A 126,650-nucleotide genomic window follows, 5' to 3' on the forward strand; every position below is an offset into this window, starting at 1 on the left:
TGTGTACTGTGCTCAAGTCCTCGTGAAGAAAGAAGAACAATAAGAATCTACTTCCAAAATCCAGCTCAAAGCCGGATCATTGGCTACAAGTCGTGTATGTTGGGAAGGCCGTGAACACTGACACAGCATGGTTAGAGAAATGGAGGAAGTATATCATATTACAGTCATCTCGCGTAAAGTGCGAGAATATGGGCGACACAGCCCATCGCACTTTATATATTCGCACTTTGCAAAAGTATGAGGTCCCATGTTAAAATGCCTTTATGGGCGACACAGCCCATCGCACTTTATATATTCGCACTTTGCAAAAGTATAAGGTCCCATGTTAAAATGCCTTTATGGGCGACACATTCTGAATTTCCGTATGATTCACCAATACCTATCCCTAACTAAAATGCAAAAGGAAAACTTACAATAGAATCATGCAAGAGTAATACTGTATATTTATTATGAAAATTCAAGACCTTACCAGCATTGTACAGAGGGCAGACAATGGCCTTGGGGAGGTGAGGGGAAGCTGCGCAGATGCTGCTGACGTCACAGTGCGTCGTGACGTCGGTCCCTCCCTTGCCACGACGTCACAGCACTGACACCTCCCTTGCCACCACTCACTCACACACCAGCCGCACCCCACCACACATACTCACCAGCCCCACCCTTACCCATCGCGCGCTACAAATTATGCTCGCAAGTTGTGAGAGAATACCATATTTGCCTCAACTGTTCATGCCCGTCGCACACTGCAAGGAACAAACGCACTTTCTAAAGGAACAAACGTACTTTCTAATTAATTAATTACTGTCAGACCCCCATCGCACATCAGGCGAGACGCAATTTGCAATGGCAAACTTTAGGTGAGATGACTGTGCAAACGGGACTACTGAAATAGGGAATGGACTTAAACGTCGGAATGAATACCAATAGAGGTATGGAAGGGCACAATATTACAAAAGGATAAATATGGTGTTTCTCGGATGATGTTTTCAAGAATGGGGGGACATCGAAGGTGAGTCAAAAGAAATGCAACACATCACTGTAAAATGTAAAGAGGATAATCAAGGAAAATATGGAATACAGAGAGGAGGGTATTGCAATGAGTGCAGAGGGGAGGGCGGTTACCAGACATCAAATAAGATAGTAAACCTAGTACAGTATGGCCAATTCTAAGACGAGCTAAAGCAGTCTCCCACCTCCTATTACAGTGGCAAGGGATCAACCAGGGAGAAATAATGAGTTCAGCAACATGGAGTTTATTATTAGTGATGGAGTCCCAGCATGACTGCCACCAACGTTTAACCCCTAACCGTCGGCTGAACTGTATACAAGTCACGATTTTAGGCGAGGAGCAACGCCAGTTCACGTGTATAGCCGCAGGTGTCTTCCGGCTACCCTTTGAACTTTAAGTTATCCTTACTCATCGACGGGACCACCTAGAGACGTGGGGATACTTTCATTTGAAAGAGGAAGAGTTGGTGATTTTTATGTATCTTTAATTTTTTCTCTAGTTGTTATAGTTTGGCAGAAATTAGGGTTTAAAGTAAGGGTATTTTTTTTCCGTCAGGGATATCCCCCGTAGGGAGGAGTGTGCAACATCGGAAAACCCCCTGCGTGTACAGGTTAAGGATGGACAGAAAGGCAGAAAGGAAATCAGAGACTGGAATGAGTAAGGAAGAAGCATCTCTGGCAACAGCCGTGCGAGCCAACTGATCTGCACGTTCAATGCCTGCGACACCTTCCTGTCCTGGGATCCAACAGAGCTGGATGGATTTTTGACGAGAAGAAATACGGAACAACCACTCTAAGATGCAAAGGATTAAAGGGTGAGAAGCGGAAGGTGACTAAAGAAGGGACAGAGCACCAAAAGAATCAGAGAATATCACAAATGAGAAAGAGAGGGAGCAACAAATACAGTAATACCTCGATATACGATACTCCTAGATGCGATACCCCGGCTTAACGAGGAGAGTAGAAATACAGTACCACCATACTCCGCCTAAAGATGGCCAAACCCTGGTTTAATGATGTATTTTGATTTTTTTCTTTTCTTACCAATTTTAATACTTTAGACTAAAATTGTGTGTTTAGGACGATTTATAAACTGTTTTTAGACTCAGATTAATGTGATTTAGCCACTGATAGGGTGAACATTGTCATTTTGGGGTACAGTTTACTAAACATGCATTTTCCAGACTTATAATTGACAATTTTCAAATTTTATTTGTTGGTTTTAGTGAGTTATTTACAGGTGTTAGGCTTTGATTAGCTTCTTTTACAACTCTTAGGCCACTGAGACTGGCTTTAAACTTGTTTTTGGGCTCATTTGGGTGGATTTTGGACTTGGCTGGGGGGGGAAACCAAGACTGAAAAATGCATTCCATTACTATACATGTCAAATCTACCCCAATATACAATACCCCGCCTAACGATGGGTTTTTATCTAAAAAATTGCATCGTTAAATCAGGGTATACCTGTATACTGCAGTGCTAACAAAGAGGGCATATAACTCAGCCGTTAGAACATTCACACAAACAGGAAGGCTAAAGCGATAAAAGGAGTCAGGAAAGTGAACTGCGAACCCGACACCTTCTGGGGTTTTGGAACCATCTGTATATATAACGACTGCAGAAGAATGGCGGGAAAGATGGTCTAAAGACCGAGAATGGAGAATGAAGGAAAAAGAATTGCATTTGGAATAAGGGAAAATGGAGGGACAAACACTGGGGTGCGGAAGAAGCCATGGGGGAAAAAAGACTTGTTCGGCAAGAAAAAACATTACTAACGGTAATGAAGGACTGTGGGAGGAAGGTATGAGCAAGAACTGCAAAACATGATTTGATCCTAGGATGTGAGGAAAAGGTATTCAAGTCAGGACCAAGAGGAAGAAGAGAAGGGGTATTAGAGAAACAGTGCAACTTAGCATTGGTACGAAAAGAAAGCCAAGCATGACAACGAAAAAGTGAAGGAACTCCTGAATCTGCATAGTGACTTTCAACTGGAGGAGATTTAAGAGCACCAATAGCCAGACGCAAACCATGACGATGCACAGAATCAAGTTGTTGGAGGATGGTATCTGAGGCAGAAGAATAAGCCTGGCAACCATAATCAAGTTCAGAGAGAACAAGAACAGTGTTGAGGTGAAGGAGAGTTGTTTGATTGGCACCCCATGACACGAGACAATATTTGTAAGAGACGGAGGTGCTGCAAAGCTAAAAAATTTTTAAGGAGGCAATATGGTCCTTCCAAGTACAATGAAAGTTATATATATATATATATATATATATACTATCTATCTATCTATTGCCAGACGCCATAATCCCGTAAGGGGTGGCCATTTGACTTTGAGTTAGTTGTTTTACAGGGAGGGGCACTAACCCTCCACCAACCCACTTGTTGACACGTAGGGAGCACGTATGGTTTGGTTATATGGTTACCACCCAGCGTTGTAAATGGTTTCATGGCTTACAGGAAACCATTAGGCTTGTCACTCAATGTAAAGCCACCTGTAAAGGAAAGAAAAGCAATAAGAAGTGACAGGAAAGATGGGAGAAATAGGAAGAGAGGAGGACAAGCACATAAAAAGAATGATAAAGGCTAAGGAAGGAGTAGGCAGCATTACATCAAGTGAGTGGATGATGGTCGCCACCACCTACCACCTATATATATAAACCTGTATATATATATTTTATGGTAGGTGGGGGCGCTCACCATCCACTCACTTGATGTAGTGCTGCTCTCGGGTGTCTGCCCTATCCTCTCCTCCATCCTTCTTTCCATCCATCCTCTTATGTCTTTCTTTCCTTCGTTCTTTCCTCTTCTTTCTGCCTGCGGGTGACTTAACACTCCCCCTTGTGTCTTTCTTTCCTTCATTCTTTCCTCTTCCTTCTGCCTGTGGGTGACTGTGCACTGAGTGACAAGCCAAATAGTTTCCTGTACACCAGGAAACCATTTACTATGCTGGGTGGTAACCATATTACAAAATTTTGCCGCCTGGTGGTTTAGTGGGTAATAACGGTGGTCCAATTGGATTGAGCAGGTGAAGGTTTATATCCAAGGGGTGCTTGGGGTTTATTGCTCACGTAATGCCACTCAGGGATGAGTGAGGCTGGTCACTCTCATCTTAAATGCTAGGACCAACTCGCCTAGTCCCGGGCTCCTACGCTCCTCGTGGAGCAATGTAGGATTAGATGATGGATGGATGGATATATTTCTGCAGCCTCAAAGTGGGCTACTACCATGGGTAGTAGCCCACTCTCAGGCTGCAGAAACCACATGTTGAATAAAAGCATCAAGGACAGAGATGTCAGAATTTGAGGCATATATAACAAAGTCATCAAAATATAAAGAACAGCGAACACCAACTGGGAGGCAAGAAACAATCCCATTAATTGACAAAAAAAAGAGAGTCGTGCTACGAACACCACCTTGGGGAACACCTTCGTATTGTGAGAATGGATCCGTATAAGTATGCTGAACACAGACCTGAAAAAAATGGGCTGATAGAAAATTCAAGAAAACACCAAGGTTGCCATCTATAACACAAGAATGAATTGCATGCAAAATATGAAACCGCCAGGCTGTATCATAAGCTTTCTCAAGATCAAAGAACACTACAACAGACTGGTGAGTGGCAGAGGCAGAGGGGATATAAGTTTTTAGATTAAGAAGGAGTTAAGGTACCACAGGCTTTTCGAAAACCTAACTGGGAGGATGACAAAAGCTGTTTGGATTCATTCTAGAAGCCACATAAGACAATGATTTATCATACGCTTGAACAACTTGCAGAGACAACTAGTAACAGCAATGGGGCGATAATCCTGAGGAGCATGGCCTAGCTTTCCCAGCTTGAAAAATGAGTGATGGCATTATGAAAAGAGGGGGAAAAAAACACCCTCGGTCCAAATAAGATTACAAATACTGTAGTTAATAAAAAGGATAAGACCTGGGGGGAAAGGAAATCGAGCATATAGTAATGTATGCCATCGGGAACTTTGCAAATGTTCTTACAGACACAAAGGGCAGAGGACAATTCATGGGGAGTGAAAGGCACATTACAGTACATGACTGACCAGATAACTGGAAGACAACATGAGCACATTCAGACGTAGTTTTAAGGGCATGAAATTCAGGTGAGAGATGAGAACCGCTACTAACATTACTAATATGAAGACTCATGCCATTAGCAACTAGATACGCATCTGCAACTGATTCCTCATCTAGATGAAGGACTGAGGAAGGCATGGGAACATGCTTACCGGTTCCTTCGCGAATGTTTCCACACAGAAGAAATGGGCATATTGGTAGTAATGGTGGAAACATATAACCTCCAGTTACAACATTTATCCTATTTTAAAGTCTTGCAAAGAGAAGCACAGGCCCCTTTAAACAAAAAAAATGCACTCTGTTCATCCAGGGTGTTGCGTTTGCGCAGGTAACTTTTCCAACGTGCATGTTTAACAATGTGCCACGGTGCAATCAGAGTCCCACCAAGGCACACATTTAGCCTCTACAAGTTGGGTGTCCACATATGCTGTCCATGGATAGTAGGGCCAAAAAGATGGGTGTCTGCATATGCAGACCCCACCCCCCTACCACAAAACCCACACACCACCTGCCACCCACCCTCCCCCCACCACCTCACCCTCATCGCCCTCAACTCCCCCCACCATCCCCCCAATGCCGTCCACAGCTCCCTACCACCCATAACCCCCACTCTCCCACCACCCCTACCCTCCCCATCCCCCACAATCCCCAATCCCCCAACTGCTTCACCACCCACCCCACTCCTTCCACCCCCTATCCCCCACCCAATACTGTCCTCCCCCTACCCCCACCATCCTAACCCCCTACCCTCCTCCACCCCCCACCTCCTTACCCCCAAACCCCCATCACCCCAAACCCCCCAAACAGCCCCAAAACTCCAACCCCCACCCTTCTCACTCCCATCCCCGCATCCCCACCCTTCCCCCAACCCCATCCCCCACCTCCCCCAAGCACCCAGTCCCCATCCTGCACCACCCCACAACCCCCAAACCCCTCCACACCTCTCCCCCCTCACAAATCCCACACTATATTGCACCTGCTGATTATGCCCGTCCTGAGTGTATGTCAAAACATTACGATGCCCGTCTTTTAGGGGTTAGAAGTAAAAGGACGGGACAACCTACGAATCGCAGCCAAAGATGCACTCAGAACTAAAACAATAAAAAAGGTAAGCATATCTAAGACAGTAGGAAAGGAGGAAGGGGGTACAGAGGGAACTGACAGAGAAGTAAATGATGGCCAGTCAGCTTTCAGAAAGCACCATCGAGAAGGCTTGAGCACCGGACAATGGGAAGTAAGAATAAGTTTAATAGTTAAGTGATCAGTATACACAGCATCAGAAAGAACAGACCAATGGAAATCTAAAGAAAAAGAAGGGGAACAGAAGGAGAGATCAAGGCATGAGAATGTCTGAGTTCTGGCATCAAAATGCATCAGTGCTCCTGTATTCAATGAAGACAAATCACTTGTAAAAACAAATGACTCAACGTGGTGGCCACGAGAATTAATAACAATATCGCCCCATAAAGCATGGTGACAAGTAAAATCACCAATCAATAAAATTGGGGTGGGTAACTGGGAGAATAAAAGAGATACAGCATGAAAATCAATAGACTGGGAAGAGAGAAATAAATGGAAATCACAGTAACCCAATGGCCGAGAAAAACACGAACAAAATGACATGGAAGTAGTGTTAATAGACAGACATTCAAGAGGAACTGTATGGTGGACTAAGATAGCTGAAACAGAAAGAGCAGCAGGATAGAACAAGAAACAACAGCCAGGTATAGGACTGGAGGGGAAGACAAACAAGGTTCTTGCAAACAGACTAAGGACGGATGGTGAAATGAAAGAAGGTAGTGGAGGTCATTGTGATGGGCCGTAAAACTTCGAATGTTCTATTGTAAAATAGACATACTAAAACGTAACACACCAAATAGAAGTAAAATTCAACAGAAAAGTATGAATCTAGGAAGATAATGGGAGATAAATACTAAAGATAAAATATAATACACAGGAAGTAATATATAAAACAGAATATTAACATATATTACCAAGTCGTTATAATAGTAGGAGTAGGGGCAGAAGGTGGAATAGGCCGATGAGCGGGATGGTCACCATAGCTAGGAGGCATAGGAAGAGATAAAGGGGAGGGAGTACTGGAAGAGGTGGAAAAGGACGGGGGCAAAGAGAAGGAGGAGATGAAAAGAGGAAGAAGAGTAGGAGGGAGATCAGGAGGCACAGGACGAACTTCAACAGAGAGGGTGGAAGGAGAGGGTACAGCATAGTTCACTGAATCTGGCATGGAAGTTAAAATACAATCCATAATCTTGGGGATGGTTTCTTCATTGCCAGAGGGTTTCATGTCACAAGTAGCCAGCAGTGGAGTGGTCCAGGTACGTGACTGAGGAAACTGCTGAGATGTTGCCGATTTTGACAAGACAGAGTGTATAGGTCTGGTGAGGCGGGTACTTGTCGCATGGACTTTACGAACCGGAGAAATAGGAGGATGGACAGAGGAGGTCTTAAAGTCCAATGCAATTGACAAACTGCGCTTACCACTAGAGGAGAATGGGTGTTGGATGTTATGTTGGGCCAGAGGCACCAAATGGAGGGTATGAGAAACAGAACTGGAGGAGTGAGAGGATGGACAAGGTTTGGAACGAGGAGGAAGGACATGGAGAGGGAACTGGTAAGGAAGGGGATGAAGAGGAAGTAAAGGTAGAGGAATCTAAAACAGAGAAAGAATTAGAGACAGGAACAGAAGGAGTATGTAAGGAGAGGACCGAACTAGAGGGGGGGTTAGGCAGAGAGGAGGGAGAGATGGAAATAAGCGCATTGCAAGGAAGGGAAGAGGAGACAACAGACACAGGGGTAGGGACAGAGTGAGAGGTGAGAAGACAAGAAGTGGGACAAGAGGAAGAGGCGACAACAGATACAAAGACAGGTGCTGAAGGGGAAGAAATAGAACTGCTACTAGAAGCAGTTAGAACAACAGGAACAGACAGGGAAATAGATACAGACAGAACCGAGGAAGAAGGCTGTGAAAGAAAGGAACGCTGGCACCCAGCATAAGAGGAGGTACTCTGAAAATCCCGACGACGAACACTAGTACGAGCCTCATGAAGAAACAGCTCCTCAATGTAAAGAACTCGAACGACTTCCAATTCAAACTTAAAGGTTGGACAGTTGCAACAAAAAACAGCATGCGCTTCACCACAATTTGGGCAGCAATGGACAACAGCAGGGTAGTCAGGCTAAGAGTGATCAGGTTGAGCGAAGAGAGGACAGCGTTCGGAGGAAAGCCACACTTTGCAGGATGGCCAAATTGCCAACAGTAAGTACACTGACGAGGGGAAGGGATTAACTCTATCACTTAAAGTCGTGTACCTCCAATGATAACGGTGTCGGGGAGGGTGCGAGAGTCAAGAGTAATCTTGGCACTGCTGATTGAACGTCGACGGTTACCTTGAGAAGAGATAGCATGGTATGTAACAGTCTGGACTGGACAACTTTGTTCGTTGAGTATGTCAGAAATTATTGGGGAAAACTCTAGGAGAGATCTGTTCCCAAGTTTTAAAGAAGGTGGTAAAACATAACAACCGTGCCAGGATAAGAGTTATGTAGCCTATCACGTTGAATAGGGACAGGGACTCCTGATGGGTCGACAAGTTTAGACATGGCTTCAGCTTGATGAGAATGAACGGTAACTAGGCGTGTCATCAAAACAGGAGTGGAGGAGAACACTGGGACCAACTTGACGGATGAGCTGTAATTGAAAGAGGTCATCAGAAGAGAGGGAAGAGCCAGCTGGGACACTGAAGAACTTAGAGCAAGTTCCAGGGTCAAAAAGTGAGAAGAAGGAACAGGAGCGACAGAAGGGATAGAAGGACGAGGGCAGGAAGAGGAAAGTAGAGGGGGGTAGAGGCAGCAACTGTGATAGACGAAGAAGTAACTGAATAAAGAGAAATACAGGGAGTGGAAACTGCATTGCAAATGAAGTAGAGGAGGCCAGGGACAGGTTGGTAGAGGGGGGTTGAAAACCTTGTGATGCCATTTGGAACCTGGAAAGGTTGTAAGGTGATGATGAGGGAGGGCTGAGAGGAGGGAGCCAGAGATATGCGGATGTCAGGGAGAGGGGCAGGTCAGGGTAAGGCAGATGGAGATGTCATCATATGAGGAGAAGAGAAAGAAGACGAAACAGACGGAGAACAGGAAGAGGAGGAAAGGGGCGGAAAAGTAGGGGAGGGAAGATCTGAGCTGGGAGAAGGTTTATAAGGAGCATCTCTCATTGTTCCTTCAGAAAAAGGACAAAACTCATAACTGGCCATGGTGCATCTAATGTGAAATGCGGGAAATTAACTGGTCCACTCCTGAGAGCCCAGATCAGGAGTAAGGGCAAAATGAAACAAGGGCTACTGTACCCATGGTTCCCTCAGGCTGTTCAGGTCTGAAAAAAAAAAAAAAAAGAGAGAGAGAGAGAGATATACAGCCTCACATCTCATCAGCATGGCTCTCACACCTTAGGAGGAAAGAAAAGGGTAAAGAAGGAAGAAAAGCAAAAAGGACCAAGCAAAATTAGTAGCGTCAAGGACTGGGACCCAAGGATGGAGGAAGGTCACCACAACCCCCACCAACAGGCCTCAGCCCCAGACCCCAGAGCCCCCCCCACGACTGCAACGGGCTTTGTATTGGGGGGGTCATGAAGAATATAGCCATCATAAGGAAGGATGGGTCTGCTATATCTCAGGTGGCAAACCTTATAAGGTACCTCCCCAAGATCTAACATTGGATGCGTGCTCTCTAGAAAGTGCAGGTCTCTTTATATAGGTTATTGTCTTCTGCAATGAAAAGTGATACCACATACTGTATGGTCCACTACAGCTTAATCTTTGTAAGTAGTGGACTTACGAGACAGCAACCCCTATGTAAGGAATGGAAAGCTCTCATCAGGAAGTCCACACTGAAACCACATTAGACAATTTGCTGGTGTAATCTTAATGACAAGATTCTTATACTTACAGAATTGCCATGAAAAATGTCAAGATCACTCCTTCACTAATGGACTTAGTGGGAGACAGGCTCCCAGCCAGGCAAGAGTGTTAGACCAACAGAACAGTGGTAGGAAGACGAGTCTAGGTGAGCAACAACAAGCAGCAAAGACACCAGTACAAAGTTTTTTACTGTTGAATTTGCAGTTTACTAAAAACTCATGTCTTACGTTACTACAAAGGATATCCTCATAACTTACAGACTTTCTATACAACGTGGTCACCAAGATTGCAAATGTTCACTTTACAGACCAAAATAAGCTTGCAGTGGTATCAGAGAATCCACTTTAAGGTCAAAAACTGACATATATTTCCAAAGGCAGTAGATAATATTCAACAAATTTCCTGCATTTGGATCATACAACAAGCTATGAGTGATACTGTTGTTTCTAAGGTAAGTTTTGAATGTGCCGCACTACTATTTGATATTTGCATTGTGTATTGTTGTCTAACTCATGCCATGGCTGGGCCAGCTGCATCTTCGAAGACTACTGCCCAGTGGCTCAATCCATGAACTCCACATGCGTAGGCATGGACTGTAAACATCAAATAAATGGAGCAGTACTGTTCAAGTCACATAATACTAGATTGTATAATGTGAACCCTTGTTTATGAGGTGGGTGAGACAACCTTACATCCCTAGCAGAAAAATAAATCTTCAACCCAAGATTTCTACCACTATGACAGTGAGGCACCTTACTTCAACATGAAGTACAGTATAATACTTTTCACAAAGTAATTTACTTTTTGTATTAAAAGTAACAAGAAAACAATCCTAGTTGGCTCCATTTCCATGCTTTCACTGCAATATGGTATTCAATTTGGTGTTTTCATTTTAGCTAATACTAAACAGTCTTACACAGCATAGAGATGACTTTGAATTTAGTCAGGATTAACATTACCTTCACTTTAACTCTTTCACTGAAACATGAACCATCTTCCATTGCAGCTAATGTCTGATGATTTCGTTGCACTGAATAATACGATCACAAGCGGACGATACACAAATTTTTCATGCAGCTGCGAGTACACATGAAAGCAAACTAAGTGAAGCTGAATTTAAGATGTGTTTACTATTAATATGATAAATACTCACCTGATTAAGCTGTGCAAACCAACTATATACAAGAATTCTAACAGTATCACCAAAATAAGAGAATTAACACAAAGTTACCCAAGGTAAGCTGAAGTACCCACAGCCTGAATCAGTAACCTAAAGAGATACACTCTACAAGATGATCCATGGAATCTGGGGAACTGGCTCTGTCACGGACAGAATGGTTTTAAATTAATCCTTCAATACATGACACATTTTTCATTTTAGCAGGCTATCACCAGATCATTTTATTTACCCTAGGAAGAACCTCTAGCAGTCAACCCTCCCATTCAGGATGTCTCTCATAAGCAGAAGAAGAACAATAACAACCTAGTGCCAAAATCCAGCACAAAGCCAGATCACTGGCTACAAGTTCTGTAAGTTGGGCGGGCCGCGAGTACAGACTTGGCATGGTGAAAGAAATGGGTCAATGGAATGTAATCCCTCCACTATCCGACGTAATAGAGCCAAAGACATGTCCAGAAAGTGGGCCCCTGGCTCCTGGACTGGTACTTAAGGACCTAACCCAGCCTAACTTTGAAAGCCACCTAAATAACTCCCTAGCAGACATGCAAAGCACCTATTTAAACCTATTTAAGACCCTATACACACTAATAATGGACATAAAGCATGAAAAAAATGAAAAGGAACCAAAGAATGAGGAATCAGAAGTGACTGTAGCTCAGCCTGGGTACTTACAGCACGTCTGTGGCCGCCTTCTCTAAGGCTTTGGCAGTGGTGAAACTGCTCTTGAAGCGCGTACAGTAATCTAGTGTTGTGCTGCACTTACAGTAATTCTTTGCACTGTAAGTTATAATTGTTTAACAATGCACATTGTTAATTGCACCATGCCAGTTTCAACTGCCAGTTAGCACTCCACAGTTAATCCTTTGCACTCTACATTCTAATTTCTTAACACGGCACAACGCTGTAAATTCCCATGTGGTCTAGTGGCTAGGTTCTGAAGTTTATTCACAAAAAAAGGGCACATGCACCATCCATTGCGATAAGCACCTACTCGTGATCGAAGTTAACTGGTGGTGAGGGAGGAGCAGGGTTGCCAAATCGGAGTTCGGCCACATTACCACACTCCTCAATTTTCAGTACCAAATTTAACTTTTCATTATCAAATTTGTAAAGCTAGCATTTACTCTTCACTAATTACACATACAAGTGGAAATAAATGTAATCACTCTCCTTATAATTAACAACATGTTGATTATTTTCACACTATGTAGGCTAGTAGATTAATCAGAGAGAGCAAACAATTCACCATCTCCATCCTGTGTATCCTTGTACATGTGAAAAATCCGTTTGGTAATGCATTATTCTGATTCAATACCAAACGAATTTTTCATTACCAAATTGGTCCACATTTAATAATGAAAAATACCAAATGACAACCCTGACAGGGGAGGGGGGAGGGAGGAGGAAGGAAGGGGTGAAGGGACCGTGATATACACAGCTGTTCGGCGCCACGGGGCAATTTCAAATTATAGGTGGGGAAAAATCGGATTTGGGGGGGATTTTTTACTTTTTTGGGCCATTTCTGGGTTCTGAAGGTCCAGGCCCACAATGTCCGGTAAGTGGGGTGTCCAGAAAGTGGGCGTCCGAATAGTACGGGGATTACTGTATATCATATTACAGATGAGATTACTGAAGTAGGGAACAGAATTAGATGTCAGAAAGAAGACCAATAGAGGTAAAGGAGGACAAGATATTATGGAAGGAAAAATACAGTAATTCTCAGAGGAAGTCTGCAAGAAAGGGGGGGGAGCTGAAGATGAGACAAGAAAGAAAAAGAAATACATCGCTGTAAACCGTAAAGAGGACAATCAAGAAAAATATGGTGTACAGGAATGATAGTATTGCAATGAGTACAGAGGGAAGGGTGGCAACCAGACATCAAATTAGAGTGGGTAAGTCAAGTATGACCAATTCTAAGATGCACTAAAGCAGTTTCCCACCTCCTACTACAGTGGCAAGGGGTCAACCAGGGAGAAATACAGGATTTAACAACACAGAGTTTATTATTAGTGACCATCCCAACAAGACTGTCACTGGTGTTGAAGGAAAGAAGACAGCCCAGTTAGAAAATCAGAAACTGGAATGAGGAAGGAAGGAGAGGCATCTCTGGCAACAGCCGTGCGAGCCAACTGATCAGCACGTTCATTGCCCATGATGCCCACATGTCCTGGGACCCAACAGAATTGGACTCGACATGAAGAGATATGGGACAACCATTCCAAGATACGAAGGACTAAAGGGTGAGAAGCAGAAGGTGACTGAAGAAGGGACAGAGCACTATATGAATCTAAGAATATCACAAATGATGGAGAGGAGGCACGGCAAATATACTGGAACACAAACAAGAGGGCATATAACTCTGCTGTTGGAACACTCACATACACAGGAAGGCTAAAATGATAAAAGATGTCAGAAAAGAAAACCACGAGCCCAACACCTGCAGGAGTTTTTGAACCATCAGTGTATGTAAGGACTGCAGAAGAATGGCGGGAGAGATGGTCAGAGAACTGGGAACAGAGAATGAATGAAGAAGAATTAGACTTGGGATAATGGAAAATAGAAGGACAAATATGGGGTCATGGAAGTAGCCATGGGGGAAAAGACACATGCGGAAAGAGAAAATATTACTAACGGTAGGAGAGGAGTGCGAGAGGAGAGTAAAAGCTCGAACTGCAACAGGTGGCTTGAGCCTGGGATGCAAGGAAAATGTGTCTAAATCAGGACTTCGAGGAAGTAGAGAAGGGGTATTACGAAAACGGTGCAACTTAGCACTGGTACAAAGAGAAAGCAAAGCATGACAACGGAAAAGTGAAGGAACTCCTGATTCAGCGGATTTTCAACTGGGGAAAATTTAAATGCACCAATAGCCAGACAAACTGTGATGATGCACAGAATCAAGTTGTTGGAGGACGGTATCCGAAGTGAAAGACTTAAACCTGGCAACCATAATCAAGTTCGCACAGAATAAGAATAGTATGGAGGTGAATGGAGAGTACAGTAGTTCAAAAGCTACCCCGCGACACATAAGACAAAGTTTGTAAGAGACAGAGGCACTGCAGCGTTGAAATTTTTTAGGCAATATGGTTCTTTCAGGTAAGAAGAGAGTCAAAAATAAGGCCAGTAAAGGAGGCTGAGGTTTTGTATAGGAGAAGAGAGTCATCAAGAAAAACAGGCAGCTGAGGAATGACGAGAGCGAGTAAAAGTGATAGTATGAGACTTAAGAGGAGAGAATCGGAAACCATGGCTAGCTGCCCATTCTGAGGCAGCTGAAACCATACATTGAATAAGAGCACCAAGGACAGAGATGTCAAAGACTGAAGCATATATTGCAAGGTCATCTACATATAGAGACAAACACCTATTGGGAGGCAAGAAACAATCCCATTAATAGCCAATAAAAAGAGAGTACTGCTAAGAACACTGCCTTGGGGAATTCATGCTGTTGGAATGGATCTGAATAAATATGCTGAACACAGACTCTAAAGAAAAGAGCTGATAGAAAATTCTTCAAAAAAGACCACGGTTACCATCAATACCATAAGAACAAACTGTGCATAAAATATGAGAGTGTTAGGCAGTACCATATGCTTTCTCAAGATCGAAGAAAACTGTGATAAACTGGAGAGTCACAAAGGGAGAGAAAATATAAGATTAAGGAGTGGAATTATGGCACCAAGGGCTTTTCGAAAACGAAACTGAGAAAACAAATTCTGCTTGGATTCTAGGAGCCACATAAAACGATGATTTTTCATATGCTCAAACAACTTGCTGAGACAACTAGCATGAGCTATGGGATGACAATCCTGAGGAATATGGCATAACTTTCCCCATTTAAGAATGGGAGAACAAGTTTTTATGATGGCAGTGAGGCATGTGTAAGGGTAAATGGGCATCTAAGTTATTGGTTCGTGATCAATGTGGGTGTGCAAGAAGGCTGTGTGATGTCCCTATGGTTGTTCAATATAAATATGGTTGGGGTAATCTGAGAAGTAAAAATACATGTAACGGAGAGAGGGATGGCGTTGGTAATGAATGGTGATGGATGGAATATTTCAAATTTGTTGTATGCTGATGATGCAGTGCTACTTGCAAATACTGGACAAGAGCTTGGTAGACTAGTGCAGAGATCTGTAGATGTCTATGTCGTGCTTTGAGAGTAAATGTAGAAAAGAGTAAAGAGATGGTTACTGAGAGAGAAGGTGACTCTCAGTGTGATGTTACAGTGAATGGAGAGACTGGAAGTGGTGAGAGAGTTCAAATACCTGGATACAGTGACAGAAAAGAGAGGAAAATGTGCAATAGATGTGGAAAGAAAAGTTACAAAAGGAAGGAAAGCAGCTGGTGGTATAAGGGTCTTGATAAAAAACAGAGGCCTGAGTCTTGCAGCTGCACAAGGCTTACCTGGAGTGTTAGTGCCAACTTTAACATACAAAAGTAAGACTATGGTGTGGCATGAAAATGAAAAGTCAAGAATAAGAGCATTGGACATGGGACTGTTGAGGAATGTATGTGGAGTACGGAGAGAGGATAGGATACGGAATAATGTGATTTGTGAAAGATGCGGAGTGAGGAAAGCTGTAGACATTAGAATCTAAGAGAATGTACTGATATGGTTTGGTCATGTGGAGAGAATGGATAACAATAGAGTGGTGAAAAAGGTACATCTGAGCAAATCTGAAGGAGGGAGGAGGCGAGGCAGGCCAAGAAGAAGGTGGAAGGATATGGTGGATGAGTGCATGAGGAAGATGGATCTCAAAGTTGGTGTGACTACGGGACTGTTAAGATTCCAAGCTGGCAGGATGAATTTTGTGCAGTGAAGCTCATAACCAAGGATTTGGCACCCCTTTTTAACATGACAGCTTTCAGATTGACTCTATCAGATAGGTATATGTGAAGCTACAGAATGTGGTGATTTTTTGGGTCTATCTGATGGAGCCAGGATTCTGTGGGCTTGAATGATGAGTGAATGAAAACATGGCCCATTGAACTGGGCAAACTTAGGCTGTTTGTATGTTGCTACTCCTCATCCTGCCCTAGGGTGGGAAAGGAGGTCTGGATGATGATGATGAGAATGAGGGCATTATGAAAAGAGGAAGGAAAAACATCCTCAGTCCTGATACAATTAAATCATCATCATCATCATCAGAACCTCCTTTCCCACCCAAGGGCAGGGTGAGGAGTAGCAATGTCCAAACAGCACAAACTTCCCCAATCCAAATAGGCCACACTTCCATTCACTCATCATTCAAGCCCCTGGAGTCCTGGCTCTACCGGATACACCAAAAAACATTCACCACATTCTGCAGCTTCACACAAACGTAACCGGTTGAGTTAATCCGGACGCTGCCATACAATTAAAAACAGCTAATAAAAAGGACAGGACTTAGGCAGAAAGGTGACAAAGCATACTGTAATGTATGCCCTCACGACCTTTGCAAGTGTTCTTACAAAGATGAAGGGCAGAGAACAATTCATGGAGTGTGAAAGGTGCATTAGACAACTGACATAACAACAGCCAGAAGACAACAGGCATAAATTCCTAGGTAGTTTTAAAGGCATGGAATTCAGGGGAGAGATGAAAACTGCTACTGACTTTACTAAAATGAAAACCCAAGCCATTCGCAACTAGATAAGCATCTGCAACTGACTCCCCATCCAAATGATGAACAGGGGAAGGCATTGGAAAATGCTTACTGGTTATTTCACGAATATGTTTCCAGACAGAAGCAATGGGCGTACTGGTAGTAACAGTGGAAACGTATAATCTCCAGTTACAGCATTTAGCCCTATTAACAGTCTTATGAAAAGAGGTACGAGCCTTTTTAAACAACAGAAATGCACTCTGTTCATCTGGGGTGTTGCATCTACGTAGGAAACTTTTCCAAAATGCATGTTTAACACAGAGTGCCACGGTACAATCTGAGTCCCAACAAGGCACACACTTAGATGTAAAAGGGCGGGATGACCTAGGAATCGCACTCAAACATGCACTCAGAACTGAAACATTAAAAAAGGTAAGCATATCTAAAACAATAGGAACCGACAGAGAAGTAAAAGACGACCAGTCAGCTTTCGGAAAGATCCACCGTGGAGGCTTGAGCATGGGAAAATAGAAAGTAAGAATAAGTTTAATAGGAAAATTATCACTATACACAGCATCAGAAAGAAGAGATCAATGAAAATCTAAAGAGAGAAGGGGAAAAGGAGGAGATATCTACACACGAGAATGTACGAGTTCTGGCACCAAAATGCGTTGCGGCTCCTGTCTTCAAAAGATATAATTCATTACTATAAACAAAAAACAGGCAGCTGCCACAAGAATCAGTAACAGTATTGCCTTATAAAGCATGGCAACAATTAAAACTGGGGTGAGAAACTGGGACAATAAAAGAGATCCATCCACCCATCATCTAATCCTGTGTTGCCCTGTGAGGAGTCTGGAGCTAGGGAAGTTGGTCCTGATATATAAGATGACAGTGACCAGCCTCACTCATCCCTGAGTGGCATTACATGAGCAGTATACCCTAACCACCCCTTAGATAGAAACCTCCACAGGCTCAATCTGACTGGAGAGCCTTAATTGCCCACTAAACCACCCGGTGCCATATTTTGGATATGGTTACCACCTAGTATACTAAATAGTTTCCTGTACCAGGAAACCATTTGGCTTGTCACTCAGTGTAGAGCTGCCCATAAGCTGAAAGAAATGGAAAGAATGAAAGAGAGACAGAAGAGGAAGTATAAAAGAGAAAAGGCATGAAATCAATAGACTGGAGGGAGAAGAAATTTGCAAAGGTGTACACTAAAAGAGTGCCAGAAACACAGAAGAAATGTGCTACTGGTGGTGAAGTGTTTAGAGAAGTGGTAGGTGGGGCTGCTCACCATCCACTCACTCATTGTAGTGCTGCTTTGGGTGTCTGCTGTTTCCTCTCTTCCATCCTTCCTCTTCTGTCTTTTTTTTCTTCATTCTTTCCTCTTTCTTCTGCCTGTGGGTGACTTTACACTCCCTCTTCTGTCTTTCTTTCCTTCATTCTTTCCTCTTCCTTCTGCCTATGGGTGACTCTACATTGAGTGACAAGCCAAATGGTTTCCTGTACACCAGGAAACCATTTACTATGCTGGGTGGTAACCATATAACCAAATTAAGGCCCCTGGTGATTTAGTGGGCAATTAAGGGATTGAGCCTGTGTAGGTCTACACCCAAGAGGTGGTTGGGGTTTACTGCTCACATAATGCCACTCCGGGATAAGTGAGGCTGGTCACTCTCATTTTACATGTCAGGACCAACTTGCCTAGCCCTGGGTTCCTATGCTCCTCTATGGGGCGACATAGGATTGAATGATGGATGGATAGTATGCTGTCTGGGAGGATATGATTCTTATTCCATTTCACGGCAGGGAACTGTCTGAGGATTTGAATGTTCTCAAAACAAACCTTTCTGGTCTTCAGTACTAGTCCCTACTCTTCTCCTATTTTTCCCACCCATTTTGTCACTTTTTATTTCTCCTCTCCACTTCAGGTGGTTTGACACTGAGTGACAAGCCTCAAGGTTTCCTGTAATCCAGGAAACCATTGGGCGATAATTATATAACCAAAAAACAGGATGATGTGGAGCCTACTATGGTGCCCATGTTAACTGGGTGGAGATGAATGTGGCATCCATCCATGAATCAAACCTCCACACTCTTATTCAGGCCTCGCCAAGGCAAGGTGCTGTGCACCACAAGGAAACATCGGTTCATTACACGGGACAGCCCTGCTTTCCTGTGGTTGATGGGTCTGCTTGGCCAATCAGACTGGGGTTACTTAATAACAACAACTGGTCCCACCTACATGTCTTAAAAACACCACCATTAATACTTTCACATCAATTTCAAATGAGACAGACCTGGCATGTACTCAATGAGGAAAGTGAGTATTATTAGCAAAATGTGACAGATGATAGTATATTATGAAAGAGAACTGCTGGACCTTAGGGAACAGGCTGTCAAGTCTATGCCTGTAACTTGGGGGTGAAAGGGGGATCACAACAGCCCATATTACAGATTGGCGCCAGTTTGCTCCACCTCCCACTACTCATCAGACTTTTCACCAACATTACTGGTTTTACTACTCAATAGGCACAATAAGACTTCAGCACTTCTCTCCTTAACTACTGGCTGGGATGTGTTCCTCACTTACATTGTGGCACTGTGGCAATGAGTGCAAAAACTTATGATTCCTTCTTTACGGTGCTGACTTCCTGCTAAGAGTGAAAAATACTTAAACTAGTACCACAATCACACTGCATTCACTAATTTTAAAATTTAGCTAGATTTACATCTGGTCTCTTAAGTGTATTTTCTGTTAAATACCTCCGCAGCACCACACTTGGAAAATACAGCTAACTGTGCTACATAAAAAGAGATGGGGGGGGGGGCCTTACACAGGACCAACGCTATGATGATGATACTGGATAAGGAAACTGATAATGTTCTTGAAACAAAAGAGAATCAATACAAAGTCAATCATTGCATCATCTAACAAAAATTCTGGGCTGGGGAATACTGGTATGTGCACATATAACATTACCATGAAAATAGTTACTCTTGACTGCAGTTAAACTTAAGTGAAAACTGAATACACAGTGTTCAATCATTAATTTGTACTAGTATTATGAGATGAGGCTTTGCAAACTATGGGAATATGATATGTCATTTTTTGTAGCTGGTAACACTGCTGCATAAAATTAAATAAACCTTGCATAAATAATATACATAACAAAAGTAATGGATATCTCTATTGATTAAAATACTAAATAAACTAAAACAGTTAAAATCTTTACATATAAAGTTTATCATGAAAAGAAACCAACACAATTAACCTTATGTAGTTCTATCATCAGTATGAGCTACGTTGAATACGTTCACAGAATGATGTTTTACTCCTGAAAGTCAAACAAATTGGTAAAATCATCACACCAACTCTTAAGTAATCACATAAAATTACATCTAATGATACAAAAGCTATGAAGAACTTGTGAATTTTCAAAACAGATTGTAAAGAACTCACCTGTCAATAGAAACATCACTAACACTTTTTCAATACTATGGACAGCTACTATGCCACATTCCTACAGCATCTTCCGAAGTGAACAAATTAATGGTCTACTGCCATATTTATTACAGCAGTCTTCTTCCTCTTGTTCACATTTCACTGGCGATGTCCATGTACAGAAAATACTTTTCAGTTATCTGTAGTCAACACACCTCTTGTTATTAGTGCAAGTAATATGCATAAGAATTTTAAAATGAAACTATTTTAATACTAAATAAACAATGGCTGTAAATACTGGGCACTGAGCAACCACAAATAAGGTCAACCTTTAGCAAACATTATACAAAAAGTTCACACAAAAAATAACACCGGTAAATACTTTTCAACCTGAATAACTGAAATAAACCTAAATCAGTACACACCCTGGAATCTATTTAAAATCTATGAAAAGTACTTCTTTGAAGTCCATAACACATATGCTATTTAAAGCAGAGCTGCATGCCAACCAACCGCAAATTTTAAGTCAGCTGAACATGGGCATTTTGTAACTTATCACAGACAATAATTCAACCAAAATTTTGCTTATGTATCATAATAAAATACTCATTAATTGTGCTTACAGACACCTTGTCATACAAGGAACTTCACTAGCACATCACAGCAAGTTTAGTAAAAATTATTTACATACTATGGTATGGGTTTTGCTATGCAGTTTGTATATCACAATTTAAACTTTCAATATTTAAGGTCTACATTATATGTGCTATTGTAATAAAAGATGGACATTAAACAAAGTCATTCTATATTGTATCTGCTTCAGTACCCACCTGGAGAGGGGAAACCTCAGAGCCTCACATCCGTCATCTTCTCTTGGCAAAAATCCTACTTTGGCAGGCCACAATATAAAAAACAGTAACAATAAAACTTGATTACATTGGCTGGGCACTGTTCAACACTGAAGGCAAGTACCTTTTCCTACCAGTACTTTTAGAGGATCAGCAGAGAGCATTTTCAATGCATCTACTGTGTATGTAAATAATTCAGAACATATACATAAGGTATATGTACAGTACAGTGTGACAAATATGATCATTCATTCCACATAACATTTCTAGTATAAAATTTACAAATAAATTTCTAAAAAAACAATAAAACTCTCACTTTGAAAACCACACAATTACAATCTGAAAATGTATAAAATCCCATTACTGGAGTAAAAAATTAATACTACAAATGTAATGATACTGTAATTATTTACAGTGCAACTTTTACTGCATTTCCATATCTGCTTCTACAATAATTCTTTACATAAAAAAATTCAAGTTTCTTTACTGAAGCTAAAACCAAGAGCTCCATATACATATCTTACACAGACCTCCCAATTAGCTTCTCAATTGCTTGCTTAATATCTTGAATGGCTAAATCAATTTCTTCCATGGTTGTGTCTCGGCCAAGACTCAGACGAATGGTTCGTGAAGCATGAAATGAACACACTCCAGATGCTTCAAGTATACCTGGAAAATATAAATTAATAAATAAATAACACATTCTCACTTCCAACTTTTATGTACATAAGCTTATGAACCTTATACATCAGGAAAACACATACACTGAAACACTCTTTTCTAAGGTCACTTTAATACTGTATCTATGCAGTACAAACTCATTACAATGCAATATACAGTAAGTTTTCAGTATTTAATGAGTATAAGTGTAAAAAATTACATTATGAATGTACAGTACAGGGTCTGTCAAAAAAGATATCAAACTTTTTAGCTAGTGCACCAACTAGCTGGCATAACGTGATTGCGATGGAAGTGCTATTTGCTAGCAACTTTGTGCCTTACTTTAACACTAGCCGCATCACACCACATCATTTAGTCATCGAGGTACACACACTTGAATGAATGTGTGTTTAGTGCACTTGGCAATACCTTGCAAGCTGAACAATAAAGGACCATGATAAGCAATGTGTTTTTAAATTCTGTTTCAAATGGGAAAAAACTTTTACAAAGATTTTTCAAATGTTGCAACAAATTTATAGGGAGGACTGTTTGCGCCAAATGCAATGTCACACGTGGTTCCAGTAGTTCAAATCAGGAAGACACCCACCAAAGGCTCTCCCAATTCTGAATGAAATTCCATGTCAAGAGACAACGACTACACCGAGCAAGTACGTGCTGTGATCTGTGAAAATCGTTGCCTGTCCGTGAAGTTTCCGAAGAAGGAGGCACCTGTAAAAGTTCATGCCACATGATTTTAACCCGCCCCGTCCCGTCGATGTATGGGTACGTTGCAACAGTTTGCATTTGCCAGTCCCGACACCGTACTGGTACGTCGTGCAATTGCAAGGTCCCTAATTTGCACAATTTTAAATTTTCGCGCGTGATTTTTCGTACATATACATGGGACACCTTCTTCTATTCCTCTACAAGATGCCAAGCAGGGACAATGCCTTACACCGCATAACCTCCCCCCTCCCCCCCTCACGCCACTGTCTCGGCAATTCACCTGTTACCAGTGACCTGGCCAGTAAAGACATTCAGGGCCAGAGTGATTCCCCAATCGATGACAATGTGGAGGACAAAGTTTACATAGCATTAGAGGAAGAAACAGTCAGAAATAATGATCAGGTAATGTGGCAAAAGAAGGTCAGGTATGGTGATGAGTTAGTGAGTGAAACAATGCTTATAATGCCTATATTACTGTTTGAAAACCAATATACTCTCGTACTACATATAAATTCGTACCAAGTAAATAAATAAATACCATTTATGAGTGGTGTGAAATAGTTACCCTCCCATAGAACTCGTTTTCTTTAGTGCCAGCCTGTTAGAAAACCCTGTCAGGTAAGGAGGTACTGGTACCTGGGTCGAGTATTTTAAACCTCAGGTGAGCGATTTCTCTATGAATTTTCGATGTTTCCCACCAAAAGCGGAGGATTTACCCCCCAAAAAAAAAATTCGAAAATACCTCGGGATTGGGGGGTGTCAGAGGTGTGAAATAGCTCAGGACGTGATGGGTTAACTAAAATGCTGAAGATGTATTGCGCTGCCACAAAATTGTGCTGTGTCTGCTGACAGATGAGCAAAACGAAAACCATGTCACAGTCAGTCAGGAGATGTTTGATTGTTTGATTGCTGCTAAAAACTTTCTGAAAAATGCCAGAATAGGTGATAAAATGTTGGTGTACAGCTACGATGTTGAAACAGTAGGCAGGCATCACAGTGCATTGGAACATCATCACCACAACCAAAAAAAGCATGTCAGAGTCGCTCAAAAGTGATGGTGATGGTGATGTTGATTGTCTTTTTTATTGGAAAGGTGTCGTTCATCATGAATTTGTTCCACATGGGCAGATCGTCAATAAAGAGTTTTACTTGGACGTCCTGAAGTGTTTCAGTGAGGCAGTGTGAAGGAAAAGGCCTCAGGCATGGATAAACAAACCTGGATGCTGCACAATGACCATCCACCTGTTCAAGTGTCGCTCATTCGTTAGTTTTTGGTGAAGCATGAGATGCCTATTGTTCCCCAGCTGCCCTACTTTCTGGATTTGGCCCCTGTGGACTCACCCCCCCCCCCTTCTTCCCCGAAGTTGGAATCCACACTAAAAGATAGTTGATTTCAGACAACAGAAGAGACAGAAGAATATTCATCAAGTGTACTAAACACATGTTTACTTAAACATGTGTACCTCAATGACTAAGTGGAGAGGTGTGATGTGGTTAGTGTTAAACTAAAGTTCAAAGCCACCACTACAAAGCACTTCCATCACGATCATGCTATGGTATGCTGGGTAGTTAGTGTGTTAGTTAAAAAGGTCAGTTTCTTTTTTAACAGACCTCATATGAAGATATCTATAATAAAAATTGACAATGAAAGTGAAAAGTTAACCCTTACAGCTCTGAACCAAATAAATGACACTTGTACAATCAAGTATCATTGCCATACTGGAACTGCGGCTATGTTTCTAGTGTTATCTGAATAACTATATCATCAAATTATGACTGCGGCTATGTTTCTAGTGTTATCTGAATAACTATATCATCAAATTATGCCGCCTGGTGATTTAGTGGGCAATTAAAGCGCTCCAATCAGATTAAGCCAGTGCAGGTTTATATCCAAGGAGTGGTTGGGGATTATTGCTTATATAATGTCACTCAGGGATGAGTGATGCTGGTCACTCTCATCTCAAATGTCAGGACCAACTTGCCTAGCCCCAGACTCCTACGCTCCTCATGGGGCAACACGTGAGTAGATGATAGTGATGATGATGCACAATACAGGTACTCTTGTCTACCATGCGAGACTACAGTACAGTACATGTAAATATCTATCCATTCAGATAAGTAACAATGACCAACACATTATATATGCCCATGATACGCGTCAAAATAGTTTCGTAAAAATGTATCGGATGCCAGTTCTGAAAGGAACCAAAAAATTTGATTTGTTTGGTGGTAGTTTGAGGAAGTGTGGCAATATTCTACTTTTATAAGTAATTATGATGCTTTCTCTAACCTATTACAGTATTGAATTCACAGCGAAATCAGGCTACAGTCTAAGGGTCCGTGGACTTTCACAACCAGTTTCCTAGGCCCCCAGAGGGTTCAGAGAAAATGCTCAACAGCGGGATAACTAAGATAAAGAGGCGAGGACTGTGTGAATGCTTCTTTTCAATTGCATGCACAATCTACAGTACAAATACAGTATCTCATTAGGGAAGGGGGAGGGGGGGTCTCCGCAGGCCTGAGGCACCATAAAACACAGTGCTACTCTGAGGGTTAATATTAGCTGAACTCAATTTTAACGTTAAGGACGTGTGTAGTTGAGAGGATGCTTTAAGTAAAATCATGTTAAGATATAAAATACACAGAATTTAAGTGGCCTTTCAAGATTTAGTGGAAGTAAAACTGTAGCATCCATACCACTGCTTAGATTAGGCACCCTTATCTTCTAGGCCCTATAGTCAAAAAGAAAATCAAATTCCATCATCCAATCCTATGTAGCCCCATGAGGAATGTGGGAGCCCGGGGCTAGGCAAGTTGGTCCTGACATAAGATGAGAGTGACCAGCCTCACTCATCCCTGAGTGGCATTACGTGAGCAATAAACCCCAACCACCCCTTGGATATAAACCTACACAGGCTCAAGCCAATTGGAGCACCTTAATTACTCACTGTACTACCAGGTGTCATAATTTGGTTATATGGTGACCACCCAGCATAATAAATGGTTTCCGGTGTACAGGAAACTATTTGGCTTGTCACTCAGTGTAGGGTCACCCACAGGCAGAAGGAAGAGGAATGAATGAAGGAAAGAAAGACAGAAGAGGGAGTGTAAAGTCACCTGTAGGCAGAAGGATGAGGCAAGAATGAAGGAAAGAAAGACAGAAGAGGAAGGAAGGGAGGAAAGGGCAGACACCCAAAGCAGCACTACATCCAGTGAGTGGATGGTAAATGCCCCCAAAGTGACTGCAAAATATCATCACCCAAGCATGGCACATACAATGTCTCTGAAGTAAACATTCCAACCATAACACTCTCCTTGTATGTCCAGTCTCCAGAAATATTTTCCCAGAGTGAGCTACCCTACCTGCCTGGTTTCACATGCATTACGTTTTTTTTTTCTTCTTCTTCTTCTTCTTCTTTTTTCTTTTTTTTTTTTCCATTGTATTCTGTTGGCCATTCTATACCCTCCATTCCTCTAAGCTGTTCAGCTTCACAGCAAGGTCTATGTAGAAGTCCTTTGGCCTCCACAGTGCAAGTACAGTATTTAGGTGGTAGTAGTAGTAGTAGTAGTACCAGTAGTAATAGTAGTAGTAGCAGTAGTAGTAGTAGTAGTAGTAGTAGTAGTGGTAGTAGTAGCAGTAGCAGTAGTGGTTGTTGCTGTTCCCTAGACAGTTTGACCGAACAGCGCCGAGTCCCTAAGAATGGCCATGGCCAAAACTGGGCTTTCCCACAGAGCTCTCAAGAAGTGTATGTTAGTTTTTGGTGCAAGCAACTGTATGCAATGCAGTCTTCCATAATGTGCTCAATAGTATGGGGTGCTGTGTTGCATCCCGGACAGGAGTCAGCAACAGAGTCATCCAGCCTCTTCTGATAAGTCAAGAGGGCTGGATGATGCCCACATCTCAGCCTGGCCAGGTGGACCCTGTCCTCACGAGGGAGGTAGGATTCAGAAGGGTGGATATCGGGAGGCAGTGCATGCAGCTGTGTCTTGTCTTTGAGTGACTGAATGGAGCAGCGTGCGATTTAAGCATGAATGTGCTTCTGGAAGCTGGTTTGAGGCACACGAGGGGGGGGGGATAGATGACAGAATCTGTGCATGATATTGTGTACTGGATGTTGTTTTGATAATCCTTGGTGTGTGTGGATGTGCTGCCATCTAGTATAGTGGATGGTGTGGGTTTGTGGAGGCTGTGGCAAGAAGTTGTGTGCCTCTCACGTCTAGGTGATCCTTGACTTTGAGGACTTTGGTTTCTTGGTGTAGGTGGTGTAGGTGTAGTAGCTATGCAGCCCATGATTATTTTTAGGGCCTCGTTGTATGGTCTGTAAAGCGTTGTAGTGTGTTTTTGTGAGAGAAGCCCAAGCAGGGCTTGCATATTTCATCACTGAATGTATACATTGTTCATACACTGTGGTGGTGGTTTCTCTGTTGTGTCCAACTGTTGTATGGGCAAGTGACCCTAGAGTGATGAGTCTTGGTGTTAATTTATTTTTAATGTTTGTGACGAGTTGTTTAAATGACACTGATGCATGTTACACCAATGATTCTGTGTGAGTGTGTGAGTGTGTGTGTGTGTGCGTTCTTACCTAATTGTATTTTTACAGGAATGAGTCAAGCTCGTACTGTCCCGTGTCTTAAACCATATTTATCATACATTCCTTAAATTTATGAACTGTTTTGGCACACACTATTTCATTCCGTGGTGCATTCCACTGATCAATTGCTCTGTTTGGGAAACTAAATTTCCTTACGTCTTTATTGCCTCTCTTTTTATGCAGTCTTTTGCAGTGTCCTCTTGCTGATGTATCCCCAGCGGTTATATAATCATTTATGTCTATTTTCTCCTTCCCTGATATGCATTTATATAGCATAATCACGTCTCCTCTTTTCCTTCTCTCCTGTAGAGTAGGCAGATTCAGTGTTCCCAGTCTTTCTTCGCAGCTTAGATCCCTTAAGCTTGGTACCCACCTTGTAGCGACCCTTTGAACTTTTTCAGTCTTATCTATTTGTTTTTTGAGATGAGGACTCCAGACTACTGATCCATACTCCAAGGTTGGTCTGATGAATGATGTTATTATCTTTCTTAGTATGTCTTCATTTATGTATGTGAATGCTATTCTCATATTCGCAAGCAGTGTATACATGTTCCATACCTTCTCACTGATGTGGTCAGCCGGAGATAGTCTATTATTAATAATCACATCTAGGTCCTTCTCTCTTTCTGATGTGTGTAGGGTTTTATTTCCTAATTTATAATCCCAATCAGGTCGTTTTCCACTTTTACCAAACCTGATTACATGACACTTGTCCACACTGAGTTTCACTTGCCACGTATTGCTCCATTCATGAAGTTTATTTAATTCTTCTTGTGGCTCTTTACAAGAGTCTGCATTAGTAATTGACCTTTGTATTTTTGCATCATCGGCAAACATATTTAGATAGCTTTCATTTCCAATGTTGCTATCTATATCATTTATATACACTAAAAACATGATTGGTGCCAGCACTAAGCCCCGTGGAACTCTGCTAGTCACTTCTCTCCATGAAAGGTATGTACCTTTCCTTCTTGCTGGAGGTTTGCTCTCATTCAGCCAGTCCCAAAGAAGGGTGACCACTCCCAACCCTCCAACTATCGTCCAATTGCTTTAACGTCCTGTATTTCAAAAGTTTTCGAGTCAATTCTTAATAAAAAAATTTTAAGGCATCTTTCCTATCACAACCTTCTTTCCGATCGTCAGTATGGGTTTCGTCAGGGACGCTCCACTGGCGATCTTCTCACCTACCTTTCAGATTCCTGGTCATCCTCCTTTCGGGACTTTGGCGAAAGCTTTGCCATTGCACTTGACATCTCAAAGGCTTTCGATCGAGTCTGGCATAAATCTTTAATTTCCAAACTGCCCTCCTACGGTTTCTATCCTTCTATCTGTACCTTCATCGCTAGCTTCCTTTCTGGTCGTTCTATAGCTGCTGTCGTAGACGGCCATCGTTCTTCTCCTAGATCTATCAACAGTGGTGTTCCTCAGGGCTCTGTCCTATCACCAACTCTCTTCCTTTTATTCATCAATGATCTTCTAAGCTGTACATCTAACCCTATCCACTCATACGCTGATGACTCCACCCTTCACCTTTCCATTCGGTTCCCGCAATGCCCATCTCAACAGTTACTTCAAGAAACAAGGGATGAGGCTATGGCACACCTAATGTCTGACTTGGCTCATATCTCTGACTGGGGTAAAAATAATATGGTTGTCTTTAATGCTTCTAAGACTCAGTTCTTACACCTATCAACCCGACAAAATCTTCCACAGGTATACCCACTAATGTTTAATAATATTCAGATTAATCCTGCATCATCCTTGAACATGCTTGGGGTTTCATTTACTCGGGACTTATCTTGGAAAGATCATATTACATCTCTTGTAAAATCTGCTTCCAAGAGATTGGGTGTGCTAAGCCGACTCCGCTCTTTCTTCACCCCTGCACAATTGTTGACTCTATACAGGGGTTTTATCCGCCCCTGTGTGGAGTACAACTCTCATGTGTGGGGAGGCTCCCCACATACAGCTCTTCTCAATAGGGTGGAGTCAAAGGCTTTTCGTCTCATTAACTCTCCTCCTCTTACTGACTCCCTTCAACCTCTGTCTCTTCGCCGCACTGTTGCATCTTTATCTCTTTTCTATCGCTACTTTAATGGTCACTGCTCCTCTGAACTGTCTGCTTGCATTCCTCCACCTCTACGACGGGCGCGTAGCACCCGTCTGGCAGCAAACTCTCATCCCTTTTCTGTCCAACTCTCTAATGCAAGAGTTAACCGTTACTCCCAGTCTTTCATTCATGCAACAGGTCAGCTCTGGAACTGTCTCCCTCTGTCTGTATTTCCTCCTGCCTATGATCTCCAGTCTTTCAAACGCAGTGTGTCCAGGCATCTCAAAATGATCGGATCTTGATTTGGCTCTCTATTGTATTTTGTTTTTCTCTTGGAGGGAACTGTTACTGCGGGCTCATGGCAATTTCCCCTTAGTACTGTTCTCATTTCTCTCTTTTTGAGAAAATCTTGCATCCAACAATACAGTTTGCCTCAAATTCCTCCTTGATGGTACAGTTTCCATAAAAGCTTTTGGTGCGGTACTCCGTCAAATGCTTTCTAAAAAGCTAAACAGATACAGTCCACCCATCCTTCTCTTTTCTGTAATGTTTCTGTTACTCTATCACAGCAGCTTAACAGATTAGTAACACCAGATTTTCCTTTTCTGAAACCAAACTGTCTTTCTGTTATCATACTGTGCTCTTCTAGATGATTTACCCAAACTTTTCTTATCAGCTTTTCTAATACCTTGCTTACAACACTGGTTAGTGATTCTGGTCGGTAGTTGAGTGGATTTTGTCTATTTCCTTTCTTGAATAAGGGAACAATGCTTGCTTTCTTCCAAATACCAGGTAGTTTACCTTGTCCTTCTGACACCACCCTGGGACTACAGTCCCCTTTGGTAAGAGTTTTCACATCAATGTCCAAGAGATGACAACTTATCTTGGGGATTTACTTGGATGCGCTTTCCAGTCTTAGCCCCTTAACAACCATCATCATTGATTAATGATCCCAATTTAACTCAGGGCAACAAATAATCTTTTCAATCAATGATTGTCACACAAGGCTTTTTTTTATTATTATCCATCCTAGAAACACTACAGAGACAAACTTTGTTTCTCATCCAAGGTACACATTAAATTTTCATTATAATGAATAAAATAATAAAGAAAAAGGAGTATTTTTCCCTCAACTCTGGCTAGTACTAAAAAACTGGTTTGGCTGAAACTGAGTGAATGCTGGCCAAGCTGGATGTCATTCTAGCACCGTGATTCTGTGTCTCAACTACTGTATACTGTCGCAGTGCCTCCCTAGAAACAGAAGTGCGAATAAGTGTGTTTGCCTTTCATGTCCTCTCCCCACCAAATGCTCATCACCTCAATCCCACTATTAGCCAGTGAAATAACTCAAAATTGATTATATGAGGGAAAAAAAGTCAGCTATGTGGAATGTGAGGTGTAAATGAAGAGAGCAAGAGGGTGGAAGTAGTTAATGTGTTCGAAAGTGCAAGATATGCCGTGATGACACTGCATGAAACGAAGATGAAAGGGTGTGAAGTGGAGGAGTGGGAGGGTGTGAAATGTGTAAGATCGGGAATGACTCGGCGAGAAAGATGCAAGAAAGGAGTTGCATTGTTGATGAATGAGGTGTGGCAGAGTGGAATGAAAGACTACAAATGTGTCAGCTCGAGGTGTATGTATGTCAAGTTCAAGTATGAGAAGGTGAAAGTGGCAGGGATTGTAGCATATGCACTGTGTGAGGACAGACGTGAGAAAGACAGGTTTTGGGATGAGCTGGATGAAGTAGTGGGAATGCCTATGAGCTATAAAGTGATCATAATGGGGAATATGAAAGGAAGAGTAGGCACTGGCCCTGAGGATGACATAATGGGTTGTTATGGAGTACCAGGAGAAAATGATAATGGGAGGCGACTAAAGGATATGAGTCAAGAAAGGAGGTTGTGCATTTGTAACTCATATTTCAAACACAAAAATGCACATAAATATACATGGTACAGAGGGAACAGGGATAGTGTAGAAAGAAGCCTGATTGAATACGCGTTCATAGAGAGGTCGATGATGGCAATGGTTGCTGATAAGAGGGCCGTGAGAGGACGATGTGGAGGTCTGTCAGATCGTATGATTTTGGTATGTGAGATCAAGCTGAGAGGAGTGAGGTAGGTCAGGAGAGAGGGGAGCAGTCAGGGAGAAAGACTGAAAGTTAGATGCTGAGGATCAAAGAAATGGCAGATGATCACAGGACCAAAGTACAGGGGGAGTTAGAATCAGTGAATTGGAATGAAATGGATCTGGACAGCCTGTGGAATGCTTATAGGGACTGCTTAGTTAGGAATGCTAAAGCGGTGTGTGGTGTGGCAAGAGTAACAACAAAGAAGAAAGGTACGGCATGGTGGGATGAGGAAGTTTAGAGAGCGGTGGAGGAAAAGAAGTGGCTAATGTGGTTACAGGACAGGGGTTCAGTTGAAATAAGAACTGATGATACTGAGAGCAAGAAGCCCATAAAGAGACTAGTGAAGAGGAAGAAAAATTAATGTGAACTACTCTGAAAATAGAAAGTTATTCTGGAAAGAGGTGCGGAATTGTAGAAGTGAAAGTGGAAAGATATGTGACGGTGTAAAGGATGTAGGTGTAGATTATTAATCCATGGAAATGCAGTAAGAACCAGATGGAAAGAATATTTTGAAAGCCTGATGAATGGGAGTAGTGAGAGCAGAGTGACTGTAAACATGATTGGTTTTAGGGGTGTGCAAAGAAGGAATGCAATGCCAGAAGACGTGACACTCGCACAGGTGAAGAGTGCTGTGAAGCGGCTGAAAAATGGGAAAGCAGTTGATACTGACGAGGTATATGCAGAGATGATTAAGGATAGTGGAGAGGGTGGAATGAATTGCTTGTTGGAGATATGTAAGAAGGCATGGATGAGTGAAACTGTGCCTGCAGAGTGGAAAAAGGCTGTGATTGTACCCCTGTACAAAAATAAGGGTGAGTGATGTGATGTGAGTGCAAAAATTATCGTGGCATAAGTTTACTGCGTGTGGTAGGGAAGGTATATGGAAGAATTGCTATAGAGAAAGTAAGAGAGATCTCAGAAGTCCTAGTGAGTGATGAACAGAGTGGTTTTAGGAGTGGTAAAGGATGTGTGGATCAAATATTTGCAGTGAGACAAATAGCAGAGAAGGCTTGTGAGAAGGACCATAAGGTGTTCATGGCATTCGTGGATCTGGAAAAAGCATACGACAAGGTGGACAGAGAATGATTGTGGAAAGTTTTGCACATGCATGATGTAGATGGTAAGCTACTAGGTGCCGTCATGAGTTTTTATGATGGTAGTGAAGCATGTGTAAGGGTTAATGGGCATCAAAGTGAATGGTTCACGATCGGTGTGGGCATGCAACAAGGTTGTGTGATGTCCCCATGGTTGTTCAACATATATATATGGATGGGGTGACGAGAGAAGTAAAAACACGAGTAATGGAGAGAAGAATGGCATTGGTAATGAATGGTAATGGATGGAATATCTCAAATTTGTTGTATGCCGATGATGCAGTACTGCTTGCAAGTACCGGACAAGACCGTGGTAAGCTAGTGCAGAGTTTTGCTGATGTCTGTGTGCATCGGACCTTGAGAGTAAATGTAGAAAAGAGTAAAGTGATGGTTACTGAGAGAGAAAGTGACTCCCAGTGCAATATTACAGTGAATGGAGAGAGACTGGAATTGGTGAGAGTGTTCAAATACCTACGTACGGTGACAGAAAAGAAAGGAAAATGTGCAAAAGTTGAAAGTAGAGTGACACAAGGAAGAAAAGTAGCTGGTGCAATGAAGACCTTGATAAGAAACAGAGGTCTGAGTGTTGCAGCTGCATGAGGCTTACATGAAGGAGTGTTAGTGCCAACCATAACATATGGATGTGAGATTATTGTGTGGCATGAAAATGAAAAGTCAAGCGGAAGAGCAGTGGAGATGGGACTGCCGAGGAATGTATGTGGCGTACAGAGGGTGGATAGGATGCGAAATAATGTGATTCGTAAATGATGTGGAGTAAGGAAGTTGGTGGACACAAGAATCGAAGAGAGTGTACTGAGATGGTATGGTTATGTGGAGAGAATGAATAACAATAGAGTGGTGAAAAAGGTATATCTGAGCAAATTTGAAAGAGGGAGGAGGCGAGGTAGGCCAAGAAGGTGGAGAGATATGGTGGATGCGTGTGTGAGGACAAGAAGTTTGGAAGTCGGTGAGACTAGGGAACTGACAACAGATCAAGCTGGCTGGATGAATGTTGTGAGGAAGTGCATGATCAGGGATTTGGCACCCCATTTTAACATGGCAGCGTCTGGACTGACTCAATCGGATACGTTTATGTGAAGCTACAGATCGTTGTGATTGTTTTTGGCGTATCCGATAGAGCCAGGATTCCAGGGGCTTGAATGATGAGTGAATGGAAGCATGCCCCACTGGATTGGGCAAATTTGGGCTGTCTGGATATCGCTACACCTCACCCTGCCCTAGGGTGGGAAAGGTCTGGATGATGATGAAAAAAGTTTTGATATGTAAGCAGCAATCACATTAACCCCTTCGCAACGATGACACTTATGCATCATAATAACCCTCCAATGCGCGCACACTACGACGCCTCCATGTCGTCATATATCAATGCCACCAAAGGAGACAGCAGAGGGTTTAGTTTATTGTGCTAGGGCCTTACATATTGGCTCGTATATGTTATTGTGGATAAATTAAGCTCCATCCAAATTTTTTTTCAGCCAATCCCAATACAGTATATACAGGAGGGCACGTCACTGATGACGTGTTGGACAGTAGCTCTGCATCCCGCAAGCATCAGTCTTGACTGTGTGTCATTGGAGAGTGTACTGTCGTTCCCTCCACAGTGAATTTTACCGAATCACAGCGTATTCTTGAGGAATCTCGCAATTCCTCGAGTGATGAGGACTATCAGCTGTCGGCTCAAGACTCAGATATCGATGACCCGTCGAACATGAAAGTGATGAATTTGATGATATTCACGAAAAAGAAATTGAAGGTGGCTGGTGGTTGATAGGCAACATATTCGCTGACACACGTCCCAACCATTTGCCTGAATTTATGACTGAGTTTTTTGGGCTGAACCCAGCGATCAGCAAATCTGAAATCATGTTGCCTTTGGACTCTTTCAAGCTATTTTTTGATGCAGATGTGGTGAAGTAAATATGTGAGTGGACAAATCTGAAGACAAATAAATTTTTCAGTGAAGACCCACAGAAAGGGGGTAAAGTAAACTGCATTTTTTGGCATCCAGAAAATGATATGTACACTTTTATCAGCCTTTTGTTTCCATGGGAATAACGAAACTGCCCCGCATTTACATGTACTGGAGCAGAAATATGTTGTATAGTATCGTTAGTGGCACAGCCAGGATACGCCACAGCCTGGGCCAAGCAGAGGCGTGAAGGCCAAGAAAATGTAGGCCTAGATTTGAATTCAGAGGAAACATTTCTAACAGGTAAGTACACTGAATTAATTCGTATATATATATATATATATATATATATTCTTTCACTGTACTGTAATTTTTATAGAACTACTCAAAAATACTTTTTGATTTATATTATTTTTATAACAAGCACAAACAGTAACAGATTCAGTCTTACACACATAGGCATATACTCACATACACACATATACACAAACATACAAAACACCATAGCTATTTTCGCAAGATAGCAGCTTTTCCCAAGAAAAGTAGCGTGGAGGGAGGAAGGGGGGGGAAGCCTCGTACACAGTATTATGCAAGATTAGTCACCCTCATGGTGAAGGGGTTAATAGAGAAGCTATTGTTCTGGGACGAAATGAGGACAATAGCGATGTGTTTGATGACTCATGAAGGTTTGGGGGATCCAAAGGAGACACCTGAGTCACAGGGCAACTCAGGTACTTCAGATTAATTGAGGGGAAAGACATGTCCATGCTGACCCACTTTCTCAACAAACCAGATAAAGAGGAAGGAAACACACACATCATTAACCAGGTGGCTGTGGGCCTTATTAAGTCTATAGTACAGTACTGTCCACTACTTTTTCTTCTGTCTGTGGTTTTACTATAATGCGCCACATCTTACTTCTTATTAATTTTAAAATACAGACAGTGGAGAAATTATTAAAATTGCAATTATGTGCTCATCACAAAACTGAGATGTAGGTGAGGCAAGCCACAAACACATTCCATCTCAAGATTTATGAAGTGTATGGTAAATTTAATAAAACTTAAGACTTTCTGAGGCGTCTGTTGTCCATTTTAGGAATATCATAGGCACAACAAAAAAATCTGTACTGTACTGCTGCCAAGACTATCTATGCATTTGTTTACACAGCTGTTGTAGGTAGAGCATATCTGTAAGGTTTCAAGACAATCTTAACATGTCTTGTGACTACTGAACATCAATTATGTGCACAAATACTAATACTCAATATAGCATACAGTTTTATGTTGCAGGCTTGTGATTTCAAAGGGTTATTTTGTAAGTATAAACATGTAGATAAGCCAGACTGTATCTAGACTCTACTAACTGAAACAGCTATTGCCTGGAGTGGTTAGCCAGTACATAATAAGCAGGTTTCCAGATAAAAATGAGTCTGGATTAGGTAGGTTTCTCTGTAGTACACAATTACTTGTTGCCACTGGTATTACACTGATGATATGGGTCTGAAACTTGACTAGGGGCTTCCCCCTAATTATATAAATTCATGGTACACTCTACCCAACAAACTTGTCCATACAGCCACACTCCCTCAATCACCATCTGTGACTCATGGAAGGTAAAAGCGAAATTTATGAATAAATAATGAACAAAGCTTTGTGACACAGATCACCATTTTACTAATAGGAAAAAATTACTTTTGTCAATTAGACATGATTGCAAGATCAGAATCTATGGACAGGTTGGATGGCATGAAGTATAGTAGTGTTAATTTTCACTCATTTCTTTGCAGTTTATGGGAGCCATTCAGCTAAGCTTGAGCACTGCTATGGGTTAATGATTACTCATTGCTCAGAGGACAAGCTGTTAGAATCTTGGCTGATGCTACCATGACTCCATTACCAGTCATAGGTAGATGCCATAAGGCAGGTTATGTCATTTGACCCCTATGGTCAATGGGTGTGGCTGAGTACTGGTACTGCACTTGTATAGCAAAAGTTTGGCATCCCTTTAATCCTCACATACCTTTGCCAGGTAATATCAATGACAATGTGTGAAAGCACCCTTCTTCTGCAAATGTTACTTAGTATCTGCATTTGGCTGTTGCTGCTATTATGGTCCCAGGCTGATCTGGACATGAACTTGGTGACTGCAAGCTGAAGCTGCCTATCTGCAGCCCACTATCCTTCATTCACATTACAGGGAGTGCGAAGAAGTTTATATAACTGGGCAGCTCTCTGCTGCCAATTAATGTGCCACCATGGGAATGCATCCCATTCAAGCACTAGAAGCATTATATAGGAGGAAATTTTATCAGCACTTACAACCTGTACTGTTTAAAACATGTTCATGATCTGCTGAATTATGCATCTGTGTGATCGGACAATGGCTACATCATGGGGTGGGGACTTCTTATAAATGAGTGAGACTTATTTTGCCCCTGAAAAATGAATAAACTTAAGTTTGTCTTTTTTTTTTTTTTTTTTTTTTTTTTTTTTAAATAACATGCTTGCATGTGTCGGCCTTGGTCACCTCATAGCGGCTCTCCATGCTGCATGATCTATGGCAGCCTCCCTGTTCAGTCCCTTAACCTTGAGGTCACATTTAATGACCTCATCCCATGTCTTTCTCGGTCTACCCCTAGCAACCCCACCCCCAATATTAACACTTCTCACCTTCTGCACCCACTTATCATCCCCCATCCTCTCCACATGCCCAAACCATCTCAATCTACCTCTCCTCATCACAACACCAATACACTCCAGTCCCATCCTACCTCTCAACTCTTCCATCGTAAACCTAGCCCCCCCAGGCCTTGCATGCAGGGAAGCACTGCACATTCGCCTAATCTCTGTCATTTCTGTACGTTTGAGCCTGCGAATATCCTCTTCCTTTACTGCCCAGGTCTCACAACCAGACAGCATCACACTCCCAACATATGCTGTATACAAAGACCCCTTAGCAGGTAGGGAGAGTCCTCTCAATGTGAGGAGAGGCAACAGCTCCCTGAACTTCTTCCAACCACTTCTCACCCTAGCCACAGAGATAACTCCAGCCACACCTCCAGCACACAACATGTCTCCCAAATAACAAAACTCTTCCACACACTCAAGAGACTCACCAGCAAGTTCAATCCATTCACACCTGACAATCTCCACCTGCTCTCCCTGACACGCCACACACATAAAATCAGCATTATCTCGCAGTCTACCTCAAATACCACTACATCTCTTGTACACCCATTTATCACAAACACTGCACAAGATGGAATTACTTCCCATGTCCTTGTGGCAAACTGCACATGGCCACTCGTCTCTGACAGTACTGCCACCAACCCCAGATATCATCACTTTTGTTTTCTTTGCATTTACCCTTAAGCCCTTGTGCCCCATACCATCTCTCCACTTCCTAAATCTTTTCTCGGCCTCCCTTTCATTCTCTGCAATCAACACCAAATCATCAGCATACAACATCACCCATGGGAGTCCGTTTCTGAAGTCACGTGAGAGGGCTTTAAGCACAGTAAAACCTCGATATAATGCACTTCAGTAGACCGGAATTCGCTTTTATCAGACTCGAGAAGCTACTGGACTAAATTCCTATATATAAAAAAAAGTCTGATAAAGCCAGAAACAGTCCAGACTGCCTGACCACTTCAGCTATGTTCACAACAATAAGGTAAATAAAATGCCATGTTTATCAGTGTACAGTACTGTATTAGTATATATATTATACCAATTGATTAATGTAGTGAAGTTATAACACAGTACAGTACTGCAATGGTTAAAACAGTTTAAAAACCGTTCATTCGATCCGGAGTAATGTCTGATATGTCGGAAAAAGTCTGGATTAACAGGAGGAAGTCCAGATGTCGCTTTTATCGGAATTTCACATTTATCGGAATGGTTTAGGCCTCAATTAGTCCATTACAATGAGGTCTTGCTGTATCATGATAAACAACATGGGACTCAAAACTGACCCCTGATGCACAACAACATTCACAGAAAACTCATCACTCAAATCTCCATTCACTCTTACCTGGGTGCAAGCACCCACACACAGTAAAAGTCCAATTCTTCGGCATCCAATTCCCCGGCAAATCTGACATTTCGGCAGTTTTGAGAAATAGTCCCATTTACGAAAATCTCTGATCGTTCGGCAGATTTTCCAATTTTTTTCGTCAGTCTTGAAATTCTCCATGAGGCTCACCAGCTAGCTACCCGCCTTAGTGAATGAGATAGTGGAAGTGATGGAATGAGTCTACCACTGCCATGAAGCTCAGAGGCTAGCTCTTCTCCCATAGCATAAAGAGAGGACAATCATGTAGTGAGTCTAGCATGGGAAAGAGAATCTGTTTCGCCATTCTTCCGAGTTGTTGCCGTGCTGCTGCCAACTTCCCTCGATTCTTCTGTGTTCTTTGTGAACTTCGTACCGAAAAATATCTGAGATTACTATCCAAGTCTGCTGTAAGCACCGTAACATCAGACAGGAGCTTTGTAACATCTGAGTGGACCAGCCGTGTGTTGTGAACAGTGTAAACATATGCGTGCTTTGAAAATGGCCTCCACGAGTGGAAAGTTAACTGGTTCCGTCAGGGACGCTCCACTGGCGATCTTCTCACCTACCTTTCAGACTCCTGGTCATCCTCCTTTCAGGACTTTGGCGAAAGCTTTGCCATTGCACTTGACATCTCAAAGGCTTTCGATCGAGTCTGGCATAAATCTTTAATTTCCAAACTGCCCTCCTACGGTTTCTATCCTTCTATCTGTGCCTTCATCGCTAGCTTCCTTTCCGGTCGTTCTATAGCCGCTGTTGTAGACGGCCATCGTTCTTCTCCTAGATCTATCAACAGTGGTGTTCCTCAGGGCTCTGTCCTATCACCAACTCTCTTCCTTTTATTCATCAATGATCTTCTAAGCTGTACATCTAACCCTATCCACTCATACGCTGATGACTCCACCCTTCACCTTTCCATTCAGTTCCCGCAACGCCCATCTCAACAGTTACTTCAACAAACAAGGGATGAGGCTATGACACACCTAATGTCTGACTTGGCTCGTATCTCTGACTGGGGTAAAAATAATATGGTTGTCTTTAATGCATCTAAGACTCAGTTCTTACACCTATCAACCCGACAAAATCTTCCACAGGTATACCCACTAATGTTTAATAATATTCAGCTTAATCCTGCATCATCCTTGAACATGCTTGGGGTTTCATTTACTCGGGACTTATCTTGGAAAGATCATATTACATCTCTTGTAAAATCTGCTTCCAAGAGATTGGGTGTGCTAAGCCGACTCCGCTCTTTCTTTACCCCTGCGCAATTGTTGACTCTATACAGGGGTTTTATCCGCCCCTGTGTGGAGTACAACTCTCATGTGTGGGGTGGCTCCCCACATACAGCTCTTCTCAATAGGGTGGAGTCAAAGGCTTTTCGTCTCATTAACTCTCCTCCTCTTACTGACTCCCTTCAACCTCTGTCTCTTCGCCGCACTGTTGCATCTTTATCTCTTTTCTATCGCTACTTTAATGGTCACTGCTCCTCTGAACTGTCTGCTTGCATTCTTCCACCTCTACGACGGGCGCGTAGCACCCGTCTGGCAGCAAACTCTCATCCTTTTTCTGTCCAACTCTCTAATGCAAGAGTTAACTGTTACTCCCAGTCTTTCATTTATGCAACAGGTCAGCTCTGGAACTGTCTCCCTCTGTCTGTATTTCCTGCTGCCTATGATCTCCAGTCTTTCAAACGCAGTGTGTCCAGGCATCTCAAAATGATCGGATCATGAATTTGGCTCTATATTGTATTTTGTTTTTCTCTTGGAGGGAACTGTTACTGCGGGCTCATGGCCTTTGGTTCCTTCTTCCTCACATTAAAAAAAAAAAAAAAAAAAAAAAAAAAAGTGTACACATAAGGTGTTGACTATTGCTCGGAAAATTGAGCTGTTGAAAAAATTAGAGGCTGGCATGAGTAGGAAGCAGATAATGGATGAGTTTAACGAAAGCTCCTCTACCATCTACAATATTAAGAAACAGAAGAATGATCTATTCAAATTTGTTTCTCAGGCCTCCAGTACGACCCACAGGAAAGCAATGAAAAAAGCAAAGTTAAGTGAGCTGGATGAAGTGCTGCATAGGTGGTTTGTGGCTCAGCGTTCTGAAGGCCTCATCACAGAAAAAGCCAAAATGTTCTATGCTGAGACGAAAATAACAGAACCATGTATTTTCTCTGATGGGTGGCTGAGAAATTTCAAGGCTCGGCATGGCATCAGGCAGTTGGATATGAGTGGGGAATCAATGTCTGCTGATGCTGATGCCGCCAAGAAGTACGGTGAGACTTTCTGTAAACTCATAAAAGACCATGAGCTTCAGCCTTGCCAGATATATAATGCGGATGAGACAGGCCTTTTTTATAAGAGCATCCCTGAAAGGGCTCTAGCAGGGGCAGGAGAAAAGGCAGCCAAAGGATTTAAAAGAAACAAGGAACGTTTAACAATGTTAGTGTGTTCAAATGCCTCGGGAACACACAAGCTGAAACTTTTTTATTGAGGAGAAATATAAGCACCCGAGAGCATTGAAAAATGTCCAACATTTACCAGTTTGGTATGATGCTCAAGGAAATGCCTGGATGACTGCAGCAGCTTTTTCGTACTGGTTCCACCATCACTTTGTTCCATCAGTGAAAGCTAATTTGGTGAAAGAGGGTTTGCCTACTGAATCTAAGGTCATCCTCCTACTGGACAACTGCAGGGCTCATCCTCCTGCCAGCGAATTAGTGAATGGGAACATTTTTGTTGTAAGTCTGCCCCCAAATGTGACATCATTAATTCAGCCAATGGACCAGGGAGTCATCCAGACAATTAAGACTTCTTACTGTGCTGCTTTTGCTAGACAGCTGTTGAATTCCACGCTTCCAGTGCATGAATTCCAAAAGCAGTTCACCATCAAAGATGGACTTTTCATGGCTGCCCTAGCCTGGCAAGATGTGGAGCAAGGAACTTTGCAAAGATGCTGGAGAAAGCTGTGGCCAGGTGCAATGTTCCAGGAGGAACAGGCTGACACAGAGGAGTTTGTTGGCTTTGGGGACAAGAGGTTAAGTGAATACAAAAATACTGTGCAAATTGTTCGAGGTGCCCCACAGTCCCATACCCTAAGCTCATTGACTGATGATGACATTGCCGAGTGGGTGGAACAAGACACTGATACACCAGTTGTTCAAGTGCTGACCAATGAGCAACTAATTATGAGTGTGACAAATCCTGAGGCCATGGAGGCCCAGGATGTTGAAAGTGATGATGAAATGGAGGAAGATGAGCAAGATAAGGTCACCTGGAAGGAAGCAGCAGAGGCCTATGGAAAATTGTTACGGTTTGTTGAGGGCTCATCTCATTTTAACAGTGGTGAAGTGATGCAGTATCACATCATGTTCAGGGACTTCCAGACTAAAAGGGCAGCATCTGTGAAGCAGGCAACCTTATTGGACCTCTTTAAAAAAGCTGCCAAGAAAGCTACATCCTCTGCTACTCCCTCCTCTCCATCACCAACAGCAGTCACTGAACCTCAAGCTCTACTGCCGCAGCAACAGGGAGAAGAGTCCTTAGAGCCTGTTGCAGGACCCTCTACTGCTGGGGACTTCTTCCAGCAGTAGCAGACTCCAATCAACCCCTTCTATTGTACATATGTAAATAAGGAACCTACTATAAGTTTAGGTAAGTGCATGGGAACTTGTAGGCCTACTGTACCATTACATTTATATATGTTCACTAATTTCTTTATTTTTCATATCCATGTATAGTACTGTATTCATTACAGTATTGTACAGTATCAAATAGTATACAGTACTCTCTCCAAACACATTTGTAATGATATGAGTAGTGATGATAGTGTTCACTGATACATATAAGGTACTGAGTGGGTAGGGTTTTTGATAATTCGGCAATTTTGATTTTTCAGCACTAGCCTGGTCCCACAGATGCCGAAAAATTGGACTTCTACTGTACATGGCCATAACCACCCTAACCAGCCACTCCTCCAACCCAAGCTTTCTCACTGCCCACTTCACCACCTCTCTAGGGACTCTGTCAAAGGCCTTTTCCAAATCAACAAAAACAAAATACAAATCCCTTTTCTTCCTCTCAATATATTTTTCCTGAAGCTGTTGAACAATGAATATGGCATCAAACGTCCCCCTGCCTGGCATAAACCCAAACTGCATCTCATGAATATTCACTCTTTCTCTAATCATACCTTCTAGAACTCTCTCCATTACCTTCATTATCTGATGTAAAATATTTATACCTCTATAATTTCCTCTTTCCTGGGCATCACCCTTCCCTTCGTACACATGTACAATTACACTCTTCAACTAATCATCTGGGACAACACACTCATATATAATAATATTTATCAGGTCAGTGACTAACCTCACCCCTATATCTCCTGAGGCCTTCGACATTTCAGTAGTCAATCCAGACACATCTGCTGCCTTCCCCACCTGAATCCTGCCTATTGCCTCATTCATAGTAGCAGCGTCAACCAAAGGCCAAAGGCCAAACACTGGATATGCTGGCTCCAAACCTTCCTTGTCCCAGTCAAACTCCTCATTCAACAACTGGATATAATGCTCTCTCCGTGCATTTTTAATATCCCCACTGTTCACCACTACTCTTCCTTCATCATTCTTCACACACTGTTCACCTATAATATTACATCATCCTGATGGTTATGTGAGCAGGCTCAATGCAGCTATGTGGCTCACAAATACACTTGTAGGTAAAATAGTTTATAAAATTATTTTACTCACACTAGGTACTAAAGTACATATCCTCAACTTGCATAAGTTTACCTGTAAAGCATAAGGTGAATCTGTCATGCAGAGCAAAGTAGTGTTTCATCTCAACCTTATAGTCACTCATATTATACTCACTCTGATGCTCTGTGTGTGCATGACAAGCTGCTCCACAGCTAGCCTGTACCAGTCGGCAATGCCTCAAAATTTCTGGTCCCGTAACCTAAAAAGAAGAAACCAACACTAAGGTACAAGCAGAAATTTTCCTACTTAGTGTAAAAAGTCCAAAATTATAATAACTTCTAAAAGGTTGTCCATTTATGTCTGTCCACTCACATCCCAGCCAAATACAGTTATACTACAAGAAAAGAACACTGGCATACATTTATTCAGAGTGCAGGGGGGGGAGGAATGACTTCTGAGACTAAGCAGTAAGAGTGAAGAAAGAGCCTCTGCCATGGGAAGTGAGCTGATATAAATGCTTATATTCCTTCATTAAAGTAAGTAAAACGTCAGTTAGTTAGCATAAGGACAGGAAAAATAGCACACTTCATTACCTGTGCCCAAATGTGGCATCAATTCATCATTACCCTTGAGGTCATTTTAAAGCTTATCTTGACAATTAGCACACTTCATTACCTGTGCCCAAATGTGGCACCAATTCATCATTACCCTTGTGCTCATTTTAAAGCTTATCTTGACACACTGGATCAGCTTACATTTTCTGATGATGTAATATTTTCTGCACTTCAGTTTTCATGTTCTTAAAATAACTGTAGTTTCAGTGTAAGGATTCAGTGTTCTGAAGGTAACTGTAGGTTAGATTTTGCATCTTTTCCTTAGTGGTAGGTGGGGACACTCACCATCTACTCATTTGATGTAGTGCTGCTCTCAGGTGTCTGACCTTTCCTCTCTTCCATACTCTTCTGTCTTTTTTTCCTTCATTCTTTCTTTGTCCTTCTGTTTACGGGTGACTTTACACTTCCTCCTCTGTCTTTCTTTCCTTCATTCTTTCCTCTTTGTTCTGCCTGTGGGTGACTCTACACTGAGTGATGAGCCAAATGGTCTGCTGTACACCAAGAAACCATGTACTATGCTGGGTGGAAACCATATAACCAAATATTGGCGCCTGGTGGTTTAGTGGGTAATGAAGGTGCTCCAATCGGATTAAGCCAGAGAAGGTTTATATCCAAGGGGTGGTTGGGGCTTATTGCTCATGTAATGCCACTCAGGGATGAGTGAGGCAGGTCACTCTCATCTTAAATGTCAAGACCAACTTGCCTTGCCCCGGTCTCCTACGCTCCTCATGGGGAAACTTAGGATTGGATGATGGATGGATGGATTCTCAATTACTTCAACAGAGGGCTGCAGTGGGGTATATATTCTCCCCATCTCCATCAAAATCTACACCAATGGAAAAGAGTGAAGTTGAAGAACCAGGCAGTGTGCGAATTTTCTATGAAGAGATGTATGCAGGGGTAGCAAGACATGAGGCCATGGTTGGTAATGTTAATGAGCAATATGATGCCAGTGATGTAACCTGTGGCTGGACTGAGGACCTTGAGGCTGCTGTATTAAAAAAGAAGCTAAACTCTACTGCAATTAATTCTACTTGTGAGGGTACATCTAGTTCTATCTCTTTGTCTTGGATTTTTTCCCTGTTAATATCATAACTCCTCCTTTTTTCTCATTTCTGTCTCTTCTCCATATACACCTCTCCCCCACTATTTGACAAGGAACCGTTCCATAAAAAATGGCTGAATAACGAACTGGTCAAATAACAGACCTATTTTTCCCATGAGATTATTACGAAATAAGGGGGTTAGGTTCCTGACCACCTTTGTCATTCAAGAAATATTCAATAAAGATGGAAAAAATACTGACATTTATCACTTTACACCAGTTATTTATTCAAGAGAGGGAATGTTTTTAATCATTTATTTCTAACATAATGAGGAAAAAAAAAACGCAGTACAGTCGTGGTCATAATTACCTAGCCTCCCGTACTCCTCAGAATGGCTCCTTTATTCGCAGCAAGTCACAGCAGAGTAAGAGGGGCCCAGCAGGAGGGGCCAGAGAGAGAAGGGAAGGTGGGTGGGAGGATGAGCGATGGTGCGGGGGTAGGGTGAGGGAGGGGAGGGAGAATGAAATGCAGGGTGAGGGAGGGGAGGGAGGGAAGGTAGGACAGGGAGCATGAAATGCGAAGTGGTGGTCACATTATTTGTCTATTTTCCTTCACTCAGGGCATGATATAAAGGAGTTAATATTTGGTAGATAATGCAGCATTACACCTTGTATAGCAGCATCAGATAACAAGATTTAGAGCTGTGATATCAAGGGCTCTGATGGGGCCACCACTCATGTATTCATTCACATAATCACAATAGGCTGGTCTCCTTTTCAATGTTGATTGGGCAATTATTTCCCCACGATCCACAAAGAGCTCCGTCTCTGTCGGTGACCTCTATGAGTGGTGCATGCGTGCATGAGTGTGTGTGTGTGTGTGTGTGTGTGTGTGTGCAAGAGTCATTGGGAATAATACAATTTTAAGCAATAATTCTGACAAATGGATGCATGACAGATGCTGTGATGTCAGAGGTGGGCTGATGAATATGGCCAGTTTTTGACTATACTGTGTGTAGAGGTAGAATGGAAAGGACTAGATATGTAAGGCCAGAGTTTGCAGATGTGTCTTTGGAATGTTTTAAAGAATGGGGGGAGGCGAGGTGCTGAAACTAGCTCAACTGCATGGACTATGAGTTTATCGAATAAGTTTAGAGAACAATTACCTCTCTTGTCACTGAGGGAAAACTGTAAACTGCATGTATGAGAATGTATGGCTTATGGCTGTGAATCCTTTGCAGTAAAGGAAGATGACACCTCTACATCTGAGTGTATAGAGATGAGGACTGATAATTTGTTGGTTTCCTTAAATGAAAGCTGTACAAGAAATATCTGCATGTGATAAGCCAAGAGGTCAGCAGGGAAATGAATGTGAATGGACTGGTAATGTGATGCACTGAGGGACAATACGGTGGTCTGAACACGCAGAGAGGAAAGAATGGAAGATGGAAACTGGGTGAAAGGATTTACGAGTATGAACACTGAAAGTGAAGCAAATAATCTCCAATTCAAAGAATTGAACAGAGATGCTTTCAAGATGATGTATGATGTACACTGGACAGCCACCATCCAGTGAACAAGGTTGGTACATGTGAGCTCATAAAAAAAAAAAAGAGAGAGAGAGAGAGAGAGAGGGTGGGGGGGTGAAACATATAATGACAATTTTCTATTATAGTCTATTTGATTGACCTTGGCACAGAGACGAATGGGGCAAGAAGGGCGAGGTTGATTCGCGGCTGCTGACTGGCTGCTGATGATGTCACTGAAGTAAATGCAGGCATGTACTGTAGTGCAACATGTGGATGTTGGTGTACACTGTGGGTGGATATTACACTGCAACATGCAGATGTAGGTGTACACCATGGGTGGATGCAATGCAACATGCAGACGTGGGAGTACACCGTGGGTGGATAATTTACGTCAAACATCACTCATTGTTTTATAACACTTCATAATCAATTTAAATTTTCTTTGATACCATTAAACTTTTTAAGTTAATTTTTACCTCTTTAGCTTTGGAAATTATTCCATATTTAAACTGGTTGCTTATTTTGCAGGCAGTTTAAAAATATACACATAAATGTGTTAAAATAAGAAGAGCTGTAGATTTAAATCATCGGCAGCCAATCAGCAGCCGCGAATCCAACACACCCTACTCGCCCCATACATCTCAGCTGCACAAGTCAATCAAACAAGATATACAACCTTACCTGTCTGTAATAAAAAGAAACTGATGAAGTGTTGGGGAGGCGTGGGAAGATGAAGTGTTGCTGTTTGGGGCCGCGGGGAGGAACTGAGCAGGCTTCTGGGTCAGATGGGATGCATGGGTCCACACAGTTGATCTTCACTTGGTTACCAAAAACTTTCTGATGGTATAATTATATAAATCAGACAGTGATTCCTTAACCGATTCATCATCATCACCATCACCATCCAATCTCCAGGATATAGTATTTAATTCTGTTCAGATTTTTTTTCCCAGAGTGATTAGATATAGCCATCATTAACAGTTCCACTACTGGAGCACTCTCCTGAGTAAAACATGAGACATTAGCTAACATGAAAAAATATAAAAAAATTGAACTGAAGGGGCTGAAAACCATAATCCTATATATCGGCATCAATAAATATGAAAGACATGTTATACTCCAACCTAGAATTTTTATGCATTATGTCTCATCATACTGTATGAGTGAACTGGACTGCTTCTTCTCTTTGTGAGGCTGGAGTACCATGACAGTGCTGTGTGAATGCATAAAAATAAGGCATAACAAGGAAAATATTAGAAATATACTGGTACAGTGAGTCTTCAAAATACGAAAACCCGAAGTACGAATTTTCGATGGTACGAAAGCAATGAATATAGAACAAATTCCACAATACGAAAATATCTGTCTCAATGATACGAAAATCGATACTCGATATGAAAAGAAATACAGAGATAGCCCGATTATCCAGACTATACGATGTGAAGAGGTCCCTGAATAGTCTGTAATCACAATCAGTCTGGCAGAAACAAAACACAAGTACTGTATTGTTAGACTGATTTATTTACCAGTAAATGTGCAATGAAAGACACAACTATCTTCCCAGTTCAGTCTGAAGAAAATTTACACCTGGCGAAATACAATGGAAACCCTGTTTCTACTAGTGTGTGTTTCAAATGGTTCGATTTTTCCACGCTATATTCGCCAGACTTTGGGAAGATACCTGTGTCTTTATTTTACACTTGAAGCAGCAGAAAGACCTTACCAATTCAATTCATAACACTCCAGCTTGTTTCGGTAATTTTCTGACAACTTTCAGTGTGGCAAATTACTTTTTCTTGCTGAAAAATTTCCTCCTTGTTATGATCGTCACTTTCCCCTATGATCGTTTCCAGCGCAGTGGAAGAAACTCAACATGCTCAAAGGTGGATATCGTTTTCCAATTTCCCAACTGGAGGTTAGGTTAGGTTAAATCATTTGGTACAAATAAGCTCAGTTAGGCCAGGTTTAGTTAAACACTTAGGGAAGAACTTTCCTTTCCGCCGTTAACAAAATAAACAAGTGTTGTCACACCAGAACAGCTAAAAACGATGGGGAAACAGATTTAATAAGAAACGTTTACTGTACTGTATTTACCAACCCAGAAATTATCTGAAAAATTTAATAGACTATCAGGAAGAACTGATTTAGTAAGGTGCTTTTACTGCTTAAAGTAAAACATATGTTTAGCCCCCTCAATGGCTGTGGGTTCAGATACTGTATTTGCGTGCTCCCGTGGCCGGCCTTGGGACCATTTTTTCAAAGTTCTAAAATAAATTTCTTTTTCTTACATATGTGAAAAGACTCATCTGGCACACCTGGCTTTTTTTATTATTATTATTATTTATTCCCCTAACCCCATCCTGTGATTTGCTATGATTCATGTAAGAATTAATAAAATTAGGATGCATGTTACATTAGCATGTAAACATCGGGGAAAACAACTGGGATGAAGTGAACTGTGAACTGACTGCTTGAGGTGGTAGAGTAGGGTTGTGTAAACAGACCAGTGACCCTAGTTCCCTTCCCATCATTGCTCGCAGTTTTTTATAGCTCACCCTAATTCAACGTCACTGATACCAGTACAGTAAGGCGTTGTTCAGAGCCAACAGCTATGAAAGTGATAATGGAATACATTATTGTTTGTATTAGCCCTCTCTCTTTCACATATACATAAGAACAAACAAAAGAATAAGCAGTCAATGTACACTAACTCTAAGAACCAGAAATAACTGTGCTCAGTCGGTCCGAAATATAATGGGAAGAGTGATACCGAACGAAGAATGTGGAACTGAATTCTAAAATACAAGAACATGTGGGACGAAAGAGTAATTTTTTTTTTCTGATTAGCAAATATTTTTGTTCCAATTCATTTCTTAAAATTGTCTATCTATCTATCTATCTATTGCCAGACACCTCAATCCCGTTTGGGGTGGCCACAAACAAATCACCTCCACGTTGCTCTGTCCCTCGCCATTTCACTGCCCTGCTCCCAACTCACACCCCCCTCTCTCATATACCTCTCCACCCCATCCCTCCATCTCATCCTCGGCCTCCCCCTCCCCTCCACCTCACTCATATACACTCTCTTTGTCAGTCTTTCACCCTCCATCCTCTCCACATGGCCAAACCACCTCAGTTTATTCCTCCTAACGCTTCCTATCACATCCACATCCACATCACAATGCTCCTTTATATCCTCATTTGTCAGCCAGTCTCTCCATGTGACCCCACAGGCTCCTCTTAAATAACTCATTTCCATTGCTCTCACTCTTGATTTGTGTCCTTCCAACAACGTCCAAGCTTCACTTCCATACGTTAAAGTTGGTATCACAATACTGTCATGCAGTAACTTTTTCACTTCCATGCTCACTTCCCTGTTTCTTATCACTGCTTTCAAGGAACCAGCAACCTTTCTTCCCTGCTGTACCCTTTCAAGCACTTCACCCTCCAAATCTCCATCCTTACTCATCACACTACCCAAGTACTAAAACGTACTCACATATTCCAATTCCTCACCATCCAACCTCGCTGTACATTCACTAACTTCACCTCTCTCAAAGACCATCACTTTACTGTTCCCTACATTCACCTTTAGATTCCGTTTCTTACACACTCTCCCAAACTCATCCACCAAGCCCTGCAGCTCCCCTTCATCTTCACTCAACAACACAGTATCATCTGCAAACAACACTAAAGAGAGTTTCCAAACACTACCCTCTCTCATCAGGGCCACTCCAACATCCACTACCCTACCTTGTACCTCTTTTATTACCCCATCCATGTACAGACTGAACAACCATGGAGACATGACACATCCCTGTTTCAAACCAACGTTCAAAGAGAAAAATTCACTCAGTTCACCATCCACACGCACTGCAGCCTTCGCACCATCGTACATACTCTTCACAGCATTCAACAACTTCCCATCTACTCCATATATTCTTAACACTTTCCACAATCCTTGTCTATCCACCCTGTCATATGCTTTCTCCAAATCCATGAAAGCCACATACAACTTCTTTCCCTTCTCTAGAATCTTCACTAAAGATCTAACAATGAATATCTGATCTACACAACCTCTTCCCTTCCTAAAGCCTCCCTGTTCTTCTCCAACTAATTCCTCTGTTCTTTCTCTAACTTTGTCAATAAAAATCCTACCGTACACTTTTCCTATTATACTAAGAAGACAGAAGCCTATGATTACCACACACTTCTTTTTCCCCTTTTCCTTTGTACAAGGGAATAATTATACCTGACTTCCCTCCGGGACTCTACCTTCCTCCCAGGCCAATCTGCACGTCTTCCACATCCATTCTACTACTATCTCTCCCCCATGCTTCAGCATTTCACCACACACCCCATCAATTCCTGGGGCCTTCCCCAATTTAACTTACTTCATTGCTTCCACAACTTCTATCCTACTGATTTCTTCCTGTCTTCTCACCTCCCTCCTTCTCCCAGCCGTTCCCCAGCAACTTATACTCGTATTACTTTCATCCTCTATGTTCAACAATTTCTTAACCCCTAAACCACGGGGTTGTTTTTGCTTGACTTGCGTGTCTCGCGGGCATATTCGCGCTCCGACAGACTCTCTGAAAATATTTGCCAAAAATCAGTTATTAGTCCTAGAATATTAAAACTAAATATGTATATGGCACATACCTTCAGTTTTCTCCTGGGATGTTTGTTGAGCCTTCGTTGAGTACCGTAGGACTTGTGGAGACCTCTGAAGTTGGGTAACAAAGTCTCCACTTTACACTTCCCGACAAACCGTAATATGATTACCACAGCCCGATATTATCACTAGAAACACTATTCTATGATTCTCAAATAGTTTGGAATCCATACTCATTACGAGCGCAAATGACCTTCCCACTTATGCTCGTTTGCTGCTGATGTTCTGTCATTTATTATTCATAAAAACACCCACACTTTAGATTTCTATTACTATATAACACCTATATACATCTGTAGTCTTTATCTATAAGTTTCCTTCAGTAATAGTAGTTTATTGTCACTGTAGGCATTCAATTTCTCTTTCAGTAAAATACATAGCATTCACTTTCTCGTCCTGTATACTAGTGTTGAGAGTGAATCTGTCACTTTCACTTCCACTTTCATAACTCATAGTATTCATACATGCTAGAGTGAAACTTTCACTTTCATTACTCCTAGTACTGTATATATACTCGTATTCTTATATTACTACTTATTTAAATTTCTATTTACATTCTCTATTTTATTTACATTATTTACATTTTTATTTTATTTACACAGTGTTATGCACTGTCACTTGCAGTAACTTATAAAACTATTTTCCACTGTTCACTTATATTTACATTCATTGCTTTCACTTGCTGTTTACACATTATTTACACATTATTTACATTTCCATTTGCACTGTTTTACTCATGATGAAGATCGTAGTCACTGTCCATCATTTTCATTGATAAATTAGCCAGTTCACATTCCACAGCAGTCACTTAGCCTTTTACCCCTCTCCACACGAGGTTTAGTATGGGGTAGAGGTCACAGGGCCCATTGCATGGGGCTAAAAAAAGGCGGAATTGGACAGGCGCGAATCCGACGTGGTTTCACCTTGAAAGAAGACAGTAAACTGAATACAGTGTGGTGGCCTAGGGGGAATGCAATGCTGCCAATGTCAGCGTGGTGACAGGTGCTAATATATATGCTATAAAATGATTAGCAGGAAATCTAGACAATACATAATAAATTAGGTAGTTCCAGGTGAATGTAAATATCATTTAGGCTTCTACCTTCCTTTCTTATATATATTTTCATTATGAGAATAGATTATACGGCATATTTCAAGGGGAAATAAACAGCGAAAATTAACGAACGAGAGCACGTGAGGTGTTGTCAGGTGGTAATTAGCCAATTCCAGGTGTATGGCACTATCACTTACCATATTTCTTTTTTGTATATATTATTTGGTATAAGAATAGGGCATAGGGCTTATTTCAATGGATGAAATCAGTGCAAAATTACAGGGAAGATTTACTTAGCATAGCACGGCAGGGCAGGCGAGAGGAGAGGGTAATGGAGGGGAGGTAGGGATGGGAGTCAAGAACGGGGAGAAATGGCTAAATTGTCACCAATGGATGGGAGTACAGATGAGAGTAGGAGTGCTGACTAGTGTTGGACACTGGCAGTACTGATAGATGAAACAAGCCACCACTTGAAAGCCTGGGCGAATTCAAAATAACATAGAATCACAAAAGTGAAGCCCCGCGGTATGATCCCTTGCTCCAAAGCGTCACGAAAGTGATGCCTCGCGGTTAAGGGGTTGAAGTGTTCTCTCCATCTGCTCACTTTTTCTCCCTTCTCCATTAGTAATCTACCATTTTTATCTTTCACTCCCCTGCTAACTTCACTTCCACCCTGTCTTACTCTCTTCACCTCTTTCCAGAACATTTTCTTACAGTCCCTCCACTTTACACTCATATTCCTTCCAAATTCCTCATCCACTCTCTTCTTACCCTCTCTTACTAATCTTTTCACCTCTCTCTTTCTTTCTACATATAACTCTCTCTTCCACCTCTCAACTTCTTCCACACCCCTATTTCTCATCCATTCATTGTATGCTTTCTTCTTTTGTGCCACTGCCTGTCTCACCTCTTCATTCCACCACGCTGTTCCTTGCACCCCCCTCCACCTTCTCTTCATCCCACACACCACATCACATGCTGCACATATTTCTTCTGTGAATATCCTGCACACACATTCCACATCCCCCATCTGCTCCAATTCATATTCGCCTACTTGTTCCTCCACTTCTCTCTCATAGTCTGCCTTTTTCTCATCCTCTTGTAACCTTTCCACTCTCCTTGCAACTACTCCTTCCCGTCCTTCCCTTCTTCTACTTCTCCATCTTATTTGGATCATGATTCTGGCCACCACCAAGTAGTGGTCAGAAAGTCCACTCCCCCAGCCTCTATAAGCTCTTGCATCCATTACACATCTTCGCATCCTTTCATCCAAACACACATAATCAATCATTGCCTTCCTTTCATTCAGTTCGCCTACCACCCTTCTCATCACTCGCCATGTATACCTGTGGATTATTTTATGCCTGAAGAGGGTATTGACCATCACCAACCCCCTCCCAGCACAAATGTCCACTAACACACTGCCATTCTCATCTATCTCAGCAGGCACACCCCACTCACCAACTATTCCATCCACCTTCACATTCCCTACTTTACCATTCATATCACCGATCAAAAACACTCTCTCATTCCTTCCAAACTTTTTCATGCACACTTCCACATTTGTCCAGAATTCTTCTCTCACTCTGCTTGCACGATTTTGCGTTGGCGTATACACGCACACAATCGCCCACATTTGTATTCCAACTTTCAATCTTATCCACACAATCCTTGACCCAACTGATCCATACTCTCTTATGTTCTTCTTCCATCTTTTACTCACAACTATAAACACTCCTTCTTTTGCCTTCTCATTCTCACCTACTCCTGCACATATACCCCATCCATACTCCCATTCTCTCACACTCTCACCTCCCCATTTAGTTTCAGTTACTCCACATACATCAACTTTCGCACCCTCAAGCACTTGGACAATCGCTCTCTCTTTCATCTCGTCATTCGCACCTCTTACATTCCAATGTTGCAATTACCATGTCCTTTGTCCAGTCCTTGGTTGTCATCTTTTGATCAGTCCTTGTCCGAGGCTTCTTGTTCGTCTTTTTAGTTAGTTGTTTTCCAGGGAGGGGCACCAACCCTCCGCCAACCCTTTTAGTTGCCTTTTACGACAAGCAGGGATACTGGAGGAGTATTCTTCCCCTACCCCCATACAGCCTAAAGACCTTACCAATTCAGTTCATGTTACTCTAGTTTGTCTTTATAATTTTCTGACTATTTTGAGGGTGGTAAATTATGTTCTCTTGCTGAAAGAAACTTACTCAAAATTAGGGCGCATGTAACATGAGCATGTAAACATCGGCAAATACATCTGGAGTGATGAGGATGCCTGACTAATGGGATGGTAGAGTAGGTTAACGTACACACCAGTGACCTTCGTTCCCTTCCCGTAATTGTTCGCATTTTTTTATTGGATGCCCTAACTCAACGTCACTAACACCAAAACAGCAAAGTGTTGTTCAAGGCCAGCAGCTAAGAAGGGGTTAAAATGGAATACTGTATGAAAAATTCAAAATGGGTGCGGTGCACAGCGCCACGCTCACTTGCTGAGAGTAACCCCTCTCTGGTAAACAAATTTTTGTGTGCTTCGCAGTTGAGTACACGTCCCTCCTCTCCTCACAGCTTCGCTGTAAGTGAGGATATTTTCACAGCTCTTCACCTTTTCGTATTGTTTTGTCATGCTTCCCAAGCACCCTGCATCATCTCCACCATCGGGGGAGCCCACTGCAAAGAAGCAGCAGCACCATACTCTAATTCTGGAAAGGAAATTGGAAATTATAAGACCCCATGAGGAGGGGCAGGGAGTCTCGGAGATTGGGTGTGCTTTAGGACTTCATGTTTCCACCATTGGGACTGTGACAAAGAAAAAGGAGGTGTACACGAATATGGCCACCTTCTTCTCCACAATTGTATACTGTACAGATATTGCTTATGTCTTAATAGGGGGGTTGTAAAGTTTAGGTGGGGGTCCAACGGGGCCCTGGGATGCATCCCCCCATATATATGTATATTTTCATCATTCATTCATTGCCAGACGCCACGTATCCCAAACGGGGTGGCCAAGAGCTCAGAGTTAATTGTTTTACAGGGAGGGGCACTAATCCTCCACCAACCCCACTTGACACGTAGGGAGAACGTTATGCCAACAGCATCTGGTGTTCCCAGGCGGTCACCCATCCAAGTACTAACCAGACCCAACGTATGTATATTTCAATGGGGAAAATCGTTCCAATATACGAAATTTCAAATTACGAAAGTTTTTTTTGGTCCCTATCCCTTTCGCATATCGAAGACTCACTGTATTAATACCAGTACCACCCACCTTCCAGTGAAGACAATTTCATTATTTAAATGAAATGGTTTGCTCCAACTGGCAGGCCACTCAGTAAAGGAGTGGTTAATAAACCCCTATAGATTCTTCTGATGTTAAATAAAACAGTCTTCAAATAGGAAGAATTAAATGAATATTACAATGAAGAGTAAATGTGTTAAATATATCAGTACACAGCCAACTGAGTATACCGGCACCACATCATGAACAATGCTGAAGAGGGGCATCTTAACACTGATATAAGTAGACAGCAGACCTCTCTGGTTATACCAATGCCCCTCAACTTCCCTCCTATTATCCAAAAGGAGGATGGTGGACTGCAGGAGAAGGGCAGCTCCAGCCTTAAGTCTACAAGGATCATATTCAGAGAAGTCTGGGCCGACAACAAAACATACACACCTTCAATTGTCTCTCCATGTAGTTTCTTGTTTTCTTCATTGATGTATAATAGTCCTGAACATTGTTATGAACCAGGAGTGAGGCGCGGCCAAGTCCAGCAATCATTGGTGTGTTCTCGGTGCCAGGTCTGTACCCTCGTTCCTGGCCTCCACCATAGAAGAGTGGGTATACTGGAGTTTTGTGCCCCAACCCTCGGATGTAAAGGGCACCAATTCGAGGACCATAATACTGAGTAAATGATTCTAATTACACTGAGGAACAAATTTCTTGCCATTAAGTAAATCATGTACCATTCATTAACACCACCATGCCAACTGCCATCAAAATGAGCTAATTAGTATCAGTTAAGCAGGGTCAGCATCACACCACACATAATAAAGACTGTTGTCAGGACACTAAAATAGCATAACACACTACATAATAGCTAGTAACATATACACTGTATATGTGACACAGAGATTAGAAGAAAGTCGTGCCTAAGCGAGAGGGCTAGAGGAAATAACATTGCACAGTCTTAGGAATTTCACACACAGCATAATAACACCTGATGGGACACTTTCACAGATTTGGAAAGTTACACACACACACACACAAACGTGCCCTTACGCGTGACACAACCAGTCATATACAGGGGAAATGGGAGAGACAGGGCAGAAGGGCTTAGGAGAGGGAAAGAGTTGGTGAGGAGAAGCAGGAACACAGCACATGGAGTTAGCATGCATAAAGCCACTCTCGCCTCAGTACTGCTCTGGGGAAATACTCCCTCTGAAGAAATAAACTGTAATCAAACCCCAGACTAATCTTTATCTTTCTCCTGCCATCCATGACAAATACAACGAACATTGTCTACTTCTTAAAATCCCTACAATCCAACACACTATTGGAAAGGCTCGGCGACGACTACGATATTATATTTGGTGGCGGCAACGTGTATGCGATTAATAATAATAATAATAATAACAATAATCTATCTGTGTGGTAGGTGGGGGCGCTCACCATCCACTCACTTCATGTAGTGCTGCTCTCGATTGTCTGCCCTTTCCTCTCCTCCATCCTTCTTTCCCTCCATCCTCTTCTGTCTTTCCTTCATTCTTTCCTCTTTCTTCTGCCTGCAGGTGACTTTACATTCCCTCTTGTGTCTTTCTTTCCTTCATTCTTTCCTCCTCCTTCTGCCTGTGGGTGACTCTACACTGAGTGACAAGCCAAATGGTTTCCTGTACACCAGGAAACCATTTACTATACTGGGTGGTAACCATATAACCAAATTTTGGCGCCTGGTGGTTTAGTGGGTAATAACGGTGCTCCAATCAGATTGAGCCAGTGCAGGTTTATATTCAAGGGGTGGTTGGGGTTTATTGCTCACGTAATGCCACTCACGGATGAGTGAGGCTGGTCATTCTCATCTTAAATGCCAGGACCAACTTGCCTAGCCCTGGGCTCCTACACTCCTCATGGGGCAACATAGGATTGGATGATGGATGGATGGATGGAAGGATGGATGGATAATCTATCTATCTATCTATCAACTCATTGCCAGACACCTTAATCCCATAAGGGATGGCCACAAACAAATCATCTCCATCTCACCGTCCCCCACCATTTCACAGCCCTGCTACCAGCTCACACTCCCTTCTCTCATATACTTCTCCATGCCATCCCATCATTTCATCCTTGGCCTCCCCCCCCCCCTCCACCTCACTCACATACACTCTGCTCGTCAGTATCTTGCTCCCCATCCTCTCCACATCGCCAAACCACCTCAATGTGTTTCTCCTAAAGCTTCCTATCACATCCACATCCACACCACAACGCTCCTTCACTTCCTCATTTTTCAGTTTGTCCCTCTATGTGAATCCACATGCTCCTCTCAAATAACTCATTTCCACAGCTCTCGTTCTTGACTTGTGTCCCTCCAGCAGGGTCTACGCTTCACTTCTACAAGTTAGAATTGGTATCACAATGCTGTCATGCAGTGACTTTTTCACTTCCATGCTCACTTCCTTGTTTCTAATCATTGCTCTCAAAGAACCAGTAACCTTTCTTCCTTGCTGTACCCCTTCAAGCACTTCACTCTTTCAAGCACTTCCTACTCATCACATGACCCAAGCACTTAAATGAACTCACATTTTCCATTTCCTCCTCATTCAACCTCACTGTACATTCAGTGACTCCATTTCTCTCAAAGACCATAACTTTACTCTTCCCTATATTCACCTTTAGATTCCTTTTCTTACACACTCTCCCAAACTCATTCACCAAGCCTTGCAGCTCCTCTTTGTCTTCACTTAACAACATAGTATCATCTGCAAACAATATAGGGAGTTTCCATACACTTCCCTCTCTCGTTAGGGCCACTCCAATATCCACTGCCCTACTTTGTGTCTCTTTTATAACCCCATCCATATGTTGATCCCCCACTTGTCTTTTGATTGCTAACTCAAACTATCTATCTATCTATTTATTGCCAGACGCCTCAATCCCGTTTGGGGTGGCCACAAACAAATCGCCTCCAAGTCGCCCTGTCCCCCGCCATTTCACTGCCCTGCTCCCAACTCACACCCCCCTCTCTCATATACCTCTCCACCCCATCCCTTCATCTCATCCTCGGCCTCCCCCTCCCTCTTTCCCCCTCCGCCTCACTCACATACACTCTCTTCGTCAGTCTTTCACCCTCCATCCTCTCCACATGGCCAAACCACCTCAGTGTGTTTCTCATAACGCTTCCTATCACATCCACATCAACACCACAACGCCCCTTTATATCCTCCTTCGTCAGCCTGTCTCTCCATGTGACTCCACAGGCTCCTCTTAAATAACTCATTTCCACTGCTCTCACTCTAGACTTGTGTCCTTCCAACAACGTCCAAGCTTCACTTCTGTACGTTAGAGTTGATATCACAATACAGTAATCACTCCAATATCCGACGTAATAGAGCCATAGGTAGGTCCGGATATTGGTTCTGTCCGGATATTGGGCCTCAGCTTATGGACTTGTACTTATGGACCCTAACTCATAGAAACACCTATACAACTCCCTCTGGACATGCATAGCACCTATTTAAGACCCAAATCACACCAATAAGGCACATAAATGACTGAAATAAACGCAAAAGAAACATAAAATGAGGGTTTAGAAGTAGGTTCATACAATAATAAACATTCTGGTGACTGGCTCCTGGACTGGTACTTATGGACCCTAACCTAGCCTAACTCAGAAAAACACCTTCCTACTGCACATGCATAGCTCCTAACACCCTATTCACACCAATAAAGGACATTAAAGAGTGAAATGAGGTAAGTATAGCATGGAAAAAAGTACAGAATGAAACATTCTTATGTCTGGATAGTGGGGATGTTCTGATATTGGGCGTCCGGATATTAGAGTGATTACTGTACTGTCATGTAGTAACTTTTTCACTTCCATGCTCACTTCCCTGTTTCTTATCACTGCTTTCAAAGAACCAGCAACCTTTCTTCCCTGCTGTACCCTTTCAAGCACTTCACCCTCCAAACCTCCATCCTTACTCATCACACTACCCAAGTACTTAAACGTACTCACATTTTCCAATTCCTCACCATCCAACCTCGCTGTACATTCACTAACTTCACCTCTCTCAAAGACCATCACTTTACTCTTCCCTACATTCACCTTTAGATTCCATTTCTTACACACTCTCCCAAACTCATCCACCAAGCCTTGCAGCTCCCCTTCGTCTTCACTCAACAACACAGTATCATCTACAAACAACAATACAGGGAGTTTCCAAACACTATCCTCTCTCACCAGGGCCACTCCAACATCCACTACCCTACCTTGTACCTCTTTTATTACCCCATCCATGTACAGATTGAACAACTATGGAGACATGACACATCCCTGTTTCAAACCAACTTTCAAAGAGAAAAATTCACTCAGTTCACCATCCACAAGCCCTGCAGCCTTCGCACCATCGTACATACTCTTCACAGCATTCAACAACTTCCCATCTACTCCATATATTCTTAACACTTTCTACAATCCTTGTCTATCCACCCTGTCATATGCTTTCTCCAAATCCATGAAAGCCACATACAACTTCTTTCCCTTCTCTAGAAACTTTTCCACTAAAGATCTAAGAATGAATATCTGATCTACACAACCTCTTCCCTTCCTAAAGCCTCCCTGTTCTTCTCCAACTAATTTCTCTGTTCTTTCTCTAACTCTGTCAATAAGTATCCTACCATACACTTTTCCTATTATACTAAGAAGACAAATGCCCCTATGATTACCACACACTTCTTTTTCCCCTTTTCCTTTGTACAAGGGAATAATTATACCTGACTTCCAATCCTCCGGGACTCTACCTTCCTCCCAGGCCAATCTGCACATCTTCCACATCCATTCTACTACTATCTCTCCCCCATGTTTCAGCATTTCACCACACACTCCATCAATTTCTGGGGCTTTCCCCAACTTCACTTTCTTCACTGCTTCCACAACTTCTATCCTACTGATTTCTTCCTGTCTTCTCACCTCCCTCCTCCTCCCAGCCATTCCCCAGCCACTTAATCTCGCATCACTTCCATCCTATATGTTCAACAATTCCTTAAAGTGTTCTCTCCATCTGCTCACCTTTTCTCCCTTCTCCATTAGTAATCTACCATTTTTATCTTTCACTCCCCTGCTAACTTCACTTCCACCCTGTCTTACTCTCTTCACCTCTTTCCAGAACATTTTCTTACAGTCCCTCCACTTTACACTCAAATTCCTTCCAAATTCCTCATCCACTCTCTTCTTACTCTCTCTTATTAATCTTTTCACCTCTCTCTTTCTTTCTACATATAACTCTCTCTTCCACCTCTCAACTTCTTCCACACCCCTATTTCTCATCCATTCACTGTATGCTTTCTGCTTTTGTGCCACAGCCTGTCTCACCTCTTCATTCCACCATGCTGTTCCTTGCACCCCCCTCCATCTTCTCTTCATCCCACACACCACATCACATGCTGCACATATTTCTTCTGTGAATATCCTGCATGCACCTTCCACATCCCCCATCTGCTCCAATTCATATTTGCCCAATTATTCCTCCACTTCTCTCTAATAGTCTGCCTTTTTCTCCTCCTCTTGTAACCTTTCCACTCTCCTTGCAACTACTCCTTCTTCCCGTCCTTCCTTTCTTCTACTTCTCCATCTTATTTGGATCATGATTCTGGCCACCACCAAGTAGTGGCCAGAAAGTCCACTCCCCCAGCCTCTATAAGCTCTTGCATCCATTACACATCTTCGCATCCTTTCATCCAAACACACATAATCAATCATTGCCTTCCTTTCATTCAGTTCACCACCCACCCTTCTCATCACTCGCCATGTATACCTGTGGATCATTTTATGCCTAAAGAGGGTATTGGCTATCACCAACCCCCTCCCAGCACAAATGTCCTCTAATGCACTGCCATTCTCATCTACAATATCTCAGCAAGCACAACCCACTCACCAACTATTACATCCACCTTCACATTCCCTACTTTACCATTCATATCACCAATCAAAAACACTCTCTCATTCCTTCCAAACATTTCCATGCACACTTCTACATTTGTACAGAACTCTTCTCTCACTCTGCTTGCACGATCTTGCGTTGGTACATACACGCACACAATCACCCACATTTGTATTCCAACTTTCAATCTTACCCACACAATCCTTGACCCAACTGATCCATACTCTCTTATGTTCTTCTTCCATCTTTTACTCACAACTATATACACTCCTTCTTTTGCCCTCTCATTCTCACCTACTCCTGCACATATACCCCATCCATACTCCCATTCTCTTGCACTCTCACCTCCCCATTTAGTTTCAGTTACTCCACATACATCAACTTTTGCACCCTCAAGGACCTAGACAATCTCCCTCTCTTTCACCTCATCATTCGCACCTCTTACATTCCATGTTGCAATTACCATGTCCTTTGTCCGGTCTTTGGTCGTCATCTTTTGGTCAGTCCTTGTCCGAGGCTTCTTGTTTGTCTTTTTAGTTAGTTGTTTTCTGGGAAGGGGCACTAACCCTCCGCCAACCCTTTTAGTCGCCTTGTACGACAAGCAGGGATACTGGGGGAATATTCTTGGAAACCCCCCCTACCCCCTGGGGTTGCCTATTTCCAGGTAAAGTTTATATTCCGGGGAATGTGTGGAAAATATAATTTTATGAAAACCCTAGTCAGTTTGTGAAATGGATTTTATTTAACTTGGGTTGATTTCGCTTATATTAGTATAAGTGAAGGTTGTAGTTACATGAGGTTAAATTACAATATTTAAGAAGGGTTAGGTTAGGTTAGGTAATGTTAGGTTTGGTTAGTACAGGTTTGTTTAATAGAAGTTATGACAAGGTTATGGTAAGTTGTACAATGCATAATCTAAATTAATCTAATCTAATCCGACCTAGCCATATTTAACCAAACCTAACCTGACTTTAACTGAAATCTAACCAAAATCATCCTGGTCTGAAAATCCATTTCACAGGTTGACTAGTGATTTCACAAAATGATTATTTTCACAGGTTTCCTGTAACATTATAGGCTATAACCTACTGCTTTTTGTTGCTGTGGTTGCTAAGTGAGTACTGAGAAGTATACGGTTTTTGTCAGTCACCTTTCCCCCATAATATCCCTTGAGCATTAAACCAAATTCTCATTGTGTTAAGGGTATGGCACCTAACCTGGAGGTGCAACAGTAACATGCAACAGCGGAAAATCCACCCATGAAGGGTTTCCCCACAATTACGCTTTGAATACAGTAGGTTAGATTTGGATAGTCAAGGTTATGATAGGTTAGGCCAGTTTAGGATACTGGTAGGTTATATTCAGATTTGTTGTCCAAAACTAAATGTTATCCCTTCAGATTTCCTCGTGTTATACCAACTGAACTCAACCTATACTAACTAAACCTAATTATTCTATTCAATTATGACAGGAAAGATATAGCTTTATGAGAATGTTGTGCATGTGATGAGACATGTTTGCTGTTTCATCAGCATAAAAATGATAATACTGTACGTATCGTGTGTGTCAAGAAGAGACAATAAATAGCTTTTATAAACTGTAAATAGAACTGAACTTAAAACAGATCCTTGGGCGTTTCCAAACAGAAGAAGAACTGAGTCCAAGCAAGCGTGGTCAACTACCACACTCTGAGATATGAAGCGTTTAGTCAAATAACAACGAACGTGCCAAATCAGCGTTTTGAGATTTACGGTGTTAAACATGTTTCATTGTAACTCATTAACCAGTACCTTGATTTCAATAAACTATGTCTCAAAACATACAGCTAGTAAAATACTTTCAGCCACATAAGAATAAAATACAAATTATACAATATACAGAATCAGGTTATAATGCTGTTCAGTTATTAACACTGTACCATGTTACCTCTACGGAAAAAAATATATATATAAAATATAACCACAAAAATGATAAGATGGACAATCGCCAACCCATGTACAATAGTGCTGCATGTATTTAAATGCTCTGGGGGGGAGGGAGATGAGGATTAACAGTAGTCCAGCATATTATCAGTCTAGTGCAGCGTTTCTTAACCTTTTCCAACCTCAGCACCCCCCCTCCTAATAAGGTCTCAGTCCAGCACCCCTCTACATCTGGTTACTGGGACTGCAGTTGCTACACTACTGCAGGGTTAAAGTAAAGTGAAGTACTGCCTGACAGTTTATTTTATAGTCTTAAAAAAAAAAAAAAAAAAAAAAAAAAAAAAATATATATATATATATATATAAAGGATTCCAATACTAAGCAAATCCAGTAAGAAAAAATATAATGCATTTTCCAGCACCCCCTAAAATTGATTTCAGCACCTCCTGGGGGTGCTAGCACCCTAGGTTAAGAAACGCTGGTCTAGTGCCTTCCGTTCATCACTAACTTTCAGATTAGGACCAGTGCCTCACTTGAAAGTTTCCCCTGACCCAGTTACTGTCACACTGTTGAGTACAGAATGAACTCTATGCTCACCTAAACCCTGAATGCTGAGGAATGATGACTGACAAACATCATAAGTCACATTTGCATACCAGTACTCAATAACTAATCATACAGTACATGACTTGCATGATTTATGGCCCTTGACACGAGGCCGCTTCATAGCGACACTTTTCACATGACTGGCAATGTAACTGCTCTGTTATAATCACTCACTGCCCCAAAAGCTGTAAATAGATCACTCACTTTATCATTGCCTAAGTTGTTGAAGCAGCCACACTTATGAGGACGACCGATTTTCCTCACTGGCACTTCCTTTTTTGTGTCATAACTCACGTATGCTTCCCCACGTATGCTTCCCCAGCATTTCATTTTTGCTTGGTTATCTGCATGTTTCTAAGAAGATGGATCACGTTTTCGCTTCATATGTGCTCAGCGACCTCCTACTTCCCATTATGATGTAAGTCTCTCATGTTGCGATGTAAATCACTGTAAATCTGAGGTGAAAATAATGTAATAATCAAAAAGCATGTCTGTGTGGTTTACAATGTAAACAGAACTGGGAAGGGCAGGATTTGGCCACACCCACCAGCCGACAAACTCACAAAACATGGCCACTTATTGGCTGTGAATGTGATGTCATCATGAGACCCACCACTCACTGGCAGCCTGGAGCAGTGCTTGCTGGCATGTTCGTCTTTCTTCTACTACAACTTTTCTCAGGAGAGAGACAGGCCACATGTACCAACCTGCAGCATGTTGGGACAAGAATTCACCTTGTTGTATAGGACTTTCATCCATGTTGTAAAGACGAACAAGCCATGAAAACGTTTCCACTGGATAGAAAAATGGCGGACAAGTGTGTTGCTACCTAAATCTCAATTTTAGATATTTGCATGTTCGTCATTATTCAATTAAACACCTCATATGTCCAACAGGTACGACTTAGGGTGTAAAACAGCATTGTCTCAGACACCATAAAAATGCACATCATCCAACAATAGTTCATGCTTTTTTTTTTCTTTTTTTTTAATGCGAGGAAGAAGGAACCAAAGGCCATGAGCCCGCAGTAACAGTTCCCTCCAAGAGAAAAACAAAATACAATAGAGAGCCAAATTCAAGATCCGATCATTTTGAGATGCCTGGACACACTGCATTTGAAAGACTGGAGATCATAGGCAGCAGGAAATACAGACAGAGGGAGACAGTTCCAGAGTTGACCTGTTGCATAAATGAAAGACTGGGAGCAATGGTTAAATCTTGCATTAGAGAGCTGGACAGAAAAGGGATGAGAGTTTGCTGCCAGACCGGTGCTACGCGCCCGTCGTAGAGGTGGAGGAATGCAAGCAGACAGTTCAGAGGAGCAGTGACCATTTAAGTAGCGATAGAAAAGAGATAAAGATACAACAGTGCGGCGAAGAGACAAAGGTTGAAAGGAGTCAGTAAGAGGAGGAGAGTTAATGAGATGAAAAGTCTTTGACTCCACCCTATTGAGAAGAGCTGTATGTGGGGAGCCTCCCCACACATGAGAGTTGTACTTCACACAGGGGCGGATAAAACCCCTGTATAGAGTCAACAATTGTGAAGGGGCAAAGAAAGAGTGGAGTCGGCTTAGCACACCCAATCTCTTGGAAGCAGATTTTACAAGAGATGTAATATGATCTTTCCAAGATAAGTCCTGAGTAAACGAAACCCCAAGCATGAGAAGAGCTGTATGTGGGGAGCCTCCCCACACATGAGAGTTGTACTTCACACAGGGGCGGATAAAACCCCTGTATAGAGTCAACAATTGTGAAGGGGCAAAGAAAGAGTGGAGTCGGCTTAGCACACCCAATCTCTTGGAAGCAGATTTTACAAGAGATGTAATATGATCTTTCCAAGATAAGTCCTGAGTAAACGAAACCCCAAGCATGTTCAAGGATGATGCAGGATTAAGCTGAATATTATTAAACATTAGTGGGTATACCTGTGGAAGATTTTGTTGGGTTGATGGGTGTAAGAACTGAGTCTTAGATGCATTAAAAACAACCATATTATTTTTACCCCAGTCAGAGATACGAGCCAAGTCAGACATTAGGTGTGCCATAGCCTCATCCCTTGTTTGTTGAAGTAACTGTTGACATGGGCGTTGCGGGAACTGAATGGAAAGGTAAAGGGTGGAGTCATCAGCGTATGAGTGGATAGGGTTCAATGTACAGCTTAGAAGATCATTGATGAATAAAAGGAAGAGAGTTGGTGATAGGACAGAGCCCTGAGGAACACCACTGTTGATAGATCTAGGAGAAGAACGATGGCCGTCTACAACAGCGGCTATAGAACGACCAGAAAGGAAGCTAGCGATGAAGGCACAGATAGAAGGATAGAAACCGTAGGAGGGCAGTTTGGAAATTAAAGATTTATGCCAGACTCAATCGAAAGCCTTTCAGATGTCAAGTGCAATGGCAAAGCTTTCACCAAAGTCCCGAAAGGAGGATGACCAGGAGTCTGAAAGGTAGGTGAGAAGATCGCCAGTGGAGCGTCCCTGACGGAACCCGTACTGATGATTGGAAAGAAGGTTGTGATAGGAAAGATGCCTTAAAATTTTTCTATTGAGAATTGACTCGAAAACTTTTAAAATACAGGACGTTAAAGCAATTGGACAATAGTTGGAGGGTTGGGAGTGGTCACCCTTCTTTGGGACTGGCTGAATGAGAGCAAACTTCCAGCACGAAGGAAAGGTACAAGATGACAGACAAAGGCGAAAGAGTTTGCCTAGGAAGGGTGTAAGCACAGAAGCACAGTTCTTGAGAACAACAGGAGGGACTCCATCAGACCCATATGCCTTGTTAGTACTGAGGCCAGTGATAGCAGAAAATACATCAACTGAAGAAATTTTAATCTAAACCACGAGGAAGTCACAGGGGGGAAGTGATGGAGGAACAGCACCGGAATCGTCTAAGGTGGAATTGGAGGAGAAAGTCTGTGCGAAGAGATCTGCTTTATCAGTAGAAGAAATAGCTACAGAACCATCAGAGTAGAAAAGAAGAGGGAAGGATGATGAGGTAAAGTTGTTAGAAAGGTTTTTGGCAAGGTGCCAGAAGGAGCGGGAAGAATTCAAGTTGGAGAGTTGAGAGCATTTAGTACAGATGAAATTATTTTTAGCAGAGCGAAGAACAAACTTAGCACGATTCCAGGTAGAAACGTAAAGATGATGTGATTCAGGGGTGGGTTGGCTCCGGTACCTTTTGTAGGCCCTCTCCTTGTTGTGGACAGCATTAGAACAAGTGTGATTAAACCAAGGCTTTCTTGCGTTAGTCAAAGGATATGAGAAAGGAATGTATGCTTCCATGCCTGAGAGAATAACCTCCGTAATGCACAAGGCATACTCAGATGGCTCACGGCCATGGAAGCAATAATCATTCCAGGGAAAATCGAACAAGTACTGCCTGAGGACCTCCCAGTCCGCGGCTCCAAAATGCCACAGACGACATTTCCCTGGAGGGTCCACAGGCCGTACCAGAGTGATAGGACAGGTTAAGGTGATAAGGTTGTGATCGGAGGAGCCCAATGGAGAGAAAAGATTAACAGAGTAAGCAGAAGGATCAGTTGTGAGGAAGAGGTCAAGGATGTTGGAGCTCTCTCCAAGGCGGTCAGGGATACGGGTAGGATGCTGTACAAGCTGCTCTAGGTCATTAACGTTAGAAAAGATGTAGGCTTGTTCACCAGGTGGATCAGTGAAAGGAGAGGAGAGTCAAAGGTGGTGGTGAACATTGAAATCTCCAAGAATGGAGATTTCAGAGAAAGGAGAAATGGATAGAATGTGTTCCATCGTAGAAGTAAGATAGTCGAAGAATTTTTGATAGTCAGTAGAATTAGCGGATAAGTAAACAGCACAGATATACTTAGTCAGAGAATGACAGGAAAGCCGAAGCCAGAGTGTAGAGAATTCAGAAGATTCGAGTTCAGGAACACGAGAGCAAGATAAGTCGTTGCGTATATATACACAACAGCCACCTTTGGCTTTGAAATGAGTATAGAGAAAGTAGGAGGATACAGAAAAGGGTTTGCTGTCAGTTGCCTCAGACAGCTGAGTCTCAGTTAGAAAAAGAAGGTGAGGTTTAGAGGAGGAGAGGTGGTGCTAAACAGAGTGAAAGTTAGAGGAAAGGCCGCGAATGTTGCAGAAATGAAGAAGAAGTGAGTCAGACAGTGGTTCCAGGCACCTCGAGTCGTCACCAGGAGAGGGGCGGATGGTGGGGGCATTTATGGTCCCCCCCTCTGGGGACTCCGAGGCTTGGTGATGAGACGCCATAATTTTTTTGCATTTTGGAAAAGGAAGTGTAGTGTGTACTGTGCATGTAGTTTGGTGTAGATAGTTAGAGAAATTTGTGCTGGAGAGCATGCTGGCCTACTCTCTGTGTAACTGAGACACTGAAAAAGTTCAGCAAAGGGGGATGGTCAGGAACTAGTCCTGAGGGCTGATGAAATGGGAGCTCCAGCATTCCCTGTCATCAGCTTTCCATCCACCTCGGGAGTACTGCCCTGCTCGACTGGTGCTACAGTCTACTCCTCCTACTGTGTCAAAGGCTGCTGACAGACCTAAAAGAACCAGGAGAGAGGACATCCCACTACACGTATTTGCCACCAAGTCATTATGAATATTTATTAATGCAGTTTCAGTTGAGTTATATTTGCTTTATGCTGGCTGCCCAGGGGGAACAACTCTATTTCATTCTAGTACCTACTCAATAACCTTTGACAAAAATAATAAACTACAGATGGGAAGACAGTTTAACATGATATCAACATCAACACCAGGCTTCTTAGGTAGGGACATGAGCAATGCACATTTCTTAGACTGCACAGACTTACCAGTAACTTTTGAGAAGCATTTATTTACTATTCTATATATAAATCCTGCTGCATGTTCATACACACCTTCATTCACGCCTGGCAACTGTGACACATTAAATGGATGAAGTGAGCAAAATTATTTATTAAGGTCCATGATATAACATTTTACTTTAACATCCAATGGATTAAAGAATGCAGACAAATGAATTTTTGTTCACCATGACCAGAATTTGACAGAGAATTCCTTGCTGAAAGAAATATTGTCGAATTCACAAAATCAGACACCAATTAGGCATCAGATACATAAGTTTGTTTGGCAGACACATTCTTCTGACCAACCGGATTATTTATAATCGCAGCCATTTTTACTTTTTTTATTGCCAACTCATAATCAACCTTATTCTGGAAATACAGTACTTTGCTTTGGGGCATTTACAGTGAGAACAACAGTCCTTCTCACACACACATAAGGCAATAAAGTCAGTCCAGTCTGTTGCAAGCACCATCCACATTCAGCTTTCCTACATTGTCTACACAAAGAAATGATGGATGGAGTGAACCATGTAGAATTATCACAGACAATGACTGCCTTTATTAATTCGGGAAAATGATGGTCAAAGATATACTAAAGCTCAAAATTATATATATTAACTGAATCATCAGAATAAAGATCAGATGAATCAATGCAATTTACAGCATGCTGAATGTGGTCAATACTTCTAAAATTTCTGAACCTGATAAGCTCTTTATAAGAAGGGAGTTTCTGGATTTCAAACTCAAAGTGAGCAAAGCATGGTCGAACATGAAAGGGTCAACTGAATTAACCTCCATATCCAATAAGCAAGTGCAGCCAACATGAGGGATGATCAAATCAAGGACATGTCCCAAGACGTGAGTTGACTGATGAACAGCGGCGGGCAGCGCAAACGAAGAAGGACCTTGCGCAAGCGCAAAGCGCAATCCACAGTTCACTACCTTGCGCAAGCGCAAATGCACAATCTGACAAATATTTAGCTTGCGCAATGTCGCAAAGCGCAACCACAAATGATTTGCATATATTTTTGGGAATTACCGAAAAATATTGAGATATTTAAATAAAACAGCATACCTACTTACTTTTATTTTGTATTATTATTTTCTATTATTTGTAATTTGCGCAAGTGCGCAATCCAATATATATACCTTGTGCAATGTCGCAGAGTGCCAGCGCAAATCATTTGCATGTATTTGTGGGAATTACTGTAAAATATATATTGGTATAATTAGATAACTTACTAAAGTAGCAACCTGCCCACCACCCGCGGTGACTGAGGTACATTAGGTCATTGTCCGGGAAAAACAGCCTATATTTACCAAGGCATTGGCAAAGATCACGTGATTACTGTATCATCAACTCTCTCCGACAGAGGAGGGAGGGAATGGAGAATAAGAGAGAGAAGAGGGACGAAGTTTATGCCTTATCTCCTCACTCAAAGGGACGCTCCTTTGCCATTCCCGCGTATTTATTCTTTCCCTCTCTCTCTCTCTCTCTCAGAATAATGCTCTTTATCTCTCTCTCTCTCTTGTCTTGTCAAGACAATTTATTTAATAATTCAATATAGATATACAATAGAATATGTAATTCGTTACATAAAATAAAAAATCATGAAAACAGAGTATTTAAATAAAATATCCACAGCCTAATAAATTATTAGGCTGTGGATATTTAATTTAAATAATATGTTTTAATGGTTTTTGTAAGGAATTGCATAAGCTAATCTTAATAAATAATATATATATATTATTATTTACTAATAATAATAATTTAAAAATATTAAAAATACATTATCTGTTGAAGCATATTAATGCTACTACCCCCTTCCCTCCCGCCTCCCCCCACCAAGCACCAACCCACCCTCGCAACCTGCCCCAGCCTCCCCCATCCCTTGTCCAGCCATGCAGGAAGCTCCCACCGCGTGTCCCCTGGAAGACCACGTGTCTCTTGGATTGCGCAATCCACAGGGCAGGTGCGCAAGCGCAAATTTAGTTGTGCAAGCGCAACTAAGTTTGCGTTTGCGCACCTGCCTTTTCATGTGCGCAAGCGCAAAATTGCGCATGGTCTCGTGCGGTGTGCAATGCGCAAACGATATCACCAGAGCGCAAGGGTGCGCAATTGCACTTTGCACAAGTGTTTGCGCACCTGCCCAGCACTGCTGATGAACATGGTTTTAAAAATTATTCTGGTCAATCAGTTTGAGGAATGAGAAGGAAAAAGGTTTCAAATGAGAGCTATCAATCAAACAGGCTCAAACATATGTAATATAGCAGAAAAATAATGTGAGATGTTCTTGGTACCACATTCGAGGTCAAAAACATTAGCTAATTTCTCTTAAAAATAAGGTACACACAAAAATTTACAAGACAGAAAAGATCATCCACATACCTTGTGGCCAACAATAGTCAAGTAATCTATGTTGAGGTCTGTGACATCAACAGGAACTTTACCAATTGCTTGAGCAGCATCAGTATGAAGGAGCACCTTGAACAACCCTTCATTTTCACGCTTTTTGTTCACTTCTGCTAATAACCTGTTTCAGAAAGGCAAAGAAAATTATCTGCGTTATCATTTTGAGTTAATTCAAAGTAATGCAAAAAAGCCAAAGGTATATTCTGTATCTCTATTACTTCTATGGTAAACATGAGTTTAGTTATTACTGCTGATCAACCCAAGTCTGTATGACCAAACAGACCCATCAACCACAAGAATGCAGGGCCATCCAGTGTAGTGAACTACTGTTCCTTTGTGGTTGACCGCCTAGTTGTGGTGATGCATGGAAAAGTGAGGAGGTTTGCTTCCTGTGCAGATGCTGCATTTGCATCTCTCTTCCCAGATAATAAGGACACCATAGCAGGCTCCACTTCACCCCGTGATTTGGTTATAAGGTTACCACCTAGCATTGTAAATTGTTTTCTTGGTTATACAAAACCATTAGACTTGTCACTCTGTGCAGAGCCACCTGAACTGGAAAGAAGAGTAATATAGTGTGACAAGATGGAAAGGGGGAAGTACGACAAGAGGAGGGCAGACATAGAAATAGAATGACAAATGTTAAGGGCAAAGTAGGCAACACTATATAAAGTGAGTGGATGATGTTCACCATCATCTACCATTACATGAGTGCAGCAATACCGAGTAAAAAACCAGTCAACCAAGCAATATAAAATTGTGTAAAAATGTAAGTGACAACATATGAACTCACAACTGTCTTACCTAACTTCTTATGTCAAAACATAAACTCATCGCATACTGTACAGGTATACAGCAAGAAACAATATCCCTAGGTGTGATACCCCGGCTTAGCAAGGGGGTAGAAATACCACCACACCCCGCCTAACGATGGCCAAACCCCGGTTTAACGATGAATTTTGATTATTTTAAAAGCAATTTTTATGATATTCTACTTAAATTTTGTTTAGAATGATTTATAAACTGTTTTTATACTTAATCCGTTTTAGTCACAGGTGGGGTCAACATTTTCATTTTCGGGTACAGTTTACTAAATTTGATTTTTCCACCTGTTTTTGGACTCATCTGGATGTGTTTAGGACTTGGTTGGGGGGGGGGACCCAAGGCTCAAAAACGCATTCTTATATATGTTAAATTGACCCCGAGATACCATACCCCACAGTTTTTACTTAACCAACTACATCGTTAAACCAGGGTATACCTGTACAACATTTTCTAACCCTGGCACTGTCAGCTCAGAAAAAAAGTCACTCACAACACCCTATTCACACTCACTGCAGTAAATGTCAAAACCCCTGAATTCTACTGCTCTTCCAAATCAACTTCTTTATTTTTTTATCACTTTCCAACAATGAGCCTATCTACATCAAAAACACAGCTGACATTTTCTCTGATTGTTCAAATGCTGTTCTCCCGTAATTTGCATTACGCTCCTACAACACATGCTGGTTCGTCCAATATTTTTAATATTTACTCATGGGTAAAGGTTTTTGTATTCTTAGCACTTTCACTACAAGGAGGAGCACATGCTGGGTGCTTTGGAATTGTAACTGAGCTAATTTGGAATCGTGAGGTCAGAGTTCTGAAATGAAATGAGGAGCAAGGGAAAAATGCTTCTAGACACAATAACAGTCAACACAACAACAAAGCTGAAGTAAACAAGTATAGGATATGCATAAGGCAACAAAGGCCACAAATCACATGATGAATAACAACATCGGACAGCTTAAGCCCTGTGAACGTGGTGGAGCGGGCCCTACCCACAACACATATTCTGCGCTTTGTTTTGGTGGGAACTGACAGTGGCACATGGATGGCTGGGGTGATGTTGAGATGGTCAGGATCAGCAGGTGGTTTGAAAAATTTGTTTTCCATGCACACTGACAGAAAATACAGTCGAAAACGGATATTGCTTTAGCTCAGTCAGGTCTTTTGCTCTGAAGTATAATGATGTATCCTGATTAATGCAGACATGGACAAAAGGGGGATTAATGTAACTGCATTGGGATATGGTGGTCTCATGACTCATATGGAAGAGTATGAGGAACTGAAATTTTCCTCCTCTAATACATCTTTTAAAACAGCGTAAAGGGATATGCTCTTATCCTTCTCGACCAATGGCAATATGAAATAATGCAGTCATACTGATAACCATCATCATCATCATCATCTGGACCTCCTTTCGCACCCTAGGGCAGGGTGAGGAGTAGCAATGTCCAGACAGCCCAAATTTGCCCAGTCCAATGGGCCATGCTTCCATTCACTCATTATTCAAGCCCCCGGAATCCTGACTCTATCAGATATGCCAGAAACATTCACCACGTTCTATAGCTTCACATACACGTATCTGACTGAGTCAATCCGGATGCTGTCACGTTAAAAAGTGGTGTCAAATCCCTGATCATACACTTCTCACAACATTCATCCCGTTAACACGATCTCTTGTCAATTCCCTAGCCCTACCGACTTCCAAACCTCTCTTCCTCACACACTCTTCCACCATATCTCTCCACCTTCTCCTTGGCCTACCTCGCCTCCTCCCTCCTTCATATTCGCTCAGATATACCCTTTTCACCACTCTATCATTAGCCATCCTCTCCACGTGACCATACCATCTCAGTACACTCTCTTCGATTCCAGTGTCCACTGATTTCCTCACTCCACATCTTTCATGAATCACATTATTTCATATCCTATCCACCCTCTGCACTCCACATAAATTCCTCAGCAGTCTAATCTCTACTGCTCTTACTCTTGACTTTTCATTTTCATGCCACACCATAGTCTCACATCCATATGTTAAAGTTGGTACTAACACTCCTTCATGTAAGCCTCGTGCAGCTGCAACACTCAAGCCTCTGTTTCTTATCAAGGCCTTCATTGCACCAGCTACCTTTCTTCTTTGCGTCACTCTACTTTCAACTTCTTTTGCACATTTTCCTCTCATTTCTATCACTGTACCCAGGTACTTGAACTCTCTCACCAATTCCAGTCTCTCTCCATTCACTGTAACATTGCACTGGGAGTCACCTTCTCTCTCTATAACCATCACTTTATTCTTTTTCTACATTTATTCTCAAGGCACAATGCTCACAGACGTCAACAAAACTCTGCACTAGCTTACCAAGTTCTTGTCTGCTATTTGCAAGCAGTACGGCATCATCAGCATACAACAAATTTGAGATATGTCATCCATCACCATTCATTACCAATGCCATCTCTCTCTCCATTACCCTAGTTTTTACTTCTCATAACTCCATCCATATACTTGTATATAGTAGACAACCATGGGGACATCACACAACCTCGTCGCACGCCCACACCGATCATGAACCATTCACTTGTATGTCCATTAACACATGCCTCATTACCATCATAAAAACTCTTGACGGCACCTAGCAGCTTACCATCTACACCGTACATGCGCAAAACTTTCCACAATCCCCCTTTGTCCACTTTGTTGTATGCTTTTTCCACATCCATGAATGCCATAAAAACCTTATGGTCCTTCTCACAAGCCTTCTCTGCTATCTGTCCCACTGCAAATATTTGATTCACACATCCTCTGCCACTCCTAAAGCCACCCTGTTCATCACTCACTATGACTTCTGAGATCTCTCTTACTTTCTCTGTAATAATTCCTCCATATACCACCCTTACCACACTCAATAAACTTTAGCTACGATATTTCTTGCACTCACTTCTCTCACCTTTATTTTTGTACACGGGTACAATCACAGCCTTTTTCCACTCTCCAGGCACGGTTTCACTCATCCATGCCTTCTTACATATCTCCAACAAGCACCTCATTCCACTCTCTCCACTACACTTGAGTATTTCTGCATACATCTCATCAACCCCAGCTGTTTTCTCATTTTTCAGCCGCTTCACAGAACTCTTCACCTGTGCGAGTGTCACGTCTCCTGGCACTACATTCCTTCTCTGCACACCCTCAAAACCAATCATGTTTACAGCCGCTCTGCTCTCTCTATTCCCATTCATCAGGCTTTCAAAATATTCTTTCCATCTGGTCCTTACTTCATCTCCATGGGTTAATAATCTACCACCTACGTCCTTCACACCATCACATTTCTTTCCACTTTCACTCCAACATTTTCCCACCTCTATCCAGAATAACTTCCTATTTTCAGAGTAGTTCACATTCATTTTTCTTCCTAGATCATCACTTACCTCCTTCTTTTTCCTCTTCACTTGTCTCTTTACATGCTTCTTGCTCTCAATATATTCAGCCTTGGTCACCTAATGGCGGCTCTCCATGCTGCACGATCTATTACAGACTCCCAGTTAAGTCCCTTAACCCTGAGGTCACACTTAATGACCTCATCCCACATCTTTCTCGGTCTACCCCTCACAGCCCCACCCCCAATATTAACACTTCTCACCTTCTGCACCCCATTATCATCCCCCATCCTCTCCACATGTCCAAACCATCTCAATCTACCTCTCCTTATCACAACACCAATACACTCCAGTCCCATCCTACCTCTCAACTCTTTCATCGTAAACCCAGTCCCCCCAAGCCTTACAAGCAGGGACGCACTGCACATCCACCTAATCATTGTCATTTCTGTACGTCTGTGCCTGCGAATATCCTCCTCCTTTACTGCCCAGGTTTCACTATCATACAGCATTACACTCCTAACAAATGCTGCAAAGACCCCTTAGCATGTAGGGAGAGTCCTCTCAATGTGAGGAGAGGCAACAGCTCCCTGAACTTCTTCCAACCACTTCTCACCCAAGCCACAGAGCTAGCTCCAGCCCCACCTCCAGCACACAACATGTCTCCCAAATAACAAAAATCTTCCACACACTCAAGAGACTCACCAGCAAGTTCAATCCATTTATGCCTGACAATCTCCACCTGCTCTCCCCAACACGCCACACGTATAAAATCAGCATTATCTTGCAGTCTACCTCTAATACCATTACATCTCTTGTGCACCCACTTATCACAAACACTACACAAGATGGAATTACTTCCCACGCCCTTGTGGCAAACTCCACATGGCCACTCTCCCTCGTCTTTGACGGTACTACCAACAACCCTAGATATCAACACTTTTGTTTTATCTGCATTTACCCTTAAGCCAGCCCCATACCATCTCTCCACTTCCTAAATCTTTCCCCCGCCTCCCCTTTCCTTCTCTGCAATCAACACCAAATCATCAGCATACAACATCTCCCACAGGAGTCCGTTTCTGAAGTCCAGTAAGAGGGCTTCAAGTACCATGATAAACAACAAGGGGCTCAAAACTGACCCCTGATGCACACCAACATTCACTGAAAACTCATCGCTCAAATCTCCATTCACTCTTACCTGGGTACGAGCACCCACATACGTGGCCATAACCACCCTAACCAGCCACTCCTCCAACCCAAGCTTTCTAATTGCCCACTTCACCACCTCTTCAGGGACTCTGTCAGAGCCCTTTTCCAAATCAGCAAAACAAAATACAGGTTCAGATCCCTTTTCTTCTTAATATATTTTTCCTGAAGCTGTCGAACAATGAATATGGCATCATTTGTCCCCCTGCCTGGCATAAACCCAAACTGCATATCATGAATATTCACTCTTTCTCTAATCATACCTTCTAGAACTCTCTCCATTACCTTCATTATCTGATCTAAGACCTTTATACCTCTATAATTTCCTCTTTCCAGGGCATCACCCTTCCCTTTATACACATTTACGATTACACTCTTCAACCAATCATCTGGGACAACACACTCATATAATCATATTTATCAGGTCAGTGACTAACCTTACCCCTATATCTCCCGAGGCCTTCAACATTTCGGCAGTCAACTCCGACACACCAGCTGCCTTCCCCACCTGCATCCTGCCTATTGCCTCAAGCACAGTAGAAGCGTCAACCAATGGCCAAGGGCCAAACACTGGATCCGCTGGCTCCAAACCTTCCCTGTCCCAGTCAAACTCCTCATTCAACAACCGGTTGTAATGCTCTCTCCATGCATCTTTAATATCCCCACTGTTCACCCTACCCTTCCTTCATCATTCTTCACACACTGCCCACCTATAATATCCCGATTATCCCTCTTCATCTGATTTGCCACCTTAAATATCATATTTTTCCTTTCCCCATGATTTACGTTATCAAGTAAAAGTCTCTGTGACTCAGACTTCGCTCTGTATACCTCTTTTCTAGTGAGGAAGTCTGCAGACACCAGAATCAAAGAGAGTGTACTGAGATGGTATGGTCATGTGGAGAGAATGGATAACAGTAGATTGGTGAAAAAGGTATGTCTGGGTTAATTGCAGGGGGGAAGAGGTGAGGTAGGCCAAGGAGAAGGTGGAGGGATATGGTGGATGAGTGTGTGAGGAAGAGAGGTTTGGAAGTCCGAGAGGCTGGGGGACTGACGAGATTGAGATGGCTGAATGAATATTGTGAGGAGAACCACACAATCTGGGACTTGGCAGCCTTTTTTAATGTGACAGTGTCCAGACTGACTGTATTGGATACGTTTATGTGAAGCTACAGAATGTGGTAAATTTTTTTTTTTGGCACATCAGACAGAGCTAGGATTCCGAGGGCTTGAATGGTGTGCATATGAAAGTATGGCCCATTGGACTGGGCAAACTTGGGCTGTCTGGACAATGCTACTTTTCACCCTGCCCTAGGGTGGAAAAGGAGGTCTGGATGATGATGATGATGATGATAAAATAAAGGAGCCCAGTAACCAGAACAGTAGCTACACCGACATAAGGAGGGGCCTTTGAACAGGCTATCCCAATCACATCATTGATCGATAAATCATACGTTTACATTCGTATTGTTCAAGGGAAAACGTTTTGAAAATACAATTAATTCCTAAATAAATTTTGGAAAATAGGAGAGAAGAGAATAAAAGAGCTCAGCAAACAGAACAGTAACAAAAATGACATAAAGAGGGGCCTTTGAAAAGGCAATCCTGATTGCATCATCGATCACATTCCCCTTCAAGAGAATTCCCTGTTAAAACATCAATGTCACAACAATTCGCACCCCGGACGATTCTGCGTCATTCATACATTATTATTATGCATAACAGATGTTTATTTAACTGCCTTGGGAGTATCTGATGGTGGGATTGTTTACAATGCTGCTGCTGCTTCTCTACTAAGTTTGAATACGAGTCAGAGATCGCATTCCCCCGTGACCTTGACTAGGCACCAGTGAGACAGGCACTGGTTCTAGGCTTAGGTTAGCTTCTTTTACAGCTGTTGAGATATTTAGACTGGACTTAAACTTTTTTTGGACTCATTTGGGTGGATTTAGGATTTGGTCGGGGAAGAAACCAAAGACTCAAAAATGCATCCCTTTACTTTACACGTTAAATCACCCCCAAGATATAATACCCCGCCTTGCAATGGATTTTTACTTAACCAATTGGGTCATTAAACCATGGTATGCCTGTACCTCACACTTGTCCAAGTTACAATCAACATGTCCACCCAGATTTTTTGTTCGAGTAATGCAGGTTCCAAATTAGAGGGGTTCTTCTGTATTTATAGTCTCTTCCAACACCAATAAGCTTTCATTGGTGAGGTAGGCATGGAAGCACTCTCACATATGATAGTCGACCTTGCACTTGGCACAGTCACGTGTGCTTGAATGGGGTGCTTTGGGGCCGCCACTGAAGTGGTCGAGCCTGCCACTGACAGTGAACAGTCGCACTCTCATGAATCATTAATAATATATCTTTGTGTGGACTTATGATTCAAATTAATGTTTGTAATGTGTAGAGGAATTATTTTTTTCTCAAATAATTGAGAAGAAATGAAGGGAAACTACTTATTATTTTCATAGTAATACGTAAAAAATATTTATCCAGCTAGATTAGCATCAAATGAACTCCAAGATCCTCATTTATTTTGCATTAGTAGTCTTTTATTGTACTGAAAGAGGTGGAGTTACATTACTCACTATTGGCTGGAACGAAATACTTTGTAATTGCCCTCTTCAAGTCGATTACTAGCCAATATAAGTAAAAAATCGGTACGACGCTCGTAACATCCCAAATATCCAAGTGCCGCATGCGCATTGAAGGTACAGTCCCTGGGACAAGATAGACTCTGCTTTTGTTTACTAATATTGCAGCACCCAAGATTTTGTAATATTCACATTTGAGGACATCAAGATAATTTCAGAAAGGCTGTCTTAGATAAATATTTTTACAGATCTGCTTCTAACTAACTGCTCTATGCTGCAAGATATTACCAAATTCTTCTGTTACTGTGCTTTCATTTCACCAAAGATTTTGTGTGCATGTGGAACAAGAGGGATGTTGTTGATAGTGAGGTGTGAGTTATGACTGTGTTCTACCATAAAAGAGGCCATTCTGAGTCTTTTTGTAGTACACCAGTCATGAAGTGTGTGTGGGAGTGTTAAGTCATCTGGGTAGGAAGCAGTGTGTACTTTGTGAGTGAAAGTGAAAAGCACATATTTATATATATATATATATATATATATATATATATATATATATATACATATAGTTTTCTATACAGGTAACTCGCACGGAACACGATCTCACGGAACGCGCTCGCAATTATATGCGGTAAGGGCTGGGATACATATAAGACAACGTAAGATTAAAAAAAACATTATGAAAACTACAAATTAACGCAGGAGAGGCCTTTGAAAGATCAAATCCTCGAACGTCACCGCAGCGCGCGGTTTGTTTTGATTACGTGACGATCTAGGCGGGAAATTATTCAGTGAGAGACATTCCCGAGTACAGTAGCACAGTATTTGTAAGTTAAATATTTACAGTACTGTACTGTTCTGGTAAGTTTATGTGCAACTTAAAGTACTATTAAATAACGTTAAAGCAAGAAATAAAGTCTTATAACCAGTTTACCTGATAGGCGTCAGAATATTGCCTATTTTATTTGTTCGTTTTTTCCACAGTGCTGTTCAGTATTTGTAAGTTAAATATTTACTGTTCTCGTATGTACTGTACTTGTAAGCACTTAAATAAAGTTAAATCATTAAATAAAGCCTTGTAACCAGTTAACCCGAATTATATGATTACCCATGATCGGCTTCGGAATATTGCCTTTTTTGTTTGTTCGTTAAACTCTTACTGTACTGCTTTTCTACAGTACTGTATTTGCAAGTTAAATATTTACTGTTCTGGTATGTACTTGTAAGCAATTAAAGCATTAAATAAAGCCTTGTAACCAGTTAACATGATTTATATGATTACCCATGATCGGCGTCGGAATATTGCCTTTTTTTTTGTTTGTTCGTTAAAGACTTATAATAAGAGAAAAATACATTTTTGTCTTGGTATCTTTACCTATTTGCTCAGGTTTGCTGTAATGGTTTGCAACTTGTAGAAAACTGTGAAAACTTTCGGGAAGTGAACGAAAATCTGGGACATGACCTTGACTTCACCGTCTCAAGTATCATCTGTCAGTTCACCACCGGCTATCATGATGAGTGGATGTACGATTTTTTCGCTCGTGGCCATGCCTAACCACACATAGTTACACCCATTATCTCGACCCAGACAGAAAATACAACCTTTTTCCTCCCTTGCAAAACACAAACAACCACCCTGTTTACGAGACAGCAATATATATTGCGAAAATAACAAGGTAAAATGATAAAGATGAACGTAAAATGATTGAGAAAGATGAACATGTTATGACGGAAGAAATACGTTTTCCCTGTCTGTAAACGTATTTATTTCTGCTTTGTATCTGTATTCGTAATAATTAGACTTATTGTTAGTTCTGAAACTGCATTACGATTCTATTTTTAGGCATTCTCGTGGTGTGGGAGCTGGAAGTTGTGACACAACTTCCTTATTGCTAATCGGACTGACCCTCCACTTTATTCTCCCGTGGCAGAGTCTAGCCTTGGAGGACGTGCAGTTTTCTCATTTAGGACTGAAAATTCAACTCTTTCGCTCCCTTTTCCAAGCATGGGCACAACGATAACGTAAAAAATAACTCGAAACTACCATAAACATATATCAAAAAGGTGAAAATGTATTCATAACATTTTTTTTCCAGCCATTCCTAACAGATTATGTACTGAAATCATTCGATATCACAGTACTGCATTTCTAAGTTAAATATGTACTGTTCTGGTATGTACTTGTAAGTTAAAGCACTGGTAACAGTTAACCTAATTTATTACCTATGATCGGCGTCGGAATGTTTCCTTGTGTTTACGTACAGTATTTGTGTGTTGAAGTTTTGCTCAGGAGTACTGTATTTGTGAGTTATAACATTAAATAAACCTTCTAACCACTTAAAGTGCTTTCTAGTGACAGATAACAGCAAAACAACACATTTGGGGGGTCTAGGGAGCAAAATACGGAGTAGTTTAAATATACGCGATTTCGCACCTAACACGGCACGGTAGGAACGAAACCCTCGTGTTCCGTGCGAGTTACCTGTATATGCTTATTATAGAGAATATGTTCTATTCTGGATTGATTAGCCACTTTGAGAAATATATACATACTGTATGACACTATATTATCCATATTGTTTATTTTGTAATTTCATCATTCATAATCTGAGGAAATTGATGGCCACCCCTATTAATGCACAGGGGAACACAACAGTACGATCCTGATTCTCAGCGTGCGTCCTCTCGACTTCAGTCCAGCCTTCCGACCTCTCTCACGAGCAGGCAAAAAATGACTGTTGACCGTTCCTGGATTTGGGACGGTTTGTCGAAATCGTTGACTGAAGGAGAATTTAGGCATTAATAAATTTAAGTTAGTGAATCGTCTCAGAGGAGGAATATATGACTTTCCTCATTGAAACCATATATTAAGAGATACAAATCTACTCATTTCTAAAGAATTAACATAGAAAACATTAAATTATAAGGGATGAATGAGCTGACTAGTTGCTAGACTTGCCAGATTAGAATATTTTTACCTTTTTGTATGACTCATACAAATGAATAAGCTCTTGTTGTGTGTATTCATTGGAGAGTGTAAGTGGTTTTGTAAGTAGGAATGACATTAATCCTATCACAAGTGCACACAAACAAATGCAGCATATGATTCATGAGCATGCGTGTCCTACGACGTCTGTGGCAGGCTCGACCATGACGATTGTCAATTGTCTTCCACCCCACAAAGCACCCCATTCTAGCCTTTTTTCTCCCCACTTCCAATTCCTCCCCATTATAGTTACTGTCAGAGGTAACGCAGGGTGGTAGGTGGCACCACTTGGGTACCAGAGTGTGATTCCCATCCAGTTGGGTGGGGAAGAGGGGTAGCTGGAAGAAATAGGGAATGTCATGACTCCATGGCAACTAACGACTGACTGAGTGATGCAACACTTTAAGGCAGGCTGAGGGGGGAGACCCATGTGATCTACCCACTGAGCATAATCAAGTTAGGTGGGAGTACAGTCATTCTGGCATTCTAAGTGTTAAAATGAGTACATAGCAATGATGTAACAGGATCAAATTTAGGGATTACATAAAACACTGAGTAGTGAATAAATTCCAAGTGGTTATGGTATACTTCTACAGATATTAACATATTTTGGCAACCACTCACATAACGGACAAATTCAGGCAGTTGGCACAATTACCCCACTGTATGGTACTCATATCGCATGCTGCTGGGAATTTTCTTTCACATTCCTCTGCTTTCTGAATTACTTATGTCAGTAATACTATCTATCTATCTATTGCCAGACACCTTAATCCTGTTTGGGGTGGCCACAAACAAATCGCCTCCAAGTCGCCCTGTCCCCCGCCATTTCACTGCCCTGCTCCCAACTCACACCCCCCTCTCTCATATAACTCTCCACCCCATCCCTCCATCTCATCCTCGGCCTCCCTCTCCCTCTTCCCCCCTCCACCTCACTCACATACACTCTCTTCGTCAGTCTTTCACCCTCCATCCTCTCCACATGGCCAAGCCACCTCAGTGTGTTCCTCATAACACTTCCTATCACATCCACATCCACACCACAACGCTCCTTTATATCCTCATTCATCAGCCTGTCTCTCCATGTGACTTCACAGGCTCCTCTTAAATAACTCATTTCCACTGCTCCCACTCTTGACTTGTGTCCTTCCAACAACGTCCAAGCTTCACTTCCATACATTAGAGTTGGTATCACAATACTGTCATGTAGTAACTTTTTCACTTCCAAGCTCACTTCCCTGTTTCTTATCACTGCTTTCAAAGAACCAGCAACCTTTCTTCCCTGCTGTACCCTTTCAAGCACTTCACCCTCCAAACCTCCATCCTTACTCATCACACTACCCAAATACTTAAACGTACTCACATTTTCCAATTCCTCACCATCCAACCTCGCTGTACATTCACTGACTTCACCTCTCTCAAAGACCATCACTTTACTCTTCCCTACATTCACCTTTAGATTCCGTTTCTTACACACTCTCCCAAACTCATCCACCAAGCCTTGCAGCTCCTCTTCGTCTTCACTCAACAACACAGTATCATCTGCAAACTGGAATGCATTAAAACAATGTGATAAATAATATGACAGACATTTAAGCTCCACAGTACCTGCCAATATGAGCAACTGAAAACATGATTCCTGTTTCATTGTTTGCCAACATCACAGTAATGAGGCAGGTAGAGGGACGGATTGACTCCAAAACTGCTTCTGGTAAGTTCTCCACTCCAAGGTAGGTTACATCTGAAATATCATACAATTACAGCTATATTACATCACTGAAAAAGAAATTTCACACACCACAAAATTGCTGTAGATGATCTTGATCCCATTATTCTGATAACATACTTTTGTATTCAGTTATTGTTACCTCCTACTATTTTTACTCACGTTAGAAAACATTTATCATAATGGAGGAATTAAAAGCAACTGTTAACCCTTCAATTTTGAAAGTCTCTCCTAATCTGAATAACATCATTTACAGATCCAAAGAATAAAATATATATGGTACAGTATCAGACTAAATACATTCAGTGCTAACAGCTGAAAAGTACCTTACATATATTTCTCCAATATATTTCAAAAATAAAAACACCTGTAAATAAGAAAATAAACTAAATAATTTGAGAGAACTATGGCAGATTAAAGGCAAAAGTGAGAGTCCTGCTTAATGACAAATTAGCAGCAAATAAGCAATATCAATATCCTTACTAACCAGCTTCAATTGAATATCTATGTGTGAGTGGAAGCTTGACTGCATCGTGCTCAACTTTTGTGGTGATGATGTGGGGTCGTAGGTGGTGATATATTGGACTCTCCTGGGATAAGCACCACTTTCGAAAATGAGTAATAGCACAGTGCAGTACTACATTGTTTGCCTGGAAGACAGAAAATAGCTAATATTATGTGCATCATAAAACAGCATGTAATTCAAAACAGAGAAAGAATACGATGCTCGACATAAAACCCACAGAGCTTTGACATTAATCAACAATCTATGACTGACATTAATCAACAATCTATGACTGGACACTATACATTAAGCTCTTTCACAGCTAATGTTTTTTCATTACACACACACACACACACACACACACACAGTCAAAAGTATAGTATAGTATGGTATAGTACACTATGGATGTACGAAAGCTTTTATCTAGCCTCCCAAACATCAGGAAGACCATAAATCATTACAGGAAAACAGGTGTCACCACTCTCATCTGGTCTTGGAATGGCATTTCTCTCTCTCTCTCTCTGTATATAAATATATATACAGTAGTCCTTCATTTATCTGGACGTGTTCATTATCCGGACGCTGGACTTTGACTCTATTAAACCATTACCCAAATTTACTAGCTATTATGCAAACGCTGAAGTCCCCAAGAACATTGGCCGGTCACCCGACACATTCAAACATTCGGTATCGTGACCGCTGGGCTTGGGCCATGAGCGGGAAGTAGGCCGTAACCCACAACCAGAGCTAAAATATCCATCTGCCCCTGTACCAAATGGTCAAAGTCACACACTCGTCCAATCACTCCTGATGAACCTAGAACCAAAGTAACATGGCTGTAACCCACAAACGGTGCCAAAACATCCACACGCATTCCCACTGAATGTTCAAAGTCACACGGCCACCAGGATAAGTCCTTCCTAACTGCCTCTGAGATTGCAACACAGACCGCAAGCCACAAGTACAGGTTCAGAGACAGCAGGCGTCCGCGTCATTACCGAACATCCAAAATCGCCTAGTCACCGTGAGTTGTGCTTCCGCAAGGCCATTTAGCGTCTGACAGACTGCAAGCCACGAGTAAATGTACAGAAAAAGCACCCATCTGCCTCTTGACACAAGGGTGAAAATCCTGCCCACGGCCTTGCTTCCACTCTCTCCTGTCCCTCCTCTATACCCTCCCAGCTCACCCCTCACTCCTTTAGTCCCTTCCTTCCTCTGTCATGATAACAATGACTCATGGGTTTTCAAAGTTTTTTGTGATTTATGTGACAACTGTACTATTGGTCAAATCGAAATTCCGAAGTGACCACATGAAAGCTCATGAAATTCTGCATCTAGACATATGCTTGAACTCTTGGAAGATGCTGGCAAAATTTTCCACTAGGATGGTGGGAAGCTATGTGAAGGTAACACTTTATTCTCACTGCATTTCTGTACTTCCACTTATTAGTTTTATGTGTTATTATTAGGTTAATTTGTAGTATATACACCAGCAAAGATGATGGTATACAATTTATACCAATATAACCAATTTCTGGTGGCATATTTGGTCATGGATTTTTTTTGGAGCCCCAGGAGCAATCACTCGTCACATATAACTGATTTTCAAACAGTCTTTAGGTTTTTTGTGGATTTTTATTGTTTGTGCATCGTTTTCTTGATGATTAGCATTAATCTGGATAATCGTATGTGTGTTCTGAAGTCTCAATAAAGCAGAATGACCAGAAAACAGTGCCAAAATTAGGAGGGGTACTGTATATACAGTAGTGTATAGGTAGGGTGTTTTTTTTTTTTTTTTTTCCATAGTGTTTAGCATTACTTGGGATATTCCTATGTGTGTTTTGATGTCTAAATATGGCAGACTGACCTTAATACAGTGCCAAAAATAGGAGAGGTGCTGTACATACTATATAATAATGTATACGTAGTTTACCTTTTTTTTTTTTTTTTTTATGGTTTTCTTGGTGTTTAGAATTACTTTGGATATTCTTATGAGTGTTTTGATTTCTAAATATGGCACACTGACCTGAAAACAGTGCCAAAATTAGGAGGGGTACTGTACATACAGTATTGTATAGGAAGAGTGTTTTTGGTTTTCATTTTTTTTTTTTTCATGGTTTTCCTGGTGTTTAGCATTATTCTGGATACTCCTATGTGTGTTTTGATGTCAAAATATGGCAAACTGATCTGAAAACAGTGTTAAAATTTGAAGGAGCACATACAGTAGTGTACAGATTGGGTGTTTTTTTTTTTTTTTTTTTTTTTTTTAATGGTTTTCTCAGTGTTTAGCATTACTTTGGATATTCTTATGTGTGATTTGATGTCTAAATATGGCAGACTTCCCTGAAAACAGTGCCAAAATAGGATGGGTACTTTACATACAGTAGTGTATATGAAGGGTGCTTTTTGGTTTTCAATGTAGTAGTAGTAGTAGTAGTTGTTCCCTAGGCAGTCTGGCAGAACACTCCCGAGTCCCTAAGGAAGGCCACAGCCGAGACTGGGCTTTCCCACAGAGCTCTCAAGGAGTGTATGTTGTGTTGCTGGCATAGGTGATTGTGTGCAATGCAGTCTTCCATAATGTGCTTTTTTTTTTTTTTTTTTTTTTTTAATTTATGCGAGGAAGAAGGAACCAAAGGCCATGAGCCCGCAGTAACAGTTCCCTCCAAGAGAAAAACAAAATACAATAGAGAGCCAAATTCAAGATCCGATCATTTTGAGATGCCTGGACACACTGCGTTTGAAAGACTGGAGATCATAGGCAGCAGGAAATACAGACAGAGGGAGACAGTTCCAGAGCTGACCTGTTGCATAAATGAAAGGCTGGGAGTAACGGTTAACTCTTGCATTAGAGAGCTGGACAGAAAAGGGATGAGAGTTTGCTGCCAGACCGGTGCTACGCGCCCGTCGTAGAGGTGGAGGAATGCAAGCAGACAGTTCAGAGGAGCAGTGACCATTAAAGTAGCGATAGAAAAGAGATAAAGATGCAACAGTGCGGCGAAGAGGCAGAGGTTGAAGGGAGTCAGTAAGAGGAGGAGAGTTAATGAGACGAAATGCCTTTGACTCCACCCTATTGAGAAGAGCTGTATGTGGGGAGCCTCCCCACACATGAGAGTTGTACTCCACACAGGGGCGGATAAAACCCCTGTATAGAGTCAACAATTGTGCAGGGGTAAAGAAAGAGCGGAGTCGGCTTAGCACACCCAATCTCTTGGAAGCAGATTTTACAAGAGATGTAATATGATCTTTCCAAGATACGTCCCGAGTAAATGAAACCCCAAGCATGTTCAAGGATGATGCAGGATTAAGCTGAATATTATTGAACATTTGTGGGTATACCTGTGGAAGATTTTGTCGGGTTGATAGGTGTAAGAACTGAGTCTTAGATGCATTAAAGACAACCATATTATTTTTACCCCAGTCAGAGATATGAGCCAAGTCAGACATTAGGTGTGCCATAGCCTCATCCCTTGTTTCTTGAAGCAACTGCTGAGATGGGCGCTGCGGGAACCGAATGGAAAGGTGAAGGGTGGAGTCATCAGCGTATGAGTGGATAGGGTTAGATGTACAACTTAGAAGATCATTGATGAATAAAAGGAAGAGAGTTGGTGATAGGACAGAGCCCTGAGGAACACCACTGTTGATAGATCTAGGAGAAGAACGATGGCCGTCCACAACAGCGGCCATAGAACGACCAGAAAGGAAGCTAGCGATGAAGGCACGGATAGAAGGACAGAAACCGTAGGAGGGCAGTTTGGAAATTAAAGATTTATGCCAGACTCGATCGAAAGCTTAATAGCATGGGGTGCTGAGTTATATCCTGGACAGGCATTAGCGATGGAGTCATCCAGCCTCTTCTGGTAACTTAAGAGGGCTGGATGATGCCCACATCTCAGCCTGGCCAGGTGGACCCTGTCCTTATGAGGGAGATAAGATTCAGAAAGGTGGATATCAGGAGGCCGTGCATGCAGCTGTGTGCTGTCTTTAAGTGACTGAATGGAGCGGCAAGTGATTTGAGTATGGATATGCTTCTGGAAGCTGGTCTGAGCAGGTGAGGGGGGAGAGATGACAGTATTTGAGTATGTCGTGTGCTGAACATTGTTTTGATATTCCTTGGTGTGTGTGGATGTGCTGCCATGTATGGGTGTAGTAGCTGTGCAGCCTGTGATTATTTTTAGGGCCTTGTTCTGTATGGTCTGTAGAATGTTGTAGTGTGTTTTAGTGAAGTTAGGAGCCCAGGCAGGGCTTGCATAATTCATCACTGAACATACATATCATTTGTATACTGTGGTGGTGGTTTCTTTGTTGTGTCCAAATGTTGTATGGGCAAGTGACCTCAAGGCACTGAGTGTTGGTGTTATTTTATTTTTAATGTTTGTGATGTGTTCTTTAAATGACACTGATGTATTGTATGTCACACCAAGGATTTTGTGTGTGTGTATTTACCTATTTGTAGTATACAGGAATTGAGCAATGCTCGTGTTGTCCTGTCTCCATATCCACATTTATCAAGTCTATGAGGGGTGATTAGAAAGAAATGACAGTGAGTCCATAAACTTTTATTAGCATGAAGAACTATCAAACTATGACTCACATTCCTTCAAAGTACTCCCCTCCAACCTCTATGCAGCGTTCCATTCTCTTTCTCCACTTCATGAAGCAAGCGTGGTACTCTGAAGACGGTATACTTCGGAGTTCTGAATTGACGGTCCGTGCCAAGTCTTGGATGCGATGAAATTGCTTCCCAGCGATGGCAGATTTAATTTTTGGAAACAACCAAAAGTCACAGGGAGCCAGGTCAGGGGAGTAGGGTGGGTGGGGGAGCAGAGTTATACCTTGTTGTTCCAGGTACTGCATAGTGAGGCGAGCTTTGTGGGGTGCAGCATTGTCGTGGTGCAGCAAAAGGCGAGACCGATGGCGGGTTGATGCGGTGTTGGCCTTGTGTTCCAAGACTTGTGGAAGGACCTGGTCTGTGTAGTATTGGGCCGTGATAGTGGACTTTTCAGGCATCACATCCACGCATACTGGTCCTTGAGAATTGAAAAAGATGGTGAAAAGGCGCTTCCGGCTGCGAAATCCTTCCTTCAAAATCTGAGGACAAGGGTCTTCATCGCCCAACCACACCATGTTTGACTGCTTGTCACGGGTTGTGAAGAATGAAATCCAACACTCATCTCCAGTAGCAACATCTGAGAACCGTTTTGGACCATTTGGTTCAAATTCAGCAAGCCAGACACGACAAATCCTCATCCGTTCAGCCTTTTGTTCATCGGTCAACAAATGGGGTATCCATCGACAACATTCCTTCCTCAGGTGTAATTGTTCATGCACGATGTCATATGCACTCCCATAACTGATATCAAGCTCCAAGGCTAAGAACCTAAGAGTTACAGTTGGATCCTCGTCAATGATGGACCGTGCACGGACAGTTGTTGCTTCGGTCACGGATGTCCGGGGGCGTCCAGAGCGTTGTTCATCTTTCAATTCAGTTTTTCCTCCTGTGAAAGCACAAATCCAGCAGGAAACAGTTTCCAGGGAAGGAGTAGTGTCTGGATAAACTTGTAATAATTCCCCTCGAATCTCTGTTGCTTTCTTTCCCAGTTTCCACCTCGTAAAAATGTAGAACCTGCAGCCTTCTTTCGAGTAATCCATGTTTCTGGCCAGTGAGCAAAAACAAGAGTGAAGCATTCACTCACAACAATAAAACAAGAAAAGTCAGGCACACGGCGACAAGTTCAAACTCGTAAGGACAGGCAACTCTGCACTCTCCTTGCTCCCCTACCTCCCATCATTCAAGGTTTTCATGTTATAGCACGAACTGTCATTACTTTCTGATCACCCTTTACACCCATGAATGTTTTTCTCATGCACCACCTCTTTGTCTAAGTCGTTCCAAATATTTAAGTATTTACCTAATATAAACAATTGTGATATACACGGAATGTACTATGCTCGTGGGTTTCTGTCGCTGTTTCTCAATAAGTCAAATTTAACTTTAAACTCGTTTAAGTTTTTAGACTGGACGATCTCTTTGTCCAGGCTATTTCATAAGTCTATACTTCTGTAAGGAAAGCTATATTTCTTGATATCCTTCAAGCAGCTTGACTTTTTCAATTTCATTCCATGTCCTCTTGTTGCTCTCTTATCCCATACAAACAGATCCTCTTTGTCAATTTTATCTACTCCCACCATGGTCCTGAACACTGCAATCATGTCTCCCCGCTTTCTCCTTTCCTCTAACGAAGGCAAATCCAGTTTTTCCAGCCTCTCTCTGTATGACAGGTCCGTCAGACTGGGGACCATCTTGGTTGATGTTCTTTGTATTCTCTCAATCTTGTTTATATCTCTCTTTTTGTGTGGGGACCACACTACCGCTGCATATTCTAACCTGGGGCGGATCATGGCCACTATCAATTTTTTCATCATTTCCTCATCCATATAATGAAATGCTACTCTTATGTTAGTCAAGAGCTTGTAAGTCTCTCCAACTATCTTATTAATGTGCTTTTCTGGTGACAAACTATCTTGGACCAGCACTCCCAAATCTTTCTCTTCTCTCCTTTTTGTGATTAATTCATTACCCAAAAAATAATTCAGTGATGGTCTCCTGGTACTTTTACCCATTTCCAATATTTTACATTTCTTTACATTAAATTTCATTTCCCATGTCCGGCTCCAATTGTGTATCCTATCCAAATCCTCCTGCAGTATTTTACAATCCTCCTCAGCCTCTATCTTCCTCAAGATCTTTACATCATCAGCAAACAGACTTGCATAACTGTTCACTCCATCTACCATATCATTTACGTAAATCAGGAACATTACTGGCGCCAACACTGAGCCTTGAGGGACTCCACTTGTTACTTCCCTCCATCCAGACATCTTTTCCTTTATTACTGTCCTCCTTTGTCTGTCTCTCAAAAAGTCTCTCATCCATTCCAGAAGTTTCCCCTTTAGTCCTCCAATATATTCTAGTTTCCACATTAGTCTCTTATGAGGTACCTTGTCAAAGGCCTTCTCTAAGTCTAAGTACACACAATCCACCCAACCATCTCTCTCCTGTACCACATCAATCGCTCTTGAGTAAAAACTCAACAAGTTTGAAACACATGACCTTCCACTTCTGAATCCAAACTGACATTCAGCCAAAATATTCATCTCTTCCAGATATCTTATCCATCTGTCTTTCAGGATTCTCTCACACAATTTTGCAACCATGCTGGTTAGAGACACTGGTCTATAATTCAGGGGTTCTTCCCTGTTTCCTCCCTTGTAAATTGGTACCACATTTGCCCTCTTCCATTCTTTTGGCACTTTCCCCTCTTCCAGTGAGCATACAATTAAGCTGTGAATTTTATCCGCCAGATGTTCTCTGCATTCCTTCAGTACCCAATTAGAAATTCCATCAGGTCCTGGGGCTTTCCTTACATCTTGAGTTTCCAGTAATTTATACACTTCCTGTACCTCCACTTTTATATCTTTCATCACCGGAACATTTCTAATCACTCCCTCCCCTTCCACAAGCTCCTTTTCTTTAGTGAAAACTGACTGGAAACATTTGTTCATTATTTCTGCTTGCATTGCCGCATCCTTAAAGACCTCTCCTTCTACTTTCAGCTTGGTGATTCCTTCCTTTTGTTTCAGTTTGCCATTAACAAATCTATAAAACAGTTTGGGTTCATCCTTGCATTTGTCAATTATACCTTTTTCAAAGTTCCTTTCTTCTTCTCTACGTATTCTTGTGTATTCATTTCTTGTTCTTTTATATTCTTCCTTTGTTCTGTCATTACCTCTCTTTCTCCAATTGTTCCACGCCTTATCTCTCTCGTTTTTTGCTATCATACACCTTCTATTAAACCACTCCTTTTTCCTGTTTTCTTTCCCTCTTACTCTTGGTACAAATTTTTCCACTCCCAAATTATAGAGGTCTAGAAAGATATCCCACTTCCTCTGTATCTCTCTTGTTTCTCTGAATTTTCTCCAATCCGCATTTTCAAAAAAGTTTCTCAATCCTGTAAAATTTGCTTTGCCAAAGTTGTATCTTCCCTGTCTATGAAGCTCGTCTCTTGGCTCGACGTTTCCTATTAACATCTGGAACTCAATGACCACGTGATCACTTTTTCCCAAAGGACAGAGATATTCTAATGATTCTATTACATCGGGTTCTTTGGTGAACAGTAAATCCAACCTTGATGGTGTGTCCTCACCTCGAAACCGTGTCTCTTCTTTGACCCATTGCGTCATCACATGATTCATTACTATACTTAATAACATAGTGCCCCACGAATCTTCGCCGCCTCCCGAGTACCATTCCTCCCAGTTCACCTCTTTACAATTAAAGTCACCCACCAAAATTATATTATTGCTTTTCTCAATTATTTTTGCAAGTAGCTAGCCATATCTGACAACATCCCATGGTATTCATCATCCTTCCATGCTCTCGTCTTTGGGGGAACATACACTACCGCCATATCTCTCTTACCATTCTCTCCAGTTTCTAATTTCATATATATCACTTCAGCCCTGCCTTCTCCCATTTCCACAGTATCTACATTTATGTTGTTCTTCACTGCTATCATCACTCCTCCTCCCTTTTTTTCTTTTCTGTCTTTTCTCCATAGTTTGTATTTACCATCTCCCAAATGAACATCAATATCTTCTCTTAATTTGGTCTCTACAAAGCACATGACATCAGGTTCATGTTCTCTCAAGAAATCATTAATTTCGATCCTTGTCAATATGAAACCATCAACATTAGTATATATCACCTTCAAATTATTTTTGACGTTTTTAATACCCTCTTCTCTCCGTACCACTTCCTCAACTTCTGATCTTTCACAACCATCCCCCCTAGTTTCCTTCACTTCTATTTCCTTAAATACCATTTCCTTACTTTCATATCCAATACTCTCCAAAAAAAAAGTATTACGTTCTTCCTCTGTCCTCTTATCATTTTTTTCCTTTACTTCTTCCTTTAATGATTTTAAAACTTCTCTTTCTTCTTCATTCAGATCTTTTCTTATTATAATATTTTCCATCCCCGCCTCTTTGCTTAATTTCCAGGTCACTTTAAGTGTGTGTGTGTGTGTGTGTGTGTGTGTGTGTGTGTGTGTGTGTGTGTGTGTGTGTGGGGTAAGGGAGTGCTGTTTATGGTGAGGTGTGGAATGTGTGTTCTGCTGTCCAGTTTGTGAGAAGGGTCACTGTAGATTTGGCTGGGGCTATTTTGGGCCTGTTTGTGGTGAACCATTCGTTTAATGTGTTGAGGTAAGGTTGGAGGATGTGTGCAGCTGTGTTTGCGTTTTTGTGTGTACATGTAAGTGTTATGTCATCTGCATAGGAAGCTATGTGTATCTGTGGTGTGTGGGGTGTGGGTATGTCGTGCATGTATAGGTTAAAGAGTGTAGGGGACAAAACAGATCCTTTGGGGGACGCCATTTGTGAAGTTTCTGATGTTCGAAGACTGACTGACAATGTTACATGTGCACATCTGCCTGCCAAGTAGTTTGCCAGCCATCTTTTTCTGTTATTGTGCATGTTTGTGTTGATTATTTTGTTTATGAGGTTGTGGCGGGGGATGGCATCAAAAGCTTTGCTAATGTTTAGTGTGACTAGCAATGTTCTCTGTGGTGGCCTAACTGAATTCATGCCATCAAAAACTCTCTGTGTAAGGTCTGTAAGGAGGGTGTTTGTGGAGTGTAGTGGCCTAAAGCCATGTTGTGATGGGACTAGGGGTGTGTGAGGTGTAACTAGTTGTAGTACCAGTCATTCAGCGACTTTAGAGGGGATGCAGAGGAGTGTGATGGGGCAGTGTGATGAAGGTAACGTGGGGTCCTTTGTTGGGTTTAGGGATAGTGATGATAATGCCATGCTTCCAGATGCTGGGTATTATGTTGTGTGAGTAGCTGTATTTTGATATGCTGGTGAGTGCTCATATGCCTTGTGGTCCAAGGTGTTTAAGGTGAATGTTGCTTATGTTGTCTGGTCCACAAGCAGATGAGTGCTTAAGGCTGCTAATGATGTGCTTCGTCTGGTTGTAAATGAAAGGTGCATAGTTTGGGTCTGTGGGGAACTGTCTCTTAAGTCAGATGATACGGTGGTTGGTTTTCAATGTTTTCTTTTGCATGGTTTTCCTGGTGTTGAAAATTATTTTGGATAGTCCTATGTATGTTCTGATGTCAAAATATGGCAGAATGGCCAGAAAACAGTGCCAAAATAAGGAGGGGTACTGTACATACAGTAGTGCTGTGTTTTGGTTTTCAGTGTTTTTTCTGGTTTTCTTCATATTGAGCATTACTTTGGATTTTCCTATGCGTGTTTTGATATCTAAATATGCCTGAATGACCAGAAAACACTGCCAAATTAAGCACAAGTACTGTTCAAATAGGACAGGTATAGTTTGGAAGTCGGGTATTCGTAGGGTCTGGGTATAGTAGGGGAATAACGTTCATCATCCAGATGTCGCCACTATTCGGACATGCCTTTTGCTCTACTATGTCTGGATAAATGAGGACTACTGTACATACAAATATACTGTGTATATATATATATCATATATATATATATATATATATATATATATATATATATATACACACATACAGCAATCCCTTAACCCCTTAAACGCGGCCGTGTACAGCCGATCCCCCCCGTGTGGCGGGGTTGTAGTGGGGTCTGAGTACCTGTGGGAAAATATTTGTCAAAAATCAGAGATTAACCCTAGAACATTAAAATTTTTATGGCATATAGTACTTACATTCAGCTTTCTCCTGAGACAGGTGTTGAGCCTTCGTGGACTACCAAAGGACTTGTGAAGACTTGCAAAGTTGGGTAACAAAGTCTTCAATTTCACACCTCCAGCAACCCGGTTTCCCCTCTACCACAGCCTCAATCTGTCACAGTACACTTTATACAACAACGTACAGGTAGTTTGGAATCCATATTTGTACAATAAGCACTGAAAATAAGGCTACAATGAACGGAGCGTACGGCCGACATGCAGCACAGCGGCGATCTTCCCGTCACTGAACACACATTTCCCTTTTCAAAGCTAAAAACACGTATACTACATTATTTTCCTTCATAGTACTTCGCAAAGGCTCGCTTGGCACTATTACGGCCCTAAAAATCACTGTCACTGCCAGTATTGTGAAGCGGGAATGAGAAAGACCACCGCGGCGCGAGTTTATTCTGCCTTACGGCAGGCACTTTATTCTCGCTCCTGTCGGCCACTCGCACTTCATTTCTATCGCTCACTTTCACTCTAGCTGTCAGTTTTTTGCATTATTCATCAGTGTCACTGTCATTTGTTATAAAAATAATATTTTCTACACAACAAACTGTCACTGTCAGAACATAAAATAGAAACATATGCTTTCAATTTCTTACACTGGAGTGACTGTCACTCTCAATACTTATATTATTACTATGTACAATTATTTACACTGAAATCACTGTCACTGTCAGTGCTTTTACAACTACATACACTAATTTACACTCATCAGACTGTCACTGTCAGTGCTTTTACAACTACATACACTAATTTACACTCATCAGACTGTCACTGTCAGTACGTAAAAGAAAACTAAACACTAGTATCACTGTCACTCTCAGTATTATTTTCAAGATTCTTACCCTTATTTTCAATATCTAGTCAGGCTGTGGTAGTCAAAGAAACACGGGTAAGCGCAGAGGGGAATTTTGCACTCTTTGCACTGCAAGGAGGTGCGCCTAAATGTTCTGTCTTGCCTGGTAGTGTGGCTGCACACATGACACCTCCTGAGTGCTTTTCCCCTCTTGGCAGTGCTAGGCAGTGGCTCCAGGCGGTGTCGCTGAAGGTAGTCCTGGCACTGTAGGCGGTCTGGAGGTGTGTGTGAGTGGCGCCTGGGACCTGATGGCAGTACCTGCCCAAAACGCTGAAGCAGCTGGTACACACACGTCTTAGAAAAACGCCGGAGAGAGTAGTTTGCTGGCTTCCTGTTCTTGATCTTATACAGGATGAAGGCATTCAGCATGCACATATCAAGCAAGTGCAAGAACACCTTCCTGTACCAGCGACGGTTCCTCCTCAGGCAGTCTATCTCTCCGATCATCATGTCAGACTTGTCCACCAGCCGCATATTGACGTTGTAGTCAATCACAGCATCAGGCTTCATCACAGGATCGCCAGTCCTTCTGTCGACCTTCCCTGTGGCTTGCATTTCCCCCTTGTGAACTGTGATGAGCACATTGACGATTCTCTTATCGTGCCACCTGATCGCCAGCATTTTGTCAGTTTTTTTCAGGTGCAAGTCTCCCCGCTTTGATCCTTCAGCCTCGGGGAAGGCAAGGTAGTGTGCCCTATTGCTACGGACAGTGCCACAGGATCCGACACCGTGTTCTGAAAGGTACTTGGCGAGTTTGGGAGCTGTATAATAATTGTCCGTACACAGGACATGATTCCCGCCAAAGTACTTTTCCAAAAGCACTTTCACCACAGAACCAGAGAATCCAAGGGGGTCAGTCTTGTCCAAGTCCACATTGCTGGCGGTGTAGATAACGAAGTCTAGGATGAACCCCGTCTTGCAGTCGCACAGCACGAAAAACTTTTTTCCAAAGCGGTGGCGTTTGCTAGGAATATACTGCACGAACTGAAGACGGCCCCTGAACAAAACCAAGGACTTGTCAATCACAACTTTCTTGAAGGGCCGAAGGAATGTCGTAAACTTGTCCTTGATCAGGTTCAGGATTCCCCTCACTTTCCATAGTGGGTCAGTTTGGGAAGGCTCATCGTTGTTCGCAAAGTGAAGGTAAGTCATGAGTTGCCTGAAACGATCACGACTCATGTATTTGTTGAAGATGGGTGTGGGGCAAAGATCGTCAGCACTCCAGTATTCCTCGAGCTTGTGCTTCCAGTTATGTGGCATAAGAAGCATCAAGCCGATGAATACGAATAGTTCCCTGATCGTTACAGGAACCCATGCTGCCATTCGCGACGTGGATGGCGTTGCAGCTTCACCTTCACCTTCACGAACTGCAGCAGATTGCCCTTCGTACCTGTTCGTCTCGGTACAAATCTGCTCCATTACTTCGTTATCAAGGAAGGCCAACAGGTAGTCCAGACATTCACCATCCTCTGGGACAGGGAAGGCTGCCTGTATCCCACACCCACTGGCATCAAAGGGCAGATCTTCTGGCACAAAATCTGAGCCCGCAGACCACACGAAGGCATCCAGAGTGCCCTGCCTAGGGTGGGAGGTGGTGGGGGCGGCGGGGGGTGAGGCAGGCCGTGTGGCAGTGGGTGAGGCAGGCCGTGTGGCAGAGGCTGTGCTAGGTCATGTCGGTGTGGTGGTGGTGGAGAGATAACGCGAAGGTTCAAGGTCACTCGCAGTGGCCTGAGTGGTGAGTTGCCTAGTGCGAGTAACCTTACCACTAACTCTAACACTAGGAGACACTTTTCTACTCCTACTAGCACGGACACTGGGCCTACGGAAACCTCTACGTAAACCAGACTGCTTACTTCCCTTCCGAGGTGGTGAAGGAGACTCAGAAGACTCCGGAGAAAGTACAGCTGAAGATGACGACGAGAGAATGGGGCTGGGAGTGCGTGGCGGTATGGCGGCGGCGTGACCTGGTGTAGAGGACAATGGCCGGTCTGAGGAAGACAATGGCTGGGAAGCGGGGTCACCACTTCGTCTCCTCTTGGCCCCCTTTCCATACACTAGGACCCTTTTCACTGGAGCCTTGCCTGTTGAGGTGCTGGGCACAGGAATTGTCACTTCAGGCACCTCAGACTCAGCACTCGATAGAGTGTCTGACTCGGCAAGGCTAGATAACACACCGACATCACTACCATAATCCATTGACGCTTTCAACAATTCAATCCCTATAGCCGAGTCACTAAGGCCCTTAGCAGTTCCTTGTAAGGGTTTGTACGGGGTGGAGGTCACAAAGTCCTTTTTCGGAGGGCTGGAAGGCACAGACTCGGAAGAGCTTGAGTTTGACATGGTGTCACCTTCAAAGATTCTAGTAGACTGACGCTAAACAGGGGCAAACCGCGGGAAAAATTCTAGTGTGACAACTGGGGAAACAAGCGTTTCCAATTAGCATAAAGTGCTAGCGAGAGGAAGGCGCAGATTGACACGTCTGAGCTGTCCGCACGCTGCCATATCGCACGACGAGGGAGGGCCGGGCAGCGATGCGTGGGTGGGTAAAAAAAATGATACTTGGCAACAACCGAGGTCAGTAGTACAAAGGTCAAGTGTGCTAAAAGTAGCCAAAGGGTGGCGGTACTGATAGACAATACCAGCTGGAGCCTGCTTGCCCGCGGTCATTCAAAATTTACTAGAATCGCAAACGTGACAATCCGCAGTTATGTCCTTTTCCCAGAGCGTCGCAAACGCGACGATCCGCGTTTAAGGGGTTAATTCACACGAGGGTTACGTTCCCAGACCTTTCACAAATGTGGTAAATTCGCATATACATTCTGCCCATGTGTGCAGGTAAATACGCATGTGTATGAAGTGTATTACATCTGAATAATACTGTTTATGCACTACATACACCTTATAAACTAGCATAAAGTATGAAAAACAACAAAAATGTTAAGAAATTTAACAATGAAACCCGACAATCAAAGGCGTAGGTGGAGACACTTCTCAGTCTGGTGCAAAAGCCCTCACTGCCTCCCATATGCCACATTCTGCCTTCTTTATTGTCCAAACAGTTGACTCAATCACCCCAAACATACAGTTCCAAGCCAGTTCACAGGCACACGTGGAGAAACTTTAGCACAGTCTGGTACACTGGCCCTCACTGCCTCCCGTATGCTACGTTCCTCCTTCTTTATTGTTGGAACAGTTGACTCACCCCAAACACACGGTTCCAAGACAATTCACCATGAAGTCAATTCACCATCAAATCATGGACGATTCCCTGTCATCCTATAAATATATTTATTATTGATTAAGTAATGCTGTTGGCATCCCTACGTCAAGTGGGGTTGGTGGAGGATTAGTGCCCCTCCCTGTAAAACAACTAACTCTAAGCCCTAGGCCACCCTCTCTGGGATACATGGTGTCTGGCAATGAATGAATGAATGAAAAAATTAATACTTTAATAACTAATTTTCAGGGGGATTTTATAACTCATATAAGTAAAAAACTAGTGTACTGTACTTGCTAAATAAACTGGTATGTAAATAAATGACGGGGAATTGTCCTGATGGAGAATTGTCGCCTACATTCCTCCCTAAAGTTTGTCCAACACAACTTTCTGTCAGCAACATCACATTACAGTCCGTTTTGGTGTGTTACCACATGCATCACTAGCACTACACTTAGGCACCATGTTGGCAGACAAGTCAAGCAATCACTGGAAGGCAGAAAAATAAGACACAAATAACGATTCACAAGTCACACATGGTTCGACCGTCGGATTCAAACTGACTGTGTGGTTCATTGGTAGACCGACCTCCCACACACAGACACACACACACACACATATACATATATGTATGCACACGGGCAGCAGGTAGGCATTTTTATATTTTATTTATTTCTCTTGTATATTAAAATTATTTATTTGAATACTATAATTTTATGTTTTAATTATTGTACGAAAAATTCGTGGATAACCGAAATCGCGTGAAAAAAGTTCGCGTGAATTAAGGGCTTACCTGTATTTACAGTCACTACTTGTTTTACGATGGGGTTACGTCAGGTCATACCTTAACGCATAACGATTTTATCGTAAATCGGGAGATTGAAACACATTTTAAAAGGGGGGTTACGTCAACTTTTTCTCTACTGTGGAGCACACAAGAGCGAGTAGCAGGAGTAAGAGCATCCATCTCAGGTGGCGGCCAGAGTGGAAATGACCTGGATTAACACGGTCACTCTACCCTTACAAGCGCGGCAACGTTGGAAAGCAATGTTGCCAAGTGCTGTGGTATTTATAAAAAGTAATTGTTATTAAAAGAAAAAAAAAGAGGCATTTATAACACTATATAGCCTTATTAATGAATTACATATACAGTATATATACTGTAAATAAACTTCATTTAGATGTAGTAAATAGCTGACATGAAACAAGAGGTGTACACGTTTGGCAGCGAGGTGGCCTAGGAAATTCCCAAGAGGGACAACGCCCAAACGCTCTTCATAAAATAGATGGACCATAGGTTAGAAGTGTTCATCCTAGTTCATGTCTCGTGGCATATAAATACATTGTCATAAAAGAAAAATGAATAATGCAAACAGCTGGTACCTGCACAACTGTTCACTGGATGTCTTTATGCCACTCATTTTCAACACTGTATTGCCTGTAAATAATGCTATGAGTGACATATGACACTGCTATTCACGTTGTTTTGGTGTGGGCTCGACTGCGACAGGTGTCTCAATCTAGCCCACACCATACTTTCTAACAGAAAGGATACACAGAATGCATACAGCTGATGCCATTCACTCAATGCCTTTACTTCACTCATTTTTAACCTTACTGAATATAATGTGCAATTTACAATGCTGCTATTCATGTGTTGTTTTGGCAGGGCTAGGGCATCACTGCTTGCATCCTTGACCACATAACACCACTTCCTTGACCACACGAGACTGCTTCCTTAACCATGTGAACAGCTGGCACAATACAGTACACACAACTAATGATGCAGCTATATTTCTATCTTTACTTCATTAATTTTGAATAGAGAAATGTCAACATTAATACAAATAGCATAAGAGTATAACTTAAATCAGTTCCTAACTTCCACAGAGTAAGTCTGAATCATTACAAAATGAACCGTCGAACCTTGAGAGTTTACTGTATATACCAAGTTCAACACAAATGTTGGCTGCATGTGATATTTTCATCAGAGGAACCTGTGTTTTACATTTTGATTGGTGGCTGTAATTTTTCAGTTCTACGTAGACAGGCACTGTTTGGGGACAGAAACCAAGCAGTCCTAAATGCATTCTGAATCCCAAACTCTAACCTTGAACCACTGAAACCTGCAACTTGGTAGATATTTGATGTGCCATCGAAAATCAAGTTGTCCAAACTTAACCCTTTAAACGCGGATCGTCGCTTTTGCGACGATCGCCAAAAAGGACATAATGGCGGATCGTCGCGTTTGCGATTTGAGTTAATTTTGAATAAACGCGGGCAAGCATGTTCCAGCTGGTATTGTCTATCAGTACCACCACCCTTTAGCTACAATTAGCATACTTGACCTTTGCACTACTGACCTCCGTTGTTGCCAAGTATCGCGTTTCCCCTCCCCCCCCACAGCACGGCCAGCACGGCTGTAATATATGGCAGCGTGCTGACTGCTCAGAACTGTCAATCTGCGCTCTCCTCTCACAAGCAGTTTATGCTAATAGAAAACGCTTGTTTCCCCAGTTGTCACACTAGCTTTTTTTCGCGCGGTTTTCCCCTATTTAGCGTCAGTTTAGTGCAGGCTTTCAAAGTGACATTATGGCGAGTTCTAGCCACACTGCATGTCGGCCGTATGCTCCGTTGATTTTAGCTTTATTTTCAGTGCTTATTGTACAAATATGGATTCCAAACTACCTGTACGTTGTAGTATAAAGTTTACTGTGACAGAATGAGGCTGTGGTAGAGGGGAAACCGGGTTGCTGGAGGTGTGAAAGTGAAGATTTTGTTACCCAACTCTGCAAGTCTCCACAAGTCCACGAAGGCTCAACACCTGTCTCTGGAGAAAGCTGAATGTAAGTACTATCTGCCATGTCAAGTATAATGTTCTAGGGTTAATCTCTGATTTTTGGCTAATATTTTCCTACAGGTACTCAGACCGCAATCCAACCCCGCCACACGGGGGGGGGGGGTTGGCTGTCCATGGACGCGTTTTAGGGGTTAATCACACGAAATTTGAGAATCTACTGAACTGTTCTAGCCATGAAGAAGTGCTATGACAAGGATGTGACGTAAGCTGCAATACGGTAATATTATGGGCTAAATTAGTGTAAACTGGGTCTACTTTTCATTTTTAGTACTAGAATATGCTATTGTAATCATGTGTTTCCAAACATGTGCTTGAAATCTCACTTCAGGGGGGGTTACCTTGGATATAATGGACTACAATATTGCTTTAATGGGCCTGGTTTTCCCCCAATTAGGCCATTATTGCAAGGGTCTACTACTGCATATGCACGATAACCAAGAGATCACTGTATAAGAAAAATACATATCAAACAGTCACCTTTGTGATTTGAGCACAAACCAGTCACGAGTGTCTGGAAGAACTGGTGCTTCTGAGAATCTGATCAACCATTATTACAATCACAATTATTGTAATCACAGGACCACAGCTACCTAAGGTAACCAGGCAACACTACAGTAATACATTAGCCCTCACCTCTGTTCCTCCAGACATGAAAAGGACATCTTGTGGCATTGCACCAATCATCCTTGCCACATCATCCCTAGCCTGATTTATAACTGTTCTAGCACGGGCTCCTTCTTCATGGGCAGAGCTTGGGTTACCCCAGGCCTCATGCATGCTCTGCTCAACAGCTTTGATTACTTCTGGAGCCAGTGGGGTTGTGGCATTGTAGTCCAGGTATACTCGCTTTGGGCTACTGCACCCGGTGCTGGGCCCACTGCTGCTTCCAGACATCACAATGCTGCAGGAATAAAGAGAATAACTGCCATTATCTGCTGCATGTACTGTCAATCCACACTAAGTATGATATGTGTGCACTCAAAATGCTTGCTATTTTAAGTGAAACAGTGTGAGACATCTTTTTAGGTCATGGCTGAGGAGTTTTAAAAATAAATGAATAAAACAAGTGGAATTTTCATTTGTAACTCTACATTTTAAACACTGTAGGTGTTAGGCCATCAACAGCTTGTTAACAAAGCAACTTTCCAGTAAAAGATACTTTTAACAAGAGCTAACCCCCTGGGGGTTGGGGGGTTTCAAGAATGCTCCCCCAGTATCCCTGCTTGTCGTACAAGGCGACTAAAAGGGTTGGCGGAGGGTTAGTGCCCCTCCCCGGAAAACAACTAACTAAAAAGACAAACAAGAAGCCCCGGACAAGGACTGACCAAAAGATGACGACCAAGGCCCGGACAAAAGACATGGTAATCGGAACATGGAATGTAAGAGGTGCGAATGATGAGGTGAGAGAGAGAGAGATTGTCCAGGTCCTTGAGGGTGCAAAAGTTGATGTATGTGGAGTAACTTTAACTAAATTGAGAGGTGAGAGTGTGAGAGAATGGGAGTAAGGATGGGGTATATGTGCAGGGGTCAGTGAGAATGAGAGGGCAAAAGAAGGAGTGTGTATAGTTGTGAGTAAAGGATGGAAGAAGAACATAAAAGAGTATGGATCAGTTGGGTCAAGGATTGTGTGGGTAAAGTTGAAAGTTGGAATACAAATGTGGGCGATTGTGTGCCTGTATGCGCCAACGCAAGATCGTGCAAGCAGAGTGAGAGAAGAGTTCTGGACAAATGTGGAAGTGTGCATGGAAAGGTCTGGAAGGAATGAGAGAGTGTTTTTGATCAGTGATATAAATGGTAAAGTAGGGAATGTGAAGGTGGATGGAATAGTTGGTGAGTGGGGTGTGCCTGCTGAGATAGATGAGAATGGTAGTGCGTTAGTGGACATTTATGCTAGGAGGGGGTTGGTGATAGCCAATACCCTCTTCAGGCATAAAATGATCCACAGGTATATATGGCGAGTGATGAGAAGGGTGGGTGGTGAACTGAATGAAAGGAAGGCAATGATTGATTATGTGTGTGTGGATGAAAGGATGCGAAGATGTGTAATGGATGCAAGAGCCTATAGAGGTTGGGAGAGTGGACTTTCTAACCACTGCTTGGTGGTGGCCAGAATCAAGACCCGAATAAGATGGAGTATCAGAAGAAGGGAAGGACGGGAAGAAGGAGTAATTGCAAGGAGAGTGGAAAGGTTACATGAGGTTGAGAAAAAGGCAGAATATAAGAGAGAAGTGGAGGAACGATTGGGCAAATATGAATTGGAGCAGATGGGGGATGTGGAATGTGTGTGCAGGATATTCACTAAAGAAATATGTGCAGCATGTGATGTGGTGTGTGGGATGAAGAGAAGACGGAGGGAAGTGCAAGGAACAGCGTGGTGGAATGAAGAGGTGAGACAGGCTGTGGCACAAAAGAAGAAAGCATACAATGAATGGATGAGAAATAGGGGTGTGGAAGAAGTTGAGAGGTGGAAGAGAGAGGTATACACAGAAAGAAAGAGAGAGGTAAAAAGATTAGTAAGAGAGAGTAAGAAGAGAGTGGATGAGGAATTTGGAAGGAATTTGAGTGTAAAGTGGAGGGACTGTAAGAAAATGTTCTGGAAAGAGGTGAAGAGAGTAAGGCAGGGTGGAAGTGAAGTTAGCAGGGGAGTGAAAGATAAAAATGGTAGATTACTACTGGAGAAGGGAGAAAAGGTGAGCAGATGGAGAGAACACTTTAAGGAATTGTTGAACATAGAGGATGGAAGTGATGAGAGTATAAGTGGCTGGGGAATGGCTGGGAGAAGGAGGGTGGTTAGAAGACAGGAAGAAATCAGTAGGATAGAAGTTGTGGAATCAATGAAGAAAGTTAAATTGGGGAAAGCCCCAGGAATTGATGGAGTGTGTGGTGAAATGTTGAAGTATGGGGGAGAGATAGTAGTAGAATGGATGTGGAAGATGTGCAGATTGGCCTGGGAGGAATGAAGAGTTCCAGAGGATTGGAAGTCAGACATAATTATTCCCTTGTACAAAGGAAAAGGGGAAAAAGAAGTGTGTGGTAATCATAGGGGCATTTGTCTTCTTAGTATAATAGGAAAAGTGTATGGTAGGATACTTAGTGACAGAATTAGGGAAATAACAGAGGAATTAGTTGGAGAAGAACAGGGAGGCTTTAGGAAGGGAAGATGTTGTGTAAATCAGATATTCATTCTTAGATCATTAGTGGAAAAGTTTCTAGAGAAGGGAAAGAAGTTGTATGCGGCTTCCATGGATTTGGAGAAAGCATACCAGTATGACAGGATGGATAGACAATGATTGTGGAAAGTACCGGTATAAAGAATATATGGAGTAGATGGGAAGTTGTTGAATGCTGTGAAGAGTATGTATGATGATGCTAAGGCTGCAGTGCGTGTGAATGGTGAACTGAGTGAATTTTTCTCTTTGAAGGTTGGGTTGAAACAGGGATGTGTCATGTCTCCATAGTTGTTCAATCTGTACATGGATGGGGTAATAAAAGAGGTACAAGGTAGGGTACCGGTAGTGGATGTTGGAGTGGCCCTGATGAGAGAGGGTAGTGTTTGGAAACTACCTGTACTGTTGTTTACAGATGATACTGTGTTGTTGAGTGAAGACGAAGGAGAGCTGCAAGGCTTGGTGGATGAGTTTGGGAGAGTGTGTAAGAAATGGAATCTAAAGGTGAATGTAGGGAAGAGTAAAGTGATGGTCTTTGAAAGAGGTGAAGTGAGTGAATGTACAGTGAGGTTGGATGGTGAGGAATTGGAATATGTGAGTACGTTTAAGTATTTGGGTAGTGTGATGAGTAAGGATGGAGATTTGGAGGGTGAAGTGCTTGAAAGGGTACAGCAGGGAAGAAAGATTGCTGGTTCCTTGAAAGCAGTGATAAGAAACAGGGAAGTGAGCATGGAAGTGAAAAAGTTACTACATGACAGTACAGTATTGTGATACCAACTCTAACGTATGGAAGTGACGCTTGGACGTTGTTGGAAGGGCACAAGTCAAGAGTGAGAGCAATGGAAATGAGTTATTTAAGAGGAGCCTGTGGAGTCACATGGACAGACAGGCTAACAAATGAGGATATAAAGGAGCGTTGTGGTGTGGATGTGGATGTGATAGGAAGCATTAGGTGGAATACACTGAGGTGGTTTGGCCATGTCGAAAGGATGAAGGGTGAAAGACTGATGAAGAGAGTGTATGTGAGTGAGGTGGAGGGGGAGGCTGAGAATGAGATGGAGGGATGGGGTGGAGAGGTATATGAGAGAGGGGGATGTGAGTTGGGAGCAGGGCAATGAGATAACGGGGGACAGGGTGACGTGGAGGCGATTTGTTTGTGGCCACCCCGAACGGTATTGAGGCATCTGACAATAGATAGATAGATAACTGTGTAAGCATACTGGACTTCACTTATACTTGCAAGTGTATAGAATTCAACTTGTTTTACCACCAAACCTTCACTATCTTAAAGTACAGTAGGTATTTCATTTAAAAGAACATGGCTCACGTAGAGTCCAAGTTATGCAGCTAAATGAATTTTTGGAATTATTCTCATTTCAGCCCAAAATCAATCCAATGATTTGGGGAGTGTTGTACAGTTAGATATCATCATTTCTTCTATGACACTTCCTTCAGAAATCAATAATAGTGGAATACACAGTGATCCCTTAGTTACTGCACAGAAGTGGTACCAAGCATGAAGTGTGATAACGAAATTGTGACAATGATTGCACAGAACCTGTGTAATTTATCCTAATTAGTACCGTACTGGGGATCCCAAGTGTAATCTCCAGTTTTCATTTTTACAACACTTTAGACTAGTTGAAAACATACATACTGTTATGGCAAGTTTCAGAAACACACATAGGTATGGTTAGATTAACAGAAAGAGATACAAATGGCACAATATGGAAGAACTAGAGGGCCCCCCCAAGGGTGGAATCACACCAGCCGTGAGCCAATACATATCTAGCACGACTCGGATATGACCTTGACCTTGACCTACTTTCACAAACTTCGAACGTGCAGAAGTTTCCTACTACACACCTGTAGAATTTTGTGATGATGTCTTCAGCAGCTGCAAAGTTATCGTGGTAACAGACACTCAGACCTTGGCCTACTTTCATTAATTACGAATGTGTGATTGAGTTTTTTCCCCTCCTAAAACACACTTGTAAAATTTTGTGATGATATCTTCAGTGGCTGCACAGTTATCGTGCTAACAGACACACTGACAGACAAATTGAGAACAATACCAGCTTTGCTATCGTGGCTGGTAAACATGTATTACAAAATGAACTGCACAGGGCTTGAGGTAAGGGGTTTTGAAGCTAAGGGGTGGAAAGTTACTGGTCTTGACCACCTGAGATTAACTCGTAGAGTAAGGCCTCATCTTTGAAGCCCTCAAAGCCAACAGAAACCACATACAGTGTACCATCATTGTCAGTAAAAACCGGCTCAAGTGCACAATAACGATGTTTTTTAACTGAACAAAGCATAATAATAGGAGTGCAGCTTTCATCTTGCAGTAACGACAAAAACTGCTATAACCAAGTGAGTAATAACCAGGAGACCACTGTGTAACATTTCCATATCTAGCCAGTTGCCAGCCAAAACAAGTCACATGATATGCTCCAGCCAAGCACTTGCTCCCTGGCAACTGAGTTTCACCATAGCCTCCGTAACAGGTGCTCTCCCATTTCTTGTTTTTCAGGAATGTGAGGCCTGTAACTAAGATAAGGTTGGCTGTTTCTATTAGGACTGAATTGCAGGGGGTTTAGGTTATAAGCTAACTGGAATCAGGGTAGGTTAATGTTTAAAATGGCTTGTAAGTCACTCTTTTCAGGGGGTGTAGTTTCTCTCAGAACCTGATTATTTCTAATGGAAACGAAGGTAAGAATCACGCGAATCACATAATATAACAAGGGAAAAACCAGTCTTATCATCAAGCCAGGTATGGACTGCTACAACAACACTACTGAACTTTCTAAAGTTACTCCTTTTATATCAAAATTCATTGTTACTAGTTTGTAAAAACTTAGTTACCAACATATTAACTGCCAGTATTTCTGTATGATCTTGATTTAGTTATCATAAAAAAAGATTAAAAGTACAGGATCTTGGCCTACACTCAATGGTACTGCAAAGACCTACATGTAAAATCATATTGTTTGAATCATTTACAAAGGCTCCAACATGCCTGCATGCGCTGGCCTTGGCCAGCAAATGGCAGCTCTGCCTCCCTATTCAGTCCCCTTATCCCTGAGGTCACACTCTGTGACCTTGTCCCAGGTCTTTCTCGATCTGCCTCTAACAGCTCTATCCCCGGCATTCACACTCCTCATTTTCCACACCCAACTGCCATCCTCCACCCTCTCGGCATGCCCAAATCATCTCAAGCTACCCCTCCTGATCACATCAATACTCTCCAGTCCCATCTTTCCTCTCAACTCTTCAACTGTGATGCTACATCTGGCAATTCTGTCTGCATTCACCAGACCGAGCATGCATGCTCATTCTCTGAAAATCACAGGTGCTTTCTCTGCTTGATTACTGCTAACTGCAATGGTAACTACATAAACTGGGTGATTTTTAAAAATATGATATACTGCAAAGACCCTTCACCAACAGAATTTACGCTACGAAGAACCCCGCCTACTATACTAGGAGAGGCTATGGCGCCTCGGACTCTAGGCTAATTACCGGTACTTCAGAGACACTGGAACAGAAAGGTATCTCGATGACTCTGGATCACGTGATCCCAAATTCCCACTTGCAGATCCTCTGCCACCCACAAATAGGTTGCCTCTGCTGTGTGTGGACAACAGGTGTACCCTATTGTTAATCCCTGCCTGGTCGATTCTTTGTAAGGTAGTTTACCTCCTGAGTCACTGTTTTATAACCAATGTAAACTGTACCTCCCATAAGGCTTGCAGCTTAGCCCATGCAGCCCTTCATTGTGCCTCATATTAGGTCTTCAGCTCTATAAGGGTTAACCATAATCCATCAGTTTCACCTACAATGGGACTTTTAGCCCCTTAAAATGTTTAGTTTTACCAGTGTCATCTGATGATTTCAAATATCAGCTGGGCAGATGAACAAACCAATGGTTGTCATAATTTCCTGAACATCTCCCATACCTGGATACCACAAACTCACTGCCCATACAGTCAAGCACTGTAGAGCTGCCTGATACCGATGAAGGTCCACCTCTGCTGCGTTACCAGTGTACGAAGTACAAAATAATTGTCATGGCACGTTAGAGTGAAGTTACTGAACCATCCGAAGTTCTCTTCTGTAGCAAGATGAGCACTCTTACCAATTATGCAGACACTCTCAGGCTAACAAACGGCATATTCCTGGTTACTCAATAAATCACCGAACAAAACTATACTTGGGCTTTGTCTTAGGAGTCCTCAGGTCAAGAAGTTCCAAGATTCCTGGCAAGCAGCGCGTGTTCCGGCAGCCCCTCCCACCTCCTCTCTCTCTCCTTAATCTCACACCCATGTTCCACTTACATTGATGAGATGGATGTTACTGATGCAACTAATGGGGCGAATGACTATGAAGCTAATTTGAAATTTTACATTGATCCACGGTAAGCGTTCCCCAACATTTGTTTACGTCTCGGTTTATCACGTGTAAATTCTAGTGCGCATGCGTGTGTGCGGCGCCACATTCAAACTCCCAAACGCTTCCATCAAGTCAAGTAACGATTTCGGGATATGCCTTTGATTCGGCTCCATTTTTATTTTTTATTTATTTATCTATTTACTCCTTTTTCGCATTTGTGGAATTAATGCTGGCTGTGTCCGTTCAATTGTTTGTTTTCTTTTTATCCATAGTTGTTTAAGTATTTTCTTTCTTACCGATATTTTTTCCGCGTCTTGATTTTTGAATGCGGGTAGATCGGCCATAATTTCTCGGGTGTCTTCTACGTGGGGCTGTTGTAAAAATGTGTGTTTATTACGTATGAGGCCATAACCGCTGCAAAACAGTAGAAAGTGTTCTAGGGTTTCATTTTCATGTTCACACACACTGGGCAGGTTGATTCTTGTCCTTGAAGTCCCTTTCTCAGTTTAGGTCTAACAAGGTCTAAGGTGTAAGTTGGTTCTTCCCCTCATCATTATGCAGGACTCGTCGGTGTTTGGCTCTTGATTTTACTGTATGTGTCTAGCGCTGATTTGGTGTTGATATCCTGCCTTCAAATTTCTGAGTCTCATAGTGTTATATTTTATATTGTCTTTGATTTGTTGTTGCGATATCTTTAAGTTTTCTACAGTTAGGTTAACTTGTAGATATATCTTTACTTACTTTATCCATCTTGTTCTCATACTGGAGGTTAAATATGTTTCTTATTATCTCTGTTTTCTGAGAGGACATAATGGTGTTGTGGTGATGTCCCTGAACTTGCATGCTGATGCACCAATTTCTTACCTTAGTGCAGAGACAGCAGTGTACTTAGACACCTTATGAATTCCACGGTATACTTTGGTTTTCAGTTGTTTGGAGTGTTTTCAGTTCTATATTGAATGAGATGGCTTCTATTGAGTGCTAAGGACTTCCAGTAGGTTTTGCCTATTAGCAATCTGTTGCAGCTTCTTGAGGTGACTGAGTAGGCTGTGTTGGCATTATCTAGTGAAATACCGGTCTCAGCGACACAGGTCGTCACCACACCCCCAGGAGGAGACTACAGAGGGGTAGACTGTAGCACCAGTCGAGCAGGGCAGTACTCCCTAGGTGGATGAAAAGCTGATGACAGGGAGTGCTGGAGCTCCCGTTTCATCAGCCCTCAGGACTAGTTCCTGACCATCCCCCTTTGCTGAACTTTTTCAGTGTCTCAGTTACACAGAGAGTAGGCCAGCATGCTCTCCAGTACAAATTTCTCTAACTATCTTCACCAAACTACATGCACAGTACACACTACACTTCCTATTCAAAATTTACCAAAATGGCGTCGTCTTATCAAGCCTCGGAGTCCCCAGGGGGGGGGGGACCATAAATCCCCCCACCATCTGCCCGTCTCCCGGTGACGACTCAAGGTGCCTGGAACCACTGTCTGACTCTCTTCTTCTTCATTTCTGCAACATTCGCGGCCTTTCCTCTAACTTTCGCTCTGTTGAGCACCACCTCTTCTCCTCTAAACCTCACCTTCTTTTTCTAACGGAGTCTCAGCTGTCTGAGGCAACTGACAGCAAACCCTTTTCTGTATCCTCCTACTTTCTCTATACTCATTTCAAAGCCAAAGGTGGCTGTTGTGTATATATACGCAACGACTTATCTTGCTCTCGTGTTCCTGAACTTGATTCTTCTGAATTCTCCACACTCTGGCTTCGGCTTTCCTGTCATTCTCTGACTAAATATATCTGTGCTGTTTACTTATCCCCTAATTCTACTGACTATCAAAAATTCTTCGACTGTCTTACTTCTACGATGGAACACATTCTATCCATTTCTCCTTTCTCTGAAATCTCCATTCTTGGAGATTTCAATGTTCACCACCACCTTTGGCTCTCCTCTCCTTTCACTGATCCACCTGATGAACAAGCCTACATCTTTTCTATCCTTAATGACCTAGAGCAGCTTGTACAGCACCCTACCCGTATCCCTGACCGCCTTGGAGAGAGCTCCAACATACTTGACCTCTTCCTCACAACTAATCCTTCTGCTTACTCTGTTAATCTTTTCTCTCCGTTGGGCTCCTCCGATCACAACCTTATTACCTTAACCTGTCCTATCACTCCGGTACGGCCTGTGGACCCTCCAGTGAAACGTCGTCTGTGGCATTTTGGAGCCGCGGACTGACAGGTCCTCAGGCAGTACTTCTTTGATTTTCCCTGGAATGATTATTGCTTCCATGGCCGTGAGCCATCTGAGTGTGCCTTGCGCATTACGGAGGTTATTCTTTCGGGCATGGAAGCATACATTCCTTTCTCATATCCTTTGACTAACGCAAGAAAGCCTTGGTTTAATCACGCTTGCTCTAATGCTGTCTGCAACAAGGAGAGGGCCTACAAAAGGTACCGGAGCCAACCCACCCCTGAATCACATCATCTTTATGTTTCTGCCCGGAATCGTGCTAAGTCTGTTCTTCGCTCTACTAAAAATAATTTCATCCATACTAAATGCTCTCAACTCTCCGACTCGAATTCTTCCCGCTCCTTCTGGCATCTTGCCAAAAATCTTTCTAACAACTTTACCTCATCATCCTTCCCTCCTCTTTTCTACTCTGATGGTTCTGTAGCTATTTCTTCTACTGATAAAGCAGATCTCTTCGCACAGACTTTCTCCTCCAATTCTACCTTAGACGATTCCGGTGCTGTTCCTCCATCACTTCCCCCCTCTGACTTCCTCATGGCTGACATTAAAATTTCTTCAGTTCATGTATTTTCTGCCATCACTGGTCTCAGTACTAACAAGGCATATGGGCCTGATGGGGTCCCTCCTGTTGTTCTCAAGAACTGTGCTTCTGTGCTTACACCCTTCCTAGGCAAACTCTTTCGCCTTTGTCTGTCAACTTGTACCTTTCCTTCGTGCTGGAAGTTTGCTCTCATTCAGCCAGTCCCAAAGAAGGGTGACCACTCCCAACCCTCCAACTATCGTCCAATTGCTTTAACGTCCTGTATTTCAAAAGTTTTCGAGTCAATTCTTAATAGAAAATTTTTAAGGCATCTTTCCTATCACAACCTTCTTTCCGATCGTCAGTATGGGTTCCGTCAGGGACGCTCCACTGGCGATCTTCTCACCTACCTTTCAGACTCCTGGTCATCCTCCTTTCGGGACTTTGGCGAAAGCTTTGCCATTGCACTTGACATCTGAAAGGCTTTCGATCGAGTCTGGCATAAATCTTTAATTTCCAAACTGCCCTCCTACGGTTTCTATCCTTCTATCTGTGCCTTCATCGCTAGCTTCCTTTCTGGTCGTTCTATAGCCGCTGTTGTAGACGGCCATCGTTCTTCTCCTAGATCTATCAACAGTGGTGTTCCTCAGGGCTCTTTCCTATCACCAACTCTCTTCCTTTTATTCATCAATGATCTTCTAAGCTGTACATCTAACCCTATCCACTCATACGCTGACGACTCCACCCTTCACCTTTCCATTCGGTTCCCGCAACGTCCATCTCAACAGTTACCGTACTTCAACAAGCAAGGGATGAGGCTGTGGCACACCTAATGTCTGATTTGGCTCGTATCTCTGATTGGGGTAAAAATAATATGGTTGTCTTTAATGCATCTAAGACTCAGTTCTTACACCTATCAACCCGACAAAATCTTCCACAGGTATACACTAATGTTTAATAATATTCAGCTTAATCCTGCATCATCCTTGAACATGCTTGGGGTTTCATTTACTCGGGACGTATCTTGGAAAGATCATATTACATCTCTTGTAAAATCTGCTTCCAAGAGATTGGGTGTGCTAAGCCGACTCCGCTCTTTCTTTACCCCTGCACAATTGTTGACTCTATACAGGGGTTTTATCCGCCCCTGTGTGGAGTACAACTCTCATGTGTGGGGAGGCTCCCCACATACAGCTCTTCTCAATAGGGTGGAGTCAAAGGCTTTTCGTCTCATTAACCCTCCTCCTCTTACTGACTCCCTTCAACCTCTGTCTCTTCGCCACACTGTTGCATCTTTATCTCTTTTCTATCGTTACTTTAATGGTCACTGCTCCTCTGAACTGTCTGCTTGCATTCCTCCACCTCTACGACGGGCACGTAGCACCCGTCTGGCAGCAAACTCTCATCCTTTTTCTGTCCAACTCTCTAATGCAAGAGTTAACCGTTACTCCCAGTCTTTCATTTATGCAACAGGTCAGCTCTGGAACTGTCTCCCTCTGTCTGTATTTCCTGCTGCCTATGATCTCCAGTCTTTCAAACACAGTGTGTCCAGGCATCTCAATATGATCGGATCTTGAATTTGGCTCTCTATTGTATTTTGTTTTTCTCTTGGAGGGAACTGTTACTGCGGGCTCATGGCCTTTGGTTCCTTCTTCCTCGCATAAAAAAAAGAAAAAAAGACAGAGCTCGCGGCATGTTCAGTCTATACGGACATAAATGCACCCGGGCCGCGCGCCCCTATTCCCCGGAAGTCGCTCGGCGAGACCACTCAAGTCCGAGTGCACTACCTCTCGGGCGAGATAGCCCTCGCCAGGATCGGGGTAGAGCTGAACCTACAGCTCCAGGCAGAGCCCCTGCGATGGTCCAAAGCCGCGCAAATAAAGAGGGGAGGCCTGCGCTCCTGCCGGTAGACAGGGCTGACTGCAGGTTACCCTCGTGTCACGGAGTCACAGGGGGCGAGGGGCTTTGGTGTCCCTCCCCTGTGCAGCTATGGGCCGTCGCTGGGTTCCCCTGTGCAACAGACAGCAGGCAGCTATGGACTGTCCCTACACTGTCAGTGCGGCTTTGGGCCGTCACCATTTCCTGACTCCCTGACGGGAATGCAGACGAAGTGCAGCTATGGGCCGTCACTTGCCTGTTGACGCGGCAATGGGCCATCACCGAAGTCCCGTATGGAGGGCGACGTGTAGACGAGGAGCAGCTATGGGCCGTCTCATGCCTACGGGCGCAGCTATGGGTATTCGCCTGTGTCGTGCCCTCTGAGACAACTGCAGAAGGAGAGGGGGCGTACCTTTCTCTCCCCGGCACGGCTATGGGCCGTCGCTGGTTCTGCAGTGGGCGTGGGCAGCACCTGGTGGAGTGGCTATGGGCCGTCCTCTTTTTTTTTTTTATGTGAGGAAGAAGGAACCAAAGGCCATGAGCCCGCAGTAACAGTTCCCTCCAAGAGAAAAACAAAATACAATAGAGAGCCATATTCAAGATCCAATCATTTTGAGATGCCTGGACACACTGCGTTTGAAAGACTGGAGATCATAGGCAGCAGGAAATACAGACAGAGGGAGACAGTTCCAGAGCTGACCTGTTGCATAAATGAAAGACTGGGAGTAACGGTTAACTCTTGCATTAGAGAGTTGGACAGAAAAGGGATGAGAGTTTGCTGCCAGACGGGTGCTACGCGCCTGTCGTAGAGGTGGAGGAATGCAAGCAGACAGTTCAGAGGAGCAGTGACCATTAAAGTAGCGATAGAAAAGAGATATTGGCGGCTCGGCTATAGGTCATGGCCTTCTTTTGTGTGTGGCTTTTGGCCATCATTGGGGTCCGGCTATAGGCCGTGGCCCTTTGGGCGGAGCGGTTAGGGGCCGTTTCCCGATTTGCAGATTGGCTATGGGCCGTCTCTTTATTTGTGCCGTTTTGGGCCGTCGCTGGGGTGCTGCCTAGAGCTGTAGGGTCAGCTCAGCCCTCCTGGTGAGAGCTAGCTTGCCCGAAAGGTAGTGCACTCGAACTGGGGTGGTCTCGTCGAGCACACTCCGGGGAATAGGGGCGTGCAGCCCGGGTGAACTTATGTCCGTATTGACTGGACATGCCACGCGCTCTGTCTACCCCTCTGTAGTCTCATGGGGGTGTGGTGGCGACCTGGGTTCCCACGGCCGGTATTTCAATTACTAATGAGTTCAGTGGAACTGGTAGCGTAGCACACACTGGAGGCCACCATTAGGGGGAGCCCACGAACCACACAGACAGCTCACCTCGTGATGTAAGGTTTAAGATAGTGTACTCTCAACATCATGGCCCTCTAAGCCCCGCCTCACATCCCACACCGCTGCCAACCAATGTAAAGGCCCCAGCTGAAACTTAGCAAATTAATCACTGGTCTGGCCGGGATTTGATCCTGGGCCCTCGCGCTTAATACGTGCTCACGTTACCACTGAGCCAAAGAGAGAATCCCCACTTTGCCTCTAGGCAACGCAGGCTTTTATACACCCGATTTTACACAGTGCTAATATAACAAAAGAAGGTGTTGGGTCTTGCCACACACCTTTTTCAGCCAATACAGTTTGTAACAATTGGCCATTCGCGGGTGTGGCCACACCATTTTTTTTCTTTTTCTTTTGGGGGGGTGTAGCCACAAACCCTTTGATAACAATAAGTTACTCTTATGCTAGGTGTTTAAGGGTCAGCTTCCAGTCCCTTGAGCGCCTAGGGTGCAGCTGGGTTCTCTTTCTAGACTGGAGCTTAGACAAATAAGAGAGAGATAGGACACGAAAACTCAAGGCAACAACCTTACACGTGTATTAACTAATTCTATATGTGGAACAGGTAGATGTCACAACAACAGGAATCTGGGTAATTATAAGTCATGTGCAAGTATCGTGGGCAGTAGTATCACGCAGGATACTATTTAGACAATAGTTCAGGATAGCAGGTGAACGGCACAATGAACAGTGAATGCAGTCTTTTGGGCAGGGAATAGATCACTGTCACTTGGAGGGAAATACAAACTGTGTTTAGGCTGGGCAACTAATTCACAGTTCTTGCAGTGCAGAGGAATTACACTATTACGGCCGAGTTTGATCTTCACTGAAATCACTGCACTCTTATTAGATCTTTCTTCTTGCTCGCACTATTTCACAGTCTGCCCAAATCGTAACCATCACACATTAATGGGCCTTGGACTTAGGTTCCCTCAGATAAAATATGGCCTGATATTCAAGTCACTGTTACACTGTCACGGCACTCTTCACAGTTACTCACTGTCGTTGGGGCAGCAGCGTTAGTGGGGAGGGCAACGGGAGGACTCACAACACAGCTCCTGCTGGGGGCTGAGTCCCGCCGGTGGCCTCGGTATCCAGCTGCCACGGGATCACTCGTAGAGACGTCCGGGACCTTGGGCGGCGAAGGGCCCTGCACTGTCAGGGCTGGGAGTTGGAGTGCGGCCCTCAGGGCTGGGGCCGAACAACCTCCTGTAGCACTCACTTAGGCGCCTGATGGAGGACGAGGGTTGTCTGCATCAGGGTGGGGAGAGGCCTCGCCCGGGTCCTGGGGGCGGCCTCAGAGGCCCGGTGGCTGCAGTCTCCTGCTGTCGTGGACGCCATCACGAGTGAGCTGTGGCATCGGTCGTTGTCGGAGTCCGTCAGGTAGGGTCCCTCTGGAGCTGGCTGGGTGGAGAACAACCCTGGGGATAGCACAGGGCCTCTCCACAGGTCCTTGGGACTGGGACCCTCCTCCTGGAGGATGTCACATTGTGGAGGTGTGGCAGCACCTGATGGGGGAGTGGCTTCTGGCCGTCTCCTGCCGTAGGGCCTGGCTGCTGGCCGTGGTCTTTTAGGGGAGCGGCTACCAGCCGTCTCTTGAAGGAAGGGTAAGCGGCTACCGGCCATCTCAAGGGCACCTTCGGAGAGGTTACCGGCTGTCTCCTGATGAAGGCAGGAGTGGCTATCAGCCATCTCCTGAAGGAGGGGTGAGCGGCTACTGGCCATTTCAAGGGCACCTTCAGAGTAGCAACCAGTCGGCTCTTGACAAAGGTGGGAGGGGCTACCGGTCGTCTCCTGAAGGAGGGGTGAGTGGCTACTGGCCGTCTCAATGGTACCTTCGGAGCAGCTACTGGCCGTCTCCTGACAAACACGGGAGCGGCTACTGGCCGTCTCCTGAAGGAGGGGTGAGCGGCTACTGGCCATCTCTAGGACACCTTCAGAGCGGCTACCGGCCATCTCCTGACGAAGGCGGAAATGGCTACTGGCCGTCTCCTGAAGAAGGAAGGAGTAGCTGCAGACCTTCTCAAAAAGGGCACAGCTACCGGCCGTCACAGGGGTGCTGCTTGAAGCTAGAGGAATAGCTCCACCCCGATCCTGTTGAGGGTCAGCTCGCCCGCCAGGTCCTTTTCCTGCTATGGTGGCGGCAGGCGAGTTCTGGGTCATAGGGGCACACAGCCCGGGCGGACTTATGTCCCTGTCGCCGGGGTCGTGTCGTTCTCTGTCTGCCTCTCCGTAGGTTCCTCCTGGAGGTGTCGTGTTGCCCTCAGTCGCTATTCCCAGCATTTTAGTTACATTCTGTTATACAGCATAGTCTGAGTCCTGGCCTCTCGGGCTCAAGTACGGTGCAACCTTGGGTTCTTTGTTCTCGACCGGGTCAGTCACAGGCAAGGAAGGAAAGTCCAAACACAAAAGGTCAAAAGGCACATTTATATATTAACAATAGACAGCTACACACACAATCCGTGATCAAAACTATGTGACATACAATGACAAAATAATCTCAGAAGACTAGCTCTTACAATAAATATTTCCACCCAGTTCAGCGAGTTTGACCTCTACACAGTACTTTACCTTTCCTTACACAGAATAATTCCCACACAGTGTTGTACATATGGTTCACACAATACACCAGGTGCACTTGGTCTCAGTGATATGACAAAGACATTCAAGTATATCTCAATATACCTAAATGCGTGACATAGACGGCAGTATATACTCAAGTCCTTATATGTATATTCCTGTAAATAAACGGCCTCCTATGCTAGTTATATGCATCCACGCGACACAGACGATACCATAGCTATCCTTAAGCTACGTGCGCATTACATAGGGCGAGAGAATATAGCACTTACGATCTATCTGCGCGTGAGGGGCTGAAGGGGGGGATAGGGAGGGGGAGTGGTGATACAGACTTTCTTACGGGACAGGTCGCTGGGTGTATACCTTATATATCACCTTCGATTCACTTCGACATGGACAAAGCAAGGAGGGGGAGGGAAGGGTGCGGCACTGATGCTATCTGTCCGTAGGTAACACTGCTGAGGGGATAGTCACACCTGGGGACGACCTGTGGACTAGCGCCACGCACTCCGCGTGTGAGCTTCTCGGTGGGGAGTTCACTGTTCCACACAGGGAAGATGGGGAACATTGCGGGGGTGCACTGGGAGCGAGGGGGGAGGGGCTGGTACACTGGGTTAGGGACTCACAGACACTAGGGGACAAACAACCTCAGACTCTTTTACTCACGGTGAAATACCTGCCGCCGCCGGACCGGCCACCCCACCACCCCCCACCCTACCACCAAGCCGCCGCCTCACCACCACCCCAGGAGGACACCACAGAGGGCCCGATCACCGAGAGGTCAACCCGGGGCAAGAACGACATTGGTGCCCCCCTGTCCTGAGTCCCTCTACCCCTCAACCGCCCTGACGGAAAGTACGCCGGCGGAAGACACAACCCTGCGGGTGGGACAGCACTCACCAGGTTCGGGGTGGGACTGATCCAGAGTCAGTCCCAAGCAACACCGCGGTATGGCCTCTGTACATACTGGGGAGGGTTCAGCCACTGTACGCCCCTCAGTTGTTTTCTCCCTGTAGCGCCGCCACATCGGCCACTGTACGTGTGGGGGAAAGTTCGGCCACTGTACGCCCTTCAGCTACAGCCACATCTGGACAAGGCCTCGGAGTGTCAGCTATTGAGCGCACTCCGACTGGCAAAGGCCTCGGAGTGTCAGCTATTGTGCGCACTCCAACTGGCAAAGGCCTCGGAGTGTCAGCTATTGAGCGCACTCCGACTGGCAGAGAGAGGAGTGGAACCACGATATCGGCCACTGTACGTGTCGGGGAGGGTTCGGCCACTTTACGCCCCTCATCCACTACCTCCTTCTCCTACGGGAGAACTACCTCCGGAGTGTCAGCTGTTGAGCGCACTCTGGTTGAAGGAAGCAGGAGTGGAACCGTGATATCGGCCACTGTGCGTATCGGGGAGGGTTCGGCCACTGTACGTCCCTCATCCACTACCTCTTCCTTCTACGGGAGTAACACCGCCACATCGGCCACTGTACGTGTGGGGGAAGGATCGGCCACTGTACGTCCTTCTGTTACTTCCCGTGGGGCAGGTAGACCCGCGGTATCGGCCACTGTATGTACCAGGGAGGGTGTAGCCACTGTGCCCCCCTCATCTGCCTCTTCCTCCCTCGGGAGCAGCACCGCCACATCGGCCACTTTACGTGTGGGAGAAGGGTCGGCCACTGTACGCCCTTCAGCTGTAGACTCTGGAGATCACGGAGCAGCCACATCGGCCACTTTACGTGTGGGAGAAGGGTCGGCCACTGTACGCCCTTCAGCTGTAGACTCTGGAGATCACGGAGCCGCCACATCGGCCACTGTACGTGTGGGGGCGGATCGGCCACTGTACGTCCTTCATCTGTGATCTCTGAGGTCCTCCCGGAGAAGGAGGTCCCTTGCGCAGCCGGCCTTTCACCTCTCGGCTGCATGGGACGCCCCTCTCTTACTCCCTCCAGGTGTGGTTCCCCCGAGGTACTACCGGAGTGGTAGCGCGGCCCTGTGTCGGCCCTGCCACCTACACCTGGTTGGTCCTGGTCTCTGACGGACGTCAGAAAGAAGAGGTGGCGCAGTCAGCCCCTGACGGTGCCCTTCCCTAAATGCGACCGCAGCACCCAGGCTCCCAGACCGGGCCGGCAGGCCCCAGAGTCAGGCCACATGGGCTCTACTCCCCCACGACTCTCCGCCCGGAAGAAGAGGCGACAGGCCCGCCTCCCGCAGCTGTTCGGCCCCAGTCCCGAGGGCCGCCCTTCAGGTCGAGGCCCCCAGTCCAAAGGGCCTCCCTGCACCCCACCGATGAGGCTCCAACACGAGGGCCTCTCAGGTCGAGGCCCCAAACGGGAGAGCCTCCCTGCACCCCACTGACGAAGGAACCCCAGGCAGTAACACCCCAATGGGTAGTCCAGTCTCCTGCAGGAGGGCTCCCCAGTAGAGCCCCCTCCCACACCCGGGCGCCTCTTGTGTTAAGCCCAGGAAACACGGGCCAACAGTGACTGAAGTGTATCTCTTTTGCCATAGAAAACCACAGAGATGGGAGTGAAAAGTGACAGTGAAAGAGCGAGGCCAGAATAATATCAGTAACACACTGTGAAATAAATACCCAGGCAGAACAGAAAAGACTAGTGAACCCGGACATAGGACCTGAGCGCGAGGAAACGCCAAAAGTCTGTGAACAGTGTCCCCGCGACTAAGTAACTTCCTCGAGTGTCGCGACTCGCGCTCTAATCAATTATAGTAATATTCGCTCTCTCGACCCCAGGCCTCTCCACCTGTAGTGCATCCGGTCGAGACTATTAAATACTAATTTTGCCTATAGACACAATACGGGTATATAGAACTTACAACTCACCATCGAGATACAATTACAGATCTCTCCTCTCTGCTTGTGCTGTGTGTGATACATATTATTGGGAAGCTAACTCTGCAAACCTGTCTCCATCATATCCTGTAACTCTTTGTTTGTATTGTAACAGTGTATTGAAATAAGCTAATAGATGTGTTAAGGTTTACTGCCTAGTTTTTATGCCCTGTTCCTTAGTGAGTGTTTTATTTCCGGTCTGGAAAGAGGACCCCGCTCAGTTGCAAGCATTTTTGGTCCGAGAAGTCGAGCTAAAACCGCCCCACATAACACACGAAACAGGCGGAGAGGAGTGCTCGGGTCATGGGCGGCAGGAGGCCCTACGCTGGGCAGGTGGCGGCCGGGCATCGGGGGTGGGCCGTCCAGAGTGTATTCCAGGGATAGGTCACCTGTAGAGTCGCCACGAGTCCCATAGGAGTTGGTGGGTGGTGTGGTGGGTGGCCCTCTTTCTGTAGAAGCCCTGGGTGATGCAGGGCTCTCTGGGCTAGGGCCGAAGAGGGCCAGGAGGGGCGCCGCACGGCACTGGCCCTTAGTCATCGTCAGGGTCCTGGGGGCGGACCTGGGGAGGCCTGGGCCAAGGGTCACCTGTGGGGAGGGTGGCACCCTGGCTGGGCCGAGGTCTCATCCAGCAGGGGCGGCCATCAGGGAAGAACTGCGGCTGCCTGTGCCGGGGGAGGTCTGGTGGCTGCAGCAGGCATCAGGGGTGGCCTGCTGGCTCCGGGGGCTGTGGCCTCATCTGCAGGAGGAGGCCGTCAGGGATGGACTGCGGCCTCTTACTCCAGCAGAGTCCAACAGCGCCTTGGGAGGAAGGGGCTTCAGTTACAGAACACCTGGCCTTGGGGACGTCTTGCTCGGTTTGATCTCTGGCGGGGTATCTGCAGGGGAGCAGATCCCACCCTCTTGGGGAGAAAGGCGGGGAGAGGGGCGCCTCACTCTGCCACAGGAGGGGCAGACAGAGCAAGAGGCGCTACCCTCGGTAGGAGCTCCAGGACTCACGGAAGGAGAATGGCCGAGTGCCTGCTCTCCGGCTTGGTGGGCCTGACAAGCCCTGCCGAAACTCCGGTCTGGGGTGTGCACGGGAGGTCCGAGGGACACTCCCTCTGCCAGGCAGCCCCGTTGGGCACTGCCTGAGCTCCTACTTGGGACAGGGGAAGAGGAAGGGTCTGAAGGGACTCCTGCAGGTGCTTAGAACCTGGCGATGGGAAGAAGAGGCCTGGTGGGCACTCTTGACAACAGCCGCTGATCCGGTGGAGTCTGTTCTTCTGCCGTCGGGACTGGGGCGCCTGTCCCGGGGATGTCGGGAGGGGGAGGCCTGGTGGGCACTCCTGGACCAAGCTGCAGCTCCAGTGGAGCCGTCGGGGTTGAGGCAGCCTTGGAGGACGGCCGGTGACCTGTCCCGAGTGGTATCTCCAATGGAGTCTACCCTGGGGGCCTGCCTCCCTCCTGGGGAGTACCGGCGAAGGTCGTCTGATAGACATGCTGACGTGCCGGCTCCCGAAGGTGGGTGGCAGAGGGTGGAGAACCGGTGGTTACTCCACCTACAGTAGACCCGGTGGGTACTACTGTGCTGCTGCTCCCTTCGGGTGTAACAAACCTCGAGGCTCCTCCTGAGTTCTCTTTCCTGGTGGAGGCCGATCCGGTGGACATGGCATCCAAGGGTTTGTTTGGGACTTTGCTACTGCAAGTCCCACCCCTATTCTGGCGTGTGTTTCCTCCGCTGATGTGTAGTGTACTTTTACTGTACACTGCTGGGTGGTCTGGCTGTGGGGAAGAGGGGCGTCGGGTCACGGGGGAGATATGCCGTTCCTGCCTGGATGGCTCGTTGGGGAAAACAGCCTCTCTGTCATCCCCTCGTGGGGTGGGTGTCACCCCATTGTACTCTCCTCCTGGGGTGGTGGTGTCGGGTTCACTCTGCCATGCGGGTATTTCACATTCTATTTTATGAAATACAGAGGCATTCGGATGGCGTATTGCACACAGGAATAAGGGTTAGTATTAGAATTGTAAAGGAATACAGTGAACAAATCAGTACCAGCCCTGGCTGAAGGTGATAACATAGGATCGCCCTATCAGCAGGTGAATGATGGCCACAACACCCTCCACCACCATTACACCTACTACACTCTCCCTCCTCTGCACTTTCTCTCCGTTTCAGATCTTCCCTTCATTTTGTTGTACATGTATTTTACACATATTCTTCACTGATGCACAGTAGCATTTTTCTTACACTGGCTTGAAGCAGTACATTTGTCAGCAACTATGGCTAGGTAACATAAGGCACACACACCCTCTAAGATTACTGAAATACCAAGGGGAGACCACAGAGAGGGAGGAAACTACATAGGGACGCGAAAAGAGATTGAGCAAAGACGGACATACGTCCCCAATCACCACACCCCCCTCTTCCTCTCAATGGAATCCACGGGAGGTACTTCACCCTGCTGCATTACCCTCTACCAGGACCAGCGCTCACCAGGATTGGGATGCGATCTGTGTACCAACAGACTTTCCGAGTTGGACCGCAGTGACGCCCACTGTGCTCGTCAGGGAAAGGACGCCCACCATGCTCCTTTCATCTACTGCCCTCTGTAGGACTGCGACGACGCCTACTGTGCTCGTCGGGGAAAGGATGCCCACCATGTTCCTTTCACCTACAGCCCCAAGCAGAACTGCGACGAAGCCCACTGTTCTCATCGGGGAGGGAATGCCCACTGTGCTTCCCTCACCTGCAGCCCCCGCTGGAAGCAGGACCGTGGCGACGCCCACCATGCTCGTCAGGGAAAGGACGCCCACCATGCTTCTCTCACCTGTAGTCCCAGGGCATAGCAGAACCGCGGCAGCGCCCGCTGTGCCTGTCGGGGAGGGAATGCTCAACGTTGTCCCTCATCTGCAGCCCCCACAGGGAGCAGGACCGCGGCAATGCCCACCGTTCTCGCTGGGGAGAGGATGCCCACCGTGCTTCTCTCACCTGCAGTCCCAGGGCATAGCAGAACCGCGGCGGTGCCCACCGTGTCCGATGGGGAGGGAACGCACACCATGCTTCCCTCATCTGCAGCCCCCATGAGGAGCAGGACCACGGCAATGCCCACTGTACTTGCCGGGGAGAGGACACCCACCGTGCTCCTCTCACCAGCAGTCCCAGGGCCTGGTAGAACTGCGGTGGCGCTCACCATGCCCGCCAGGAAGGGAATACCCACCATACTTCCCTCATCTGCTAACCCTGCGGCACCCACCAAGGGTCATGCCCCTTGCTCACCTCACTCCTCCAGAGGCCGAGTGGGACGTCCCTCCTGCTCTCTCCGCACCTCAAGGGGCAGAGCCGGCTCCCCAGCAGAGTCACTGCTGGAAGGGCTCTGGAGTAACCCTATAGTGAGTCTGGGGGTACGCTCACTACAACCAGTGCCCCTACCTCACCAGTTTCTGTTGGACTCCCAGAGAAGGAAAAGCCGCAGGCAGCCCCTGTTGGACTCCCAACGAAGGCGAGACCACAGCCCCCAATCACCGAGGAATGCCCCAGGACTCCCAGCTGAGACCTCCCCAGACCAACTGGCAAGCCGTCCTCCACCAAGAGTAAGCGCAAGGCAGCGCGCCTACTCGCTCTATACGGCCCCAGCCCTGAGAGCCGACACACCTACGGAGACCCCTCCAGTGAAAAGCCTCCTTCTACGCCACCGAGCGGCACTCACCTGACAATCCGGTGCACGACAGTGGTCCCGTGCCCTTTCAGAGAGCGCACACCTGACGGAACCCCTCCCATGCCTGCGTGCCACCTGCAGTTACCCTATCAGCCTTAGTCACAAATGTCAAATCCCTGTATCTCCCATAGTGTGTGTAATCTGTCACATTGTATTGTGCCTGGCTACTGTGTTCTTTATGGTAATATACGTGTAAGATTGGTTAGCCTGTACTTTTGAGCCCTGTTCCTCTGGATGCATGCTCTGGACCCGGTCTTGGAAGGAACCCAAATCAGACCCTCGTAGTCAGAGAGCAAGAAGTTGAGTTCTGAGTATGCAGCATAACAATTACATCTCTCATTCTCCATTTTATATAATCTCGTTCTCTGTTTTACATCATCACAACTGTTTAGTTAACCATACAGTCTGTACATGACCCTCATTTTTTAAGATAATAGTATTTTTCCCTTACACTGGCTGGAAGCACAGTTGTTAGCAGCCATTGCTAGGTAACGGAGTGCTTGATGAATGTTGCTGGTCTGTGCAGGATAGAACAGAGGATAGCAAGTGCTTATAAGTGAAACAAACAGGTCTGAATGCAGTGCTTGTTAGTATTTGTTTGATTCATATATGTGTTGTAATTTGATTTATACAGTGAAGAAAAAAAAAAATTATAAGTTAGCCTAGAGCGTGTGCTGCTAGATGAGCTTGACTAAACTACTTCCTTCACTTTGAGGACATTAATCATTTTATTCTTTATTCCACCAATTTTGTTCAACTCAGGGGAGACTGAACTGGATGATGATAGTCTTCAGTAAACCTCTTCAGTATGAGAGTGTTCTAAATGATAAAATAATCTGGTAGCAAGAATAAAACCAGTTATATCATCAGACTGAAAAAAATTAGGCTTCTAACATCACTTTCTTGTTCAGAGGCTCAAATAGAGGCTTAACTGATCTTCATTTGGTACATGTTTTATTATTTAAATTATCATCCCTTCCAAAAATTGAAGTAACATACATGATTCTACATGGCATTGGAGACTTGGTACGACTTCTATGTTACACATTAATATTCTCTTGTACGTTAAATGATGCAAACTGTCGATATTAAAATGTACTGTACATACATTTTGTTTCTTCAGTTTTTGTATTTTAAATAAGCATTAAGGGGGCAACTTTTTGCAAAACATGGCCTGGTAATGTAACTTTGTCATGACTACAAATCAAAGGGTAGTGGCAAAGTTATAACAGCAAAAAATAAGAGTAACTAGGCATTTTATTTTTCTTTCCAGCACACCAGTGCAAGCCATTAATACCCTTTGTTCCTCAACTGATAGAAAGAAAAAATTGGAAGAAGACATACTACCAAGAAATTCAAATTTCACTCTGCACTTGACACTCAGAAAATTGTAGTCTCCTATTGTGATGTTAGTAACAAAATTTTGATTGATCATTCACACTGTTTGAAATACATGTAATTCATTATTTTAATCATCATGATTTTGCTATGCACTGCTTTTCATCCAGCCGTACTTAGGACTTTTGTACTTTACTTTGCCGAGTGGAGCGCTAAGCAGTATCGATGGTAGCACTTAAGTAGTCCGCTCAGTAAGGTACTCCAGCCTGGGACTTAAGTAAAAGTTTATCTATCTATCTATCTATTGCCAGACACCATAATCCCGTAAAGGGTGGCCATTTGACACTACGTTAGTTGTTTTACAGGGAGGGGCACCAACCCACTTGTTGACATGTAGGGAGCACGTATGGTTTGGTTATATGGTTACCACCCAGCGTTGTAAATGGTTTCTTGGCTTACAGGAAACCATTTGGCTTGTCACTCAATGTAAAGCCACCTGTAAAGGAAAGAAAAAGAATAAGAAGTGACAAGAATCAAACCAAAATACTTAGTAATTTTGTGGGTACGGGCCATATCATTTCTAAATTATCATTATATTGTGCAAGCTGATCAGTGACAGATTATGATTAATAATTTGCTAAATAAAAAGGATGAAATTTAATCAGCATTTCAAGTGCTCAAGTCGCCTCAGATTTAGGTTAACCATTTCCCTTTCCCTGTGTTTGTTAGGCATTTTGTTTTATAAGCAGGATACTCTGCAGGACAGAACAGAAAATGCTGAGCCATAGTGAAAATGAAACA

The 126,650-nt window shown here is 43.4% G+C and overlaps 1 protein-coding gene across 1 annotated transcript; it reads right to left on the reverse strand.

Annotated features, from left to right (window-relative positions):
* Positions 1-21,616: 21,616 nt before the first annotated feature.
* On the reverse strand, positions 21,617-109,425 carry LOC145393016 (selenocysteine lyase-like). Its single transcript, XM_080267337.1, has 9 exons — positions 109,323-109,425; positions 102,452-102,719; positions 84,085-84,247; positions 83,480-83,612; positions 70,853-70,997; positions 55,631-55,858; positions 46,898-47,053; positions 43,203-43,287; positions 21,617-21,765 (listed from the first exon to the last, which is right to left on the reverse strand). Exons 2-9 carry the CDS (start codon positions 102,710-102,712, stop codon positions 21,617-21,619), a joined length of 1,320 nt encoding a protein of 439 aa, XP_080123463.1. The 5' UTR covers positions 102,713-102,719; positions 109,323-109,425.
* Positions 109,426-126,650: the final 17,225 nt, after the last annotated feature.

Source organism: Coenobita brevimanus, chromosome 23, assembly GCF_032717465.1.
Source record: "Coenobita brevimanus isolate Jiangsu-jjx chromosome 23, ASM3271746v2, whole genome shotgun sequence".
NCBI lineage: Eukaryota > Metazoa > Arthropoda > Malacostraca > Decapoda > Coenobitidae > Coenobita > Coenobita brevimanus.

Bases quoted from the DNA above. Each gene is read 5' to 3' on its own strand.
- LOC145393016 (XM_080267337.1), bottom strand. From the start codon at position 102,712: ATGTCTGGAAGCAGCAGTGGGCCCAGCACCGGGTGCAGTAGCCCAAAG. The intron at 70,998-83,479 runs GTACTGTGGAGC...TTTCTGAAACAG, and splicing joins TCAGTTGCTCATATTGGCAG to GTTATTAGCAGAAGTGAACA. The intron at 43,288-46,897 runs GTAAGGTTGTAT...TCTTCTTTTTAG, and splicing joins TTTCTTTTTATTACAGACAG to GTTACGGGACCAGAAATTTT.